Below are 144,179 nucleotides of genomic sequence, written 5' to 3'. Positions count from 1 at the left end.
TTTACCATAAAATAGATTCAGACAGCAGCAGTGACGTGAGTTTGAAAAATCACTAAAAATAGTAGAAATGGAATTAAATAATGAATAAGTTATGGAATCGAAGCTTGATGAGTCTATTTTCATATGGAATAAGTGAAACAGGTATATGAGCTATATTTTATGAGATGTTTAAATTTTTGTGAAACAGGGCCAGGGCAATTTCTGGATCCCCTATTCTGACTTTGGAAATTTACCATAAATTTTACAAAGATAATTAGAAGTCACGCTTTATATTTACAGATTCCTTATTGAGTCTAGTTTTATTAGAGACAAACGGCATAGTCATTGAAGGTCTGTATAGGGAGATATCTGATTCGTAATACACAGAGGTCAGAGTAGTTGAACCCTGAAACAGGGAGACTTTAACTAATAAACTGTACTAATTGGCCCAACCAAAATTCTAGAAAAAATTAGTAGATATATATATATGAGTCTAGTTTCAGGAAAAATTTACGAATTGGATTTGAGTTTAAGTAACTCGAGATATGATTTTTAAAGCGGCTGTGATGCGATTAGCCACTTGTCTGGAAATTTTAAAATGAATTGTATGAATTTGTTTAATTAATGAATTAAGTCCGTTAACACCTCGTGTTCGACTCGAAACGGTCTCGAGTGCACGGGTGTTACATTTAGTGGTATCGAGCAGGTTTAGTCGGTTCTCGGACTAACCTAGCATGTGTAAAAGTTTAGCTATACATGCCAGCGATGCGTGATAGTGTGATGTCTTCCGACGCGTATAAGTACCGTCTTATTTAGGCAGGTACTCTCCAACCGAGCTGCACCAACCATGTTCAATGTTAAGTAAAGGTATTTGAGTAAAATTATGATTATGATAAGTCTCGGTTCAGAAAAGTATGAATAAAGGTTTATGATACATATGTGATAATATGTGAGATGAAAGTTCATGTTGTGATAAATATTCATATTTGCTTAATGCTCATATGATGTAGTGTATGTGGCTTACTTGATAAGATGAACGGAATAAATAGAAAGTAGTATAGGTATCAATAAAGGTCATAATATTATGATCTGAATGAAAATGTCCTTGTCTTGATTGGATGTCGAATGTTGATGAATGTTAATGGTATATAATTTTTATGAGGTAAAGGATTATAATGAAATGAACTTATCTATGTTAAATTGTTGGACTGAATTATATGATTGTAATGATATGTACATGATGATGCACGAAATGAAAGTTGTGATTGTGATGCAAATATCTATGTTTGTTTGGCCTTATATAATGTCATGAGCATGAATTAATTTAATTAATTGAATGGATAAGTAAAGCTGTCTAGAAAACATAGAATGTATGCATAAGTATATTGTCTAAATGGGACAATAGGAAAATTGGTGTAAGCCAACATGAATGAATGACATGATTATGATGATGTTACTATGATGATGGAAGTTGTGTCATATGTGTATGTATAAGAAAGTCGAGTCGAGGTCCTACAACCCTCCCCTTACCAAAGTGGTACTTATAATGGAATTTCATGAGATTTGTATTGAATAAGTTTTGGTTGAGAACCCAAAGAGTTCAAATGATAGAATAATTATAAGTATGATCCGAGATTGAAAATGAGCTGATAAGTAAAGTCGAGCGAGAAAGTATCGGATTGACGTAAAAATTATTGGAGTTATGCCTTGTCCTAGTTAGAAAAGGAATTCTCCTTGGTAAATCGAATTACTCAAGTGCAAGGTCGAGAAAAGTGTAAATCGAAATTTATTCAGAATTGGCCTTTTTAGTGAATGGTTTAATATAAAATTTGTGATGGCGAGAACTAGTTGGGAAATGATATTTCAAATGTGAATTATCCGAGTGTGATGATTATGACCGGATGATTTAGCGATCTCTTTTGAGATGTTCTATGTGTTCACCCGTTCTCGAAATATTTCTATGGCTATTGATCTTCGAAGAAATTCTTGTTATATGGGAATGTCTTCTAATTCGGTGTTGGATGAAAGCATTGGTAGTCTGATTGGTTTATAATTTATATTGCTCTATTTTATCGGGTATTCTATTTCATTTAAATCGATAAGAATTGATGAGAGAATTCATATGATATTATGATTCTGTTTCTTCTACTTGATGCTTCATCGATATATATGTATGGGAAGATATATTGATCTTGTTATATTTGATTTGATGGGATTAAATGATGTTTTCTTTTGGACTTTCTTTCTTTGAAGAATTATCGAGGTATCTCGTATTTTCTCTATGAATTTGGTTTTCGATTCTCGGCATAGTATCGTATCTTGGGTTTCTTTATCCGGATCTCTTTATTCGGATTTCTTTATTAGGGTTTCTCTATCTTGGATTTCTTTGTTCGGTTTTCTTGTTATCTTTGTTCCATAATTTGTCAATTCGACTCATGTTCAAGTCGTTCTTCATTTCGTGATAATCATGTCAAATATGACTATACTTCTAATTTGATCTTGGTAATGTGGTGATTTTAGTATTGGGATTTTTCTAATTTCTATGTAAGGATTTGACATCGGTAAAGGCATAGGTGATAAAAGCGCGAGTTTTAGTCGGTATGGTAAATTATTTATTTGAAAGATTTCATGTGACAATTATGTCGGATTATTTTCCCAAGTCGATAATAGAATTTCATTTTGTACGTATAAAAGAGTAAATAGTTTGAGCGAGAAGTGTATATTTATTAGAAAGAGTTGAATATTAGTTTAAGTCACTACTGAATGATAAGGTTTCCATCTTGTGAAAGCTAAAAGTTTATTACATGTTGTGAGTTCGGATAGATGAGAATATTGGTAATCAAGCATCGAACTAGACTAGTCTACATTGAGCAAAGACTTCGACTTTCGGTAATGTATTGTTGTATGAATTGTGATGTGTTTCAAGACGGTGAGGTAATGTGATAGTTTAGAGCATCCGATGTTACATAAAATCGGAGTTGTTAAAGGGTTAAAGCGAGCATTGGGATCTATCAAAATTATCCTTGTCAATGTTGATATTGGGATGGAAATGAGAAGGATTATTCTTGAGGCCATATCGAATTATTTCTATGGCGGAAGAGGAACCTGAAGCAGGGAGACTTTAACTAATAAACTGTACTAATTGGCCCAACCAAAATTCTAGAAAAAATTAGTAGATATATATATATGAGTCTAGTTTCAGGAAAAATTTACGGAATTGGATTTGAGTTTAGTAACTTCGAGATATGATTTTTAAAGCGATCGTGATGCGATTAGCCACTTATGTCTCGAAATTTTAAAATGAATTGTATGAGCTGTTTAATTAATGAATTAAGTCCGTTAACACCTCGTGTTCGACTCCGGCAACGGTCTCGGGTACGGGGTGTTACATGTTGTGAGTGGTACAGGTACTTATATGAAATTGATGTTATGTGAACTCTATTTTTTTTTGTATAAATCATAAGGAATGAACTTGAGTAAGTTGTGTTATGAACATTTACTCTTTGTGCGAGTTATGATATATTGGGAGTATGTTCACATGTGGTAACATGGTTGTTATTTTGATATTTACAAGCAACTTACTAAGCTTTGTGCTTAGCCTTTTCCTTTTCATTTTCTTGTAGTGCCGTGAAATTAGCCCATGGATCAAAGAACGTAGGAGGCGTCACTCACACTATCACTCGAAGCTTTCGGTATAGTTAGTTTTATTATCTTGAGTATAGTATGTATAGGGATTGAGTCTTTTTGTTATGTGTCGTATTGTTAAGATAACCAATTGTGTTGGCTTAGGATGAAAACCTTCTTTTTGTATAAGGCCATGGTTAATGGTTAATATTCATTATTGATATTTGCAAATGATGATGCGTCCCTGGATGACTAAAATGTATGAATGATCAAGTGCATGTTTGGTTGTAAGAGTGTTATGAGGTTTGCATTTAATTGTCATGTTGTGGTTGATTTAGTCTTATATTGCTGTGTGAATTTGAGATATTTGTTGTTGTATAGGTTGGTGCAAGTAAAGGTGGCAAAAAGGCTTGGTAGACAGCCTTGTTTTGTCCATACGGGTAGACACACGGGTGTGTTCTAGGTCGTGTACGACACACAGTCAACCCCATGGGCGTGTTGTCCTGCCATGTGTCCCCTGCACCTTAAAATTTCAAGTCAGTATGCATAGTAGTAAACACACGGGCAAAGACACGGATGTGTGTCTCAGCCGTGTGAAGTCTGCACCTTAAATGTGGAATTAAATTCACCACACGGCTTAACACGGCCGTGTGCCCCTAAATGGTTGCTGATGTCAGAAATAGAATGTCAAGGTTTTTGGACACGGGCGTGTAATGGCCGTGTGAGGGACACGAGCCATGGACATAGGTGTGTGCCAGGCAGTGTGAAAACCCTTGTAGGTTCGAATTAGGAATTAATTCCACACGAGTTAGGGACATGATTGTGTCTCGAAGTGTTTAGGCCGTGTGAACTGTACGGGCCTTTAACACAGCAATGTCAAGAAGGCCATACGGGTGTGTCGCCCCTTCCACACGGGCGTTTGCCCCTTGTAATCCCCAATTTTCGTGTTTTTTGTGTTTCGATTTTTAAAATTTGTGTGTGTTCCAGTTGGTTAATATATATATTTTAGTAGGTTAGTGGGCCTTTGGAAGGTCCAAACTTAAGTTAAATCCGTGGTAGTCTTCAGAATTTTAATTTTATGAACAGGTGATGCAATTGGCATTTGGGCTTTTAAGAGTAAAGGGGTAAAAGATGACACAAAAAGGAGTGTGGTGTAGTGGCAAGGTGGCGCCACTTAGGGGACAATGAAGTGACGCCATAGAGGAAGCAAGGTGTCCAAAGTTCAAGTCTTGGCTCTTGCAATATATTTTGGTTTTTCTTTTCAATAAATCTGGAAGCAAGTAGGTGCGCTTTAAAGTTTAATGTGCTAGATTTATGACACAAATGAGTTGATGGCCTAGTGGTGGTTGCGTGAGTTGGCATGTGAGAGGACTTTGGTTCGAATCCCTTGGCACGCAAAGGTTGATTATTTTGCTATGTCGGGACGGCAAGAGTTGGTGTTGCTTTAAACTCTGGTGATGGAGGGATCCCACATCGGGAAGCTAACATAAGAGTAGATGGAGAGCTAGCTTTAAATAAAGCAAACCATGAGGAGAGTGGGCAAACCCTTCTTGGCTGATCCCTTTCGCTTTGTGACGTGTTCGTTCGGGTTGGGCGTCAGCTAAGAGTGCTTGGAGCGCGGATTAACTGCAGTCTCCTAACAGGTGTGTATTCCTCATTACTCTAGCAGTAGGACGGCTATTTCGGGCCGCGATGGGCTGAAATGGGCCATGTGGTCCCAATAGGTCCGTAGGCCCAATTAGATAAGTTGCAGAATTACCGAAATACCCCTGTAGGGTAGAATTATTGAAATACCCCAGTAAGGTAGAATTATTGAAATACCCCTGTAGGGTAGAATTACCGAAATACCCCTATAAGATAGAATTACCAAAATACCCTTGTAGGGTAGAAATACCGAAATACCCCTGTAGGGTAGAATTACCGAGATACCCTTGTGGGGTAAAATTACCATTTTGCCCCTAGGGTGTTAAATGACTATTTTGCCCCTCGTGCGTAAATGACTAACTTGTGTGATGATTGGGTTAGTTGATGTGAATTTATGTTAGTTATCGTTAATTCGTAAGTCTAATGTGTTAGTGATCGATTGTAGGATTATCGCGTGGGAGATATTGTCGTCAATCGTCATCAACCAGGTGTGTAAACGAGACCCTTCCTTAGACTGAATCGGTAAAAGCCGAAATACTGAAACGTTGGTATTTTGTGAACTTCATGACGTCTGGCGCTTCGTGAGATAGTTGTTAATGAATATGGTGCATTTGGATGATTAGAGTGCGAGTGTGCATTTTAGTACAACGGTATTTTGGGCTTAATGGGCGAAAAGCAGCCAATGGGCCAACGGGCCCACTTTGGTAAAAAACAAGGTAAATACTTCTAATTACTTGGTAAGCGTTAGAATGAGCATGAAACCTTAGCAATAGGTAATAATTATGAAATACCCTTATGCATGCAAAATTACGATTTTACCCTAAGGTTATTTTTTACGAAAAGCATGATGTTCTGTTTACAGATCGTATGCCATGACATATTATTTACATTGCATGGGACATGGGTTTATATTGATGGAGGAAGCGTCTTTGGCGACCTCATTTGCAATCCGGTGGCTTCGCCACATATATATATCTGATACGGTGGCCTAGCCACAATATCTATATCTGGTGACTTCGTCACAATATCTCGCCACGTCATTGCAATCTACGTGGTGTGTAGCGGTTGGGTGGGTCGAGTAGTCTCCCACATGATGTAAGGCTGATGCAGGGGTGTTATGGATGGCTCTGGGTTGGGATTTACGCATTCATGATATATTTGTTCAGATATCGCTATGGGCCTATGGGTTTCATTCGATTTCATCTTGGGCCAAGGCCGAGATAAGTCTGACTCGAGGTTTGATCTGTTTTGGGCTATGGTTGGGTTATGTTACACTTGAGTTTACGAACTCACCCTTTATTTTCATCTCTGCAGAAATCCCCAACCATAGTGGGCTTGGAGGCGTGAGGATTCGGAGTGGCCACATCATCGCAAAGTTGGTTTTTCTAAGTTAGTTTATTTTATTATTTTATATTCGATTTAATTTTGGGTTTTAAGTTGTAATAAGGCCGCTATTTAAATTTCTTTTTTCGCTATGGTTTTATTTTTCGATTATATTTATACTATGACGAAAGCTGCTAGTGTTAGGTGTTGCGGGTTTTCAAAATTAATGAACGTTTTCAAGACTCAACAAGCACAACAAATGGATAGCCTAAAGATTGATAAACCGGCTTTTCATTCAACCGCTGTTTTTACAAAGACTACCCCAATCATTTAAACCAACGAATGCATACTAAGTCGTAAGTCCATGTGACACATCAGATCTGGCCATAACGTTTGGGCCGGGTTTGGGGTGTTACACCCCTGTTTTAAGAATTATTTTCCAGAGTTCTCTAAAGGACCCGGTTTGGTTTTGAATCGTCCTTAATGCTTGGTTTGGGCCCCATAAGCCCGTAATAAGGAATTCTAGACAAAGTTTGAAAAGTTTTAAATTTAATCAAGTTTTTATGATTTGTAAATGTTGGGATGCATGTGTTCAAGTTTCGTAATGCCTAGTACTTAGTCTCGACCTCAGACTCGGGTAATGGGTGTTACAAATAGACATGCCCATGTCTTATATCGTGTGCAAACAGGGCATACATACTGACTTGTGTCACATGGCCGAAGACATGCCTGTGTGTTAGGCCATGTGAAAATTGGAGAGGATACTGACTTGGGTCACACGGCCAACCACACGCCTGTGTGTCTAGCCCGTGTGCCCTTCGAAATGGCCACAGATGCCCGCGTATCAGGTCATGCCAAAACTGTAGGGTATATTGACTTGTACCACACGGCCGGTCACACGCCCGTGTCTGAGGCCGTGTGAAGCATAATGACTTCCATATCATTTTAAGATCAAAGGACACACGACCGTGTAACATGACCGCGTGTCACATACGTGGTTGAGACACACGCCCGTGTCCCTACCCGTGTAGACAAAAGTAGGCTACTTGCAAAGCCATATTTTCCACCCTATACACACAAGCTTTCACAAGTATAAATGACTACATTTCATAACTCAATTGGCAACTTTAATAACCATTTCAATGCATATTATTTGCTACATCAAACCTAACATTTACATACTCAATTACCTGATCAACATCATGCATAATCCATTCATATACCAATTACATATCAAAACATCATTTGCACATTTTCATTCCATCAATTCTTTGCCAAAACATACCATAATTAGATACTTATAGACAACTAAAGATGATACCAAATAAGCAAAATCACATGGCTTAGCTCATACACAATATATATACCAAAAGCATACTTTTCAAGTGACCATAACTAACACCATTTAAACTGGCCTATACATGCCATATTTACATATTTTAACAAGTTTAAAAGTACCGATCAGAAATTGGATAGTCTAACTTGTCCTAAACGAGTGAGCTATCGAACCTCTATAAAACATAGAAAAAGAAACAGAGCAAGCTTATAGATTAATAAGCCCGTATAAATCAAAAATAAACTTACCATTATACATAATCAAAGCAATACTTAAAGTGCAACCAATTCAATTAAAAAACACCTAATCACAAGTAGTCATCACATGTTAGTCATTGTAAACATACATGAAACCATCCATTAATACAATACTTTGCATCATTCCAAATTCATATGTCATATATAACATTAATAACATTTATAAACCGTAGCTCATCCATAAAAATAGTATTTGTGCCCGTTGAACCTATTAGAAATTCAAAGGATACTCGGGTGAATAACATCAGTAATCCATCAATTCATTATCATTTATGCTCTTTCGAGCCATGATCAGTAAGCTCCTCCTGAGCTGATGAACAGTAAGCTCTATTGAGATGAAACGGTAAGCTTTATCAAGCTTAACAGTAAGCTCATACGAACTAAAACAGTCAGCTCCAATGAGTTGAAAACAGTAAGCTCATACAACTTGATATATTGGTAAGATCAAACGAGTTGTGGTGAGTCCGCAATAAATGCAGGAGCTCGACCAAAATGATAACCCTAGTGACATGTCACTCGTATCCTATGAATTCATTCTATTCAAACGGGGCTCAATAACCAATAGATTATATTGATAAGGCATTTACAAATTTCAAGTATATCAATTACTCAATTACAAAAATTCATTTCAAATATTTACAATTATATAAGTTCGATTCTAATTATAAGAACTTACCTCGTATCCTCGGATAAAACTATCGGCTATTCATCCACTTTTTGGTTTTCCCCGATCTAGTTTCGGTATTTACTTATCTTGATCTATATAATATCAAATTAACTCTATCAAACTTTCATTCAATTCAATTTAGCCTAAAACATTCATTTTGGCTAAATTACAATTTTACCCTTAGACTTTTGACTACTTTGCAATTTAGTCCTTAACACATAAAAATGCAAAATTACACAATTAGGCTATAACCCATAGTAGTCGAATTTCATAGGGACACTTAGCAGCCTATATCTTTCATTATTTCACACTTTTTTACCACATAATTTTACATTTTCTCAATTTAATCCTTGTTTGACATTTTTGTCAAAAATCACTTTACAAAACTAGTTTAACTATCATAAGCTTCCATAATCTATCATTAAACATCAAAGAACTCAATTAATCAACAATGGAACTTTTCAAAATCATGAATAGATTCAAAAATTAAGGCAGGGGCTAGCTAGAATACACAGCAACGATCTCAAAACGTAAAAATATAAAAAATCAAGCTCAAATCGTACCTTAATTAAGCCAAATGTGTGCCTAACCCTAATATCTCTTCTTTGGCTTATTTTTCTTTTGTTAATCGGTTATGAAGAAGAAAAATGATGATAATATGGCTTTTGTTTTATTAAATCTTTACTTATTTTGCATTTTACTAATTTAACCTTTATTAATACATTAAAAACATGCTTAATATATGTCTATACATGTCTGTCTTCATTATACATGGTCTAATTTCATAATAAGGACCTTTAATTAATAAGCAATAGCCAATAGATGGATTTAACTAATAGCACACAAGTTTTACACTTTACACGATTAAGTCCTTTTTACCAAATTAAGCATTTAAACAGTAAAATTTCTTTACAAAACTTTCACATAATAATTATATCATACTTTAAACCTTACTAAAATAATAAAATAAATATTTTTACTTCGTATTTGTGGTCTCAAAACCACTATTCCAATTTGACTCAAAAATAGGTTGTTACAAATGGGAACACATTATCTTAATCCTAAAATTTTCTGACAGGAACCTGACTTGGATCATTTCCCCTCCACTAACACCTTTGGTTTCTTTTGTGTAAGTTAGATTATATTTTATATACCTGGTAGACATGTTAATTTGAGTGCGAATGTATTTGTATGTTTTTAGTGTATTAGCTAATAAGTGGAGAATCTCGATAGAGACTATAGAATTAGGAACATCAATTACGAGTGCTCTAGACGAGAGTGTCGTAGTGAATAGAGGAGACTATTAGCAAAGTTACCATAGAATAGTTCGCGGTAGTGTATAGAATCATCAAGGAAAGCAGTAGGAAGATAGGGAGAATAGGTACCAGAGTGCGCATCGAAAGTGTGAAAGTTAGTTTAAAAGTAGAAGTAGCATATTTTGTAATTAAGCAAGTGACGTGTTAATAGGTAAATTTTGAGGATGAAATTCTTTTTAGAGAGGGAGAATTGTAACACCCCAAAATAGGGTCTAAGAATTTTAGGGGTAATTTAGAAATTTTGTTACATGGTATATTAGTAATATTTTCGATTATGGTTTTAGAAAATTAAATCAAATTTTGAAAATAAGTTTTAAATACCATGAATTTTGAAAATATGAGTGATTTGTAAAAGTTTGACTTAGAGTTTTTAAAAGGCAATTAGACCAGACTTTAAAATCCAACCTAAAAACCCGTATTAATAGTTTTATTTTCATGTTAGTTCTTCTCTATAACTTGTTATTGTCGTCCCTTTGTTCTCCCAACTCTTCCATTCAATTTTCTTTGCAAACCTAAATTCATTTGACTCTTATCACTTTCCAAATTATTAAGGCATAATGTCAAAAATAGCCCCTAACGTTTGGTTGTTTGGTCACTTTTGCTCTTAACATTTTTTTTTTGGGGTCACTTTCACTCCTAACGTTTTTTTGGTCAAATTGGTTTGTTTTTAACAGACATGCTGATGTGTCATTAGTTGACTAATAATAAACATTAATTGTTGACATGGCGGTCCAAATGTAATTAAATCTGACATGGCACTATTTTTCCTATATGCCACGTGAGCAAAAGATTTTAAAATTATTAAAATTATTAAAATTATTTTTTAAAATATAAAATTAATTTAAATTATTAAATTATTTTTTGAAATATAAAATTATTAAAATTATTATATTAAAATATATTTTTAACATTTATTTCCATTGTTCTTCTTTCCCAGTTTCTTCTCCCCCACAGTTTCTTTCCATTATTCACCATCATCGTCGTTGTCTTCGATCTTCTTCCCTATTGTTTCTTCCCTAAAATACATTCATCCTCCAAAAATCTACTGCCCATTTTCTTCCATAAAATCTGATATTTTTAAAAATCAAACTTAAAAACCTAGGTTTTTGAAATAGGTTTGAAGCGGCCCTTAAAGTAGTTCCACAATCTAGATTTAAGGCTCTGACTATATATATAGTAAAGGTTTCATTTTTATTGGTTGCTCAGTCTCACTTTGTTATTATTGCCTTAAGCACTTTCCCTAGTTTCCGCAATCATGGAAGCTCTTCAAGCCTCTTCTTTTCAAGCTTCCCCTCTAAAACCTCTTCAAAAAACCCGAACTCAATACCCATTTCCCCAATGCATTGAGGAATCACTGTGGATAAGAGACAAGAAATACAGCGAAGGCAGAGAAAACAAAATAAGAAAACACAAGTGGAACAAAGAAGACAACCGCAATTCAAATGATGAACGAGTTTCCTACCCAATTCTTGAGTATCGAAAGGAACAACAATAAAAGTAAAAGAAGAAGTGATTAAAGCTAATAAAAATCCTATTCTTTTCCCCTAGATGAAATAAAAAATCCTAAATCTTTGTCCCCAAATTATGGGTTTTTAATAAAAAACCCTAAACTAATATAAGAATTAATAGAGAAGAAGGCATTTTTTTGCCTTTAAAATTATGGGTTTTCATTTTTTAGGTCATTGGGTTCAATTGTTTTTGAGATAACAATCAATGGAGAAGAAGATTTGATTTTTTTGTCTTAAAAAATCAGATGGAAGGGAAAAATAAGATTGATTGAATAAACGGTGATTATTATGATGATGATTTAAAATAAACATTAAAAATATATTTTAATATAATAATTTTAATAATTTCAAAATCATTTGATAATGTGGCATATAAGACAAAATACTGGCACATAAACATTTAATTACACTTGGACCACCATGTCAGCTATTAATGTTGACTGTTAGTCAACTAACAACCAGGTCAGCATGTCCATTAAAAATAGACCAATTTGACAAAAAAAAAACATTAGGCGTGAAAGTGATCAAAAAAAAGTTAAAGGACCAAAGTGACAAAACGGCCAAACATTAAGGGCTATTTTTGGCATTATGCCAATCATTAAACATCCATAAAATCCAAGAAATACACCTAAAAACACTTTAGATTCCTCCATTGTAACAGCCTATTTTTCAGTGAGATCGGAACAGTGGTTTCCGGACCACAAATCCGACCCGAAAATAAAGTTTATTTTTATTTTATTATAGGGTCCATATTATGATAGACATGTCATGTGAAAATTTTGATACGAAAATTTTATCAATTAAATGTTTAATTACGAGAAGGACTAAATCGCATAAAATGTGAAAGTTGAATTCTTGTAGCTATAAGGATTAAATAACTATGGAATTCAAAACTAGAGGTCCTTACATGGTAATTAGGCCATTAAAGAAAAGTATGTAGATTTTTTTGGTGACTCATCCATGGAATTTTTTTGGTGACTCATCCATGGAAAAATTAGAAAAGAGCAGGGACTAAATTGAAAATTGAAAAACTAATTAATTAAAAGATGATAAGAAGAAATAACATCTTATTTTGTCATCTTCAACCCCAAAATTATATGGAAACCCCAGCAGAGAGAGAAGAAACTTTCAAGGCTTAATTGGGTAAGTTTCCTGGTCTCGTTTTGTAACGCCCCAATTTTCAGGAATTCTGTGAATGTTGGCATAGGTTTAATTATGTTAGTGGGCCTCTAGAAGGCCCAAGCTTAAGATAGAACCCAACAATTTTGGTTAATTTTTGTTCCATAAGAAAAAGGGGGTGAAATTATGAAATAGAACCTATGTGAAAATGTTTGAAAATGCTATAGGCTAAATTGAAGTGGCCAAATAAATAGGAGTGCAAAATAGGAGGATTTGCATGACAAACCTCCCATTTTACATGAAGTGGCCAGCCATCATGTTGTTGTAGACAATATGAGCACTTGATATCCATAATTCATGGTACAAATTGATAATGGGTTAGGTAAATGTTCCATGATAATGGATTAGGTAAATATTCCATGATAATGGGTTAGGTAAATGTTCCATGATAATGGTTTAGGTAAATGTTCCATGATGGGCATTTCATGTCTTTTATATTAAAGAATTAAATGGATGAAATATGAAATTTTATTAAAAGAAAAATGGGTGAAAAGAACAAAGTTTTGTCCATCTTTGTTCATCATAGCCTAAAGTTAGAGAAGAGAAAAGAGAGGAGAAAGCTCTTGAATGTTCGGTCACTTGGGCAAGAAAATTGAAGGTAATTTCATGGTAGTTTGCTTCTATCTTGATGTTCATGAGTTCTTCTTGATTCTACCTTAACTCTTGAAGCATATTTTGGTTTTTGGTTGTGTTGTGAGCATTTGGTCATGAATTAAAATGAAGGAAATGGTTGTTGTTTCATGCTCTTTTGATGAAAAATGGAAGATAGGTGAAGTTGAGCCAAACAAATGAGCATGCATGTGCCTTAGATTCTAAGGGGAAAAATCAGCTAACATGTTGTGCTTTAAAATGATGAAATGGAGACTATACTTAAGTAAACTCATAGATATGTGATGATTGATTGGTGATATACATCTTTAAATAACATGCATGCAAGTTATGTGTGAAAGAGTGATTTGGTAATAAATCTGCTTGGGACAGCAGCAGTAATGTGACTTTGGAAAATCACCATAAATTGTGAGAGATGAGTTAGAAGGTGAATAAATTATGTAATTAAATCTTAATGAGTCTAGTTTCAAATTAAATAAACGAGAACATATTTTGAATTCTGTACAATGAGAAATTTGATTCGTAATCAAGAGTGGTCAGATTAGTCAAACAGTGAAACATGGGAAACTTTAAGAAAACTCTGGTATTGATTGGCCAAACCAAAAATTCTGATAATTTTATGGATAGAACATATATGAGTCTATTTTCAGGGAAAATTAACGTCACTTGATTTGGAGTTTTGTAGCTCCAGTTATAAATGATTTAGTGACTGTTGCTCAGGAAGACAGCTTGCACTGAAATTATGATTATGTGGTAAACATTGACAAAAATTTGTTAATGAGTTGCTTATTGATTTCTTATAAGCTTACTATGATCTGTAGGTGTGGTTGGCGAATATTGTAAGGGGTTAATACATAGTTCAGTATTTGAATAGTTAGATTAATGTGTTAGTAATCCAATTGTAGGCGCTTCTTGTGTGGATCTCACAAGATATCGTCGCAAAGCATGTGTGTAACTAACACCCTCTTTCTTAGTCCGGATCGGCAAAAGTCGAAAAGCCAAAATGCCAAAACCGGTATTTTGTAGATTTATGAAAAGCGAATGCTCGTGAGGTAAATCGATTAATGCTTTTGGTAAGCTGCAAAATTTGGACCGCAAAGTGCATGATTTACGTGCCCTCGATATTTTTGGGCTTAATGGGCCAAAATTGGAATGATGGGCCAACGGCCCAATTCGTAAGAACCCTCGATGCGTGATTACGTTAGTACGTGAAAAGTAGGAATATGCATGAAAAACCCTAAAATAGATAAATTATGAAATACCTTTAAAAAGTAGAAAATTTACGCTTTTACCCCTAGTAGATAAATTACGAAATACCCCTAGGGTTAAATTGACCTAAATGCATGTTTGATTTGTTGTTATTTCTTGCATGCCATGTTGTTATTATCGATGCATGGGATTGGGATATTGACGGAGGAAGTCTTGAAAGTGGCTTGTCCACGTCTTGGAGGCTTTTCCTCAATTTATGTTAACTAAGCAAGTGCAAGCTGTGGAGTGTTAAATTTGGGTGGGTTGAGCTATTCCCACATGGAGTGTAGGGCTGGTACGGTGGAGTGTAGTGGTTGGTGGGTTGAGTAGTCTCCCAAATGGGCTTGCATATGGTATTGATGTTGCATGTATTTTAAAATGGGCCTATGGGCCATCTTCATTATCTGAATAAGGGCTAAGGCCCGGTTTATTATGTCTGAAAAGGGCTCGGTCCATTACCACTTTATTACTGAATGAGCTTAGGCCCAATAGGCTTGAGCTAACTTGGGCTTTGAATGGGTTTTCCTTACACACCGAGTTTCCCAAACTCACCCTTTTATTTTCATCCACGCAGAAATCCCCAACCATAGTGGGCTTGGAGCGTGAGGAAATTTGAGTGGCCACCGTTCCGAGTTTAACACATCATAGCTACACTTTATTCAAATACTTCAATATCGCTATCAAATGGTCGATGTAGCTCGGTTGGAGAATATTTCATTTTAAACAAAATAGTCCTTATTAGTGTCGGGAGACATCACACTATCACATATTTGTGGCATGTATAACTAAACTCTTACACTTGCTATGTTAGTCCGAGAATCGACTAAACCTGCTCTAACACCACTAAATGTAACACCCTTACCCGTATCCGAGGCCGGGCTAAGGTGCAGTATGCTACTGCACAAACATACAAACATTAAACTAAAATACGAGCCATAAAATTTTATTCATATTTCAAAGCGTTCATTCTCTTACACATAGTCCCTTATTTGAGTCTACTGAGCCCAAAACATACTTTAGAAAGGGTTTGGGACTAAACCGAGAACTTACAAAAATCTTGAAAATTTCATGCTTTAAGGCTCCACACGCCGTGTCCCAAAGTCGTGTTCCATACAGGTGAGACACATGGTCGTGTCTCTCTCTGTGGAATATACCTAGGCTATTTTCCAAGCTTTGGTCAACCTTGATCTCTTACACACTTATACAAAATCAAAAGCATATAACATGGTATTCATTTAATGATTAAACATCCTCAATTAAACCACAAACATAGCATTTGTATGTCATCATACATGTGTCTCTCATACTCATTTTACCTTGTTTATTATAGTACCACTTATACATTTATACCAAGATTATCATCTTACCAAATATCTTCAGCTTAATCATCAAGCATTCATATTTAAAGCTAGATCATATCTTTATAAAATACCACGATTCAGATGGGCAGAATAACATGTTTGGCTGAAACATTTCAATTCAATTCCATACCCAACAAGCATTACATTGAGACTAGTCATATATATATATATATATATGTATATATACATGTCATGATACATAACATTCTCTTTTTGTTTTCTTACAAACACATATCATTTATTTCATTATATTAATATTTCATATACCATAGTTTCCATGTATTCCACATATATTTATTTTCCTTCTCTTCCTCTCCATTCCACATCCTTAATGTATATAGCATTCTTGTAAGTACGATTTCACAATTTACTAATAAATGTTCACATCAAACTGTCAACACGAGTCATAGTCACTTAATTATTTATAATTCGAGCTATAGAGCTCCAAATTAAGATCTGTAAATTTCCTCTGAAACTAGACTCACATATCTTTCCTCCATAAAATTATCATAATTTTTGGTTTAGCCAATTAGTACAGTTTATTCATTAAAATTTCCCCTGTTTCACTTTCTGACAGTTCTGACCTCTCTTCACTAAAAAATAATTATCTCACAGTACAGAACTCGGATAATGTTCTTGTTGATTTATCTTGAAAATAGACTCATTATGGATTTTAAAAATATAATTTTGAGCCTCTAATTATTTTTCTCCAAATTTTTTTTGATTTTCCAAAGTCAGAACAGGGGATCACGTAATCATTCTGAATCAGTCTCACAAAAACATAAATATCTCAAAATATAGAACTCCTTTGCCTCCTATGTTTCTTTTATATGAAAATAGACTCATTAATATTTAATTTGATATCTCATTCAGTCTCTGATTCAATTTATACTATTTTTGGTGATTTTTCAAAATCATGTCACTGCTACTGTCCAAAACAGTTTTATTGCTAATTCACTATTTCACACTTTCTTTGTATTAACCTCATTTTAACATACATATCACAAATCATTTTCACCACATTTCATACATCACAAGTATAGGCCCATGATCACAAGGTCACCATAAAATCATCCTCATGTATATCTTACTTGTTTATAACCTTACCACATCCTGGTCACTTAATGAACACATCATTCACATAACCAAGTTCCTGCACTTATTCATCACAAAACTCACAAAGCAATACATAGAGAGTCTCCGGTTGAACACTTCGGATCAATCCTCGATACTCGGTGGTTTCAGCACATAGCTCCACCCATCATATAGTTCGGCTCTCTTGTACACATGGTGAACACATAGTACCACCCATGTGACCTAGCCAGTTTATCTCGTAGCTCTCTTATCTACATGGTGTCCTTCACTTGGAACCACGCATGCGACCTAGCTACATATATCCCGTAGCTCTCTTTCTACATGGTGTACACATAGTATCACCCATGCGACCTAGCTACATCATAATGTCTTGTAGCTCTCTTGTACACATGATGTGCACTCAGCACTATACATGTGACCTAGCTACATACCATCTGATCGTCCAATCTTTCCAAGGTTCAACCGGATTTCTCTCTTTTCCAACAATTTCACCAATCATGTAATTATCCACAAACATATTTCCAATATTTTTATAAAATATCATAATACAAGTAATAGTGATGTATTACTTACATATAAACTTACATCTCATTTAATATCAACGCAATAACATTAAATTACACATTGTCTTATTAAAATCATATGAACTTACAATTTCCCATAATATCCATAATCATAGAAATCACATTTATATATGATAATTCAATGCACTTCATGTACCATAGACATATTTTTAAATCAATTCATAAACTTGGCACCATATGTAACACCCCGAACCCGAGACCATCGCCGGTGTCGGACACGAGGGGTTAACAAGCCAAGTTCACTTGTTTTGCCCATCCATTTGACATTTCTAGTCAGGCTGGAAAACTGCGTCACTGTCGCCTTAAAAATCATATCTCGAGTTTCAAAACTCGGAAACTGGTTTCGTAAATTTTCCTGAATTTAGACTCATATATCCATCCATGGATTTATTTCTAGAATTTTGGTCGGGCCAATTGGTACAGTTTAATAGTTAAAGTCACCCATGTTACAGGGATCGACTGCTCTGACCTTCGCGCGGTATAACTTGAATATCTCTCTGTACAGGGCTTTAATGCTGGTGCCGTTTGTTTCTAATGAAACTAGACTCAAAATGGAATCTGTACATATAAGTTATGTCTCCTAATTCTTTTGGATAATTTATAGTAAATTTTAAAGTTGCCACAGGAACCCAGAAACCGTTCTGGCCCTGTCTCACCATAGCTTTAATATCTCTTAACATGTAACTCCTATGACCATTTTGTTTCTTCCATATGAAAATAGACTCATCAAGGTTCATTTACATAGCTTATTCACTATTTAATTCCATTCCTACGAATTTTGGTGATTTTTCACATTCACGTCACTGCAGCTGGTAGCATCTGTTTTTAAGGTAGGTCTTACCTATTTGGTAGTCCCCATGAACCAACTAGTCTTGCCATACATAGGTTCATATATGATCATTTTAACCATGCCAATGGCTGATCATGTGACCAAAATTCCCATTTCAATCCATAGCCACATCATGACACCAAATATATACATACAAACCACAAATAGTCTAAGTTCATGCTTTCTTTTTGAGCCATTTTCGCATGGCCGTACATATATACATCACAACATATTTAACCAACAAGGGTAGTCCTATACATGCCATCTCAAGTTCAACCAAAATTTATACCAAAATGGAGGCTTGATAGTGTGGATGACTTCGACTTCAACGATCTCAAATCCGATTGCTTGAGCGAAATCTAGAAAGCGAGAGCCAAAGCAACGGGTAAGCATTTTATGCTTAGTAAGTCTCAAGGAATATAATCAACTCTAATTACAGCAATACATTCACATAGCCAAATGCATCATTTCATTAATACACATTCTTACTTCACACTTCATCATTATATAATTTCACAAAGTATCAATCAATTCAATAACTGAAATTCATTAGTCGATTGAGCGAATGTTGCTCAAACATGTCGACTTTCCAATGCACATATAAACGCATACCTCATTCTTTGGGCTTTTCGAGTGTACTCATTGAATTTATTACAGCAACCAACACTCACCTCCAGCCCAAGATTCTTGAATATAACTGGATATAACCATGTGCACAAATGCCTTGGTCTTAGCCGGATAGAATGTCTCCACGAATGCCTTGGTCTTAGCCGGATGTAGCCACTAGCACAATTGCCTTCGGTCTTAACCGGATATAATTTCCAGCATAATTGTCTTGATTTAGCCGGATATCATTCAATTTCCCATGAACACATACATCAATTATCATTGGACATACATAATTCATTTTCGTTACTAAGGCTCAAACGCAATTATAGTCACAAGCATATTCGCCGGGACTTAGCCCGGTAGAATTCAAATACTCATGCACACATAATCAATAATCAATACACATCCATACTTTATTTCACATAATTCAAGTAGGGTCACTTCTTGAGGACTTACCTCGGATGTTGTCGAACGGCTTTTTCGGCTATTCGATCACTTTCTCCTTCCCCTTGTTCAATTGTGGCCCTCTAAGCTCTTGAGCTTACTCTTGTTGCAAGTTTAGCCAAATTTCCTTCTAGATCTCTTCTAAACAAAGAAAATGAAGCAAAAATCCTTCCTTCTTCCTTAGTATTTTCGGCCAAAGAAGAGAAAAATAGGTGAACAATTTTTTTTTTCTTTGCTTCTCTTTCACTCACGGCAAAAGGGGGGGAAGGATGAGCAAATTTTTGATTTTTTTGTTTCTCTTCCTACATGCTTAATTTTTTTATCATTTATCACATCATGCATTAACAAAACATGTCATAACATGTTTTCCTTGCCCATATTCCCTTGTCATGGCCGGCCACTATACCATCTTTGGGGAAATTTGACATGCAAATCCCTTATTTTTGCATGCATGCTCAACTAGTCATCACACATTTCCCATCATACTTTCAAAGTTTACTACTAGGTCCTTTCTAGTGAAATTCACATTTATAATTCTAAATTGAAACATCAAAATGTCATACACAATTTAACACATATCATAGGCATCAAAATAAATTTTAATTATTTTTATGCCTCGGTTTTGTGGTCCCGAAACCACATTCCGACTAGGGTCAATTTTGGCTGTCACAACTCTCCCCACTTAAGAAATTTTCGTCCCGAAAATCTTACCGTAAATAGGTTTGGATATCGCTCTTTCATAGAGTTCTCGGTCTCCAAAGTAGCTTCTTCTATCCGTGCTTGAGCCATAACACTTTCACTAGCGGAACCCGCTTGTTTCGCAACTCTTTCACTTCTCGTGATAGGATACGAATCGGTTCTTCCTCATAACTCATATTAGCTTGAATTTCAATTTCGATGGACTAATCACGTGCGATGGATCGGATCTATAGCGTCGAAGCATCGAAGCGTGAAAGACATCGTGAACCTTTTGAGTTCGGGGGCAAAATCAAGCGATATGCCACCTGGACCGACTCGCTCGATATCTCATATGGTCCAATGAACCTCGGGCTCAACTTGCCCTTACGGCGAACACGAGTATCTTTTTCCAAGCGATACCTTGAGAAACACTTTATCACCCACGATACTCGATATCCTTACGCTTCAGATCCGCGCACGACTTTTGACGATCGGAGGCTATCTTGAGACTTTCACGGATTACTTTCACTTTCATTCAGCATCCCTAATCAAATCCACCCGAAAATCTTGCTTTCACCGAGCTCAATCCAAAACAATGGCGTCGGCATTTACGACCGCATAAGGCCTCGTAGGGTGCCATCTTAATACTTGATTGAAAGCTGTTGTTGTAAGCGAATTCAATCAACGGCAAATACCGCTCCCATGAACCACTAAACTCGAGGACGCAACATCTTAACATATCCTCAAGTATCTGAATTATCCGCCGGATTGACCATCGGTTTGGGGGTGAAAGGCGGTCTTGAAATGCAACTTGGTACCCAAAGCTTCTTGCAACTTTTTCCAAAATCGCGAGGTAAATCTCGGATCTCTATCCGACACGATAGAAATAGGCACCCGTGTAATCTCACAATCGAGAAACGTACAATTCCGCTAATTTGTCCATTGAAAATCCAGACGACGGGGACAAAGTGGGCCGACTTAGTCAATCGATCTACCATGACCCAAACCGCATCCTTCTTACTTGCGACAATGGCGGTCCGGATACAAAGTCCATTGTGACTCGATCCCATTTCCACTCGGGTATCGTGATTGGTGAAGTAATCTCGAAGGCACCGATGTTCCGCTTTCACTTGTTGACATATTAAACATCTCAAACAAAGTCGGAGATGTCTCGCTTCATACCATGCCACCAAAACCGACGTTTCAATTCATTGTACATCTTCGTACTCCGGGTGGATTGCCATTCGGCTACAATAGGCTTCATTCGAATTATCGAAATGAGTTCCGAATTCTTTGGGACACACAGACGACTTTTGAACCTCAAACAATCGTCATCGTCGATTTGAAACTCCGAGTCCTTGTTCGGAACACATGCAGCCCATTTTGCAACCAACTCGTCGTCGACTTTCTGAGCTTCTCGAATTTGGTGTGTCAATAATGGTTTGGCTTTCAATTCAGCCACTAACACACTGTCGGATCGGACAGACAAGTGCACATTCATCGCTCGTAAAGTGAATAACGATTTACGACTCAAGGCATCCGCAACCACATTCGCCTTTCCCGGGTGATAGTCAATGATCAGCTCATAATCCTTTAACAGCTCGAGCCAACGTCTTTGTCGCAGATTTAAGTCTCTTTGGGTCATCAAATATTTGAGACTTTTGTGATCCGAGTATACATGGCACCTTTCACCAAATAAGTAATGTCGCCAAATCTTTAAGGCGAATACGATGGCAGCCAATTCGAGATCATGAGTCGGATAATTTTTCTCATGTGGCTTTAATTGCCTCGACGCATAGGCCACAACTCGACCTTCTTGCATTAATACGCAACCTAACCCAAGTAGAGAGGCGTCGCTATAGATGACAAACTCTTTCTGGGACTCGGGTTGCACTAGAATTGGGGCTTCATCAAATAAGTTTTCATTGATCGAAACTTTTTGGCATTTCTCATCCATTCGAACTTAACATCCTTTTGGAGTAAGCCGTCATCGGCGTGGCTATCGTTGAGAAGCCTTTTACAAATCGTCGGTAATAACCGGCAAGCCCCAAAAAGCTCGAACCTCATTAATATTTCTGAGGCTTCCAATTAAGTATGGCTGAAATTTTATTGGTCGACTCGAATACCGATCTGAGATACCACATGACCCAAGAAGCTAACCTCTCTTAACCGAACTCACACTTCTTTGAACTTAGCATATAGTTGCTTATCCGTAAAATTTGCAAAGCACTAACCGCGGTGTTCAGCATGTTCGGTCTCATTTCTTGAATAGACCAAGATGTCATCAATGAACACGACTACGAATCGATCCAAATATGGTCTAAAGATCCGATTCATTAAATCCATAAATACCGCGAGGGCATTAGTGAGCCCAAACGGCATCACTAGGAACTCATAGTGACCATATCTCGTTCAAGGCGGTCTTGGGTACGTCCAATCTCGGATTCGCAATTGATAATAGCCCGATCTCAAATCTATTTTGAGAACACCGAGGCTTCCTTGATTGATCGAACAAGTCATCAATACGGCAGCGGATATTTGTTCTTTATCGTCGCTTTGTTAAGTCGACGATAGTCGATCACTGTACCGCATGGTTCCATCCTTTTCTTCACGAACAATCTTGGCGCACCCCAAGGCGAAAAACTCGGGCGAGCAAAACCTCTATCCACCAATTCTTGCAACCGAGCTTTCAAATCCTTTAATTCGTTGGTGCCATACGATACGGAGCTATCGAAATTGAGTGGTACGGTACCAATTCGATGCCAAATTCTATTTCCGAACAGTGGTAAACCGGCAATTCTTCTGGAAAACATCCGTATTCACAAACCACGGGCACAGATTCGGGTTTCTTTTCGATTCCTTGCCATCGAGCACATACGCAAGGTACGCTTCACACCCTTTTCTTACATATTTACGGGCCAACATCGCGATATTACGGTGGCAACCCTTTAAGTCCGTAGACTCAACCCGAATTATTTCATTATTCGCGCACCTCAAATCGATAGTCTTGCTCTTGCAATTTACAACCGCATCGTGCATGGTCAACCAATCCAAACCAAGAATAATGTCGAACTCATCGAACGGAAAAAGCATCAAGTCCGCGGAAAACAAGAACCTCGGAACACTAGGGGACTTTTCTTGCACACTTTGTTGACAAGCACGTAATGACCCAAGGGTTTGACACCGAATTACAAACTCGAGAGACTCAATAGGCAAAGTCTTCTTGGATGCTAAGGTTTCACATATATATGAATGAGTAGAACCAGGTCAATCAAAGCAATCACATTTGTATTGAAAAGAGTGAAAGTACGGTAATGACATCCGGAGAGGCAAGATCCTCACGTGCGCGTATGGCATAAGTCCTTGCAGGAGCACGAGCCTCGGATCGATGGTAGCATCTCTAGATCCTCTCGACCGCCATCGACATTGCCCATATTTCTAGGTGGCCTACCTCGGCAATGGTAGCACCGGGTTTCCACTCGACTCACATTCTGCTCAAGCATCCTCAGCAATCCTTCATAAAGTGGTCGGCCGATCCACACTTATAGCGAGCGATCACGAAACCAACAGCTCCCGAATGCCATTTGCCACAATGTGGACACTCCGCCTCTCTCGGCGATCATTTCCACCTCATGGCGATCGAAGTGACTCGTGTGGTCACAGGGGTCGATTGCGTCCTCGTCTAGAAAAGCCCAAACGCCTCTAGACCGGCTCGCATCATCTCAAAATCTCTTCGATGCTTGTTGAAGAGACTTTCCGAGGACCTCTTTCAAATTCTCCGGTTCCCACATCAGCTTTTTGTTTCTCCTTTCTAAGCTCTTGACTTTACAAGCTCGCTCAACAAGTACTACGAACTCTCGTATCTCGAGAATGCCAACAAACATCCTTATATCATCATTCAGCCCATCCTCAAGCGTTTACATATAATAGCTTGGACGAAATGCATTCTCGCAGCGTCTGGCTAAGCCTCACAAACTTTCGTTCGTAGTCGATAGCGGACATAGAACCTTGCTTAAGATCAAGAAATTCCCTCCGCTTTTGGTCGATGAATCTCGATCGATATACTTTTTGAACTCGGTTTGAAAGAATTCCCAAGTCACTTGCTCTCTAGGCACCACGAAGTCGAGTACTCCGCCAATAGTAGGCGGACTCAGCGTAACAAGGAGATGGTACACTTTAAGCACTCATCGGGTGTACAGGATAGCTCATCAAGCACCGGATAGTGTTATCTAACCAAAATTCAGCTCGCTCGGCATCATCATCATCCGTAGCCTTAAATTCAGTGGCCCCATGTTTTGAATCCTATCGATCGGGGCTTACTTGACCTTATTTGGTCATCACCGGAGGTATTGTTGGTGCGGGGTTGCATTTGTCGGGAATGGAGGTTGTGGAATGCCGTGTTAGTTCGAATGTATTGATTAAACCATTCGTTCATCACACTATAAAAGGCTTGCCTAGCCTCGTCATTCGGATTGCTGGCCATAGGTTGATAGTCCGCATGGCGCTGTCCCTTCTTGCTGGAGCAGCGCCACACTCTCCACATCATCAGCTATCGCTCGGTTGGGATCGAATCCATTGCTATAAACAAACACAAAGTCAAATTGTCGAAATCACCACACTATCGATTCATCATTTAATGGCATGTATAGCTAGACCCCAAACACATCACGGTAGTCCTAGAATCGACTAAACCGTGGCTCGATACCAATAAAATTGTAACACCCGAACCCGAGACCATCGCCGGTGTCGGACACGAGGGGTTAACAAGCCAAGTTCACTTGTTTTGCCCATCCATTTGACATTTCCAGTCAGGCTGGAAAACTGCGTCACTGTCGCCTTAAAATCATATCTCGAGTTTCAAAACTCGGAAACTGGTTTCGTAAATTTTCCTGAATTTAGACTCATATATCCATCCATGGATTTATTTCTAGAATTTTGGTCGGGCCAATTGGTACAGTTTAATAGTTAAAGTCACCCATGTTACAGGGATCGACTGCTCTGACCTTCGCGCGGTATAACTTGAATATCTCTCTGTACAGGGCTTTAATGCTGGTGCCGTTTGTTTCTAATGAAACTAGACTCAAAATGGAATCTGTAAATATAAGGTATGTCTCCTAATTCTTTTGGATAATTTATAGTAAATTTTAAAGTTGCGACAAGGAACCCAGAAACCGTTCTGGCCCTGTCTCACCATAGCTTTAATATCTCTTAACATGTAACTCCTATGACCATTTCGTTTCTTCCATATGAAGATAGACTCATCAAGTTTCATTTACATAGCTTATTCACTATTTAATTCCATTCCTACGAATTTTGGTGATTTTCACATTCACGTCACTGCAGCTGGCAGCATCTGTTTTAAGGTAGGTCTTACCTATTTGGTAGTCCCCATGAACCAACTAGTCTTGCCATACATAGGTTCATATATGATCATTTTAACCATGCCAATGGCTGATCATGTGACCAACATTCCCATTTCCAATCCATAGCCACATCATGACACCAAATATATACATACAAACCACAAATAGTCTAAGTTCATGCTTTTTTTTTTGAGCCATTTTCGCATGGCCGTACATATATACATCACAACATATTTAACCAACAAGGGTAGTCCTATACATGCCATCTCAAGTTCAACCAAAAATTTATACCAAAATGGAGGCTTGATAGTGTGGATGACTTGACTTCAACGATCTCAAATCCGATTGCTTGAGCGAAATCTAGAAAGCGAGAGCCAAAGCAGCGGGGTAAGCATTTTATGCTTAGTAAGTCTCAAGGAATATAATCAACTCTAATTACAGCAATACATTCACATAGCCAAATGCATCATTTCATTAATACACATTCTTACTTCACACTTCATCATTATATAATTTCACAAAGTATCAATCAATTCAATAACTGAAATTCATTAGTCGATTGAGCGAATGTTGCTCAAACATGTCGACTTTCCAATGCACATATAAACGTACCTCATTCTTTGGGCTTTTCGAGTGTACTCATTGAATTTATTACAGCAACCAACACTCACCTCCAGCCCAAGATTCTTGAATATAACCGGATATAACCATGTGCACAAATGCCTTGGTCTTAGCCGGATAGAATGTCTCGCACGAATGCCTTGGTCTTAGCCGGATGTAGCCACTAGCACAATTGCCTTGGTCTTAACCGGATATAATTTCCAGCATAATTGTCTTGAGTTTAGCCGGATATCATTCAATTTCCATGAACACATACATCAATTATCATTGGACATACATAATTCATTTTCAGTTACTAAGGCTCAAACGCAATTATAGTCACAAGCATATTCGCCTTCGGGACTTAGCCCGGGTAGAATTCAAATACTCATGCACACATAATCAATAATCAATACACATCCATACTTTATTTCACATAATTCAAGTAGGGTCACTTCTTGAGGACTTACCTCGGATGTTGTCGAACGGCTTTTTCGGCTATTCGATCACTTTCTCCTTCCCCTTGTCCAATTGTGGCCCTCTAAGCTCTTGAGCTTACTCTTGTTGCAAGTTTAGCCAAATTTCCTTCTAGATCTCTTCTAAACAAAGAAAATGAAGCAAAAATCCTTCCTTCTTCCTTAGTATTTTCGGCCAAAGAAGAAAAATAGGTGAACAAATTTTTTTCTTTGCTTCTCTTTCACTCACTGCAAAAGGGGAAGGATGAGCAAATTTTGATTTTTTGTTTCTCTTCCTACATGCTTAATTTTTTATCATTTATCACATCATGCATTAACAAAACATGTCATAACATGTTTTCCTTGCCCATATTCCTTGTCATGGCGGCCACTATACCATCTTTGGGGAAATTTGACATGCAAATCCTTATTTTTGCATGCATGCTCAACTAGTCATCACACATTTCCCCATCATAATTTCAAAGTTTACTACTAGGTCCTTTCTAGTGAAATTCACATTTATAATTCTAAATTGAAACATCAAAATGTCATACACAATTTAACACATATCATAGGCATCAAAATAAATTTTTAATTATTTTTATGCCTCGGTTTTGTGGTCCCGAAACCACATTCCGACTAGGGTCAATTTTGGGCTATCACACCATAATCATTTAATTTAACATAATTCAATTAATTCACTAAATTTAACTTTCAAATATAAATTACAGCATTATTGTTATATCATTATCATAGCAACTTACATACTTTCAACACCTCGGAGATCATAGTAAATATATCAATTTTACATTGAAACATGCATAAATTAATGCTTATTATACATATGAACTTACCTTGATATTAAAACGGCCATTTTACCAACTTTCCCAATTTTCGATTTTCTCTCATTCTAGGTTCAAATCTCGCTTTCCGGGATCTAAAATATCATATTTTACTTATTTAATTAATGTACTATTCAAAACAGTCCTTAACTCAAACTTTGGAAAAATTACAATTTTGCCCTAAACTTTTGCATATTTACACTTTTGCCCCTAGGCTCTGGAATTAAACTTCATCCCTTATTCTTATGTTTTATGACATGATGATCAGTTTTCCTTCTATGGCAACATCAAATTCTCACTCTAACATATACTTATGACTATTAGGTATTTTTACCGATTAAGCCCTTTTGCTCGTTTTCACTTAAAACCGAGTAGCACAAGTTGTCTAACATAATTTAAAACCTCATATTGTATCATAAAACACCAGAATACACAAATTTTACCTATGGGTATTTTTCCAAATATGAACCCTAGGTTGAATTATTGCTAGCATAAGCTAAATCAAGTTACCGGGACTCCAAAAACGTAAAGAACTTAAAAAATGGGGTTTAGAACGGACTTACAATTGGGCTTGGGAAGCTTGAAAACCCTAGCCATGGAGTCTCCCTTGGTATACACGTCCATGGTGAAGAAGATGAGCAAAATTGGCTTTTAATTTTGTATTTTAATTCATTTTACCCCTAAATGACCAAAATACCCTTACTACTAAACTTTCCAAAAATTCCATCCATGTCCAATTTTTGTCCATAACTTAGAAATTGGTCAAATTTCTATTTAAGACCTCCTAATTAATATTTCAAATCAATTTCATACTAGAAACTTCTAGAATGCAAGTTTTGCAACTTATTCAATTTAGTCCCTAACTTCGAATTAAGCACTTTATGCATAGAATTTCTTCACGAAATTTTCACACAATCATTCAATCGTATCATAGACCTCAAGATAATCATAAAATAATTATTTATATCTCAGATTTTGTGGTCCTGAAACCTCTGTTCCAACTAGACCCAATTTTGGGCTATTACACAGCAAGTGTGAATTTTGGTTGAGGGAGGTAACCTTCTTAGGACATGTGGTCTCTGCCGAAGGGATTAAGGTGGACCCTTGAAAGATTGAAGCAATTTTGGAGTGGAATCCACCTAGGACGGTGTCAGAAATTCGAAGTTTCCTAGGGTTGGCAGGATACTACAGAAGTTTTGTGGAAGGTTTTTCTATGATGGCAGCACCTCTGAAAAAACTCATAAGGAAAGAAGTACCATCTGTATGGACTGAGAAGCAGCAGGAAGCTTTTGAGAAGTTGAAAAAAGTTCTGACTGAAGTACCTGTGTTGATTCAGCCGGAGTCTGAGAAGGATTTTACTGTGTAGAGTGACGCATCACACGTGGGTTTGGGCTGCGTGTTAATGCAGAAGGGTAAGGTGGTTGCATATGCATCACGACAGCTTAAAACTCACGAAGGGAACTATCCTACTGATGATTTGGAGTTGGCGGCAGTGATATTTGCACTTAAGATTTGGAGACATTACTTGTACGGGGAGAGGTGTATTATATACACAGACTACAAGAGTCTTAAGTATTTGTTGACTCAGAAGGAGCTGAACCTTAGGCAAAGGAGATGGATTGAGTTGCTTAAGGATTGTGACTATTCGATCGAGTATCACCCAGGCAAGGCTAATGTGGTAGTCGATGCTTTAAGTCGTAGAACCGTATCTGATCTGAGAGCAATGTTTTCTCTTTTGAGTCTATATGATGATGGCAGTTTGTTGGCTGAATTGCAAGTAAGGCTAACCTGGGTGGACCAGATTAAGGAAAAGCAGTTGGAAAATGAGTCTTTGGTTGCTCGTTTTCAACAAGTTAAGGAAGGGGAAACTTCTAAGTTCGGTTTAAATAGTGATGGAGTTCTGTGTTTCCGAGGAAGAATTTGTGTTCCGAAGGACTCTGATTTAAGGTAGACAATATTGAAGGAAGCTCATGGGGAACTATGTGCCATGCATCTTGGAGGGAATAAGTTGTATCACGACTTGCGAGAATTGTACTGGTGGCCTGGACTTAAACAAGAAGTAACAGAGTTTGTAGGGAAATGTCGACATGCCGCAAGTGAAAGCTGAGCATCAATTACCCTCTAGACTGTTACAGTCAGTGAAGATACCACTTTGGAAGTGGGAGAGGGTAACCATGGACTTTGTGAGTGGGCTACCCTTGACACCATCAAAGAAAGACTTGGTGTGGGTGATTGTGGATAGGTTAACCAAATCGGCCCATTTCATACCTGTTCGTACTGACTTTTCACTTCAAAAGTTAGCCAAGCTGTATGTGGCGAAGATTGTACGACTTCATGGAGTCCCAGTTTCAATTATTTCTGATCGGGATCCCAGATTGACATCTCAGTTTTGGCAAAGGTTGCATGAGGCGTTGGGGATGCGATTGAATTTTAGTACGGCTTTCCATTCCCAGACTGATGGTCAATCGGAAAGGGTTATTCAGATTCTGGAGGACATGTTGAGGGGATGCGTGATTGACTTTCAAGGTAGTCGGGAGGATTACTTGCCGTTGGCAGAATTTACATACAATAACAGTTACCAGGTGAGTATTCGAATGGCACTGTATGAAGCATTGTATGGACGAAGGTGTCGTACACCTAGTTGTTGGACCGAACTAGGAGAGCGACAATTTCTTAGACCAGAGTTGGTAGCTGATATTGAGGATAAGGTCAGAATAATTAGGGACCGGTTAAAAGAAACATCTGATAGGAAAAAGTCGTATGCAGATTTGAAGCGTAAGGAGATTGAGTACTCAGTAGGTGATATGGTCTTCTTAAAGGTTTCTCCTTGGAAGAAGATATTAAGGTTTGGTAAGAAGGGCAAGTTGAGTCCGCGGTTCATTGGGCCTTATCGGGTTTTGAAGCAAGTAGGCCCAGTGGCTTATCAATTGGAATTGCCTCCTGAGTTAGACAGGATTCACGATGTTTTTCACGTCTCCATGTTAAGGCGTTATCGTCGTTGACCTCGCTCATGTCCCGCCGATTCTGAAATTGAAGTTCGGTGATTTGACCTTTGAGGAGGAGCCTGTGCAAATATTGGCTCGAGATGTTAAGGTTCTCGAAGGAAATCTGTTAGTTAGTGAAAGTACTTTTGGCGTAATCATGGAAGGAAGAAGCTACTTGGGAATCGAAGAGACTATCGTCAACAATACCCTCAACTAGTTGGATCAGGTAAATTTCGAGGACGAAATTTCTTTAAGGAGGGTAGAGTTGTAACGCCCCAATTTTCAGGAATTCTATGAATGTTGGCATAGGTTTAATTATGTTAGTGGGCCTCTAGAAGGCCCAAGCTTAAGATAGAACCCAACAATTTTGGTTAATTTTTGTTCCATAAGAAAAAGGGGGTGAAAGTATGAAATAGAACCTATGTGAAAATGTTTGAAAATGCTATAGGCTAAATTGAAGTGGCCAAATAAATAGGAGTGCAAAATAGGAGGATTTGCATGACAAACCTCCCATTTTACATGAAGTGGCCAGCCATCTTGTTGTTATAGACAATATGAGCACTTGATATCCATAATTCATGGTACAAATTGATAATGGGTTAGGTAAATGTTCCATGATAATGGATTAGGTAAATATTCCATGATAATGGGTTAGGTAAATGTTCCATAATAATGGTTTAGGTAAATGTTCTATGATGGGCATTTCATGTCTTTTGTATTAAAGAATTAAATGGATGAAATATGAAATTTTATTAAAAGAAAAAGGGGTGAAAAGAACAAAGTTTTGTCCATCTTTGTTCATCATAGCCTAAAGTTAGAGAAGAGAAAGGAGAGGAGAAAGCTCTTGAATGTTCGGTCACTTGGGGAAGAAAATTGAAGGTAAGTTCATGGTAGTTTGCTTCTATCTTGATGTTCATGAGTTCTTCTTGATTCTACCTTAACTCTTGAAGCATATTTTGGTTTTTGGTTGTGTTGTGAGCATTTGGTCATGAATTAAAATGAAGGAAATGGTTGTTGTTTCATGTTCTTTTGATGAAAAATGGAAGATAGGTGAAGTTGAGCCAAACAAATGAGCATGCATGTGCCTTAGATGCTAAGGGGAAAAATCGGCTAACATGTTGTGCTTTAAAATGATGAAATGGAGACTATACTTAAGTAAACTCATAGATATGTGATGATTGATTGGTGATATACATGTTTAAATAACATGCATGCAAGTTATGTGTGAAAGAGTGATTTGGTAATAAATCTGCTTGGGACAACAGCAGTAATGTGACTTTGGAAAATCACCATAAATTGTGAAAGATGAGTTAGAAGGTGAATAAATTATGTAATTAAAGCTTAATGAGTCTAGTTTCAAATTAAATAAACAAGAACATATTTTGAATTCTGTACAATGAGAAATTTGATTCATAATGAAGAGTGGTCAGATTAGTCAAACAGTGAAACATGGGAAACTTTAAGAAAACTCTGGTATTGATTGGCCAAACCAAAAATTCTGAAAATTTTATGGATAGAAGATATATGAGTCTATTTTCAGGGAAAATTAACGACACTTGCTTTGGAGTTTCGTAGCTCCAGTTATAAATGATTTAGTGACTGTTGCTCAGGAAGACAGCATGCACTGAAATTTTGATTATGTGGTAAACATTGACAAAAATTTGTTAATGAGTTGCTTATTGATTTCTTATAAGCTTACTATGATCTGTAGGTGTGGTTGGCCGAATATTGTAAGGGGTTAATACGTAGTTCGTATTTGAATAGTTAGATTAATGTGTTAGTAATCCAATTGTAGGCGTTCGTGTGTGGATCTCACAAGACATATCGTGCAAGCAAGTGTGTAACTAACACCCTCTTTCTTAGTTTCGATCGGCAAAAGTCGAAAAGCCGAAATGCCGAAAATCGGTATTTTGTAGATTTACGAGTGTGCTAATACTCGTGAGGTAAATCAATTAATGTTTTTGGTAAGCTGCAAAATTTGGACTGCAAAGTGCATGATTTACGTGCCCTCGATATTTTTGGGCTTAATGGGCCAAAATTGGAATGATGGGCCAATGGGCCCAATTCGGTAAGAACCCTCGATGACGTGATTCGTTAGTACGTGAAAAGTAGGAATATGCATGAAAAACCCTAAAATAGATAAATTACTGAAATACCTTTAAAAGTAGAAAATTTACGCTTTTACCCCTAGTAGATAAATTACCAAATACCCCTAGGGTTAAATTGACCTAAATGCATGTTTGATGTTGTTATTTATTGCATGCCATGTTGTTATTATCGATCGTGGGATTGGGATATTGATGGAGGAAGTACTGAAAGTGGCTTGTCCACGATTGGAGGCTTTGCCTCAATTTATTGATAACTAAGCAAGGTCAAGAATCGTGGAGTGTTAATGGGTGGGTTGACTATTCCCACATGGAGTGTAGAAATTGGTACGGTGGAGTGTAGTGGTTGGTGGGTTGAGTAGTCTCCCCAAATGGGCTTGCATATGTTATTGATGTTGCATGTATTTTAAAATGGGCCTATGGGCCATATCATTATCTGAATAAAGGGCTAAGGCCCGGTTTATTGTAATCTAAAAGGGCTCGTCCATTACCATCATTACTGAATGAGCTTAGGCCCAATAGGCTTGAGATGACTTGGGCTTTGAATGGGTTTTCCTTACACACTGAGTTTCCCAAACTCACCCCTTTTATTTTATCCACGCAGAAATCCCCAACCATAGTGGGCTTGGAGTGTGAGGGAATTGGAGTGGCCACCCGCTCGAAAGTTTGGTTTTCTTCGGTGAACTGGACATCCTATTATTTACGTTGAGGTTTGGGTTTTTAAATGTAATAAGGCCGCTTAATTATTTTTTATGGTTTTAATATGTATTACAAAGATAGGTATTACTTATTTTAACTGTTGAAATTGGATAGCTTTAGGGCGTGTTTTTAAAAAAAAAACAACAATTGATTTCAAAATAACACGACAACAAGCAAAGCTTCCGCAATGAAAGTATTTTCCAAAATTAATCACTTTTCCTAAAAATGACTTAATCAAATCGGTTTCCTAGAAATATACATGACGTTAAGGTGTGGCAATGGTGGTGTGCATGTCTAAGATTGGATCCGAAGGGAGCTCGGCACTTAAGTTGTCCGATAGACTCATCTCCTCTTTTTCGGTTTCCTACCTGGTGCACAGCTTCCATTCACTTTAACCTATAATGAAATTATCTTTTAAAACACTAAGTAGGTTTTTCTGGATCAACAATATAAAATGTTTTGAACGCTTCGATGTGGCATGTCGGATCTGGCCATAACGTTTGGGCCGGGTTTGGGGTGTTACACATTTTTAGTAATCTATCTATTTTTGAAATCATGTGCACTTACATATTCGTCAGAGAACCCTTACTAAACCGAAATAAAAAATAAAAGAGAAGAAAATAATAACTTTGTACTCGAACCTAAGATGGAATGTTCGGCTAACACAAATTGTAGAGAACCGACAGAATGAAATGAGGAGAAGAGTATTCGGTTTTAGAAATACAATGAGGTCACTCGAAAAAAGTTGAAGGAATAAAGAGAAAAGGGGAAACGGGTATTCGACTATTACTGGAAGAAAAGAAAAATTTTAGAGAGGAGGAAATAGGGGATAATCGGCCAAGCATAAGATGTAGAAGAGGAGGATTGATAGTGTCAAAAGAATTGAGAGAGAGAGAGAGAGGAATGAGAGAATTTGGCTAAGAAGAAGGAGGGAAAAAAGAGAAAAAATGACGAAATAAGGGACCTCAAGAGAAGTGAAAAATTGATGCCAGCAAAAACGAATGATACTACCAAAACCTCCCTAGCATTATTCAGTCTCCATAGAAAAAAGAGAGCCAATATTTTCACAACACCTGGAAATAGAGTGGCTAACTCACCATAATCTCTCCTAAAATCCCTCCAATCAAACACTATCCACATCCCAACATTTCTTCCTACAATCCCTCAATGACCAATTCCAACTCCACTCAACTCAGTAGTGTTTCGATCACACTCTACTACCCACACGGCTTAGGAAGCAAAATATAACCCCCATTGCGCAAACCAGGACTCGAACTTTGGACCTCAGACATTAGTAACACGCCACTTATCCCTTGGACCAATAGGCCCTTTCTATCATGTTTTTCCCTTATTTACTTAAAAGCCTACTACCTAGAGACAGTTCTTATTCCTTTAAAAACAAAACATTTTGCACATGCCCAGGCTTGAACCCAAGACTTCTCAAAAACTTTCCAGAACACTTAACCACTGAGGCAAGCATGTATTTGTGTCACTTCTTGCACAACTAAATATTTATGTACATCCTCCTAACTGTACCCCTGCTCAATACCTAGTACTTCTAGGCCCAAAATTCGAGGTGTTACATGCCCATTTCAGTTTAGCCTGTGTGGACCATACGGCCACACCTTGTCCATCACATAGCCGTGTCTTGCACACGTCCTGGCCTTCGCCGATCACACGGTCGTGTTGTCAGACACAGCCTACCACATGGGTGACCACATGTCCATGTGGTGTCGACAGTGGAGTTTTTCGGCTTTCGTCAAATCCTATTTTCTACATTTTCGGGTACACACCTGGTTCATTTTCAATGCAAAATCACTCCCAAAGCCTTGCAACCTAAGAAAGAAGCACCCAAAAGCCAATTTAGTACCCAAAATTATGAATTGGTTCAAAACCTAAAGCAACACTCAAGACTTGCCGACAATGAAAAATCACTGCAAAACCATTTGAGCAATTGGTGTGAAGTTCACTGCACACGGCCTTTTCCTACCCAAAATAATGGTAGAAAAATCAAATTCCACGATTATACCAACAAAGCTAATGCATAAACATAATTAGTCCAAGACACCATGAACCACTTACCTATTCAACAGTACAAAGGATCGACACGGCAACAAATCGAGATTTGTAAAGGGAAGGTTTTGATAGAAGTCAGAAAAAGAAAAAGAAAAATGAAAGTTGGGAGTAGAATAGTAGAGAGGAAAAATAAACATCAGAAGAGGAAATTTCGGGGAAAACAGAGAGAGAAGACAATTGCCTACATATCCTTAATTTCACTCCATTAATCCCACTAACAACTACTTACTCAGATTCCCAACTCAATAGAAACTCTTATCAGTTCACAGAACAAAAATATAACGTCCATGCTCACATAGGGATTCGATCACAGGGCTTTTAACATACAAACACCCTTACCACTTGAACCAGCAGGCTCATTCTGATATGAATTTACAGATAATTTAACATAAGCCCATTGAACAAGTATAAGGCTTAAGTTAGAAAAATACAGAAATTTTCCAAATTCAAGGCTTGACCTTGGGACCTCACACACACACCCAGAACACTTAACCACTGAACCAGATACACAGTTGTACTATTCACAAAATAGAAATATCAAATTTGGAGAGTTACAACTCTACCCCCTAAAAGAAATTTCGACCTCGAAATTTACCTGATCAGGACAAATGAGGATACTGCTGATACTGCTGGCGCATCAAGTCCTCAGGTTCCCATGTAGCCTCCTCGATGTTATGATTCCGCCACAGCACCTTCACTAATGGGATAGATTTCTTCCGAAGAACCTTTACATCGCAATCCAGAATATGAACTAGTTCCTCTTTGAAGGCCAGTTCCGGCCTGACCTCAATCTCCTCAATAGCGACAATATGAGTAGGATCAGAGTGGTAACTGTAACACCCCGAACCCGAGACCATCGCCGGTGTCGGACACGAGGGGTTAACAAGCCAAGTTCACTTGTTTTGCCCATCCATTTGACATTTCCAGTCAGGCTGGAAAACTGCGTCACTGTCGCCTTAAAAATCATATCTCGAGTTTCAAAACTCGGAAACTGGTTTTGTAAATTTTCCCTGAATTTAGACTCATATATCCATCCATGGATTTATTTCTAGAATTTTTGGTCGGGCCAATTGGTACAGTTTAATAGTTAAAGTCACCCATGTTACAGGGATCGACTGCTCTGACCTTCGCGCGGTATAACTTGAATATCTCTCTGTACAGGGCTGTAATGCTGGTGCCGTTTGTTTCTAATGAAACTAGACTCAAAATGGAATCTGTACATATAAGGTATGTCTCCTAATTCTTTTTGGATAATTTATAGTAAATTTTTAAAGTTGCCACAGGGAACCCAGAAACCGTTCTGGCCCTGTCTCACCATAGCTTTAATATCTCTTAACATGTAACTCCTATGACCATTTTGTTTCTTCCATATGAAAATAGACTCATCAAGGTTCATTTACATAGCTTATTAACTATTTAATTCCATTCCTACGAATTTTGGTGATTTTTCACATTCACGTCACTGCAGCTGGTAGCATCTGTTTTTAAGGTAGGTCTTACCTATTTGGTAGTCCCCATGAACCAACTAGTCTTGCCATACATAGGTTCATATATGATCATTTTAACCATGCCAATGGCTGATCATGTGACCAACATTCCCATTTCCAATCCATAGCCACATCATGACACCAAATATATACATACAAACCACAAATAGTCTAAGTTCATGCTTTCTTTTTCGAGCCATTTTCGCATGGCCGTACATATATACATCACAACATATTTAACAAACAAGGGGTAGTCCTATACATGCCATCTCAAGTTCAACCAAAAATTTATACCAAAATGGAGGCTTGATAGTGTGGATGACTTCGACTTCAACGATCCCAAATCCGATTGCTTCAAGCGAAATCTAGAAAACTGAGAGCCAAAGCAACGGGGTAAGCATTTTTTTTTTATGCTTAGTAAGTCTCAAGGAATATAATCAACTCTAATTACAGCAATACATTCACATAGCCAAATGCATCATTTCATTAATACAAATTCTTACTTCACACTTCATCATTATATAATTTCACAAAATATCAATCAATTCAATAACTGAAATTCATTAGTCGATTGAGCGAATGTTGCTCAAACATGTCGACTTTCCAATGCACATATAACGTACCTTATCCTTTGGGCTTTTCGAGTGTACTAATTGAATTCATTACAGCAACCAACACTCACCTCCAGCCCAAGATTCTTCGAATATAACCGGATATAATCACGTGCACAAATGCCTTGGTCTTAGCCGGATAGAATAACTTCATACGAATGCCTTGGTCTTAGCCGGATATAGCCACTAGCACAATTGCCTTGGTCTTAACCGGATATAATTTCCAGCATAATTGTCTTCGGGCTTAGCCCGGATATCATTCAATTTCTCATGTACACATACATCAATAATCATTGGACATACATATTTCATTTTAGTTACTAAGGCTCAAACGCAAATATAATCACAAGCATATTCGCCTTGGGACTTAGCCGGGTAGAATTCAAATGCTCATACATACATAATCAATAATCAATACACATCCATACTTTATTTCACATAATTCAAGTAGGGTCACTTCTTGAGGACTTACCTCGGATGTTGTCGAACGGCTTTTTCGGCTATTCGATCACTTTCTCCTTCCCTTGTCCAATTGTGGCCCTCTAAGCTCTTGAGCTAATTCAAACAAATTCAATTTATTAAAACCTCATTGTGCTAGCTTATGGCGAATATGACAAGGAGTTTAAATGGTCATATGGCCACCCTTTAGCTTGAATACACAACGGTCATGCACATTTTATACTACATCAAGCAATTCAATACAATTTATTCGAGCATCAAGGAAATGCTAAGGCCTTCAATAGGCTACCCAAGGCGAATATTCATGTACATGTTGAGGTCAATTTTGCACTTAATACCTCACAAAAACAGCATGCAATTTACTAATTAATGCTTTGCACATTGTGGCCCAAAACTTATAATATAGCATCAAGCACTTATATGTGTGCTAGGTCAATTGTGCTTGCAATTTCACAAGCATTCTTCCACATCTTCTTCTTTAAACCAATTTATTCATCACTTAGTTCATAACCAACACATAATGTGCAATCATATATATGCATATATGAGCATGGCAATTTCAAGGTGTCCATAGCCATCCAAAACACAAATTTTAACTAACATGCAAGAAGCATGAATCATGCTCAAGAATGCATCATGGCGAATATGACAATCATGCTCCTTTTCAACTTCAATCATGATAAAACAAAAAGAAAGCTCAAAATCTTACTCATGAGTAGACAATCCATCATTGCATGCATCATCATCAAGCTTCACACTTAGCATGCAATGGCTTTATCACCATAACAACTTTGGCCAAATGCCATTTCCATGGCATAACAAAGATTTGAGCCATGGCTAACATGCACATCAAATTAGCAACCAAAACATGCATGAAACTCCCAACACAACCTCATACATACCTTACTCTTGTTGCAAGTTTAGCCAAATTTCCTTCTAGATCTCTTCTAAACAAAGAAAATGAAGCAAAAATCCTTCCTTCTTCCTTAGTATTTTCGGCCAAAGAAGAGAAAAATAGGTGAACAAAATTTTTTCTTTGCTTCTCTTTCACTCACGGCAAAAGGGGGAAGGATGAGCAAATTTTGATTTTTTGTTTCTCTTCCTACATGCTTAATTTTTTATCATTTATCACATCTTGCATTAACAAAACATGTCATAACATGTCTTCCTTGCCCATATTCCCTTGTCATGGCCGCCACTATACCATCCTTCGGAAATTTGACATGCAAATCCCTTATTTTTGCATGCATGCTCAACTAGTCATCACACATTTCCCCATCATACTTTCAAAGTTTACTACTAGGTCCTTTCTAGTGAAATTCACATATATAATTTCTAAATTGAAACATCAAAATGTCATACACAATTTAACACATATCATAGGCATCAAATTAAATTTTTAATTATTTTTATGCCTCGGTTTTGTGGTCCCGAAACCACATTCCGACTAGGGTCAATTTTGGGCTGTCACAGTAACGCCTCAACATTGCGTCGTAGATTACGTCATGAATACGGTCTAGCTTTGGAGGTAACTCCAACTGATAAGCAATTGATCCCACTTGCTTCAAGATTCAGTAAAGCCCAATAAACATAGGGCTCAACTTGCCCTTGCAACCAAGCCTCAAAGCCTTCTTCCATGGCAACACCTTAATAAACATGAAGTCCCCCACAGAATACTCAATCTCACATCTCTTTAGATCAGCATAAGACTTCTGTCTATCAGAAGAAGCCTTCAGATCCTGAATCAGTCAAATTTTATCCTTAGTCTCCAAAACCAACTCAGGACCCAAGACTCGACATTCACCCAACTCAGTCCAACACAAAGAAGTACGACACTTACGACCATACAGAGCCTAGTAAGGTGCCATCTGAATACTCGACTGGAAATTGTTATTGTAGGTAAACTCGGTTAACGGTAGGAAATACTCCCAACTACCTCAAAAATTGATAACACAACTCCTCAACATATCCTCCAGTATCTGAATCACCCTCTCAGATTGCCCATCAGTCTAAGGATGGAACACAGTACAAAAGTCTAATCTCAAACTCAGAGCTTTATGTAACTTTTTCTAGAACCGAGACGTGAAGCAAGGACCTCTATCAAAAATGATTGAGACCGGTACCCCATGTAGTCTCACTATCTCAGAAATGTATAGCTTCGCCAACTTCTGCAGTGAATAGTTGGTCTTAATCGGAATGAAGTGCACAGACTTGGTCAATTAATCCATGATGACCCAAACAAAATCCTTCTTAGTGGGTGTCAAGGGCAACCCACTAACGAAGTCTATCGTTACTCGCTCTCATTTCCACAAAAGAATCTTAATCGGCTGCAGCAAACCCGAAGGTAACTGATGCTCAACTTTAACCTACTGGCATGTCAGACATCGTGCCACAAAATCAGTAACCACCAGCTTCAAACCTGACCACCAGTACAGTTCTCGAAGATCTCGGTACATTTTGTTCCCACCGGGATGCATAGCATAAGGGCTACTATGCGCCTTTTTCAGAATAGACTACCTTAAATCAGTATCATTCGGTACACAAATCCCATCACGGAAACAGAGTACCCCATTATTATTTAACCCAAAGTCCTTAGTGCTGCTACTCTCGACCTAACAGAACCAAAGACCTAACGATTCATCCTCTAATTGTCTATCTTGAATCAGTTCCATCCAAGTCGGTTTAACCTGTAGCTCAACCAAAAACTTCTATTGTTGAACAAACTAGGTTGAGCGAACATCACTTTTAGATTAGTCATCGCCCTACGACTCAATGCATCGGCCACCACATTGGCCTTGCTAAGATGGTACTCAATAGTACAATCATAGTCTTTAAGCAGCTCAATCCATCTATACTGCCTAAGATTCAACTCCTTCTGAGTCAGGAGGTACTTGAGGCTTTTGTGATCAGTGTAGATAATACACTTTTTATCGTATATATAGTGCCTCCAAAAGTTTAAAGCAAAGACTCCGCGTTGGAAGTTTGCCTCATGCGTCTTGAGCTGATAAGACGCATATGCCACAACCTTACCATCCTGCATCAGACCACATACGATGTATTACTGTAAACCACAAACTCCTTTCCAAGTTTAGGTTATATCAGAACAGGAGCCTTAGTCAAAACAATCTTGAGCTTTTCGAAGCTCTTCTGCTGCACATCAGTCCAGAAAAACGGAACACCCTTACGTAGTAGCTTAGTTAAAGGTGCTGCAATCAATAAGAACCTTTCCATAAACTGCTAATAATAACCCGTCAAACCCAAAAAATTGTGAATTTTTTACATATTCTCAGGCTGTTTCCAATCTAGTATAGCCTCGATCTTTAGAGGATCCACTCAAATGCCCTTAGCAGAAACTACGTACCCCAAGAAAGTGGCTTCATGAAGCTAGAACTCACTCTTACTGAATTTAGCATAGAGCTGCTTCTCACGCAGAATCTGAAGTACAACTCTAAAATGCTCATCGTGCTCATCTTTAGTCTTAAAGTATACCAAGATGTCTTCAATGAAAACTATGATGAACTGATATAGATAGGGTTGAAACACTCAGTTCATCAGATCTATAAATGTGGTTGGTGTAATCGTCAACCCAAAAGGTATAACTAGGAACTTGTAGTGCCTACACCGAGTCCCAAATACAATCTTATGCACATCCACTTCCTTAACCCTCAACTGGTGATACCTTGAATAGAGATCGATCTTAGAAAACACAAAAGCCCCTTGGAACTGATCAAATAAGTCGTTGATCCTTGGAAGCGAATACTTGTTCTTAATGGTCAACTTTTTCAACTGCCGATAATCTATACACATCCTCATGGTCCCATCGTTCTTCTTAACAAACAGAATTGGTGCTCCCTATGGAGACACACTGGGACAGATGAAACCACGGTCCAAAAGTTCCTGCAGTTAAGCCTTAAGCTCTGTAAGCTCTTTTGGTGCCATACGGTAGGGGGCAATAGACACCGGAGCTGTACTAGGAAGAAGTTTTGATGTCCTTTACAGTAGAGTCCCTAGTAACAAAAATACTAATATAAGCCAAGAACGCCTCACCTCCCTTACAAACCAGTTTCTCAGGCACCAGTGCAGAGATCACATTAGCCAAATAATTCCAAAGTTCTCCTATCATGACTACCTCAATATCCTCCTCAGCTCTTAGGACAACCCTCTTAGTCGAATAGTCTAGACTGACACAGTGCTTGACCAACCAGTCTATACCTAGAATCTGGTCAAACTCCCCAAATGGAAGTTCCATGAGATTAGCCAGAAATACCGACCCTTGAACCTCTAGTGGAACATCTTTATACAGTTTGCTAACCCGAACCGACTGCCTAGTGGACTCAGTACAATCACCTCACTAGAAGTACTCTCAACTAAAATCCCCAAGTTTCCAAACAAAATGCTAGCTCCATAGGAATATGTGGAACCTATGTCTATCAAAGCAAAATAAGGTACACCATAAATTAAGAACGTATCGATAATGACGTCTAGAGCATCTCTGTCCTCTCGGTGACAAGTAGCATAAACAAGAGTAGGCTACCTTACCTCAGTCTATCCAGCACCTTTGCCAGGTGCTCTCTGTCCACGGACCATACCGTTACCACCCTTAACCTGACCACGGCCCCTAAGTGGCTGCTGAACTACCCTCTGTGGCTATACAGTACTAGAACCCAGAGCTTGCACCTGATCGACCCTTAGCGGACACTCCCAAATACGGTGCTCTAATGACCCACACAATCCTCCTCTAACACTCATCCTGATGCCGACTACTACAATCTCCACACAGCTGCAATCCAGTAAGAGCAACAAGGGGCCCAGCTCTAACTGACCTATTAGTCCTGGCCTTTTTCTTAGCCCTCTATAGTGAACTTGAGGGTTCCGAATCCCTCTTGTTCCTACCCCTCTCAAGATACCTATTTTGGCCTCTCTTTACCAAAACGGAGAAATCTCACTCCCTCTGCTGAGCTATCAGCACCCTCAGATTATCCCTAAGGTCGTCCTCAAAATGGACACATCTCTTATACTCAGATGCCACCATACCTCATGCATAGCGACTCAGCCTTAGAAATTCGGTCTCATAATAGGCCATTGATTGGTCTCCCTGAGTGAGGCTCAGAAACTTACGCTTACGAGCATCGATGTAGCTTGCTCCAACATACTTCCCTTGGAAGGCAGACTTAAAGAACTCCTAAGATAGATGATCGGACTGAGTGCCCTCTTTAACAGTCAGCCACCACTAATAGGCCTCATCGCGAAGCAACGAGACTGCACCCTTCAATTTTTTTTTAGGGGTATAGTCTAAATCATCCATTATCCTCTCAGTAGCCTCCATCCGGTACTCAGCCACATTAGGGGCAACTCCAGTGACACCCTTAAAAAGTTTAGCTCATTGGATCGGAGTCATTCCATAACTGACCCTCGGCCCTCAGATCTAGTGTTGGGCCCAGTGACCTTCTCTAGTATCCTTAACATAGCCTGAGACAATACGTTATCCCCAACCATGTGATATTGGGACCTAGTCTCAGTAGCAGGTGACACTGGTGTCTCACTCGTATCTAAGTTCGGCATGCTTCCTAGGGAAGAGGTCTCAGGTCGAGCCCTCTTACGGCCTCAACCTCGAATCTAGTACCACATCCACGGATACCTCGTGCGCTAATGTCTTTTCAGATTTTTCTGTATTACAAATTTTATGAATTAGTTACAGTTCCAGTATTTATTAATAGATGTTTTATGTAAAGTAGTATCATAAATTCAGAGTTTATTTTTTGCAAGTACAGTCTCTATCAGTTTTAGTTTCACTACAGTTTCAGTATACAGTAGGTAGAGTGTTTTAGAACAGACTATCTATAATACCATAACAGTTTATCAGAATACTTATAGTATTGGCACCAGAGACTCAGTACCACATTCTCAGTCAAATCTTTTCAATCAATTGGAAATTGACTCTTAAAAACCAAGTTTTAAAAACCCAAAATCCACAGTCAAGTTTTGTAACCTGGCTCTGATACCACTAAATGTAACACTCCAAACTCGGCCTAGACGTTATAGCCGAATCTGGCGATGTCACATGAAATGGAATTTAAAATGGAATTTATCAAGTTAAAATTGTTTCCATTTGTTAACTCTTATTTATCTTTCGTCAATTTCAAAACTACTTTCTCATTAATTTAATTTGTTTAAAAATATATTATGTAGCAGAAGCTTTTAAAATCATGATATTTAAAGAAAATCGTTCGCGTTTAGTTTAAAAGTCCATGTAAATAGTTAAAATCCAAAGCAACGACAACAGTTGTGTCTAATATTCACAAAAACAGAAATATCAAATTTGGGACGTTACACTACTTGAGCATCCATCGAAATTTCAATGATTCAATGGACATAAAACTCTTGATATGGTATGAGAATTATGAGATGAAATGATAATGACTTGAAAGAATATTGCATGATGAGCTCATCTATGTTTACTTGATTGATATGAAGATTTTGGTGACTAACATGTTTGATTGAATGCACTTGTTTAGGCAATTTTCCTAATGGATGGAAAACATGATATTGTATGCTTAGATTTAATAAACGGGATTGGTAAGCTTAGTTTCTGTTATATGAACTTACTAAGCATGTAATGCTTACTCCGTTTTATTTTCCCTTATTTTATAGTGCTCAGAAACTCACGAAGGTTGGAGATCATTGAAGCATCATCACACTACCATCTAACTTATTTTAGGTATACTTAGTAAAATTATTTTGGTATAATGGCATGTATAGGACAACTTGACCATTAGTGACTTGATAATGATGCTTGTAATCTAGCAATTGGAATGGATAGTAATGGTTGTTTTGATATATTTGTAATGCCATGTTATGGTAAGTAAATATATGTTAAGTAGTTGATCAAATTATGTCTAATATATAGATTGAACCAAGGTAAGATTGTAAGCATGTATGCATATAATGGTATACCATGATGAAAGATGGAATTTGTTTAATTTGAATACCTGAATTGGTTGGAATGTGTTTGGTATGTTTTAGTGCAGGGAAATGGAAAATTTGGGTGACAAATGAGGCTAGGAAATAGCTTTATTTTGTCCACACGAGTAGACACACGGCCTAATACACAGGCGTGTGGTTAGGCCATTTGTCCCCTTCACCTTAATTTTGAGAAACATAATGCTCAGAATTGAACACACGAATAGAGACAAAAGTGTGTATATCAGGCATGTGTGCTACACGGCCTAGAACACGAGCGTGTGTCTTGGCCGTGTGAAACCAACACCTAATTTCGAATTGAATTAATTAACCGCATTGCCTAGCACACGGGCGTGTTCCAGGGTCACACGGGCGTGTCCCTTGGACCACATGGGTGTGTGAGCCCTACACCTTGGAATATTTTTGAAATTTCGTGAAAAATTCTTAGAGCTCCCGATTAAGTCCCGACTTGATTCTAATGCTTGTATTGGTCCTCGAGGGTACAATCAATGGACATTTTGAATGATCTCAGTTAATGAATAGTAATTTACGAGAATTATCTAAAAATTATTTTGAAAGTTCTGGTAATGCTCTGAAACCTATTCCAATGACGAATAAGGGTTAGGGGTGTTACATCCATTGTCAAGCTTGTGGGTTTTTTGGGTTTTTGATCAAACACTTAGTTTCTCTTCAACTAAGGTAACAATTCAATTCTTAATTAGTTTTAAATGATATTTGGTCTTTTAATTTGAGTTTTTAGCTGTTAAATCGCATGTCTTAAATAAAAGCCAAAAATTGGGTTGTTAGTGGTTGATTTCGGGACTTTGGTTAAAAATATGGTTTCAAAGTGTTTTTCAATTATTTTTGACATGATTAGAAGGTTTCTAATCTTACTTTAAAGTTTCGTTAAAGATTTCTAATGTTTTAATAAATTTTTGTGAAAATTGCCATAAACATGTGAAAATTTTTGATACCCTGAATTGGGTAGTTTTGCATATTTTAAAGATTAAGAATCTATCGTAGGGGAATAATTTGATAATCAGAATTGGTTTTAGGCAAAAAGAATAAGTATAGACCAAGATATTCGAATTTTAAGTTTTCCATGTCGAAGGTTTCAGTCAAAAGAGAACTTACCTTGGGCTTGTGTTTTTGGATTGTTTGATGTGAGTCTTTGGCTGAATGTTGATTATGTTGTTGTGTGATTTACTTTGTTATAGGGTTGGAATTGATAAGACTTTCTATGAGTAGAGATAAAGACAAGGAAAAGCTAGTTTGAGCTTTCGGCTTTTCAGTGAAAGCGTAATTGGTGAGTGCTTGAAATATTTGCTTGTGGACAAGATTCAATGCATTATTTTGGAATTTAGTTGTAACCTAAACCCCCTACTCTAAATTATGAGTGTAAGCTTTCTCGTACTCATGTTTAACTTGTGAGATATGTGCTTGTGTTATTATAAAAATGTGAATTGAGATGACATGCAATTACATGTGACATATGTTCATGATTACTGTTGCAAAAATGCATATGTAGGCATGTCAAACATGCCAAGTGATAGTGATAATTATGTGATTATGACGTAGACATGCAGCGATAGTGAGTGATAAATCGGTAAGTAATATATGCATGCTTAATAACAAATATTTTGGCCTTGTGATTCTTGAAACCGTTGGATATAGTTTGCATGCCATAGGATTGTGAGTACACACTTTTATGCTATATGATTTTGGCGTTGAGGCCCTAGGACATGTTGGAGAGATAATGGAATGTGAGTTAAGCTCCATTCATTGAGACATGTTTGGTGTGTCGAAGGGTGTTAGCTTTATGCTTCACTTTTGGGACATGTTTGACTCTATGAGTCTATGTGGTGTGCTAGATATCTGTGTATTTAATGAGTGGTGATAGTGCCCACTTTTACGTTTCATAGCTCAAGTGCCAATTTATCTATAAACATATTTTTGAGTATTGTGATTTATGCTTGAATGTTACGTGATTATATGAGTGTTGTGATATATGCTTGAATGTTATGTAATTATATGAGTATTGTGATATAAATGTTATGTGATTATATGTGTAATGTGATATATGCTTAAAAGTGAATACGATTACAATATAAATGAACTAGTAAATAATGCACGAGTAAGTATAATATGACACTAGAGTTTGAACTATTGAGGTTGTGCAATATGGTTGTTTCATTAATGCTTGATGAATTGTTTGCATGGTAGTTTTTCTAGGCATTCAATGAGCTTGTTAAGCTCACCCACTCATTTTTAAACAATTGTAGAGTAGTCAATTGCCAGTGTGAGCGGTGTGGTTCTAATGAGTGATCGAAGTAAGTCCGTTTCTGATATTTTGTAGGTGTTATTATTATTTGTTTATGTTTTGGGAATAAGGCAATATGGTAGTCTTTTACTGATATTTGTTATAATGTTATGGATGCTTCCATAGACTATATGTTCCTAAGTTTATGGGATTTATTTTGTATTATGTTGATTACAGCTCGGAGTTACTTTCGATGTTTAAGAGTATTATTATGACCGTTTTGATGTTTATTTGAAGATGAAATTATAGCATGATGAATTGGTACATGTTGGACTGACTTATATGCTTAAAGATTTATTTTTCTGGTCGAAGCAGAGCTATTGATATTCATGTTCAAAAAAAATTAACAAAAACATGTCAAAATATTTGATACCATGATTTTGCGTAATTTAAAAGTTAATTATCTGTTGTAGATAAATAATTAGATGAACAGAATTGGTTTTAGAAAAAAATACTAAGTATAGACCGAGATATTCAAATTTTAAGTTTTCTAGGTTGAACATTTCAATCAAAAGTGAACCTAGCTTAGGTTTGCGTTTTTAGATTGTTTGATGCGAGTCTTTGACTGAATGTTGATTGTGTTGTTGTATGATTTAATTTGTGAAGTGTTGGAACCCATAGGACTTTTTACGAGTAGAGATAAAGATAATGAAAAATCTAGTTTGAGCTTTCGGCTTTTTGGAGAAACTATAATTTGTGGGTGTTTGGAATAATTGCTTATAAACATGATTCAATACGTTATTTGGGAATTTAACTACAGCCTAAACTCCTACTATAAATTCTAAGTGCAAGCTTTCTCATACTCATGTTTATCTTGTGAAATATGTGCTTTGTTATTATAGAAATGGGAATTTAGATGAGATGCAATTGCATGTGACATGTGTTCATGATTACTATTATGAATAGTGCATATGCAGGCATGTCAAACATGGCAAGTGACAGTGATAGTTATTTTTTTATGATGTAAACATGCAACAATAGTGAGCAATAAATCGTCAAGTAATATATGTGTGCTTAATAATAAATATTTTTGCCTTGTGATTTTTGAAACCATTGGATATAGTTGGCATGCCATAAGATTGTGAGTACTCACTTATATGTTATATGATTTGGGCATTAAGGGATAAGGGAATGTGAGCAAGGCTCCATTCAATGGGACTTGTGACGGGAAATAAGGAGAGTGTTAGCTTTATGCTTCACTTTTGGGACATATTTGACTCTATGAGTCTATGTGGTGTGTTGGAGATCCGTGTATCCAATGAGTGATGATAGAGCTTACTTTTATGTTTCATAATTCAAGTGCCAATTTATCTATAGAAATGTTTTTAAGTATTGTGATATATGCTTGAATGTTATGTGGTTATATGAGTATCGTCATATATGCTTAAATGTTATGTGATTATATGTGTAATGTGATACATGATTAAAAGTGAATATGATTACCATGTAAATGAACTAGTAAATAATGCATAAGTAAGTATAATATGACACTAGAGTTGGAACTGTTGAGGTTGTGCTATATGGTTGTCTTGTTAATGCTTGATGAATTGTTTGCATGGTAGTTGTTCTAGGCATTCATTGACCTTGTAAAGCTCACCCACTCCTTTTAAGCCCTTACAGATTAGTAGCGTTTCAGTATGAGCATTGTGGTTCCGAGGGGTGATCCAAGCAAGTCCATTTCTGTTATTTCTTAAGTGTTATTGTTTTTTTTTTTTGGGAATTAGGCAATGTGGAAGACTTTTTCTAGTATTTTCCATGATGTTTGGATGCTTCCATAGATTATTTGTTCCTAAATTTATGAGATTCGTTTCGTATTACCTTTATTATTGCTTGGACTTACTTTCGATATTTGAGACTATTATTATGACTATTTTTATGTTTATTTGATGATGATATGATAGCATGATGAATTGGTACAATTTGGAATGACTTATATGCTTAAAAATGTGGTTATTTTCTGTTTTGAAGTAGAGGTATCGATATTCGTGTTCTAAAAATTATACCTTTGTGATATTTTGATGTGTAGGAAGTCGGTATGGTAATTTGGTATCGATACCTTGTCATGAGTATCGATACTTGCGGTAAAATAATCGATACTTTTCGAAAGATACCAATAATTTTTGAGACTTTAGATTTTAGACAAGTAACAAAATGCTAATTTGGTATCGATTTTCCATACAATATCAATACTGTGCAAGGAAATTATCGATACCCATGTTCTAGTATTGATACCTACGTAGTCAGTTTTGAGATTTTTCTGAATGGACCTTATCCATGTTTAATTATTATTATTAGACCTTTTGATGTATGTTCAACATGTATAATCGATAAATAAAAATATGTTCAGTAAAAAACTATGTGAATGTTAAAGTAAAAGATGTTTCCTTCTTTAAGTGTCTAGATATATTGTGTATGACGTGAGACAGTGGTGTGGCGTCCTAATATTTGGGCTCGACGACCGGGCTAGGTATAGGGTGTTACATTTTCAATAAATCAATATATACAAGTTACTTCCATATTAAGCATGCATTATAAACAAAACCGAGTCTCTATCAAGCTTATGAAAGACCTTAAACCAGTTTGAAACTAAATCAGGATCATTTTGAAACTTTTACCAAAAAATAGGTAAAAAGGTAAACTAGGGATCACACAATGATGTGACTAGGCTAAGGCTGTGTGGTGCTATTAAACAGTCATGTCCCTAAATAATGAAACATGTAATGCCCCAAACCCAGTCAGATTAGCTGAATCTGGATATTGGATGTTACCATTCTAACACAGACTTATACTTTGCCAAAACATACAATTTTCAACAAATAAATCTTCTTAAGTAATATTACCAAGCCAACTTACGTCTAGGTCTATAATGTGTACTTACAACCATTTGAACAAGGCCTTTCACTCGACGAGGAATTATAATTATAAATATCACACCTCATTCTATGTACTCCTTTGCCCTTACCTAGATCCTTAATCATTTCTATTTCAAAGGACCACACAAATAGAATACTCTTGATTCACCGTGTACTCTGGCACATTCTAGCTTCACTGTTCGTACCATATTACTATGCAGGATTCGCCTTAACATTCCATATTGGGCCTTACTTTCAGAGTTCACCATACACATTATTCTTTCAGAATACCATATACATTGTTCCTTCAAAAATCACCTAAAATTTCTTTCCTTTCATTCAAGGTCTACCACAAAGGCATTCCCTGCAGATGGTTGCCATAAGGGCCATTCTTTTAGGCTGTGCGATGAAGGCGTTCCCTTTTTCAGAGATAGCCACAAAGGTTTTTTTTTTAATAGAGATCACCATAAAGGTTTTATTTACAAATATTTCCATAAAGGCTTCTTTTAACAAATATCGCCACAAAGAGTTCCTTTAATAGACATCACTACAAAGGTTTCTTGTAACAGAGATTGCCACAAAAGCTTCTTTTATAGAGATTGCCTCAAAGGCATTTCTTTCCACAAGATTTCCATAAAGGCATCTATTTTCATTCAGAATTCGTCATAATGGCTTCCTTTAATATAGATTGCCACAAAGATGTCCTTCCTCTAGTGTATTTATGATAGGGATTTACTTAAACTCACATTATGCGTGTAACACCCCTTACTCGTATCCAACGCTGGAATAGTGTACGAGGCGTTACCGGACTTATACACAAGCAATCATAAAAAGATGAGATGTAAACTTCCATTCGAATTTAAAAATTTTCAAATACATTCATATCGTCCCTAAAACAAACCTACGAGGCCCATAACATGTATTGGGAGCGGTTCGAGACTAAACCGAGAACTTTAGAAACTTTCACAGCACTTAGAAAATTTTTCATGTTTTAAGAGCCATACGCTCGTGTGGCTTGGGACACATCCATGTAGGTAGGCCGTGTGGTCACACACGTCCGTATCCATAACTCGTGTATGTAACACCCCAAACCCGTGACCGTCACCGGATTTGACCACGAGGTGTTACCGGGCTTACTTTACTTATTCCTCTCTTGGAAATTTTTTTTTTGTTTTCCTTTTTCTGTTCCAGGCAGGCTAGTTAACTGCGTCACTGTCACCTTAAAAATCATATCTCGAGTTCCAGAACTCGAAAATGAGTTCCGTCAATTTTCCCTGAAACTAGACTCATATATCCATCCATGGATTTATTTCTAGAATTTTTGGTCGGGCCAATTGGTACAGTTTATTAGTTAAAGTCACCCCTGTTTCAGGGTTCGACTACACTGACCTTTACGCATTACGACCTAGATATCATCTCGTACAGAGCTCTAATGCTCATGCCGTTTGTTTCTAATGAAACTAGACTCAAAGGGGAATCTATGCATATAAGGCATGACTTCTAATTGTTTCTGGATAATTTATAGTAAATTTTCCAAGTCGGAGCAGGGGATCCAGAAACTGTTCTGGCCTTGTTTCGCGAAAACCTGAATATCTCTTAAAATACAGCTTATACGGTCGTTTCGTTTCGTCCATATGAAAATAGATTCATCAAGGTTCAATTTCATAATTTATTCACTATTTAATTCTACTTCTACTATTTTTAGTGATTTTTCCATCTCACCTCACTGCTGCTGGCAGCATCTGGTACTAAAGCAAACAATGACTATTTCATAATTCTTCCATGGCCAACTATTTCATCATACATAATACAAACTATGGCCACCTTATCAAAATTAAGGTTTCTAAGGCTCGTGCCTATAGGTTTTAGATTCACACTCAACCGACCACATAGGCCATCTTCGCATGGCTTAAAGTTTACAACCCGAGATTCAACAAACAAAATAGCCTATACATGCCAAATGTTCTCCTAGTTCAACTACGAAGACAATACCAAAAGATTCCCAGCCGGTGTGATGACTTCAACGACGGTTCTGAGCACATAAACGATATGAGTCCAAGAGACCTAAAATGGGTGACAAGAAAACACCGAGTGAGTTTATAACCCAGTAAGTCATAAGCATTTCACAACCATCCGTTACTAAAATTATCATAAAATGAAATAATGAAACAAGGCCCATTGTTCCGACCATACCGAACTATACCATAGTTCCTTAGACCTTCGGATCAATCTCATACCAAGTCATACATTTACATTTCATATACTATTCAATAGGATATTTGAAGCAATTTCCATACATCATTTCATTTCCGCAACAATCATGCAATTGAAATCATCACATAGATTTAAAACTTACCGACTCAACTCCGAGCATGAACATAGTATCTATTAGCCACGAACTCAAGGTACTTACTCTTTCCGCTGTCCATACTCAACTCGATGAAGACACACCCTCCATATAATTGTTCGATCGGAGATATATATATATAGAGTACGCACACACAGTGCTTAATACTCGATTTCGCACACTTAGTGCCATGTGATTTAAGCCCGCACACATAGTGCCATACCCTTCGAGCTCGCACACCCAAAGGTCAGATATTTCTAGCATGCACACTTAGTGCCATATATTTCCAGCATGCACACTTAGTGCCATATATTTCCAGCATGCACACTTAGTGCCAATCTAGTCACCGTACACACGTATTGTTCAAGACACTTAGTGCCGAAAGCAAACTTTCTACACATTTCACTATTTCTTTTACATTCAACAATGTCATCATTCCATACACATACATTTTCATTTACATATCATCTCATTAAACACAATTGCATAGATATTATGATCATTTAAAACAATGCCAAATATATGCTTAATGACTTACCTTGTGTTGGGTAAAATGGTTCCAACTCGCTATTCGATGTTCTTTCCTTTGCTTTTGCTTGATTCTCCCCTCTAGCTTCTTGAGCTAATCAATAAATTAACTAGTTTAACCGTCTTGCCAAATATTTATACATATATACATGACATCAACAATACTATCATCATTAATTCATCAATTCACAAAGTTTTATTTCACGAACATTTGACCCATTTTACCCCATATGGCGAATGCTACATTCATTACCCAACTAGCCATTCAACAATTTTCAGCCTCATTACCACCCTTTTTATGTCTAATCGTCTAAATGAGATCACATGCCTAACTATATCCGAATGTGCAACATTAATCTAGCATTTCCATTGCATTTAACACTTAACATTTACCCCATCTAGGCCAAATTTTGCTAGCACACAAGCCTTTGGCGAATGTCCTTGACCTCTAGTCACCCAAAATTTCTTTGTTCTTTAAAATTCATCCAAGACTACATTCGGCACTTCCAACTAATAATTTAGGTGCTCTCAAGCTCATTCACAAGTACTATTATATATCACATTAAGCATTAAACCATTTTGCAACATAAATTTTATAGCATGGCCGAATACTCATGCACATACACACATAACAACAAGAACTCAATGGCACAAAAATCTCCTTTTTGTTAAACATTCGAACTCACTCATCTCCATGCTTTCATCACAACAACATCAAAACACTAATTAGGAAATACAACATTCTTGGCCGAAATTTAACTCACCTAACAACTTAGTTTCGATCCAAGATTCAAGGAAAAATTTGAACCAATCCTCCAAACTATGCATGTATTTTCAAGAGTGGCATAAAACATACCTTCTTGTATCAAAACACCTTAGTCTAGTAAGCTCCCATGGCTGATTTTCTCAAGCTCCCCCTTTCTTCTTAGTACATTCGGCCATGCAAAGAAAAATGAGAGAATGGACACTTTTTTTTTCTTCTTCTCAAGTCATGGCAATTGTAACAAAATGAGAAAGGATGAACAACAAAATTTTTCTCCTTTCTTTTTCCTCAACTCACGGCAACAAGGGGGCATCCACACTTTTTTTTTCATCATTTTCCTTTTTTTTCATTTCTTTATTTTCCTTCCATAATGCACTAGGCCAACATGTCTAGGACATGTTTTCTTTGCCCATCATCATGTCATGGCCAGCCACTAACCTTAGGAAATGGGTTATTTGACATGCAACTCCACCCTTGTGTTAACATGCACTAATAAGCCATTTAAAATTAGCATATCATATTTCACCATGTTTTACATTGATCCCTATTTAATAATTTCTCATAAAATTGGTAAAATTAGAGAATGAAACTTCCACATATGCATGCACACACATAGTAAGCATAGAATATAACAATTAATTATTTTTATGACTCGGTTTAGTGGTCCCAAACCACTTTCCGACTAGGGTCAATTTAGGGTGTCACAACTCTCCCCACTTAAGAAATTTTCGTCCGAAAATCTTACCGTAAATAGGCTCGGTATCGCTCTCTCATAGAGTCCTCAAGTTCCCAAGTGGCTTCTTCAATTCCGTGTTTATGCCACAACACCTTCACTAATGGGATTTTCTTATTGCGCAACTCTTTTACTTGGCGCATCGAATGCGAACCGGCTCTTCTTCATAACTCAAATTAGGTGAACCTCGACCTCGGATGGAGTAATTACGTGTGTCGGGTCGACCTATATCGTCAAGCATCGAGACATGGAAAACGTTAGAATCCTTTCAAGCTCGGGGTAACATTAATCGATACGCCATTGGTCCAACTCGTTCGGATACTTCATACGGACCGATGAACCTCGGACTCAATTTTCCTTACGGCCAAATCTAAGCACCTTCTTCCGTGGTGAGACTTTGAGAAATACCTTGTCTCCAACCCGATATTCAATGTCTTTCCTTTTCAAATCCGCGATACGACTTTTGGCGATCCGGCGACCTTCAAACTTTCACGAATTACTCGAACTTTCGCTCGGCATCCTTAATCAAATCAACCTCAAGATTTTACCTTCGGTAAGTTCATCAGAATAATGGGTGCGGCATTTACGACCGTATAAAGCCTCGTAAGGCGCCATCTTAATACTTGATTGAAAGTTATTGTTGTAAGCGAATTCAATCAAAGGCAAATATCTTTCCCATGAACCACTAAACTCAAGGATGCAACATCTCAACATATCCTCAAGGATTTGAATTATCCGTTCGGATTGACCATCGGTTTGGGGATGAAAAGCAAGTGCTAAAATGCGCTTGGTACCCAAAGCCTCTTGCAATTTCTTCCAAAATCGCGATGTAAATCTTGGGTCTCTATCCGACACGATAGAAACAGTACCCCATGCAATCGAACAATTTGGGAGACGTATAATTCGCCAATTTATCGAGCGAAAAATCCGTATGACAGGATAAAATGAGCAGACTTGGTCATCTATCAACAATGACCCAAATCGCATCTTTCTTACTTGCCGACAACGGTAATCCGGATATAAAATCCATTGTCACTCGATCCCATTTCCATTCGGTATCATGATTGGTCAAGTAATCCCGATGGCACTTGATGTTTCGCTTTCACTTGTTGACATATCGACACCTTGAAACAAATTCGAAATGTCTCGTTTCATACGGGCCACCAAAATTGGCGTTTGGTCATTGTACATTTTAGTACTACCGGATGGATTGACATTCGACTCTTGTGAGCCTCGCTCAAAATCATCGAAACAAGTTCGAATTCCTTGGAATACATAATCGACCCTTGAACGTCAGCGGTCATTGTCGTCAATCTGAAATTCGATTCTTCATCCGAAACACATTCGCTCGCTTAGCGACCAATTCAGCGTCGACCTTCCGAGATTCAAGTATTTGATGAATCAATAACGGTTTGGCCTCTAATTCGACTACTAGCACCTCCTCGGGTGAAACAGATAAATGAGCATCCATCGCTCTCAAAAGCAGAGCGGTGCCTTGCGACTTAAAGCATCGGCCACCACGTTGGCCTTTCCCGGTGATAATCAATGATGAGTTCATAGTCTTTCAACAACTCAAGCCAACGTCTTTGTCCTGTGTTTAAATCTCTACGAGTCATCAAATATTTTAGACTCTTGTGGTCCGAATAAATATGACACCTTTCTCCAAACAAGTAATGCCGCCATATCTTCAAGGCGAACACTATGGTGCTAGTTTAAGGTCATGGGTCGGATAGTTTCTCTCATGCGGCTTTAGTTGTCTCGACGCGTAAGCCACAACTCGACCTTCTTGCATCAACACACAACCTAACCCAAGCAAGGATGCGCCATTTGATATGACAAACTCTTTACGGACTCCTACTGTACTAGCATGGGGCCTCGGTTAAACAAGTTTTTAGTCGATCGAAACTTTCTTGACAAAGTGTTCAACACTCGAACTTAACATCTTTTGGAGTAGTTTCGTCATTGGTATAGCTATCATCGAAAAACCTTTCACAAATCGTCGATAGTATCCGCAAGCCCCAAAAGCTCCTAACTTCGGTAACATTCCTTGGAGGTTTCCAATCGACTATGGCGAAATTTTGTTCGGGTCCACCCTGACACCGATGCGGACACCACGTGCCCCAAAAGCTAACCTCTCTCAACCAAAATTCACATTTCTTGAACTTTGCGTATAATCGCTTATCTCGTAAAATTTGCAACACTAGCCTCGGTGTTCAAGATGTTCGGTTTCATCTCTCGAATAGACCAAAATGTCATCGATAAATACAACTACGAACCGATCCAAGTATGGCCTGAAAATTCTATTCATTAAATCCATAAATACCGTAGGGCATTAGTGAGCCCAAACGGCATCACCAAGAATTCAGTAGTGACCGTACCTCGTTCTAAAAGCGGTTTTGGGTATGTCCGATTCTCGGACCCTCAACCGATAGTACCGACCTCAAATCTATCTTTGAAAACACCGAGGCTCCCTTTAATTGATCAAACAAATCGTCAATTCGTGGCAACGGATATTTATTCTTTATCGTCACTTTATTCAACCGACGATAGTCGATGCACAATCTCATAGTTCCATCCTTCTTCTTCACAAACAATCTTTGGTGCGCCCATGGAGAAAAACTCGATCGAGCGAAACCTCTATCCGTCAATTCTTGCAATTGAACCTTCAATTCCTTTAATTCCGTTAATGCCATACGATACGAGGCTATTGAAATCGGCGTAGTACCGTGTACAACTTCGATGTCAATTCCACTTCTCGAACCATGGCAATCCGGTAACTCCTCAAGAAAAATATCGAATACTCACAAACCACTTTGGTACCGATTCGAGTTTCCTTTCCGTCTCTTTACTTTCAAACAAATACGCAAGGTATGTTTCACACCCTTTTCACATACCTCCGAGCGGTCATAGAAGATATTATCACGGCACTCCTTTTGAATCAAGAGACTCGACTCGGACTACCTCGTTATTTACACTCCTCAAATCAATGGTTTTCCTTTTGCAATCCACCAACGCATCATGTACGGTCAGCCAATCCATACCAAGAATAACATCAATTCATCAAATGGTAGAAGCATTAGATCGGCGGAAACAGATTCTCGAATTATTAGGGGCATCTCTTGCACACTTTATCAACGAGCACGTATTGACCCAAAGGGTTTGACACCGAATTACGAACTCGAGAGACTCAACAGTAGAGTCTTCTTGGATGCTAAGGTTTCACATACATACGAATGAGTAGAGCCGGGTCAATCAATGCAATCACACTAGTATCACAGAGTAAAAGTACCGGTGATAACGTCGGGGAGGATGCCTCCTCTCGTGCGCGGATGGCATATGCTCTAGCAGAGCACGGGTCTCGGATCGGACACCGTATTAGAGGTTCCTCTCGATTACCACCCCTACCTCCAGAAATTCTCGGGGCCTACCTCCACCGTCGTTCCACTAGGTCTTGCACCTTGCGTCTTATTCCTCTCATCTAGCTCCGTGCAATCTCTAATGAAGTGGTCCTCGAACCGCATCCATATGAGCCCTATTAATGACTTACCCCAACATTCACCTAGGTGTCGTCTTCCACATTGGGGGCATTCGGGTTTCTCTTGACGATTATTGCCCACACTAGCTACTGCAGAGCTCTGAGTCCGTCGATGGTTGGGCTCGATGGAAATTCCCGACGCCCTCGACTTACTAGTGTCCTCCACGAATTTCTTTACGGTCGAGAACGAGCTTTACTCACGATCTTTTACGATAATCTCTTGCTTCAAATTCAGCCTTCTTCTTCTCCTTTCCAAGTTCTTCCGCCTTTTGAGTGCTTGTTCGACTAGTGTTACGAAATCCTTTATCTCAAAAATACCCACTAGCGACTTTAAATCTTCATTCAATCCTTCTTCAAATCTTTTGCATATAGCAACCTCATCAGCCACACACTCCCGAGCATACCGACTAAGTCTTACGAACTCATGTTCGTATTCGACATCTTGTCATACGGCCTTGCTTGAGCTCCAAAAATTCCTTACGCTTCGATCGATGAACCGTTGACTAATATATTTCTTCCGAAATTCGTTTGAAAGAAATCCCAAGTAACTTGTTCCTTTGGGACTATGGAAATCAAGGTCCTCCACCAATAGTAGGTGAGTCTCTTAACAAAGATATAGCACACTTAAGACATTCATCGGTGTGCATGCAGTTCATCAAACACTCTAATGGTGTTATCAAGCGTAACTTCGGCCCTTTCGGCATTATCGGTAACTATGGCCTTAAACTCCCCCACGCTTCCTAATCAAGTCCACGGTGGTTTACTCAGCCTCACAGGATCATGAATCGATGGCATTACGGGCTCTTGGGGTGGATTATTTAAATTCGGGAATGGTTGGACAGCCGGATTGGTTCGGGCATATTGCGCGACCCACTCATTCATCATGGTGAAGAAGGCTTGTTTCGCCCTTCATTTTGATTATTCGCGGATGACCGAGGCTCAACAGGCGGTGTCCCTTGCGTAGGAGCAGCCGCTACACTTTCAACGTCATCCGCCAAGGGTCTCTCTACCCCGGGTTCCATTGCTAATCAAAACAAAATTTCAACCGTCAGAAGTCATCACATTATTAAGCACTAACGATTTGGCATGTATAGCTAGACTCACACGCGCTATGGTAGTCCTAAAACCGACTAAACCATAGCTCTGATACCAATTAAATGTAACACCCCAAACCCGTGACCGTCACCGGATTTGACCACGAGGTGTTACCGGGCTTACTTTACTTATTCCTCTCTTGGAATTTTTTTTTTTTGTTTTCCTTTTTCTGTTCCAGGCAGGCTAGTTAACTGCGTCACTGTCACCTTAAAATCATATCTCGAGTTCCAGAACTCGAAAATGAGTTCCGTCAATTTTTCCTGAAACTAGACTCATATATCCATCCATGGATTTATTTCTAGAATTTTTGGTCGGGTCAATTGGTACAGTTTATTAGTTAAAGTCACCCCTGTTTCAGGGTTCGACTACACTGACCTTTACGCATTACGACCTGGATATCATCTCGTACAGAGCTCTAATGCTCATGCCGTTTGTTTCTAATGAAACTAGACTCAAAGGGAATCTATGCATATAAGGCATGACTTCTAATTGTTTCTGGATAATTTATAGTAAATTTTCCAAGTCGGAGCAGGGGATCCAGAAACTGTTCTGGCCTTGTTTCATGAAAACCTGAATATCTCTTAAAATACAGCTCATACGGTCGTTTCGTTTCGTCCATATGAAAATAGATTCATCAAGGTTCAATTTCATAATTTATTCACTATTTAATTCTACTTCTACTATTTTTAGTGATTTTTCCATCTCACCTCACTGCTGCTGGCAGCATCTGGTACTAAAGCAAACAATGACTATTTCATAATTCTTCCATGGCCAACTATTTCATCATACATAATACAAACTATGGCCACCTTATCAAAATTAAGGTTTCTAAGGCTCGTGCCTATAGGTTTTAGATTCACACTCAACCGACCACATAGGCCATCTTCGCATGGCTTAAAGTTTACAACCCGAGATTCAACAAACAAAATAGCCTATACATGCCAAATGTTCTCCTAGCTCAACTACGAAGACAATACCAAAAGATTTCCAGCCGGTGTGATGACTTCAACGACGGTTCCGAGAACGCATAAACGATATGAGTCCAAGAGACCTAAAATGGGTGACAAGAAAACACCGAGTGAGTTTATAACTCAGTAAGTCATAAGCATTTCACAACCATCCGTTACTAAAATTATCATAAAATGAAATAATGAAACAAGGCCCATTGTTCCACCATACCGAACTATACCATAGTTCCTTAGACCTTCGGATCAATCTCATACCAAGTCATACATTTACATTTCATATACTATTCAATAGGATATTTGAAGCAATTTCCATACATCATTTCATTTCGCAACAATCATGCAATTGAAATAATCACATAGATTTAAAACTTACCGACTCAACTCCGAGCATGAACATAGTATCTATTAGCCACGAACTCAAGGTACTTACTCTTTCCGCTGTCCATACTCAACTCGATGAAGACACACCCTCCATATAATTGTTCGATCGGAGATATATATATATAGAGCACACACACAGTGCTTAATACTCGATTTCGCACACTTAGTGCCATGTGATTTAAGCCCGCACACATAGTGCCATACCCTTCGAGCTCGCACACCCAAAGGTCAGTATATTTCCAGCATGCACACTTAGTGCCATATATTTCCAGCATGCACACTTAGTGCCATATATTTCCAGCATGCACACTTAGTGCCAATCTCGTCACCGTACACACGTATTGTTCAAGACACTTAGTGCCGAAAGCAAACTTTCTACACATTTCACTATTTCTTTTACATTCAACAATGTCATCATTCCATACACATACATTTTCATTTACATATCATCTCATTAAACACAATTGCATAGATATTATGATCATTTAAAACAATGCCAAATATATGCTTAATGACTTACCTTGTGTTGGGTAAAATGGTTCCAACTCGGCTATTCGATGTTCTTTCCTTTGCTTTTGCTTGATTCTCCCCCTCTAGCTTCTTGAGCTAATCAATAAATTAACTATTTTAACCGTCTTGCCAAATATTTATACATATATACATGACATCAACAATACTATCATCATTAATTCATCAATTCACAAAGTTTTATTTCACGAACATTTGACCCATTTTACCCCATATGGCTGAATGCTACATTCATTACCCAACTAGCCATTCAACAATTTTCAGCCTCATTACCACCCTTTTTATGTCTAATCGTCTAAATGAGATCACATGCCTAACTATATCCGAATGTGCAACATTAATCTAGCATTTCCATTGCATTTAACACTTAACATTTACCCCATCTAGGCCAAATTTTGCTAGCACACAAGCCTTTGGTCGAATGTCCTTGACCTCTAGTCACCTAAAATTTCTTTGTTCTTTAAAATTCATCCAAGACTACATTCGGCACTTCCAACTAATAATTTAGGTGCTCTCAAGCTCATTCACAAGTACTATTATATATCACATTAAGCATTAAACCATTTTGCAACATAAATTTTATAGCATGGCCGAATACTCATGCACATACACACATAACAACAAGAACTCAATGGCACAAAAATCTCCTTTTGTTAAACATTCAACTCACTCATCTCCATGCTTTCATCACAACAACATCAAAACACTAATTAGGAAATACAACATTCTTGGCGAAATTTAACTCACCTAACAACTTAGTTTCGATCCAAGATTCAAGGAAAAATTTGAACCAATCCTCCAAACTATGCATGCATTTTCAAGAGTGGCATAAAACATACCTTCTTGTATCAAAACACCTTAGTCTAGTAAGCTCCCATGGCTGATTTTCTCAAGCTCCCCCCCCCCTTTCTTCCTAGTACATTCGGCCATGCAAAGAAAAATGAGAGAATGGACACTTTTTTTTCTTCTTCTCAAGTCATGGCAATTGTAACAAAATGAGAAAGGATGAACAACAAAATTTTTCTCCTTTCTTTTTCCTCAACTCACGGCAACAAGGGGGGGCATCCACACTCTTTTTTTTTCATCATTTTCCTTTTTTTTTCATTTCTTTATTTTCCTTCCATAATGCACTAGGCCAACATGTCTAGGACATGTTTTCTTTGCCCATCATCATGTCATGGCCAGCCACTAACCTTAGGAAATGGGTTATTTGACATGCAACTCCACCCTTGTGTTAACATGCACTAATAAGCCATTTAAAATTAGCATATCATATTTCACCATGTTTTACATTGATCCCTATTTAATAATTTCTCATAAAATTGGTAAAATTAGAGAATGAAACTTCCACATATGCATGCACACACATAGTAAGCATAGAATATAACAATTAATTATTTTTATGACTCGGTTTAGTGGTCCCGAAACCACTTTCCGACTAGGGTCAATTTAGGGCTGTCACAGTGTAACTCTCTATTTGTCACCCAAGAACAAATTGAAGACACATGGCCAAGTCACATACCCGTGTGCTAGGCCGTGTCGTCGATTTAATTTTCATAATTTTTCATAAAATAGGTGCAGACTTCACACGTCTAGGGCACATGCCCGTACTTGATGCCGTGTCATCCGCACGATTGAGACACATGCCCATGTCTCTACCCGCGTGCTCAATTCTGAGCATTCTGTCTTGCAACAATTAAGGTGCAGGGGACACACGGCCAGAACACACGCCCATGGGGCAAGCCGTGTGTCTACGTGTATGGACAAAAACAAGGCTATTTACCAAGCTATTCTGCCACCCTATTATGCACACACTACACAACAAAACATAACACCAATCCAAGCAATTACATTCAACCAATTCAGCCACAATCAAGACATTCGTACATTATTCACATGTTGCCATTTACCACATACAAACATCACATACTCATCAACCTAAACCATGTAAATTTCTACATCCATGAAAACATCATCATATGCATATATACTTAAACCAATATTAGCCAATTCCGATGGACATTTAAGAAATTAATTATCAACCAACAAAATCCGATACATTTGGCCAAATCAATTGTGACACATAACAAAATGACCAAGTCCCTATACATGCCATAACTCGAAATTTCAAATTCATTGGTATCCAAAATAATCTGTTGATAGTGTGAGTGGATCTCCGATAGTGTCTGATCGCCGAGCTAGCTTGGTGACACTATAATACAAGGGAAAAGAAAAGGAAGTAAGCTTTAAAGCTAGTAAGTTCCTATGCAAATAATAGGCATCATAACCATACATTTAACTTGCAATTAACATGATGATAATTGGCATAAATGTTATTAAGATCTTATAATCATAACTTACTCAATCATAACCTTATCGAGGGTTTATCAGATAATGAGCTCATTTTGTATGAGTTTTACGTACATACCTGAGTCATCTTGAATTGGATTTGCATGCATTTCACCTTTGACATACTCATTAAATTACCCATTGAACCAGTTGGAATACTAAAGGATACTCGGGAGTCTCGTACACACAGTACCATACCAATGCCATATCCTAGATATCGTCTTACATGTAATCTCGTATCGATGCCAATAGCCCATCAATGGTCTTACAAGAAGTCCCATATCGATGCCATATCCCAAATATGGTCTTACACAAAGTCTTATACTGATGCCATATCCCAGATATGGTCTTACACGTAGTCTTAGTAACCCTAATGTCATGGCATTTGTATCCTATCTATTCTTAAGGTTCAACCGGGATTTCACGCTTCTCAAAACTTTGTCGAATATGTCCAAGGGTCAATCACAATTCATACAATAATAAATCATTTAAAACATATTTAAAACGATGCATTATTTACATACGAACTTAGCTCGGTGCAAAAATAGTAGAAATGGGACCTAATTGTTAAACACTTTGTTTTTCCCCCGATCTAGGTCTGAACATCATTTCTCTTGATCTATAATAGCAAATTTAACTCATTTATTATTCACATTACTCAATTCAATTCTAAAATTACATTAGGGTAAAATTACATTTTTACCCCTAAACTTTGACATTTTTACACTTTGGTCCCTAGGCTCTTAAATTGAAATAGATTCAATTTCTTCGATTCCCAAGCCTAGCCGAACCTGTAACACCCCGTACCCGAATCCGTTACCGGAGTTGAATATAAGGTGCACACAGACTTAACTTAATTGTTTTCACAGTCCATAAAAAAATTTCCAGACAAGCTGGTTACTGCATCACTGTCGCCTTAAAAATCATATCTGGAGTTTCAAAACTCGAAAATCAGTTTTGTAATTTTTCCCTGAAACTAGACTCAAATGTCCATCTACATATTTTTTTCTACAATATTTGGTCAAGCCAATTAGTACAGTTTATTAGTTAAAGTCTCCCATGTTACAGGGGTCGACTACACTGACCTTCGTGCGTTACAACTTGAATATCTCCCTATGCAGGGCGTCAATACTGATAACGTTTGTTTCTATAGAAACTAGACTCAAATAGGAATCTACACATATATGGAATGACTCCTAATTATCTCTGGTTAATTTATAATGAATTTCAAAAGTCGGAACAGGGAATCCAGAAACCGTTCTGGCCCTGTTTCACGAATACCTAAATATCTCTTAGGATAGAACTCATATGACCGTTTCGTTTCTTCCATGTGAAATTAGATTCATCAAGGCTCATTTATATAATTTATTCACTATTTAATTCCATTCCTGATATTTTTAGTGATTTTTCACATCCACACCACTGCTGCTGTCAGCATCTGTTACTAAAACAAACTATGCCTATTTCATGACTTTTCCTTGATTTAACTAATAATTCATCATGCATGTCTCAAATTATAACCATGACTTGTGTCCAAACATCACAAAACCAATTCCAACTGAACATTTACGCCATTTTCGCATGGCTAAAAGTTTACATACCAATTTCAACAAAGCATAATAGCCTATACATGCGAAATGTACTCCTAGACCAACTACGAAGAAAATACCAAAAGTTGTTAGCGGTGTGATGACTTCGATGACGGTCCCGAATACGCAAAAAGTCGAGTCCAAGAAACCTAAAATAGGTGACAAGCAAACACCGAATGAGTATATAACTCAAGAAGTCATAAGCAATGCACTACCAACCATTAATAACATTATCACAAGAGGAAACAAAATGGAACGAGGCTAATTACTCCATTCAAACCGAACTATACCATAGTTCCTTAGACCTTTCGATTCAATCTCATACCAAGTTACACATTCACATTCCATATACTAATCAATAGGATATTTGAGGCATTTTTATACACCATTTTGTTTTCGTTACAATCATACATCTACATGACTTTTCACTTATTCCACGATAATTCTTATGTACGTGACTTCAATTTGAATTGTCACATAGGTTCAAAACTTACCAAGCTCAACTCCAAATATAAACATAGCGCCTATTAGCCATGAACTCAAGGTACTTACCCGATCCGCTGTCCGTGATCAACTCAATAATGTCGCACACTCAGTGCCAATAGTGATTCAAAAGCTTATAGTGAGTCCGCACACTTAGTGCTATATAATCAACTCGCACACTTAGTGCTATATGATCAAACTCGCACACTTAGTGCTGTACAAATTTTAAACCCACACACTTAGTGCCATTCTCATGATCACAAATGTTTATACCCGCACACTTAGTGCCGAAATCAACAACTCGATGCATCTCACCTCTTTTCTTTTCATTCAATACTTTCATCACCACATACATACATGTATATAAATTTATCATTCCTTTCGGCATAATTACATAGACATTATGTCTATTTAAATCAATACAAAATATATGCTTAGTGACCTACCTTGTGTGGTGTAAAATAATTCCAAGTCGGCTACTCGATGACCTTCGATTTCCCCTTATTGGACGCCTCTCCTTTAGGATCTTGAGCTTAAACAAATAAATTAACTCATTCAACCGCTTTGCTACACATATTGATATTCACATTTTAATGATTTTATGACATACGGAACGGCATGGTAAAATTTTTATCTTGCTACCTCATGCTCTTAGCTATTCGGCTCATAACCATATGCTATAGCCCTACTATCAATAATCCAATCACACATGCATATATGTATATATATGGCCCAATGTACAAAGCATAGACTCATCAAAACCTATGCTCTTAATTTGATGGCCGAATATGCATACATGTATATACACTATTAATCAATCACTAACATTGCACTTCACCTTAATAGCTAGCTTAGCAAACCTTGATTTAACACATAGTTGTTCATAACACAACTTAAGCATACCCTCCATTCCATCAATTCCAAAACTTAATGTCTTACTCAAAAATGCTAAAAGAAAATCCAAGAGTCATCAATCCCCCATCACATGTATCATTAACAAGCTTCATATTTAGCATGCAATGGCATTAACACAAAATCTACCTTGGCCGAATATCATCCCCATGATATAGCAAAGTTTTGAACCATGGATTTTAATTAGAACTCAAGCTAGCAACTAAGAACATGCATGAATCTCATGGCACAACCTCAAACATACCTTAATCTAGATGCAAGTATGGCCAAATCTCCTCCTAATCCTCTTCCAAACCAAACATGAAGCAAAAACTCCTTCCTCCTTCCTTAGAGAATTTCGGCCAAAAGAGATGAAAAAAAGGATGAACATTTTTTTTTCTTTGTTTTCATCATAATCCCTTTTTTTTTCATCTTTTTCTTTTTTTTTTCCAACCATGATGCACCAACAAAACATGTCTATGACATGTTTTGCCCATATTTCTTTGTCATGGCCGGCCACTAGGCTTGGATTTAGGGAAATTTGACATGCAAGCCCTCCTTTTTGATTACATGCACTATTAGATCCTTATAGATTAGCCTATCACATTTCAAAAGTGTCACACAAGTCCTATTGACTAAATTCACATGAAATTTACTAAATCGAAACTTAAAACTTTCACACATTCATAATCACATATTTTAGACAATAAATACTACGTTCAAACATTTCGGTGACTCGGTTTAGCGGTCCCAAAACCACTTCCCGACTAGGGTCAATTTTGGGCTGTCACAACTCTCCCCCACTTAATAAATTTTCGTCCCCGAAAATCTTACCGGTAAATAGGTTTGGGTATCGCTCTTTTTTAGAATTCTCGGGTTCCCAAGTAGCTTCTTCCATCCCGTGTTTGAGCCATAACACTTTTACTAATGGAACCCTTTGTTTCGCAACTCCTTCACTTCACGGGCTAGGATATGAATCGGTTCTTCTTCATAACTCATATCGGCTTGAATTTCAACCTCTGATGGACTAATTATGTGCGACGGATCAGATCTATAACGTCGAAGCATCGAAACATGAAAGACGTCGTGAATCTTTTCAAGTTCAGGGGGCAAAATCAATCGATACGCAAATGGACCGACTAGTTCGGATACTTCATATGGTCCGATGAACCTCGGACTCAATTTGCCTTTACGGCCAAATCTGAGTATCTTTTTCCAAGGCGAAACTTTAAGAAACACTTTATCCCCCACCTGAAACTCAATGTCTTTTCGTTTCAGATCCGCGTACGATTTCTGACGATCTGCGGCTGCCTTTAGACTTTCACGGATGACTTTTACTTTCTGTTCAGCATCTTTAATCAAGTCCATTCCGAAAATTTTACTTTCACCAAGTTCGGTCCAAAACAATGGCGTACGGCATTTTCGACCGTACAAAGCCTCGTAAGGTGCCATATTAATACTTGACTAAAAACTATTGTTGTATGCAAATTCAATCAAAGGTAAATACCGCTCCCATGAACCACTAAACTCGAGGATGCAACATCTCAACATATCCTCAAGTATCTGAATTATCCGCTCGGATTGGCCGTCGGTTTGTGGATGAAAAGCGGTGCTAAAATGCAACTTGGTACCCAAAGCTTCTTGCAATTTCTTCCAAAATCGTGAGGTGAATCTCGGATCTCTATCCGACACAATAGAAATCGGTACCCCGTGTAATCTCACAATCTGAGAAACATACAATTCATCTAGTATATCCAATGAAAAATTCGTACGCACGGGGATAAAGTGAGCCGACTTAGTCAGTCTATCAACAATAACCCAAATCGCATCCTTCTTACTTGCTGACAATGGCAGTCCGGACACAAAATCCATTGTGACTCGATCCCATTTCCACTCGGGTATCATGATCGGTCAAGTAACCTCAAGGCACTTGATGTTCCGCTTTCACTTGTTGACATATTAAACATCTCAAACAAAGTCGGAGATGTCTCGTTTCATACCATGCCACCAAACCGACATTTCAAATCGTTGTACATCTTCGTACTCCCGGGTGAATTGACATTCGGCTACAATGAGCTTCGCTCGTAATCATCGAAATGAGTTCGAATTTCTTGGAACACACAAACGATTTCGAACCTCAAACAATCGTCATCATCAACTTGAAACTCGATTCCATATTCGAACACATTCAGCCCGTTTTGCAACCAATTCATCATCGACTTTCTGAGCTTCACGAATTTGACGAATCAACAAGGGTTTGGCCTTTAATTCCGCCGCTAGTACATTGTCGAATAGAACAGACAAGTGTACATTCATCGCTCACAAGGCAAACAGTGATTTACGACTTAAGGCATCCGCAACCACATTAGCCTTTCCCGGGTGATAGTCAATGACAAGCTCATAATCTTTCAACAACTCGAGCCAACGTCTTTGTCGCAGATTCAAGTTCCTTTGAGTCATCAAATATTTGAGACTTTTGTGATCCGAATACACATGGCACTTCTCCCCAAATAGGTAGTGTCGCCATATTTTCAAAGCGAATACGATGGCAGCTAGTTTGAGATCATGGGTCGGATAATTTTTCTCATGTGGCTTTAATTGTCTCGACGCATAGGCCACAACTCGACCTTCTTGCATCAATACGCAACCTAACCCAAGTAGGAAGGCGTCACTATAGATGACAAACTCTTTGCCTGATTCGGGCTGTACTAAAATTGGAGCTTCCGTCAAATAAGTTTTCAGTTGATCAAAACTTTTCTGACATTTTTCCGTCTATTCGAACTTAACATCTTTTTGAAGTAGCTTTGTCATGTGTGTGGCTATCATCGAGAAACCTTTCACAAACCGTCGGTAGTAACCGCAAGTCCCAAAAGCTCGAACCTCAAGAATATTTCTGAGGCTTCCAGTTGAGTATGGCTGAAATTTTGCTCGGTCGACTCGAATACCCGATGCGAGATACCACATGACCCAAGAAGCTAACCTCCTTAACCGAACTCACACTTATCGACCTTAGCATATAACCGCTTATCCCGTAAAATTTGCAACACTAATCTCGGTGCTCAAAGATGTTCGGTCTCATCTCTTGAATAGACCAAGATGTCATCAATGAACACAACTACGAACCGTCCAAATCGTCTCAAGATCCGATTCATCAAATCCATAAATACCGTAGGGCATTAGTGAGCCCAAACGGCATAACTAAGAACTCAGAGTGGTCGATCTCGCTTTGAAAGCGTTTTGGGTATATCCGAATCTCGAATCAAGAATCGATAATAACCCGATCTCGGATCTATCTTTGAAAACACCGAGGCTCCCTTTAGTTGATCAAACAAATCATCAGTACGCGGTAACGGATATTTATTCTTTATTGTCACCTTATTCAGCTGACGATAGTCGATGCACAACCTCATGGTTCCATCCTTTTTCACAAACAATACTAGTGCACCCCAGGGTGAGAAACTTGGTCGAGCGAAACCTCTATCCATCAATTCTTGCAACTGAGCTTTCAACTCTTTTAACTCGGTTGGTGCCATACGGTATGGAGCTATCGAAATCGGCGTAGTCCCAGGTACAAGCTCAATACCAAACTCTACCTCCCGAACAGGTGGTAAACCCGGTAATTCTTCGGGAAAAACGTCCGGGTATTCACAAACTACCGGCACAGATTCGGGTTTCTTTTCTAACTCTTTGTCATCAAGTACATACGCAAGGTATGCTTCGCACCCCTTTCTTACATATTTCTGAGCCAACATTGATGATATTACAGCTGGCAACCCCATTAAGTCCGTAGACTCAACTCGGATTATCTCGTTATTTGCGCACCTTAAATCAATGGTTTTTCTTTTGCAACTCACCACTGCGTCATATACGGTCAACCAGTCCATACCAAGAATAACATCAAATTCATCAAATGGTAAAAGCATCAAATCAGCCAGAAAACAGGATTCTCGGATCATTAGAGGGCATCTATTACACACTTTGTCAACAAGCGCATATTGACCCAAGGGATTTGACACTCGAATTACGAACTCAGTAGACTCAACAGGTAGAGTCTTACTGGATGCTAAGGTTTCACATACATATGAATGAGTAGAGCCAGGGTCAATCAACGCAATCACACTAGTATCAAAGAGAGTGAAAGTACCAGTGATAACATCAGGGGAGGATGCCTCCTCTCGTGCGCGAATGGCATATGCTCTAGCAGGAGTACGGGTCTCGGACCGAACAGCCGTATCAGAGGCCCCTCTCTGACTACCACCCCTACCTCCTAAAATTCTCGGTGGTCTACCTCTAGCTGTCATTCCACTAGGTCTTGCACCTTGCATCCTATTCTTCTCATCAAGCTCCGTGCAATCTCTAATGAAGTGGTCCTTCGAACCGCATCCGTAACAGGCCCTGTTGGTAGACTTACCCCAACATTCACCTATGTGTCTTCTCCCACATTGGGGGCATTCAGGTTTCTCTTGACGGTTATTGCCCACACTAGCTACCGAAGTAGCTCGGGAGTCCGTCGATGGTCGTGCTCTAATGGAAATTCCCGCAGTCGTCCTCGATTTATTAGTGTCCTCCCTGAACTTCTTTACAACCGAGAATGGAGCTTTACCCGTCGATCTTTTGCGATAGTCTCTAGCTTCAAATTCAGCCTTCTTCTTCTCCTTTCCAAGTTCCTCCGCCTTGCAGGCTCGTTCAACTAGTGGTACAAATTCTTTTATCTCCAAAATACCCACTAGTAGCTTTAAATCTTCATTCAATCCTTCTTCAAATCTCTTGCACATAGCAACCTCATCAGCACACACTCCCGGGCATACCGACTGAGTATTACGAACTCATGTTCATATTCAGATACCGTCATACGGCCTTGCTTGAGTTCCAAGAATTCCTTACGCTTTTGATAGATGAACCGTTGACTAATATATTTCTTTCGAAATTCTATTTGAAAGAAATCCCAAGTAACTCGTTCGTTTGGGACTATGGAAATCAAAGTCCTCCACCAATAGTAAGTCGAGTCTCGGAACAAGGATATAGCACACTTTAGACACTCATCGGGTGTGCATGATTCATCAAACACCGAATGGTGTTATCAAGCCGTAACTCGGCCTTTTCGACATCATCAAGAACTATGGCCTTGAACTCCTCAGCCCCGCTTCCTAATCAAGTCTACTGGTGGCTTACTCAGCCTCACAGGATCGAAGAATCGATGGCATTACGGGCTCTTGGGGTGGATTATTCAAATTGGAATTTTTGGACAGCCGGATTGGTTCGGGCATATTATGCGACCCACTCATTCATCATGGTAAAGAAGGCTTGTTTAGCCCCTCACCTTGATTATTCGCAGATGACCGAGGTTCAACAGCAATGACCCTTGCGCAGAGCAGCCGCTACACTTTCAACGTCATCCACCAAGGTTCTCTCTACACCGGGATCCATTTACTAATCAAAACAAAAATTTTAACCGTCAGAAGTCATCACACATTTAAACATTAACATTAGGGCATGTATAGCTAGACTCATACGTGCTATGGTAGTCCTAGAACCGACTAAACCATAGCTCTGATACCAATAAAATTGTAACACCCCGTACCCGAATCCGATACCGGAGTCGAATACAAGGTGCACACAGACTTAACTTAATTGTTTTCACAGTCCATAAAAAAAATTTCCAGACAAGCTGGTTATTGCATCACTGTCGCCTTAAAAATCATATCTGGAGTTTCAAAACTCGAAAATCAGTTTCATAATTTTTTCCTGAAACTATACTCATATGTCCATCTACAGATTTTTTTCTAGAATTTTTGGTCAAGCCAATTAGTACAGTTTATTAGTTAAAGTCTCCCATGTTACAGGGGTCGACTACACTGACCTTCGTGCGTTACAACTTGAATATCTCCCTGTGCAGGGCTTCAATACTGATGTCGTTTGTTTCTATAGAAACTAGACTCAAAGAGGAATCTATAAATATATGGAATGACTCCTAATTATCTCTGGTTAATTTATAATGAATTTCCAAAGTCGGAACAGGGAATCCAGAAACTGTTCTGGCCCTGTTTCACGAATACCTAAATATCTCTTAGGATACAACTCATATGACCGTTTCGTTTCTTCCATATGAAATTAGATTCATCAAGGCTCATTTACATAATTTATTCACTATTTAATTCCATTCCTACTATTTTTAGTGATTTTTCACATCCACACCACTGCTGCTGTCAGTATCTGTTACTAAAACAAACTATGCCTATTTCATGACTTTTCCTTGATTTAACTAATAATTCATCATGCATGTCTCAAATTATAACCATAACTTGTGTCCAAACATCACAAAACCAATTCCAACAGAACATTTACGCCATTTTCGCATGGCTAAAAGTTTACATACCAATTTCAACAAAGCATAATAGCCTATACATGCCGAAATGTACTCCTAGACCAACTACGAAGAAAATACCAAAAGTTGTTAGCCAGTGTGATGACTTCGATGATGGTCCCGAATACGCAAAAAGTCAAGTCCAAGAAACCTAAAATAGGTGATAAGCAAACACCGAATGAGTATATAACTCAGTAAGTCATAAGCAATGCACTACCAACCATTAATAACATTATCACAAGAGGAAACAAAATGGAACGAGGCTAATTACTCCATTCAAACCGAACTATACCATAGTTCCTTAGACCTTTCGATTCAATCTCATACCAAGTTACACATTCACATTCCATATACTAATCAATAGGATATTTGAGGCATTTTTATACACCATTTTATTTTCGTTACAATCATACATCTACATGACCTTTCACTTATTCCACGATAATTCTTATGTACGTGACTTCAATTTGAATTGTCACATAGGTTCAAAACTTACCAAGCTCAACTCCAAATATAAACACAGCGCCTATTAGCCATGAACTCAAGGTACTTACCCGATCCGCTGTCCGTGATCAACTCAATAATGTCGCACACTCAGTGTCAATAGTGATTCAAAAGCATATAGTGAGTCCGCACACTTAGTGCTATATAATCAACTCGCACACTTAGTGCTATATGATCAAACTCGCACACTTAGTGCTGTACAAATTTTAAACCCGCACACTTAGTGCCATGCTCATGATCACAAATGTTTATACCCGCACACTTAGTGCCGAAATCAACAACTCGATGCATCTCACCTCTTTTCTTTTTATTCAATACTTTCATCACCACATACATACATGTATATAAATTTATCATTCCTTTCGGCATAATTACATAGACATTATGTCTATTTAAATCAATACAAAATATATGCTTAGTGACCTACCTTGTGTGGTGTAAAATAATTCCAAGTCGGCTACTCGATGACCTTCGATTTCCCTTGTTGGACGCTCTCCTTTAGGATCTTGAGCTTAAACAAATAAATTAACTCATTCAACCGCTTTGCTACACATATTGATATTCACATTTTAATGATTTTATGACATACGGAACGGCATGGTAAAATTTTTATCTTGCTACCTCATGCTCTTAGCTATTCAGCTCATAACCATATGCTATAGCCCTACTATCAATAATCCAATCACACATGCATATATGTATATATATGGCCGAATGTACAAAGCATAGACTCATCATCACCTATGCTCTTAATTTGATGGTCGAATATGCATACATTTATATACACTATTAATCAATCACTAACATTGCACTTCACCTTAATAGCTAGCTTAGCAAACCTCGATTTAACACATAGTTGTTCATAACACAACTTAAGCATACTCTCCATTCCATCAATTCCAAAACTTAATGTCTTACTCAAAAATGCTAAAAGAAAATCCAAGAGTCATCAATCCCCCATCACATGTATCATTAACAAGCTTCATATTTAGCATGCAATGGCATTAACACAAAATCTACCTTGGCCGAATATCATCCCCATGATATAGTAAAGTTTTGAACCATGGACTAATTAGAACTCAAGCTAGCAACCAAGAACATGCATGAATCTCATGGCACAACCTCAAACAGACCTTAATCTAGATGCAATTATGGCCAAATCTCCTCCTAATCCTCTTCCAAACCAAACATGAAGCAAAAACTCCTTCCTCCTTCCTTAGAGAATTTCGGCCAAAAGAGATGAAAAAAAGGATGAACATTTTTTTTCTTTGTTTTCATCATAATCCCTTTTTTTTTCATCTTTTTCTTTTTTTTTTCCTCCCATGATGCACCAACAAAACATGTCTATGACATGTTTTGCCCATATTTCTTTGTCATGGCCGGCCACTAGGCTTGGATTTAGGGAAATTTGACATGCAAGCCCTCCTTTTGATTACATGCACTATTAGATCCTTATAGATTAGCCTATCACATTTCAAAAGTGTCACACAAGTCCTATTGACTAAATTCACATGAAATTTACTAAGTCGAAACTTAAAACTTTCACACATTCATAATCACATATTTTAGACAATAAATACTACGTTCAAACATTTTGGTGACTCGGTTTAGCAGTCCCGAAACCACTTCCCAACTAGGGTCAATTTTGGGCTGTCACAGAACCTCTTTTATGTTTATAACAGTCTATATTTTTCATTTAATCACTTTTACACACATTTTATAACCTTTTTTACAAATTGATACTTTTAATATTTTCATCAAAAATCACCTAGCAACAGTTGTTTATCATACACCAAACACACAGTTTCTACCATTAGACATCAAAATACACTCATATCTAACATGGTTCAAACCCTAGACCTTAATCATTTCTCAAATTAATGGTAGAAATAGATAGATCGAGTGATAACGACTTCAAAAGGTAAAGAGCATTAAAAACAGGGCAAGAACAAACTTACAATCGAGCTTGAAAGTGACCAAACCCTAGTTATGGCTTTCGGCACAAGCAAGAAGAAGATGGACAAGATTTTGGCTTGATTTTTGCTTTTTAATTCGTTTAATTACTAAATGACCAAAATGCCGTTTTCTTAAAACACTAAAATTCTCTTACTTCATGTCTATTTTTGTGCAACTTAAAGTAAAATGGTCTAACTACCACTTAAGGACCTTCAATTTAAAATTTCTTAACAATTAGACACCTCTAACATGTAGAACTTAACTTTTGCACTTTTTACTAAATTGAATGCTCAAATGTAAAAAATTTTCGAACGAACTTTTCACGAACTCATTCCATAAAACTGTAAACCATAAAAATATAATAAAAATAAATTTCTCTACGTCGGATTCGTGGTCTTGAAACCACTATTCTGACTATGCCTAAAATCGGGCTGTTATAATGCAAGGTTTGCCCCTCATCGTTTGGGTCGCAGAGAAACCCCATTAGGTAATAAGCTTTTTTTAGTTCTTCCCATATGACACCATAACCTAGCTATAGTCTTACACAATATGGTCATTTCATTTGAAATCCATGGCCATGGACTTTTCCTTTCAAAGATTTTTATTTAAAGTCCCAACAGACCCCTTTAGATGACTCCAGAGACAAACACAGACTCGCCAAACATAGACCCATGATACAATGACTTGCTCATGCCAGACATATTCATACTTTCAAGCTCATATACAAACCATAATCTTTATGATTCATGCCCCATACTTAGACCATCAAACTTCATACTTTACTAGTTTCAATGTCAGGATTTGCTCACTCAGCGTAGAAGTTTCTGAAATGCATAATGCACATGCTAGAATTAGTCTAAGGACTAATTTGTAACAGATATATTCATGTTTTTGGACATATATAGGCACATATATGCAAAATCATAAATAATAATTCTTTGGCCTCAATATTCATATTACATACTTGAATCTTTCAAACTTCATACAATCTATACACACTATAACACCTAAAATTAGGCCTAGATGCTATGCCACAATCTAAGCGTTTAAATGGGACTTCAAGATGGCCAAAATGATTCTTAAAAGAAAATTCACTTACCTTTTGAAAACATTTTATTTTGTAAAACATCTTGAATTTTTTTTCATAGAGTTATGTGTTTTGACGAATGAGCGGAGAGGTTTAACAATCTACAAAAATATACGATTGTTGAGTCTTGAACACAAAACAACTACAAATATGATGATTAAATCCTTAGAAGAGATGGAAGAGATAGAAAGGGAAAAAAAGATGGGAGAAATTGAATCCTGACAAAAAACGACATTAGCAACGACAACGACAGTAGTGGCAATGGTAGTCTGGTAGTGGTCTGATAAGGTGAGAAAAAATATAAAAGGTTGAAGAGGGTCCGATCGCAAATTTGAAAGCAAAGAGAATTGAAAATTAGTTAAGGAAGAAAGGTTTCCCGTGGTTGTTCACGACGGCACACGTTGACGACGTTGGCAGTGAAGGGTAGTGATCGAAAGAAAATAGAAGGGGAAGAGAACCTTGAATGGTGGTGTGGAGGTGGTGAATGTATAGCTTGATGTGGAGGAATTTTAGGTGGTGGTGGTTGTTTTTAGGTTGAAAGAAAATAGAGGATTAAGAAATGGAAAAGATGTGAGACTGAGAGCAAATGAATGGTATGGACAACAAGGAGGTGTGGTAAGCTTGGTCAACAGTGACCATTTCAATGGATCATAGCAAATAGGAAAGAATAAAGTGAAAGGAAAAAGAGGGAACATAGGAGCATAAAAGGGATAATGTTTCCCAACTTAAGGCAAGTTTGACTCTTTAAGAGGGAAAGCAATCCTCTTAAACATGGTAACAATGGGGTGGACGGTAAACGTATTATGCACATGGAAATTGTGTTACGAAAATTAAATAAAAAGATGAGAACAAGGGGACTTGAACTTAGGACCTCTAGGATAGTTTAGGAGCACTTAACCATTTGACCATTTCACTTTAGTCACTACCACATTTATTTTAAAACCATGGTGTGATGTTTGCTAAGGTTTGAGGCAAAGTTGCACCACATAGAGAATAATGTGAGAGAAGGGATTTAAAACAAGTCATCATGGACAGCTCCACCACTACTCAACCATTATACTTGATATTTATTAATATCAAAAGATCATCTAAAATAAATAATAATAATAATAAATTTGGGCAACCACTTTCTCAATTCATTAACCCAAATTCCACTAACCCGATTTTTGGGATGTGACAGACACAATGTCCCTCAACATTCATCATCATACCATGTTTATCTAACTTCAGGTCATGTTTCAATCACTTTTAATGGGAGTTTCTAGAAAACTTAACACACGTGTAAGAGTCAGTTTAGGGACTCACTTGATAGACCCATCATACATTGACACCATTTAACACTCAATACTCGATTCATACAGACACCCAATCTGTTTCACATCGTATTGCATATTTCCAGACATACTCATACAATGCTACTTTAGCTTCAGGATCCATTGGCAGAAACACATATCATACTTAACAAACATTGATACATTCATAGATGTAATTCATCATCACAAATACTCTTGCACTTGGGCTCGTTTAACCTTTCATCAAATTACAAGTTTGCATACTCGTCATTCTACTTTTCATTCATGAATTTCTAAACATAATAACTTTATTCTTACACAATTCCCTTATATTTTACTCGTCTAAGCAATACTCAAGTCTATCATTAATTAATTATCAGTACCTATAGATCATATTTCACGGTATACATTCCAAACGAACACATACGTAGTCATGATTAAATGTCACAACACTCATGCATAATGCATCACATACTAGACTCATCAAATTATTTATTAAATGTTCTTACTATCCTTAAATATTGTTCACACACTCATTCATTATTTTCAGAACTTAGATTATAAATAACTTATCTAAAAGATTTACAAGAATCCATATAAGAGAACTAACATAAAACTAGACCACTTATTCCTTAACTTAATCTTAGCTCAATACTCATTTCATCACAAATTTAGAATCACTAGGCTTCATACCCAACACACATACCATCAATTTCATAAAGATATATTTTAGTATGAGCAAAATATATACAAGGGTTAGTGAAGAAACTCACTCGATCCTCACCTAAAGCAATTGGCACACCAGATCTAACCATCTAAATTGTAATAACAAAATATGAAGGAATATTCTACTTTAGATTTGTTCTAGTCCAAGGACAGAAAACCCTAGATCGCTTCCAAAGAAAGCCACTGAAGTTTTTCAAGGGAAAGAAGAAGATAAAACGTCCCTCTCTCTAGCCTATTTAACTAATATATACTTACAGAAAAGACCCATATTCCCCTAGTGAAACTTGACACGTGTCACACTCTTTTAAAACTATCTTCATTATTGGTCTACAGTTGTAAAGGCGAATATAAATAAGAATCCAATAGTGACAATATCTGGTTACCCTAGCCAGAGGGGCCTAAATTACTATACTTACAATGCAACTAACCTTGTCACTCTAGTAACGTGGCGTACTATGCCTCTGGTGAGTACTCCCTTTAAAATCATCTCTCCACCTAGTTGTTATCTCATAGAATAGTAACTTGATACTAGGGCTTCACCGGCCAGGCTATTACATACTCTTAACCACTTAATATAGTCTTCTTCTTAATATATAGCAAAATATCAGGAAATCAAGTTCTTACTTAGTCTTGTGGAAGTCATTAAATGTCCAAACGTACACACCAAATAATCATCTAGGCGTATAACACTACACCGGGCAAACAATTTATTGCTATGCATCAAATATTTAAACCCGCCAAAATTGGCGTGTTACACAACAGACTAGTATCGTGTAATCTAAGGTTACACGGTCATGTCTCCAGGCTGTGTGAACTAAAAACCATCCTGAGCATGTAGCACACACGGTTGTGTCAACCACCCATGTGTGACATATTATTGTGTGGTAGCTTGTGTGCAACATAAATTACCTATTTGTGCAAGTTTTATACCATCCAAACTAAGTGAAATATAATATCAATTTATGTCATCCAATCCTATACCATAACATACATATTTCAAAGCCAAAATATTAACTCACATATTCATTTAAACATACAACCAATATGCTCTCATTGACACCAACAATTCAATAAACTTAATCAAATACAATTTAGGACGAAGCTTTAAACCATTTCATATGCATAATACCATTCCAAACTTTACTATTATCATTAATCATCTAATTGACAATTTGGCACCAACCACATAACACAAACCAAGTCACATATATAAGTTGATATACAAAACTAGTATGCCAAAACATGTTCACTATCTTGTAAAGGTTAAGCATCCTATGTACATTCCACAAGTAACCAACTTCAAAACATAAAAAATCTATTGAATCAAGAGACGGTAGGTGTGAGTTTCTTGATGATATGATCGACACATTCCTAATGTCTAAAACCTACAGAAAAGTAGTACCACTAGTAAGTATTTAAAATAATTAGTAAGCTCATACAATATAATCATTTACTTACCTCAATTTTTTATCACATACGAAACCATTATGTAATACAAATATACCTATCAATAATTCAAACAACATAATTAACATATAAGGTTTTGAGCTCAAAGACATATATAATCTCAAGTATTCACATTTTCATTTCAAACCAACTTATATCTTATTCCCAAATCATATACATTACACTGCCAACATTCAATGGCATATCATCACATTTTCATTCACAATGTTACCCGATGAAACGTCGTAAAAGAGCTCGATACACAGGTGCAAGTAATAGTGTCTAGTTACCCATTTCAGTTATACTTAAATGAATAGTAAATTATAATACCTGGTTACTCGTCAGGGTTAAACTTACATGAACCGGATAATAGTTTTTAGTCACTCGTTAGGGTTGAGCCTACACGAATTATGAATCATAGTGCCTGGTTACCCGTCAAGGTTAAACTACACTAATCGGATAATAGTGTCTAGTCTCCCATTATGGTTGAACCAACACAAAGCAAATAGCCTAGCCAGGGAAAAATACCTATGTTCTCAAGTCTACAAACACATGATAGAGCTCAGAACATATGGGGAATAACCTGTAACCTCGTATACGAGACTTTTACTAATTTCATCGAGATTTATCTCACTTTCTACCATAACTCATAGTTACCAAAAATCACTATTACCGAATTGAATATAACATATTAGCATTAGCAATTTAATTAAAATGTATGGACTCACCTAACAAAATCATAGTGGTTTAGCTAATAAGGACTTGTTGTCAATTTTTCCTTTTCCTCGTACGTTCCTCGGTTAATGAAATTCTTATCTAAATCATAATTTGAATCAATTAACTATTCCAATTAACATGTAACATCATATTGAGGTCATACCATAGCTTAATTTCATCTATACAATAATTCCTCAACTTGTGCATTTATCTCAATTTAGTCCCTAAAACCAAAAATACTATAACTTACACATTTGTGCTTTGATTTTGAAATCAATCTCAATTTTATCCTCCAAGAGTCCATTAGAACACAAAATTTCAAAATTTTTCATACACATTTCAAATTTGTTGCATCTTAGTCCTGAAGTTTAAAACTAACAACCTTTACTTTATAAACTAGTTCATAAACATATCTATCCCTCAAAACTAATCAAATAACCACAAAAAATTTAAGCAAACATCAATGGTAGCTTTCACAATCTTTAAGAATTTTGAAAAATATTCCTTGAGCTAGCTAATCAAGCTCCCAAGATTTCAAAAACATAAAAATTATAAGCTTAAGCAACCAACCCTAGCTTCTCCCTTTTTGTTTTCGTGAGAGGATGATGATGAATAAAGCAAAATGAATTGGGTTGCTTTTGTTTTCTTTATTTTAACAATTATAATATATAATAATATTTTATATTGTAAAATATATTACATTTTAACTAAAGAAATCCCACTTATCGTCCAACATAACTAAAAATGGTATATTTACCATTTGAACCATTTAAAGCCTTAAACTAACTTTAATCATGCATTTTAGCTAATAGAAATGAAGAGAGATTAGATTTTACATCTTTTACGATTTAATTTTTTTTCCTTAATTAACTAGCTAAACATCAAAATTACTAGACCAAACTGAATTACGACACTTAAATAACTTCAAAATTATTAAATAAATAATATTTACCTACTCACACGTCAGATTTGTCGTTCTAAAACCACTATTTTTGACATAACTGAAAATCAATTGTTACAACTCTCCCTCTAAAGGAAATTTCATCCTCGAAATTCTTACCAGTAAATAGATTAGAGTACTAAGATTTCATAGATTCCTCTATTTCCCAAGTTGCTTCTTCGATACATTGTTGATGCCACATAATTTTCACTAATGGAACTCTTTTCTTATGAAGTTCTTTTACTTCTCATGCCAAAATTCTCACTGGTTCTTTGCTGTACAACAAATCCAGTTGTAACTCAATTTCATCAGTAGAAATCACATGTAATGGATCTAAACGGTAATGAAACAACATCGATAACTGGAAAATATTATCTATCTTTTCCAACTCTAGTGGTAAAGCTAAATGATATGATATAGGACTAATTCTCTCAAAAATTTCATACGACCTTATAAATCTCGGGCTGAGTTTTTTGTTGAATCTCAACACCTTTTTCCATGACAAAAATTTTAAGATAACTTTATCCCTAACTTCAAATTTTATATGTTTTCATTTCATATTGGCGTATGATTTCTATTGATTAGAAGCAGTTTTCAGACAATCACGGATAACCTTGACTTCATCTTCAGTTTCACGGATTAAATCAGTATCAATAACTTTTTATTTCACTCAACTCAGACCAATACAACGTAGCTATGCATTTATGTCCATATAAAGCCTCATATGGTGCCATTTTAATATACGCTTGGTAGCTCTTATTATAAGCAAACTCAGCTAACGGTAAAAATTCTCCCAGTTGCCTTTAAACTCAATAACACAACATTGCAGTATATCTTCGAGAATCTATGTTACTCGCTTTGACTGACTGCCCATCTTTCTAGGGATGAAATGCAGTACTGAAATTTAATTTCGTAACCAAATATTTGTGTAGCTTACCCCAAAATCTAGAGGTAATCTTATATCTCGATCAGAAATAATAGATACTAGTATGCAATGTAGTCATACGATCTTAGAGATGTACAACTCAACTAATATCTTGAGTGAATAATTTGTATGGGCCAAAATAAACTGCACCAATTTTGTCAATCTATCAACAACAATCCAGATATCATCTTTGTTTTTCGGAGTCAGTATTAATCCCGATACAAAATCTTATGCCCTGAAATCACGACAAACTGTAATAAACCTGATGGAACTTGATGTTCAACTTTCACCTATTGACATGCCAAACATTTAGTCACAAAATCAGATACTTCACACTTCACACCTGACCACCAGTACATTTGCTTCAAATCATTACACATTTTCGTACAACCAGGGAGAATTGAATAAGCACTATTGTGAGCTTCACACAAAATGTCCCACTTCAATATTGTATCAATCGAAACACACAAACGACCGTTGAAATACAAAATGTCCCACTTCAATGTGTTGTTATAGGTCTTGGTAAATTGTTTGATTAAGTAAAATCATGATTATGTTATACTTGCATTACAATTGTAAGGTAACTAATGAATTGATTATTAATCGTTTTGAAATTATAATTAATTGACACAATACTTAATTAGTGCATGTTTAATCTTCTAAGGTAGCTGAGGGTTAAATTAACGATGGTATTAAATGATACATTTGGCTTGCAACAATGATGGTGAAGTCATAGAGGATATTCAACCCATTAACCATTCAGATCAAGAAGCCCGCAACAAAGAAGCCGCTGCTAAGGAGCAAATAGTAGCTCTGAAGTTAAAGTTACTGCAAGAAGTCAATGGTATGAAATTCGACAAAGCCTCGTGGAGTTATGCTAATGAGTTATTGGTCCCATCGATTTTAGCTTTCAACCTCTCCACCTACTTCAAATTCCCCAAGTTATCTTTCAATAGTATAGGTGATTTGTAAGGCTATCTTGCCTATTACAACATCCACATGAATATCCTTGAGGCTTCAGATGTTGTCACGTATAGAGTCATCTCTATGACTCTCTCTAAAAGTACCTGACAATGGTACTTGTTGATCGCTTCTCTTTGAAAACTGAATAGAATGTTATTATATAGTGAGGCATTTAAAGTTCAAAGTTCCCCTTCATTTAATACAACAATTAGGTTTTAAAGTTAAAAATTGACCCTGAATTACCTTTAAATTCACAACCAACATACGTAGGAAATTGTCACGACATTGTGATGTCAAGTGCTTTCTCATTGAGACGTGGAATTATTTTGGCTCTTCCTCATGTGTATCTTTGATGTCACGAATTCCATTTCCTATTGTTGCGATATCAATAACAGTTTGTCCTCAGAGTTGCATTTTTAGCTCTCGATCCATCATACATAACTACATAATCTTTATTAAATATAAAATACTATAAAAACTACTAAAAATCATAATTATACTATATAAACTCTGAAAATATAAATTATTATTAAATGAATCAATTTTACTTAGAAATATGCTAAAATAAGTTTAAAAAGATATCAAATAAGCATGATAAATCATGACAAATCAAACCCCCTACACTTAACTTTTTGCTTGTCCTCAAGCAAAACCAAGCCTAAACACACCAAACATTCAAAAGGCATCTCTTGGGTTATGTTAAACACTAAGAAACATGACGAGCAAATATTAAATTTGTATCAAACCTATCTAACATGCAACTTAGGATTGATGTTCTAATAACTTGAAAACTCCTAAAGTAAATGTAACACCACTAACCCATATCTGTTGCTGACATAAGGTTACAAAGCATTACCATATAGACATGACATAAAACATAAAATTCAAAACATTAAAATAAACATAGCATAATCCATTCATAAACATGCATTTTGTCCTTTAATCGAGCCCTTGAGGCCTTAGAAACGCTTTAGAAATGATTTGGGACTAAACCGAAAAAGTGCAAAAATGGAGTTTTTGTAGCTCAAGATGTGAAATAGCTATGAAACTTAAATGTGTGAGGATTTAAATGGTAATTAGACCATTCTTGTTGTTAGTGGACAAATATGGGCATAAATTAAGTGAAATTTAAGTTAAAAAGGTAATTAAATAAATAAATCATAATTAAACTAAGAAAAAATTAGTATCATCCTCAACATTATTTTCTTCCACCGAAAATAGGTTAGGAAAAACTCCATTGAAGAACTTGAACATTCGGCTAGAACATCCACTGCATGTGAGTATAATTTTGTCCCATTTTTAATAATTTTTATGTTTTTGGGATCGTTCTAGCTTAATCTTGCTAGCCCAGGGACTAATTTACAAAATCGTTAAAGGTTTAGCATTTTGTAACACCCCTCACCCGTATCCCTCACCGGAACAGGGTTTGAGGTGTTACCCGACTTAAACTCAGTCAATCACACAAAAACCGTGCTGAAAAATTTCAATCAATTTGAAACTTTTCTTTTCACATGCAATCTATCCCATATATGAGCTTATGAGGTCCAAAATGTTAAAACCCTTTACATGTCATAGATTCGAAATACTAGGATTTACTTACACCGATAACGTGAGCTCGACAGTGTGATAATATCTCCGGCGAACTCCAACCCGAGCAGGTAACTGAAGTCAACAATCTATAAAACAGAGAAATGTAACAACGGAGTAAGCGTTCATAAGCTTAGTAAGTCTTAAGCAATGTAAACAAATAAACGCAATTATACTTCAATTATTTAATTTCTTAAGAGGCCAAATTCTAGGGATATTGCCATCTGGCCGAATATATACAAGCGCATAATGCACGTTCAGCATTCTTATCACACTTAATCTGAATTCATATAACATATTTAAATCAAATACCCTCACATACTTTCACACCCTGACCAGGTGTATCATGATCATAGGTATAGTTTTAACATTTATTCACATACGTATCACATTACTCACTTATGATTCACTTCAAACCAAACTCACATCTCGAGTACATCTGCGTGACCGCCCACTTTATGTATTAAATGTATTCATTTGACAATCTAGCACGAGGTACCTTAGTCATAGGCTTTTCTCAAATCACTGGCATTTCGCCTACTAGGCTCGAGGCCCGATATCATTTCACCGGCTTTATAGCCTGCTAAGCTCAAAAGCCCGAATAGTATCTTACCGATATTATAGTCTGCTAAGCTCAAAGGCCCGAATAATCAAATCAACAAGTTCCATATAACATATTCATATCAATTGAGTACTAACATCATTCGAACGTATATAATTATACATCTCAAACACTTTTCTTTCATATCATTTTCACACTTAACATTTGATAGCTTATGCATAACATTTCACTCACATTCATTTCAAACTTATCATTCGATTATAAAAGCATATTGCATATTTACCAACATGTTATACTTGCCATTAGGCCATATAGGCATGATACAATACACTATCATTTCATCTTTAACATTTGGCTAAACCCTTATCTTACAAGGAACACCGAATTCACATAACATATTATTTCACGGCATTACGCTGTTAGGCACGGCGGCGAATACACATCACCGCCGACGAAGCTCGCTAGGCACGGCGGCGAATACACATCATCGGCACGAAGCTTGCTAGGCACGGCGGCGAATACACATCACCCGACGAAGCTTGCTAGGCACGGCGTCGAATACACATCACCAAGACGAAGCACGCTGAGCACGAAGGCTGAATACACATCACCAAGACGAAGCACGCTGAGCACGAAGGCCCAAATACACATCACCGGCACGAAGCCTGCTAGGCACGAAGGCCCAAATACACATCACCGGCAAGAAGCCTGCTAGGCACGAAGGCCCGAATATACATCACCGGCATGAAGCCTGCGGGATTTTACCCGGATATTTTACCAGCACGAAGCCTTCGAGTCTTTAATCCCGGATACACATCAAATATCATGCATATTTAATCATATATTAACACATCTCATTCAACATATCACATTTCCATTTCACCATTCAAACTTAACCCATAGTGACCATTCGACTATAAGTCATATGCATAAATTATTTGTCACGCAACTTAGTTCAAGTAGAACCAAAAGGTCACGATTCATCTAATATATACATACTACTCACTGATTCGCACACAACCTTTCAAATTAGCAATTATAAGATGGTTCCGCACATAGCCCATCCTTATCGATAATTTACGATGGTTTTACCCTTACTCACATATATGTCATAGGCATTTTTACCTATGCTTCTCAATTCACATTCATGATTCAATTCCAATCGATTTAACATGCCTAAGTACATATCGCATACTTGAATAATTTACTTTACGGAACGAATCCACATATCGTATTAGCCCATAGTCTTATAGCACCACACTTTTAATGGTTTACCTCATCGAAGTTCACATTTAATCACTTTAGTGCCAAGCCATATTCGGCTACCACAAAGGACTAATAGTAATAATTTTATACACATCATGGTTTCTTTTAAGTATTTAATAATCACAAATTGTGATATCTCCACCAGCACATATACGGCATAGTTTATTCAATGTAACACTCACTTAGTGCATCAAATTTCCAAATCCAATTCAACTTAAGCATAATAGCCATAATCGGCTTATAGCCTTAAATCATTACATATTCGGCACATTAACTAAATAAAATTTACATTCCCTTTACCATATTAATTTAACTCTTGGGCATATAAAAAGGAATCAAGCTTAAACATTTAAGAACTTACCTCGAATGTTGCCGAACGATTACAACGGCTATTCGATTACTTTCTCTTTTCTCTTATCCGAATTTGCCCCTCTATGCTCTTGAGCTTGGATTTTCTTTCCGAAGTGACTGAACATTCAAGAGCTCTTTTCCTCTCCTTTCTCTTCTATTTTTGGCTACCATGAACAAGGATGGACAAACTTTTCCCTTCCATCATTTTGTTATTTCTAGTCTTTATTTTATGACATAACATGACACATATCAATTAGTACCATAACTTCATGTCTTAAATTATTATTATCTAATGCACATATTGCTTCCCACCAACATCATGGTCGGCCACTACACATAAAATGGGGAGTTTGACATGCAAATCCTCCCATTTTACACTACAAATTATTTGCCCACTACAATTTGGCCTATAGCATTTTTAGAAATTTTCACATAGGTCCTATTTCATAATTTTACTCTCAAATGACAAAATCAAAGCATGAAATTTTCACACATGCACTTTCACATAAAATAAACACAAAGTATAACATTTTATTATTTTTGTGACTCGATTTTGTGATCCCGAAACCACTTTTCGACTAGGGCCAAATTAGGGCTGTCACACATTTTTACATGAATATGTTTGTTTGGTTTTTGAACTTTAATGAAAGATTATGAGTAAATGGATTTTTGATGAAATTGTCATTTAGGGACTTAATTGTAAAAGTAGTAAAATACCATGGAAAATTTTTGAAATGATGAATTGTATGGATTGATAGAAGTACTTAGTGAATTCGGCTAGCATGTAGTGTGGATGAAATTACTTAAATCTCATTCTACGAGCTTAAGGATTAAATTGCAAAGAAGTAAAAATATTTAGGGAAAAAGTGTAATTTTAAAAAAGTATGAATTTTGTACTAAATTGATTAGTATGATTATAAAATAACTGACTTTGTATATTTAGGTCAAGATAGACCTTGTATCGATCTAAATTGAGGAAAAGCTAAAGCCTCAGATTACTTGATTTTGTTTCAACATCTTTGTTATCGAGATAAGTTCATATGATTACATATCATTTTAATGCTATATATTAATGTATATGTTAATATGTTGGTTTCTATGTAACTGAATGATGTAAATCCAACAATGTCACAATGATTATCGATCCCCGTTTGAACCTTAGGAATTTGTAGAATACAAATGACATGTCATTAGGGTTTTCATGTTTTGACTATTGGTCTTGAATGTCCTATTGATGTCTGAGGTCCTGCATTTGTTGCAGATACTCCAAAACACGTGTGAGCAGCATCGCGTAGCTTGCATTTCGACCCACAACTCGTGTGAGCAGACTTGTAACTCCCCAAATCCCAAAAACCCTGTTAAAAATTATTTTATGTGTGCGTGACATGGATGTATGGATGCCTTAGTGGTTTAGTACTTTGGGAGTATCTGGGGGGTCATGGGTTCGAGCCCTAGCTTAGGCAAATTATTGCCCTTACTTGAATAAACCTTGGTTTTCTAATAGTAGGCTTCTTAAATTTTTGAGGGTAAGGCATGACATAAAGTGCCTGCTAGTCTGGTGGTGTGTGGCGTGTTGGGATGTGTAGAGGTCTTGAGTTCGAGACTTACCATGTGCAAGTGTGTTTTATTTTGGCTTGTTGTTGTGTGGATGGTTGAGTATCACTAGAACTCTTCTACTTGGTCAGTTGGGTTGTTGAGGGAAGTAAGGGATCATGTTAGCCAAAATTGTGGAGAGATTTTAGGAGAGGAAAAAGTGGAGGGTAAGGTGTAGAGGAGTTGTGGCCGAATAGGACACTGACTCCTAAGAATTCGGCTATGGGTGTGAAGTGGTCATTTCATTTCAGATTTTTTCAAATTGTGATGCTTTTCAATTTCCATTTCGGAAGCCGAGCCTTATTTTTTTCGTGCATCTTTCGGTACTGTGCTTCGATTCTTTCTTTTTCCCTTTCAAGTTTGTCAAATAGGCCTATTACACAAGCCTCTGTTTTGGATTTGAGTAAGTACTTCTTGACTCCATTTCATATTTTCTTTTCCCTTCACTCTATTTCTGCATTGGCCGAATATCCTCCTTCCTCCCTTTCCCTGACTCCAACGTTACCTTTTAACCAAACACCTTCAGCATTTGTGGCCGTGCCATCTCTTCCTCTCCTCTCAATCATGCTAGTTCCCCTACTTTGCTAGCCGAATATCTTTTCTCTTGTAGCCGAATATCTTCCTGCTTTGACTAAGGTAATTGGGTTTATTTTTGGGGTTGCAAATTCTTTGCTATCGCTGAATCTTACTATGCTCGTCATCTATGTGTGGTTTCACAGTTGTGCTGTCTCTTTCTTTTCTGTACTATAATAGTATTCCTCTCTAATCTCTTCTTTTCTCTATCGGGTACTGCTAGGAGGGTGTTCGTGAGTTCGAGTGCCTTGATTGTAGGGTGTGCTGTGGCAAGCCAAATACTATCATCCTTCATTCTTAGTCTACATTCCGATAAGTCATTCTTTGGTTCAGGTGGATTACATGTGTAGTGATGGTAACCAAAATGGATGGTTGTGCAAGCTTTCCTAAGGGTCTTGGAAATTAACTCTTGTTAGTGATTCAAGTGGGTTAGGTCACTCGTTTAAATCAAGGCAAGTTTTAATATTAGTTAAGTTATGTATTAAAAAGTAAGGTGTTTTACCCTATTGATAAAAGACTAATGGAACGATCATGAATGAATGAAGGTTTGGTGCTTGTGGGATTTTGGCACTTTTCGCAAACTGGTGTGTGAAACACTGCCTTTGGATGTGAAACTGTAAAGGCTAAAAAGCCAGAAAACCGAAGAGTGCATTGTTGACACCACACAGGCAAGCGACTGCCCATGTGGTAGGCTGAGTGATAAAACGAGGCTATATTATCGACAAGATGGCCATGAGTGACTTCATGAGCCGAAACGATATTGGGCCATTTTGGGCCGAACTGGGTCATGTAGGCCCAATGGGCCCACTCAGAGAAATTGTACAAAGTGTTGTAGATCGTGGGCCAGACTGTGTAAACCACACGATTAAAGCCATTTTTGGGCTAAGTGGGACATATGAGAGTATGTGCCAACGTGGGCCGCAATATGGGCTGAAGGCCCATTATCATTGTTTGACTATTAAGGTCGCACAGGTCACCTAAATCGACTGTGGACTTACTGTTGGGTCGGTAATACTGATGAAATGACCCCTAAATACCCCTGTGAGGAAAATTGACTTAAATACCCCTGTATTATGTATGACTATTTTTTAGCATGACATTTCTGCATACACGTATGATATTATGTTACATTACATGGGGTGGGATATATGTTTGGAGGAAGTGTACTATAAGGCTATAAGCCTATTACTGGCAGCTCTGCTGCAAATACTGTTGAGTACCGAATACGGTACGTTTTGGTGTGGACGGCTAGGTGGGTCAATTTTATCCCCACATGGTGTGTAGGGCTGGTACGGAGTTGGTGTGTAGCGAATGGACTGGGTAGGATTCTTTGTTTGCATACTGTACTGATATGGGCTAAGGCCCAAACTGCTACTGTTACTAAAAAGGGGTTAATGCTCCTAACTGAAACTAAAAGGACTTAAGCCCAATTTGCATTACTCTAATTGTTTGTTATATTGGATTTTCGCACACTGAGTTTTCGTAAACTCACCCATCTGTCATCTGTGCAGGAGATCGCAAAGCTTAGTCGGATCAAGGCGACGGATGACTCAGAGGTTGCCACTCGACCTAGTTATTTTTTATATATAATTAAGATGTTATATTGGGTTTTTATTATGTAATAAGGCTGCTTTAATTTTTACTTAATTTGGGAGATTTAATTATCCTATTTTTATATTACACCTGTTAGTAATAGGATGCTAATTTTCGTGAAAATATAAACAAATGTTTTTCTGAAAACATCACACTCACGCAACACGTTTTAAAAGCTTTCGTAACAAACACGGTTTTAAAGTTAGTAATAAACTGGTTTAAATAATATTTTACCTAAACAACTTGAGTTTTCACAATGAGCAAGGCCTTCTAATTTTTTTATGAATCTAAATAAGCGTTTATCAAGAACGAATTTTTCATCAATTAATTTTAGAAAAACACTCCAATGTGACATCACAGATTCGGCCATAATGTCCAGGCTGGGTTTGGGGTGTTACAAGACCCATTTTGTAGCTTGTGTAAGCAATGATGTAAGGTAAAGGAAAGGTTATGGTTATATGTTTAGCACACTTCGTGTGAGCTATATCGTGTATCCAATGATATTCTAAACAGTTCAACATGCATGAAAGGGAAATGAATGGTATGTGTTCAAAAGGAACTATGTCATGTGTTTATGAAAAGGGTTGAATTGGTAAGTTTCATTGAAAGTATGATGTGTTAAGAAAAATGATGAATTCAAATGAATTATGTTCATGTGTAATGGCTTATGTTAAATTCATGTGGATTATGTTTGAATATGCTAACATGTGTTGCCAATGATGCTTAGGCTTGTGTTAAGCTTATGTTGGATTGAATCATGTTCAAATTACAAGGTTATGCATTGAAATGGTAAGCTATGTTCATGAATTATGAACTTACTAAGCTTTATATGCTTACATTGCTTTCTTTCCTATGTTTTATAGATTATCAGAAGCTCGATCAATTTGGAAGCTCATCAGAGAACTATCACACTATCCAGCAAATATATCAATAGTTTTTGATGTTTTGGTCAAGGTTATAATGGCATGTATAGGTGGACTTGTGTTTAGTAATCTAGTTAATGTGTTTGGCATGTATAAGATATGTTGGTTGATGAACTTTTGGTACTTATAGCACCTTGTTGTTTTTTATTAATATGGTTAAGTTGATGCATATTTTAAAAGCCAATTTGATGTGTGATGGAGTGGATGCAATGTGGTCAAGTATGTTATGTTTTCATATGCAATTGAGCTATATGTGTATGTATGGATGAGATATGGCCAATTATACTTAAGTTTAAGTATATTTGCTTAATTGTTATTGAGGTGCCTATATGGCATATTGGTTGTATGGATTATTGGTATATTGAATTGGTCAGATTATACATGTTTTAGGTATGTTTTGGTGTATTGATCATAGGAGTAAATTGCTTGTAGGTACATGTTTGAAGTGGGTAATGGAAATGGCTTGATTTTGGTCAATTTCTTATCCAAACGGCCTAAGACATAGGCGTGCATCTCAGTCGTGTGTAGCGTACAACCATGTAGGTTGTAAAGGTTTTAAGTTAGGCAGTTACAGGTCCTAGCACACGGCCTAGCAGATGGACGTGTGTGGCTGTAAACTGAAAAATATATAAGATCTTTCCTATATAATTCGTCACCTTTTTACTTAAATTTGTTGTTAAAACCAAGTAATTGTTTAATAAGTTAATGAAATATATGAAAATATGAAATTGGGACATAGAAATTATTAAAATGTGATTTTATTCTTTATTATATAGTTTTCATCCGAAAATGGCTTCTTTTATATTATTTGAGCATATTATATTTTCAAGCTATAAAGTGGGTCATGCATGATTAAATTAAATAATAAAATATAAAGTTATATTAAATAATTTATTTTAATATATTTCATTAATAAATTGGGTTTTAATTAATTAAGTAAATTGATTAATTAAAGTGGTTAAATTATATTCTTTGGTCCTCTAAGTTATCTACTATTGTTGGACAGGTCTGAGAGTTTTATGTTGATTACAAAGCCATCGAAATGGAGGACCAAGTCAACCCAAAATTCGATTGCATGTGGATGTTCATAAATCAAATTTTGGTTTAATTACACAAGGTCCTTGAAGAGTTAAAGAAATCGGAGATTTATCCGGAGATTTGCAATTGACCAAGTCTTGATCCTGATGATGTTGTGGCACTTAAATCAAGCAAAAATCAGCCACTCCCACAAATCATGGCTGGCCACTCATGGATGAAGTTTCAAATGATGGACACTCCTATTTTTAGCAAACTAGCTCCCTTGCCTCGCCTATAAATAAGACCCCATTTCTCACTTATCCATCATCCCTCATTCACCCCTCACTCATATCATTCTCTCCTTTCTTAACTCTCTTAGCTTTCTTTCCCTCTCACGCCTATCATCATATTTGCATAAGGATTTTTAGCAAATTAGACTATTAAAAAGCCCTTGGTTGGCCACCTCAGAGAGCCATCAGCAAATGAGCAAAGCGAAGGAACGAATGAGCCCTCGTCAGTCAGAGTCTTGGGTGACAGGCACTTTAATTTGGGTTTAATCTTTCTTTTTAACTTAATTCAAGAATGTTTGCTATGTGTTTACTGTTCTTGTTTACAACAATGATAGCTTAATTTTATTTAAGTTAGGATGATTGCTTTGATTAAATAATAATTATTTGATTCATGCTTATAATGTTTGTGCCTCAATTGATCATGTTTTCAATTAAGATAAAGTTTGTATTTTGTTCATACATGATTGAAATGCACCTAAATTAGCTAAGTGATCCTAACCAGATGACCGCTAATGGACGCATAATTGAAATGTGCATGCTCAATTTAGATCCTAACCCGATTAAATTGCAGGTTACATAACAACCCTAACCAGGACCTGTTATCTGCATAGTTTTTAGATTTGTGTGATTAAACTGTTTAAAACCTAACACGTCCCTATTACCTCGCACGAGTACTAAGAAACCCTTAGTAAAAAAGCATCAGTAAAATACGTATTTACTAAGTAAAGGATTCTGAAAGGACCTAATATGGTTTCCAAACTCATGAAAGATCTAGTTGCCATGGAATGTTTTTTTTTTTTGAATATTGATAAGCATGTTGATAATAATTTACGTTTAATTAAAGTAATTGTCCTAGCTTATTTATGTTATAATTGTTGCTTATTGTGTTAATTCTGCTAAAATCTATTTCATTCATATAGTTTGCATACTTAGGATAAATTGCATTAGGGATCATTAGATTTAGTTTCATATACTTAGTTTTTCACCACTTCTCAATTATTTTGTTTTTATTTATCAAACTGTTAATATAATTTTACAAATTAAGTGACTTAGCACAAATACAATCCCTGTGGAGACGATAACTCGATACTTACTTATTACTTGATAATGACTGTGTACACTTGCACAAACCGGAGCGTTATAGTGGCCATTTCGAGTGTTACACATCATGGCACACGAGCATGTGGCTTGGCCATGTGACTCAACTCAGAGAGTTACACGGGCTTGGGCACGGCCGTGTGTCCCTATTTTGATTGTTACACAGCCTGGTCAACAGCCGTGTGACCCCTGCAGTTCAATTTTTTCTACCTTTTTCCTAAATGTTCCAAATGTTTTCGATTTAGTCCTGAATAATTTGTAAAGCGTTTCTAAGGCCTTAAGGGCTCGATTAAGGGATGATATACATGTTTATGAATGGATTATGCTATATTTATTTTAATGTTTGGAAATGTATGCTTTATGTCATGTTTATATGATAATGCTCTATAACCCTATTTTGGTAACAGATACAAGTTTGGGGTGTTACATTTAGTGGTATCAAAGTTGCGGTTTAGTTAATTCTCGGGCTGAACGTGGCGTGTATGAGTCTAGAAATATATGCCATTATATAAACTATGATAGTGTGATAACTCTAAACTCAATTTGAACTATGGTTTCATATAGATAATGTCATCCAACCGAGCCGATTTCGATGAGGCTAAAAGTAACATGCAAGCCTCTGTTCACAAAGTAGGGTCGAGTGGTAGGAAGCCCGTATCTGAGGGTGGGGAAGGATAGAATAAGGAAGCCTTCTTCCAGATGATGAATGAGTGGTTTATCAAGTTCGTACGAACAAACTCGATGGCTCAAAAACCTCTACCCCACCTATTTTCCCTAACTAGTCCCTGTAGTTCCTCAGGGTTTGTACCCGTAGTTTCTCAGGGTTTGTAACTAACACAAGTGAGCAAGCCTCCAGTTGATAAAATCTGTAAATATGGGACTGAAGAGTCTAGAGGAACAACTGAAGATGATCTGAAGAAACCCAAGTTCTGGTTAGAAAATACGACTAGAGTTTTCGATGAATTATCATGTACATCGACAAAATGTTTGAAATGTGTTGTATCATTGCTAAAAGATTCAGCTTACCAGTGGTGGAACGCTTTGATTGCGGTTGTACCAAGAGATCGAGTTAACTGGGAATTCTTTCAAACTGAATTTTGAAAAAAATATATGAGCCAAAGATTTCTTGATAAGAAACATAAATAATATTTTTGAGCAAAAACAAGGCTAGATGTCAGTATCGAGTATGAGAGGAAATTTGTGCAACTTAGCAAATATGCCTGAGAATGTGTAGCAATAGAAGCTACAATATGTACTAGATTTGAGGATAGACTAAATGAAGATATAAAGTTGCTTGTCAGGATTCTTGAGCTAAAATAATTCGTGATTTTAGTTGACAAAGCACACAAGGCTGAAGAGCTTAGCAAAGAAAAGAGAAAACTCGATTCTGAGGCTCGTGATTCGAGAAAAAGACATTTAGAAAAGTCAATCTCATCACCATCAAAGAAATCAAAAGAATATCATAGCCAGTCATCAGCTTCGGTAGGTTATTCTAGGAGATCGAGGTAAACAATATTCGAGCTTGAAACCTCAGGCTACGTCTGTAGCGAGTGTTAGCAGTGCCAGGAGCAACAAACCCGAATGCTAGAAAGGTAATAGATGACACTTCAGTGAATGTAAATTTAAAGATGGGTCATGTTTCAACTGTGGTTCGTATGAACATTATCTCAGAAATTGCCCAGAAAGGTTCGATAGAGAAAAGACTCAAACTAATCGACCAAGTAATACTACGATGAGAGAGAGACCGCTTCAAAACACTGGAAATACAGGTAATAGTCATAGTGGAACAAAAGAATCTACTGTGAGATTTGAGGCATGAGCAGCCAGAGCTTATGTGATCTGTGCACGAGAGGAAACTTCAGCGCCAGATGTTATCACTGGTACCTTTTCTATCTTTGATACTGATGTTATTGTTTTGATATATCCCAGATCAACACATTCATATGTATGTACGACTTTAGTGTCAGATAAGAAATTCCCTTTCAAATCCACTAAATTTATAGTTAAAGTAACAAACCCCCTAGGTCAGTATGTGTTAGTTGACAAAGTTTGTGAAAACTATCCTTTGATAATTCGGAGTTGCAACTTTCCAGCTAATTTGATGTTACTACACTTCGATGAGTTTGACGTGATTTTGCGTATGGATTGGTTAACTCTATATGATGCTATTGTGAATTGTAGACGAAATCAAATTGTGTTGAAATGTCAGAATGGTGAAAATCTTCGAATTGAATCAGATAGATTAAATAGTATATCTAATGTTATATCAGCTATGTCAGCATAGAAATGTGTTTGAAAAGGTTGTGATACGTATCTCACTTAAATATTTGATTTTAAAGTTAATGAGTTGAAGCTAGAATCAATTCCAGTGGTGTATGAATATTCATATGTGTTTCTAGAGGAGTTACTAGGGTTGCTACCAATTAGAAAGGTTAAGTTTACTATTGAATTAATGTCGAGGACATCTACAATATCAATCGCTCCTTATAGAATGGCACCTACAAAGTTGAAAGAGTTGAAAACACAGTTACAAGAGTTGATACTAAGGGTTTTGCTCAACCCATTTTTTCTCTTTGGGGTGCTCCAGTGTTATTTGTTAAGAAAAAAGATGGATCCATGCGATTATATATTGATTATCAATAGCTCAACAAAGTCACGATCAAGAACAAGTATCCATTGCCACGTATTGATGATCTTTTTAATCAGTTGAAAAGTGCAATAGTGTTCTCAAAGATCGATCTTTGTTCTAGTTATTATCAGTTGTGAGTTAAAGACTCATATGTGCCAAAAACTGCGTTTAGGACCAGGTATGGACATTATGAATTTCTTGTGATGCCATTTGGTTTGATTAATGCACCTACAGTATTTATATAAACTTGATGAACAGAATCTTCAGACCGTATTTAGACAAATTCATTGTGGTATTCATTGATGATTTTCTAATCTATTCATGAGATAAGACAGAGCATGCCGAGCATTTGAGGATTGTTTTGCAAGCTCTGCAACGAAAAATAATTGTTTGCTAAGTTTATCAAATGTGAATTCCTACTTCAAGAAGTCAGATTTTTGGGTCATGTTGTATCGGTCGATGGTATTAGAGTTGATCCAAGAAAAATTTCAACTATCGTAGATTGGAAGCCTCCGAGAAATGTATCTAAGGTCAGAAGTTGTTTGGGTTTAGTTGAATATTACAGAAGATTTGTCAAAGGATTCTCGATGATTGCTACACTGTTGATGAGACTGTTGAAAAAGGATGTTAAGTTCAAATGGTCTGAGAAATGTCAGCAAAGCTTCAATCAGTTGAAAGCATTGTTAATCGAGGCACCTGTGTTAGTTTATCTAGATTCTGAAAAAGAATTTTTGATTTATAGTGATGCATCATTGAATGGTTTGGGCTGTGTTCTGATGCAAGAGGGAAAAGTGATAACGTATGCTTCTAGACAGTTGAAACTGCAAGAAAAGAATTATCCAACATATGATTAGAGCTTGCAGCGATTGTATTTGCTTTGAAGATTTGGCGACACCATTTGTACGGAGAAAAATGTCATATTTTCATGGATCATGAAATTTTGAAATGCTTAATGTCACAAAAAGATTTGAATTTGAGACAGCGCAAATGGCTCGAGTTACTAAAAGACTATGATTTGATTATTGATTATCATTCAGAGAAGGCTAATGTTGTTGTTGATGTTTTGAGTATAAAGCCTCTATTTTCTTTGTGAGTTTTAAATACACGGTTGATGTTGGTTAATGATGGTTTAATTCTAGCTGATTTGAAAGTTAGACCGATGTTTTCATGGCAAATTTGTAAAGATCAAAATTATGACGATATGTTAAAAGCTAAATGGAAACAAATTGAGACGACACCTGATTCAGATTTTCATGTTGGTTTCGATGATAGTTTGTACTTTAAAGGCAAAATTTTTGTTCCAAGAAGTTTTGATCTCATCCAGAAGATTTTGCAGGAAGTTTATAATAGTAGCTTGTCCATTTATCTTGGTAGCAGTAAAATGTACAGTGATTTGAAATAGATGTACTGCTGGCCAGGTATGAAACGAGAAATTTCAGAGCTCATATCGATATGTTTAGTTTGTCAGCAAGTTAAAGTCGAGCATCAGGTACTTTCTGGTTTGTTACAACTAGTGATGATTCTAAAGTGGAAATAGTAACGTGTCACGATGGATTTTGTATCGGGACTGCCTCTATCTTCAAGAAGGAAGGATGTTATTTGGGTTATTGTTGATCATTTGAAAAAATCTGCGTAATTTTTCCCAATGCGTATGGATTTTTCACTCAAGAGATTAGCAGAGTTATATGTGACTATGATCGTTAGATGCATGGTGTCCCAATTTCCAGTATTTACGATAAAGATCTGTGGTTTATATCTCGATTCTAGAGTAAGTTACATGAGGCTTAGGTACTCATTTACATTTTAGTACCGCATTTCATCCTCAGACCGATGATCAGTTTGAGCGAGTGATTCAGATACTCGAAGATATGCTTCGATGTTGTGTTTTGGAATTCGGAGGTAACTAGGAGAGATTTCTACCATTGGTTGCATTTGCATACAACAATAGTTATCAATCGAGCATTAAAATGGCACCATACGATGCTTTGTGTAACACCCCAAACCTGGCCCAGACGTTATAGCCGAATCCAGCGTGTCACATTGAAGCGTTACTATAAAATTCATGTTTTATCTAAAATATTTCTTAGTGATTAAAGAACATTTTCATTTTAAATTAAAGTGAATGGAAGCTACGCACCAGGTAGGATTCAAGAAAAGAGGAGGTGAGTCAATTAGACTGCTTAAGTACCTAGCTCTTCCATGATCCAATCCTAGACATGCACACATCCATTGCCACACTTTAAGCTTATTACTTACCCACGAACAACAAACTAAGTTTAAGTCTATTTAAAATATTTATTTCCTTTGAAAACATTTACGTTGCAGAAGCTTTGCTCGGTTATCGTGATATTTTGAAAATAAGTAACTTTTATAAAATGCGCCCTAGAGCTAACCAATTTTAAGGAATTAATTTAAGTGATGTGAATCTCAAGTTCAAAACGATTTAAGTAATTTAAAAACCCAAAATAAAAATAATAGAGCGGCCTTATTACAACTTTAACCAAAATAGAAATAATCAAAAATAAATGTGAAATTTAAAAGGAAGCTAATTGAAACTTATTTAAAAACCAGAAATTTAATCTTCGTGGCCACTCTGAATACCGCCCAACTCCAAGTCCACCAACTAGGGCTCACCTGCAAGGATGGAAGAGAAAGGGGGTAAGTTTGGAAAACTCAGTGTGTATGGAAAACCCATCCAAAGCCCAAGTCAGCTCAAGCCCATTGGGCCTAAGCCCTATTCAGATAACAATGAGTCTTGGTCAAGCCCATTTCGAATCTGAAGGCGGGCCTTAGCCCCTTTTCAGATAACAATATGGCCCATAGGCCCATTCCAGAACAGAACAGACATATTCGTGTATGCAAGCCCAACCCAGCCAATAACCAACCACTACACTCCACCCGTACTAGCCCCACACTCCATGTGGGAATAGCTCAACCCACCGACCCTACAGATCCACGATAAAAGCATTGTTGCTCGGATATCGATAAGTTGAGGCAAAGCCTCCGATCGTGGACAAGCCACTTTCAGTACTTCCTCCATCAATAACCCAGTCCCATGCATCAGATGATAATAACATGGCATGCAGTAAATAGTAATAGTCAAACATGCATTCAGGTCAACCTTAACCCTAGGGGTATATCAGTAATTTTAGTCTTGGGGTAAATTTGTAAATTTTCCACCTATAAAGGTATTTCAGTAATTTTATCAGTTTTAAGGGTTCTCATGAATGCTACGGTCCTTACTAGCCCATTTGTCATCGCAATAATTTATTTATCTCAATTTCACAATTTTAGCCATTGGGCCCTAAAACCCCTAATAGGCCCTACAGTGTCCACTAGCAATTTAAGCCCATTTAATTCAAGTTTTATGACCAGTTTACCGGTTTAAGTAGTTTCGATTCCACAGTCTAACAGAACATACTTATTGCCTATTTTTTAATTATTTTACCTGTATGGGCTCGTAAGCCTATTGGGCCCAATTTTAGCCTATCGAGGCCCAATTACCGAAGTGCACGAAATTTCACACACGACTAACTTACCACTTTGTGATTTTAGATCTAATTATTTCTAAATGTCTTGTGAGCACTCGCACACTCACAAGCCCACGAAATACTGAAATTTCGGCATTTCGGCTTTTGCCGATTTGAACTATGAAAGGGTGTTTGATACACACTTGTTTCACGACGACGGCTACTGAGATCCCTTACGATGTCCTACAATTGATTACAACAATTCTTAGATTGCAACCCACAACAACCAATCCCAATATTCAGCAACCCATATTCAAACCATGCCCATAAAGCCTTTAGAATCTTACCTTTTTGCCGAAAACCAATGACTAGATCCAAGTCTAGTTGTTCCAAAGATCCAAGCCTTCGATCAAACCTTTTGAAGACACTAATCACGAAAAGAAATCATCGGTTAAAGACCCTTAAAGGCATATGCCCAAATCGACAGCCTCCCTAGATTTTAGGGACTTCGGCTTTTCTAAATTGTAAAATAAGACTAGATCTGAGGTGATGAGCACTTACCACTTATTCCTCTTTGATTTCTATGTAGATCTGATGCAGATCTATCCTCTAAACAATAGTAGAACTCAAATCCAGGAGATCTGAAGTTTCGGCTATAAGTCCCTAAATTAATGTATTTCAGCTTTTTAAGTGATGAAGAAGATGACGATTTGAGGCTATAACTTTGAAGTAATGTTGCCGAAAGATACTAAGGGTTTAGAGAAGATGAAAGTTGATCAAAAAGAACAAAAATAACTTAAGGATTTTTGCTTGGAGAAATCGGCACAAGAAGTGAGTTTTCGGGATTTCAGCTTTTATGGCAATCGGCTATAGAGGTTTTGTGGAGGATGGGATTGACAGAGGAGGTGAGTAAGGTGATCAGAAGGTTTCAGCTAGAAGAAAAATCAAAAGGAAGAAAGAAAATGGAGGAAAAAGAGAGGAAGAAGAAATCAGCACCAAGAAGAAGGAATTTGCGTTTTTGGCTTTTGTGAGAACTTAGAAAGGATGAATGGCAGTGAAAGCTTTTAGGTGGCTAACCCTAATTCTCCAAGACAGAAAAAGAAAAGAACCTAACCCTAATATCAACTAAAACAATCGGCCCAACCTCCCTAAGGCCCTTGCCGAAATTCACTTAAGTGATCACATGCCCGGCACATGCCTAAAATTAAAAAGTAACAATATGCCTACCTTGCAACTTGAACCCTGGACCTTTAATTCCTTCCCAGATGCCATAAACCCTTCATAATTTATTTAATTACTACAATAAACAAACGAAATAATAATAATAAAAATAATAATAATGATAACATTCGAATTATTCAGGCGGTTTGCTACCCGAACCCAGACTCAAGGCCCAATACTTTTAGGCCCAAAAATCGAGGCGTTACACTTTGTATGGACGAAAGTGTAGAAATCTATTGTACTGGATTGAGCTTAGTGAGAAAAAGTTATTCGATTTTGATTTGATCGAGAAACTAAAGAAAAGGTCAAAGTTATACATGACAGTTTGAAAGCAGCTTAAGATCGACAGAAATCTTATACAGATTTGAAAAGAAAAGACATAGAATTTCAAGCTGGCGACAAAGTGTATTTGAAAGTGTCACCCTAGAAAAAGGTTCTTTAGTTTAGTCGTAAAGGAAAGCTTAGTTCGCGGCTTATTAGGTCGTACGAGTTCATTGAGAGAATTGAGCCAGTAGCTTACAGATTAGCTTTACGGTTAGAGTTAGAAAAGACTCACAATGCTTTCCATGTATCAATGTTACAATGATATCGATCAGATCCTTTGCACGTGATTTCACCTGTGGATGTCGAGCTATAGCCAGATATGATGTACGGTGAAGAACCGATCAGAATTATAGCTCGAGAGGTTAAAGAGTTGAGAAATAAAAGTATAGCTTTAGTAAAAGTTCTCTAGAAATGCCACAGTATAGAATAGGCCACTTAGGAATTGGAAGAAGCTATGAAAGTGCAATAACCAAACCTCTTTTTTGGTAAGATTTTTGGGGATGAAAAATCCTTTAAGAGGAGAGTTGTAACAGCCTGTTTTCGGTAAAATCAAAATAGTGGTTTCGGGACTACAAATTCAACGAGTAAATATTTATTTTATTATGATTTTAGTGTTTACAAGATTATATTAGGGTTGTTTTAAAATTTCTTTAATAAAAATTGATGTTTGCATGTTTAATATTATAAAAAGGACTAAATCGTAAAAGGTACAAAAGTGGAATTCTTGTAGCCAGTGGTGTTAAATAGCTATGAAACTTAAATATATGAGGATTTAAATGGTAATTAGACCATTCTTATAGTTACTGGACAAAGATGGGCATAAATTAAGTGAAATTTAAGTTAAAAACAAAAGGTTAAAAAAGTAATTAAATAAATAAATCATAATTAAACTGAGCAAAAATTAGTCTCATCCTCAACATTTGTTTCTTCCACCGAAAATAGGTTAGGAAAAACTCCATTGAAGAGCTTGAACACTCGGTGGAACATCCATTGCATGTGAGTATAATTTTGTTTCATTTTTAATTATTTTTATGTTATTGGGATCGTTGTAGTTTAATCTAGCTAGCCCAGGGACTAATTTACAAAATTTTTAAAGGTTTAGGGTTTTCCATGAATATTTTGTGTGGTTTTTTAAGTTTAATGAAAGATTATGAGTCATTATTGTTAAATAAACAGGTTTTGTAAAGGGATTTTTGATGAAATTGTCATTTAGGGAATTAATTGTAAAAGTAGTAAAATACCATGGTAAATTTGTGAAATGTTGAATTGTATCGATTTCTAGAAGTCCTTAGTGAATTTGACTAGCATGTAATGTGGATGAAATTGCTTATATCTCATTTTACGAGCTTAAATTGTAAAGAAGTTAAAATATTAGGGGCAAAAGTGTAATTTTACAAAAGTATGAATTTTGGACTAAATTGATTAGTATGAGTATTAAATGGATTTAATTTGTATATTTCATTCAAGATAAACCTTGTATGGATCTAGATCGAGGAAAATCTAAAGCCTCAGATTATTTGATTCTGTTTTGACGTCTTTGTTATCAAGGTAAGTTCGTATGATTATATATTGTTTTAATGTTATATATTGATCTATATGTTAATATGTTGATTGCTATATAACTGAATAATGTAAATCCAAAATTGTCACAATAATTATCGAGCCCCGTTTGAACCTTAGGAATTTGTAAGATATAAATGACATGTCATTAGGTTTTTCATGTTTTGGGTGCTGGTCTTGAATGTCCTACCCATGGCTGAGGTCCTATAGTTGTTGTGGATACTCCACAGCACGTGTGAGCAGCATTGTGTAGGTTACATTTCGAGCCACAGCTCATGTGAGAAGACCCATTTCACAGCCCGTGAGACCAATGAGGTAAAAGGAAAGCAAAGGTGATCGTTATATGTTTAGAACACTTCGTGTGAGCTATCCCACTTATCCAATGATATTCTAAATGGTTCAACGTGCATGAAAGGGAAAGGAATGACAAGTGTTCAAAAGGATTGAATTAGTAAGTTTCATTGAAAGTTTGATATGTTAAGGAAAATGATGAATTCAAATGAATTATATTCATGTGTAATGGCTTACCTATGTTAAATTCATGTGGATTATGTTTGAATATGCCAACATGTGTTGTTATTGATGCTTAGGCTTGTGCCAAGCTTGTGTTGGATTGAATTATGTTTAAATTATAAGGTTATGCATGGAAATGGTAAGTTATGTTAATGATTTACGAACTTATTAAGCATTATATGCTTACATAGTTTTCTTTCCTATGTTTTATAGATTATCAAAAGTTCGACCGGTTTGGAAGCTCGTCGGAGATCTTTCACACCATCTAGGGAATTTATCGGTAGTTTTTGCTGTTTTGGTCAAGGATATAATGGCATGTACAGGTGGACTTGTCTTTAATAATCTAGTTAATGTGTTTGGCATGTATAAGATATGTTGGTTGACTTCTTGTTGTTTGTTAATATGGTTAAGTTGGTGCATGTTTCAATAGCCAATTTTATGTGTGATGGAGTGGATGCAATATGGTCAAGTATGCTATGTTTTAATATGGAATTGAGCTAGATGTATATGGATGATATATGACCAATTATACATAAGTTTAAGTATAGTTTCTTGATTGTGATTGAGGTGCCTATATGGCATACTAGTTGTATAAATTATTGGTATATTGAATTGGTCATATTATGCATGTTTAGGGTATGTTTTGGTGCCTTGGTCATAGGAGTAAATTGCTCGTAGGTACATATTTCAAGTGGGTGATGGAAATAGCTTGATTTTTTCCAATTTCTTGTCCATAAGGTCTAAGACATGGGCATGTGTCTTAGCCGTGCGTGACATACGGCCTTGTGACATAGCCATGGGTCCCCTGTAGGTTCTAAATGTTTCAAGTCAGGTAGTTACTCGACCTAGTGCACGGCTTGGCACACGAATGTGTGTGGCCATTTCGAGTGCTACACGGCTCAGGCGTGGCTTGGCCTTATAACCTAACTCAAAGAGTTACATGGGCACAGATACGGGCTAGGACACGGGTGTCTATCTTAGCCATGTGAGTCACATAGCCTAGCCACATGGCCATGTGACCCCTACAATTCAATTTTTCTAAGTTTTTCTTAAATGTTCCAAATGTTTTCGATTTAGTCTTGAATCATTTGTAAAGCGTTTCTAAGGCCTCGAGGGCTCGATTAAGGGATAATATGCATGTTTCTGAATGGATTATTCTATTTTTATTTTAATGTTTGGAAATGTATGTTTTATGTCACGTGTAGATGGTAATGCTCTGTAACACTATTTGTAACACCCCTAACCTGTATCTATCACCAGAATATGGTTATAGAGCATTACTATAAAAACGTAACATAAAAACATAAATTTCCAAAAATTAATATAAACAAACTATAATCCATTTGTATACATGCATATCGTCCCTTAATCGAGCCATCGAGGTCTTAGAAACTCTTTAAAAATGATTTGGCGCTAAATCAGAAACATTTTGAAACATTGAGGAAAAAGTTAAAAATTTGAAACAGCAAGGGTCACACGGCTGTGTGGCCAAGCCGTGTGACTCACACGACTAGGACACATGCCCATCTTTCAGGCTGTGTCCATGCTCGTGTAACTCTCAAAGTTGGGTCACACGGCCAAGCCACATGCCCGTGTGCCGAGCCGTGTAACACTTTAAATTGCCTCACACGCCCATGTGCCGAGCCGTGTAACACTTTAAATTGCCTCACACGCCCATGTGCTAGGCCGTGTAACTGCCAAACTTGAAACCTTTAAAACCTACAGGGGACACATGGCCATGTGACATGGCCATGTGTCACACAAGGCTGAGACAGACACCCTTGACTTAGGCCGTGTGGACAAGAAATTTGCCAAAATGAAGCCATTTCCTTCACCCATTTCAAGCATGTACCTACAAGCCATTTCCACCCTTAACCAAAGCATATAAACATACTAATTCAAGCATAAAACAACCAATTCAATGAACTATAAATCCATCCAATCAATATGCCAACAAGGCACCTCAAATGCATTCAACCATATCTTACATAAACATGGAAACATTACCACATTTCATACATACCTATCAAGATCAATTCCATTTCAAAACTTACCCTATTTTGTCTACATCAAAAGTATTCCAACACATACCATATCTTGATGATCTTGAAACCAATTCATCACATATCATTTTAGTCATTCAAACATGCATCAAAACTTAATCACATTAACACATACTAATAAGGAATCAAAAGTACCAAACCAAGTAAATTATACAAACTAAAACATCAAACAAACATTCAACTAAACATCATTATAAGTCCACTTATACATGCCAATATAAGCCTTAGCCAAAAAAATGCTCAATAACTACCAAATATTTTCTGGATAGTGTGATAGGTCTCAGATGAGCTTCCAACCAAAATCGAACCTTCGGATGATCTACAGGAAAAGAAAGCAACTAACGTAAGCAATAGTGCTTAGTAAGTTCGTATAAAGACAACTTAACTATTGACATAATAGAATAAACAACTAAGCATAATTATTATTATATTTTAAGCCAACTTTCGCTTTCTATTCACTACACCTCTCATGGATGATTGGTGTAGCCTTGCATATACATGTATATTTTTCTCTTATAAGCATTTCATATAAGCATTTCACTCAAATGTTTCTTCTTACCCAAACACTTACGCCTTTAATATATATTCATTTTGTAATTCATCTTTCATTTCAAGCTTTCTTATAAATATATCATCCTGGAATCACTTACTTTCACTAAACATGGTGAAAGCTAAATAAATAAATTAATCATACATGTTATTCAATTATGAAGCACTTATAGGATTAGTACTAAAAATGGCTCATCTTATGCTTCTTGTACTACCATCATTCAATCCAAACTCATACATATATTTGTATAGACATCTATCTTTAACCGACTAATCATCAATATAATGATACTTACATATAATTAAGAAATTCATTGGACATTTAACATTTGACATTTACTAATGTCTTGACTATACATTAGCCTTTATCATTTAAATAATATTTGTAAATTCCATTTACATTTACCCTGATGAACTAGTAACTTGACTCAAATACTCGGGTAACTACACTACACCAGAGGCATCATAAATGAATAATAGGGGCACCGAAGTGCAGATAAGGGCACAAATGTGCAAACAGAGCACCGTAGTTCAAATAGGGGCACCGAAGTGCAAATTCCGAACAAGCACACATACTAACCCTATTGGCATGCCAATCGTATCCTAATTGTTTACTATGTCCAAATGGGCATTTTAACAAAATTATAACTTTCATGAATCAGAGGCATTTCGACATTTCTCATTACACATACTGTAATAATTCATAATCATTTCGAAATCACATATATCATATTTCATAAATATTCAATAGTTTTCTATTAAATCCTTTATCACCTTATATTCAATTATAATATTTCAATTTCCAATTAGTATTTTAAAAATCATATATATATACATTCATAAATCAGCAATAACATTATAAATATAGGTATGTACAATTCTAAACCTACGAACTTACCTGGCTAAATTGCAGCAATGACTCAGTACAGGTGCTATTTGGTAATTTTCCCTTCTTCTTGATTTTCCACTCATTCTCGATCTAAATTAATAATTTCATTCAATTCATTAATTCAGATAGTAAAACCAATTCATTTTATACAATTTAGTCGTTTTTGAAAATTTTACAAAATTGCCCCCAATATTTTACTTTTATTCAAATTTTTCCTTAAGCCTAAGACATGCAAATTAACATTTTTACTAAATTTCAAGCTTAGCCAAATTTATTGCAACATTACTACAACCATATTTTTTGTTATTACACATTAAATCCTTGTATTTTTACTATTTCAACAATTTAATTCTTGATCGTTAAATTCATCAAAAATCACTTAACAATCTTATAAATAACTACTTCAAATTCATTATTAGCATCTAAAATCACAAAGTTTTATCAATAGAAACATTTAAAATCTTTAATAGTTTCAAAAATGAAGGCAGGAACTAGTTGGACTTAGTTGCAATGATCTCAAAAACATAAAAGTTACAAGAAGCTGATCAAAAACAACTTACCAATTGTTGCTTGAAGCTAGACATGGGCTAGGTTTCTTCTCCCCCTTTTTGTTTCCACTGAATGATGAAGAAGATGAATGAATCATCTTTCTTTTTTTTCCCTTTTCTAATATAATTAACATATAACATATAATATAATATCTTATAATTTAATAAACATTTATTTAACTAAATAACCCCACTAACCGTCCAACACCTTTTAAGAATGGTATATTTACCATTCTAGTCCATTTACTTTCATTCATTAACCATTTAATCATTCCAATCTTAGTAATCAAATTTTACATCATTTACCATTTAGTCCTTTTTAATTAATTAACTATTTAAATGTTAAAATTTCTTAACAAAACTTTACAACCTTAATAACATTTCGTAAATATTTATAAAAATATTTACAGCTTGATTTATAGAATTTCGGTCCCGATACTTCATTTTTTAAAACCACTTGTCTTTAGGGTCATACAACTTGAACCTAATTGTCTTCCATTTATCCAAAAATCATTAAATCAAATTTTATTATTACACCATCTAATATTCGTAAATATTAAATAATAATATTTACGAACTCATGTCAGATTTGTGGCCTCGAAACTAATATTCAGACACTTTAGAGAAATGGGCTGTTACATTATTTTGGCGATGGATACGGGTTAGGGGTGTTATAGTAAATGTACTTAGATCACTAAGTTAAAGAGTTAAGTAACCTAGAGGTAATCCCAATAATCAAATATTCAATCATGTTAGCATCAATATAAAGAATATAGATACATAACAGATATAACCACGCGAACCAAAGACATTCAACAAGTTAATATTAGCAATTCCAGAAATTCATGCAAAGGGAATGCTTATGTCACATAGGTCTTCTAGGCTTGTAACTTTTTGAAGCTTAGGACAATATGAATTCAATGAAAATATGGCTCAAAACAATTCAAACACTATAAATAGTAAGACACATGCCATTATTCTCGATCAACCCCATGTTTATCTTTAAAGTTTACCTCATTATTTCTCCCTTTCTCACATTCCTTATCTCTGCAAACATCTGGAATAGATGGTTCAATATTGATGAGTACAAACAAGCTTAGCAAGTTTTAGTGCATTTTAGAAATGAAAAAAAATTCTTTTACGCTCGAAAATGATTTATCACTTAAGCACATCTAAGTATTTCACTCTTTCCCACTCCCAATGATTTTCATCCAATCCATGCTTTTATCTACTCACTTTTCTTTTAACCCTCACAATGTTTTTATTCTCTCAAGTTTTTTTTTATCGAGCACATTTTTGTAAGATTTCTATACTCACCATATTGCACATAAGTTTACTTTTCACTCAAACTCTTTTCAAAACCACCAAATGTCTCTACCTAACCCTTAATCTCCATGGCTTGGCCTCTATTTTATAATGTAGTTAAAGGAAAATGATAGAAAATGATTTAAGTTTCAATTCAATTTCAGCTCAAAGTTTCAATCATGAAAGGTTCATCAAGAAAGAGTAGATAGGCTTAAACATGAAAACTAGGGATACATAGTGTAACACCCAATACTCGACTCAATCACTAGGTCTAAGTATCTAATGCCACAATCAACCCGAGTAACTTAACAAATTTCTAACCTAGCTTATTTATGCACTTAGATGACATCAAATTATACATACATTTTTATTGTTCGATCTTACTCAATTTCAAGGACACCATAAGGTTTCGAAATTTAACTTCTATCGTAACTTCTATCATATGATCATTTAATTCTTATAAATATTCTGCCTTATTAAACTCAATAGATATTTTCAAATCCGAATTGAAGACTTTAATAGAGATACATAAAATTAAATCCCCAAGGCGTGGCCTTTAGGGTGCCAATCTATACACATGATAAAATTATGGCATTGCTTGCGCAACTTGGCAGTTTGGCTTGGTCCCTCAACGATCCTTGAGTCATTCCCTTACTTTTGCATTAAGAACAATACAAGAGTATGTCTAGATGAGCTTAGTGAGATACTGTACAATAGTACTCAAAGAAAATTTTTAATTAAAAGATAAATAACATGTAATGCACAAAGATAAAACTCCTTGAGTGACCTAGGAGATTTCCATAGACTTGACATGGCATCACTGACACCTTTGCATGTCTTGAACTAACCATCGATGAATATTGTAAGTAGTCGTAATCATACTTCACAGACACCCCTTCTTTTCAGGGTTTGCCTAGCTTCAGTTCATACTCTCACATTTGCCTTTTTGAATTGACTCATCATAAAGTAATCAAGCCTACGAATTCGAACATTGGCGTCCATTGTTGACAAACTACCAGATAACTCCCATAACTGTTGGCTTCTTACCTTGATCCCTTATTCCATATTGAACTTAGTTTCAATTTGGCAATTTTATTCCCAATAGTTAACTCTCTATGATGTATCCTATGCATGAATCCCTTCTTTAAAAGAAAACCCATTTATTGAGCCCTTATTGGTGGCCTTGGATATGGAACATGGGTGGTGGGCAGGCGCCCCTCTTTCTTGGCAGATTCATACCTACTAGATAGTCCCATAGAACCTTCCCATTTCAGTATTCTACCAGATTGCTCCAAAAATTAGATAGTCTCTTTTGAGAGCTAACAAATCCTTAGTTTTTTGTTGGTGGGCTGCGTTGATCAATCAGCTTTGGGCGGACATTTTCTTCTACATGGTGCTTTAGCAGAGAACCCACTTTTCTAGCTACCTTTTTATCGATCATTGTTTAGTACTTCAACTACAATAATCCATACTATACTTACTTAGCCAATGTTGGTTTTGCATCAAATCAGACAGACTGTTAATGGCAGACACTATATTTGCCAATGTGTTAAAGGAATTTCTCCTTGCTCTCACACATACTTGTGTTAAGACGCTTCTTTCAGCTCCACTCACCATTTCATTTTTGGTGGATCCTCTTTTTATCCCATTTACAGATTAGTTCTTCTCCTGCAAGATCATTTCTTCAATGTACTAGCCTAGTCGCACAGACTTAGCTTCATACTGAGTTACTGACAGCTCAACTTGTTTCAAGTTGATGAACTTTCCATTGCAAGCCTCCAAATACTGCTCGCCCATAAATTTCTTTTTGAAGGTTCTCAATAAGAACTCCCATGTCAATCTATCCATAGCAGTTCCATGCTTTACAGTATTCCACCAACGACGTGCTTCGTCAGTGAGCAGGGAAACGATGCATCCTAACTTCTCTTGATCAGATGCTCCACTAGCGGTCCACGATTTGCAGGTGCAACATTGGCTCCAGCAGCTCATTGAAAAGATCCAATCATAACTTGAACTAGCGGCTCCATACTTTCTTCCAAAACACTTACCTTACGGGGTCGCTTTTGCATAGCCAAAATTTGTTCACCTTCTACGTGATTAGAAACTTCATTTACAAAATTCACATTTACGCTACAAAGAGGCATTCTTGCTTACTATAAACATACACAAGATATTAACTTTATATAAAACATTAAACACATAACTAGTTTCTAGATTACTAGACACACTTGCAATCATAGTTCGCACAAAACAGGCTTTCTCTTATGAACACATTTCGCACTTAAGAATCTTGCACTTGCGAACACAGTTTGCATAAAATAGAGTTATACTTACGAACACAGTTCACATAGAGCATAACTTACTTACAAAGTTGGCAAATAGCAGAGGAATGATCCAAGGCTAATCTTGCAGAAGATGTAGTTGAACCAAAGGCAACGTTTATTCCTAGTCCTTCCCCGGCAAACAGCCATACAATCATGCATACAGAGCACTTCAAGTTTTCACACACACATACAATGACTTACCATTTTCATCTTTTGTGAGCCTTTCTCACCAAATCTAGAAAACTTGCTTTGCCACATAATGGCGTCCATATTTTGCCACTTTCTGACGAACTTACCTATCTTGCCATTGATTCGACGAGCTCAAAATAGCTCACTCTGATACCAACTAATGTAGCATCCCAAATCTGATCTAAAAGTTTCAGTCCAAATTTGGGGAGCTACGTTAGCCACCGATGTGACTCCCCTTGACTCAAACTTAACCTTCAACACACCACTTGTAAATAGCAATAAATGTGCTAACTCAAAACACAACATTAGAAACAAAATGTAAACATGCGAGCTTCACAAACAAACATAAGCAGATTCGCACGCTTAACAACAAAATGCTTAAGAGTTCGTAACACAACTTAGACTTACATTCAGCAACATATTTTTCACGACAAGAATACATATAAGTTCGCAGTGCAATGTAAAGCATAGGCTTGTATATTTAAGACACTTCTCAAGAAAACACATAGCCTAAGGGTTCGCATAATATCACCAGTTTGCATAAACAACATGCTTTTGCAAATAAACAAACTTCGTAGACAAAGGAACATGAATGCAAGGAATATTATACTTTATCAGGGTTCGCATAAAAACATGTGTTCACAAGCATACATGTGTCCACACATTTTACCAATGGTTCGCATGTAATAAAACAACCACTACAAGGCAACGTATGTAAATATGGCATACAACATACAAAGTTCGCAAAGTTAGGGGTACGTATGTAAATACGACATGCATAAAAATAAATTGCAATATATTCATGCATGGACAACATCAATTTTTATTCAGGAAATAATCATATGCTTTAAAACATGGTTCGCAAATCAATATACTAGAATTTAAGCATAACAAAACATCTTAACTTTATTTATCATTGTCATAATCACGAAATAATAAATATAGTAATAATTCTTAAAACCCATAATAGTGATCCCATCACTTTTATCCCAAGTTTACCAATATCTGCTCAGGAGTGCACCACGCCACATCATCGACATCACTAATGCGAATCTGCAACCTACTTACTTGAGAAGAAGTAGGAGGAGTGGTTGAGTTCATTGTGAACTCAATGAAAAATCAAAAACATTAGGATATGTTTTAGAAATAGAGTTTTCTTTTTTTTTAAAAAAAAAGAATAAACTTTAGTTTTGAAAACATGTTATGTGTTGGGTTCACGGGTGAGGCTGCGAGACCCAGTTCGCACATTCTGTTAGAAAACATAACTTTGGAAAATAATTTTGAAAATGCATTAGCCTTTTCTTAAAACATACTTGGCAAGGCTTGCCTTAAAATCGTGAGGCTTGTTGCGTTTATCAAAAGCCTTTAAAACCCGAGTCTGGGTTCACCCTAAAATCGCGAAGCTAGTTCACACTTTTTAGAAAAACCTTTTCTTTGAATAGGGTCTGCCTTAGATTTGCTAGACTAGTTCACACTTACGAGTAAAGTCTACCTTAGGTCGCAAGACTTGTTCGTCATTATGTCTCATTAGATATAATCCAACCAAACTCACAGAGGAGCACACACTTTGAGACATATCACACTAGCTTGCATAGAGCCGGGCTCACTGAAGAGCACAATCACTTAAGCTCACATAGGGAGCTTCGTCGATACATAGCTTGTCACCTAAGCTCACATGGGGAGCTTCACTGATACACAACTTGTCACTTAAGCTCACGAGGGGAGCTTCACTGATACATAGCTTATCACTTAAGCTCACATGGAGAGCTTTGCTGATACACAACTTATCACTTAAGCTCACATGGAGAGCTTCGCTGATACATAGCTTGTCAAATCATTTCTGAAAACATTCTTTAAAACCTTAGCTCACATAGAAGCTCACACAAAACTATGCTTTAAAAATCATATTTTTAAAATGTATTTGAAAATAGAGGTTCATAGCTTTAAAACATATCTTTTTAGAAAACTTACCTTTGAAACTTGTTTTAAAAACATAATTCTAAATAAGATATCACAATAAACTAAATAACACAACAGTTAACATACTCTAAATAATTCCAGACCGCTCACCAGAAAATTGAGAAACTAAAACAAGTTTAGCTTTTCCTTTATCCTTTCTGGTAGACAATCTGGCTAGTTCCCATGAAATTTACACGCATATTACTTATGCAAAACAAAACATATAGAATTAATGAAATGTGAACTTAGACAATCACACCCAACAAGAAAAAGGCTTACCCTCACAGCTATGAACTAAACTTAGAATAGTGACTTTGACAACAAAATATTCAGTGAAGAATTCACAGAATTAAGGGTCGTATTTATAGACCTAAGAGTGTTGATTGTAACTTTGACTTACGGAACATACCCTACTTGACTTAGGAAAGTTATTATTTGCACATAAAGTATTCCTAGATACACTAAATCTTTATTTCCTAATTTGAGTCTGACTGTATCATTGACTGATGAACCCCAGTTCACAATAAGGTTGAAAAACACCAGCTCAGCATTACGTTAGTGAACCTACTTCACAAAGAAACTGGCAAAACTACTTACTGATGCTCTTTTGGTGAACCTCCAACTCGCCTAAACATTTGGTGAACACCCAGTTTGCTAAAATACTAGCAAACCCTTCACATGTAAGGTAAAATCTTTCAGGCCCGTCTGTAGGGTGTTACACTACTAATTGAAGTTTACAAGGCAAGAGGCTGATGCTAGAAACGCCCACTTCAACTTTTGACAAGGCTATCATCCAATCATCAAAATAGTATTTCTAATCTACATTGGAAGAAGGAAAAGTTCATAAGAGTAATTTGCGAACCTGAAAGTGGTTTTGGATTTCCCTCTTGTTGGTCTTTTCACGAGAATCCATTTTTTCCCATAATCAACTTATTGATTTCAAAGTTGCTAAGAAACAAATTTAATGTCTGATGAGAGGGCAGACCCTTGAACTAGTGGAGTTAGTTATAGTTATGAATGTTTCCAGTACCATTTGCAAAATCAAAGCCCCAATGGTCACTGGAATATTGACCCCGTCAGTTGGTTAGATAACTATCATGTGCCTTCAGCTTTAGAGGCCTCACCATTTAATGGCACCAGTAATCTAGCATAAATCTTGACAGAACGAGCAGGAGAACCCCCTTGTATTTTTATGAAATTTGGTAGATTAATTCTCGCAATTGGATTATATATCCCGGTATTTCTATTTCTTCTTCTTCTTCAAGCAACACTAATACTCATATTGATGATGCAGGGATAATTTCAATATCTCATACCACGCCCAACCAAGCATCTAGTATGGACATCACTACTCTTTTAAATGAAACCCGTGCTAAGGGTGAATGTCCACAACTCAAGTTTCTTAGGTTGAATGAGGAAACTCAAGAATCTGATAAGGGTGAACATCCACAACTCAAGTTGTTTAGGCTTAAGAAGGGAGTCCCAACACCAAGAATTTCTTCTCCTACTGTAACATCCCGAAATAGGGCCTAGTCAGAATAGTGGTTTTGGGACCACAAATTCAACATCAAAATATTTATTTTATGATTATTATGAGGCCTAGAATATAAGAATATGCATGTGTTAAAGTTTCATGAAGAAATTCTTTGAGTACGGTATCCAATTGGAAATTAGAGACTAAATTGAATAAATTGCAAAACTTGGATTCTAGAAGAAATTTAAATGAAATTGCTTTAGATTATAAATTAGAAGGCTTGGAGAGAAATTTTCCCAATTTCTAAGTTTTCGGACAAAAATAGGCTTGCATGGATGAAATTTTAAAGAAAGGGCTTGAGGGTATTTTGGTCATTTGGCATTTTAATGAAATAAAATGGGAAACATGAACCAAAATCAACTCATTCTTCTTCTCCATCCTGCCGAAATTTCAAAGGTCTTCATAGCTAGGGTTTCCAAGCTTTTAAAGCTTAATAGTAAGTGCTCCCAAGCCCCGTTTTTAATGTTCTTTGTATTTTTGAAATCCCGGTATGTTACTTTTTCCATTTCTACCCATATTTCATGCTAGGGCTCATGTTTAGAAATTTACCCATGTATGATTTACTTGTATTTTGATGGATTATGAAGGAATATGAAATTTGGATGTGTGTTAAACATCTTTTCCTAGGTGATTTTCATGAAAAACTCTTAAAGGGACCTTTTTGAAAAAGTTGTAAAATGTGTGGTAGAAATGTGAAAATGATGGAAAATGTGAGCTACCATAAGAGGGAAAAGTTTTCGGCTGGGCTTGAGTAAGGTAGAAATTGCATGTGTTTGATTATACGAGCTTAGGGGCTAAATCGTAAAAATATGAAAGGTTAGAGGCAAAACGATCATTTGGACCGGGGGTGGAATTTAGACTTGAAATGTATAATGTGGAGATTTAATGATTTAATTTTGTTGTTATAGACCCGAGGAACAAATTTTGGAGGTCGATCGAGGAAAATGAAAGGTTTCGGAATAACTAAAATACAACACCAAAACGAATACCAGGTAAGTTTGGATAACTTAAAGTAAACTTATAATGTGTCTAATTATATGATTTATGAATGCATGATGATTGTATTATTTATGGCATGAAATTACATGAATTGCAACTCTGATAATAACATGTTGAAAAATTGTCTCGGTTGAGGTTAAAAAAATAGGGGAATTCGATGGATAAACCATGCTTGACATGTGAATTGAGATCCTGCACGTGTTGCAGTAAGGATTTAGCCCAGACGGGTAATCCATTGATCTCAATTATGAAAAGGATCTAGCCCGAATGGGTGTTCCTTTGGATGATCGAGCCTCCCGAAGAATATATGTACATTACGGGTTTAGCCTGGACGGGTAATCTAATTTGGGGTCTAAATTTAGCCTGGACTAGTTTTTCAGATTCGAACTCATTAAGGATGTTTGTCCTTGTAAGAAATTTAGCCTGGACTGGTAACCCTGACATCACCTTATGAGTTTACGATAAGGGGAACTTAGCCTGGACTAGTAATTCCGCCGTAAGATGTGAGGTTCGCGGGAGTGCATACCTGAAATGATTATCCTTATGAATTGATAGATTATGGATATTCCATCAAGATTTCCTAGAAACTCAGCGAGATTAATATGAGATATAAATACAAAATGAGATGTTGAATGATGAGCTCATCTAAGATAAATTACATGGTGCTTTGTTATGTAACTAACTCATTGATTGAGTGTATGTGATAGGGAAGCCATTTCATGCTTATTGATTTTTTTACCCAATTTGGTTGTATTCTAATTTCTTGGTAAGTTTACTTTCCAGTTATTCGAGCATACTAAGCATGTAAATGATTACCCCTCTCTTTTCCATGTCTTACAGAGCTCGAGGACTCGTAAGGATTGGAAGACAGTTGGAGAGTCAATGTAATATCCTGATTTTGGGCCTAGTCAGAATAGTGGTTTCATGACCACAAAATTTGAGATAGAAATAATTATTTTATGATTATTTTGAGGTCTATGATATGATTGCATGATTGTGTGAAAATTTCGTGAAGAAATTTTATGCATAAAGTGCTTAAATTGAAATTAGGGACTAAATCGAATAATTTATAAAACTTGCATTCTAGAAGTTTCTAGTATGAAATTGTTTTGAAATATTAATTAGGAGATCTTAAATAGCAATTTGACCAATTTTAAGTTCATGGACAAAATTAGGACATGGAAGGAATTTTTGGAAAGTTTAGTAGTAAGGGCATTTTGGTCATTTAGTTATTAAAATGAATTAAAAACAAAATTAAAAGCCAATTTTTGTCCATCTTCTTCATTAGGCCGAAATTTCAAGGGTTCTCCATAGTTAGGGTTTGTTTCAAGCTTCCAAGCTCCATAGCAAGTGATTCCAAGCCCCGTTTTTAACGTTCTTTATGTTTTTGGAATCCCGGTAGCTCGATTAAGCTTATGTTAGCAATAATTCAACCTAGGGTTTATATTTGGAAAAATACCCATAGGTGAAATTTCTGTATTTTGATGTTTTATGATAGAATATGGGGTTTTAAATTATGTTAGACAACTTGTGCTACTCAGTTTTGAGTGAAAACTAGCAAAAGGGCTTAATCGGCAAAAATACCTAATAGTCACAAGTATATGTTAGAGTAAGAATTTGATGTTGCCATAGAAGGGAAAAATGATCAGCATGTTATAAAACATAATAATAAGGAATAAAGTTTAATTCCCGAGCCTAGGGGCAAAAGTGTAATTATGCAAAAGTTTAGGGGCAAAACTGTAATTTTGCCAAAATATGATTTTGGGTCAATTTGAATAATGTGAGTCCTAATTAGACTATATTTTAAATGATAGAGTAAGGAAAACTAAAATTCGGGCTAAAATGGGGAAAATACCAAGTTGTGGACGAAATGGTAAAAGTAGCCATTTTCGCATATGAGGTAAGTTCATGTGTAAATGTAGTAACATAATTGTCATTTTAAGCAATTTAATGTTGTTTATATGATATGATGCTGATTATTATCATGAAATATTATGCTTTGTGGTTATTGTTGAATAATATGTGATTATGTGAATTACTTGATGAGTATGAACTATCACCGAAGTATCAATTTTGATATTCCGTGGAAGATGGCAAAGATGTGTGATCGAGGAAAACGCCCGTTTGAACCTTAGGAATAGATTAGGATACAAGTGACATGTCACTAGGATGGTTGAGCATCCGAACTCGTTGAGTTGAGTCCGAGTTCGTGAGATGTAACTAGGCATCCGAACTCGTTGAGTTGAGTCTGAGTTCACTGATGGATGCGAACGCCCGAGCTCATTGAGTTGAGTCTGAGTTCGCTTATGGGCGGGTTACATAGTAGCTTGGCTACATATGTGGCACTTATGTGCAAACTTTCCATGTATCTGAATTATATTCCGATGTGTTCAACGGGTAAAATTTTACTCAAGCGGAGGAATACTCGAGATGAAAGGGATGTATTGGTAAGTGTTGTGAAATGAATACTTTGAACAGGTATGTACTTAACCCTTGGGTTGAAAACTCGATATAACAACAATATGGTAAGATGATAAATGAAAATGTGATATGAATGTCTCGGTGATGATTATGCAAATGATGTTTTATGTTTGCTTATATAGTTATGTTACTTGCTATTTGCATGTGAACTTACTAAGCATTTATGCTTACTCCCTCCTTTTCATTCCTTGTAGTGTTGACAAGCCAGCTCGGAAATCGGAAACGGTCGGAGGCACGCTCACACTATCCGTATACCATCTTGGCATAATGGCTTGTATATTTTGAGTATGGCATGTATAGCATTATAATCATTTTGTGTATATGGTCCTATGATATGGTTATTGAGTGGTATGGAAATGCTTGGTAATGATTAGCCATTGGAATGGCTAATCATGACCATATTTGGTGTTATGCATGCTAAATTGCTAGCTAATCCATGTAAACCTTGAAATAGGTAAAATTTATCATAAAATAGATTCAGACAGCAGCAGTGACGTGAGTTTGAAAAATCACTAAAAATAGTAGAGATACAATTAGATGATGAATAATATATGGAATTGAAGAATTATGAGTCTGTTTTCATATGGATGGAACAAAATAGGTATATGAGTTATATTTTATGAGATGCTTAAATTTTTGTGAAACAGGGCCAGAGCAATTTCTGGATCCCCTGTTCTGACTTTGGAAATTCACCATAAATTGTTCAAAGATAATTAGAAGTCATAATTTATATTTAAAGATTAATTATTGAGTCTAGTTTTATTAGAAGCAAACGGTATAGTCATTGAAACTCTATACAGGGAGATATTAGATTCATAATACACAAAGGTCAGAGCAGTCAAACTCTGAAACAGGGTAGACTTTAACTAATAAATTGTACTAATTTGATAGACCAAAAATTCTATAAAACATTTATTAAATATATATATGAGTCCAGTTTCAGGAAAAATTTACGGAATTGGATTTCGAGTTTCGTAACTCGAGATATGAATTTTTAAGCGACTATGACACAGATTGTTAGCTTGACTGAAAATTTTAAAAATAAATTGTTTGAGCTGTTTAAGTAATGAATTAAGTCTATTAACACCTCGTGTTCGACTCCGGCGATGGTCTCGGGTACGGGGCATTACAGTCAACACACTATCAACTAGTCCAGCTTTGGTATAAAGACATTTTTATTTTGTTCAATGGCATGTATAGAATTTTTGAGTATTTTGTTATATGAGTTATTTGAATTGCCAAATGAAGGCATGTAAAGACGTACCTATCTTTTTTGTATATGGCCATGGGAATTGGCTTATTTTGAAGTAAGCTATGACCTACAAATCTATGCATATTTATATTCATATGTGATGGTTTGTTTATAATTGGCAATGAATCACAAGAACGGGCCAATTATGAATGTGTTAAAGTGACATAGAAACTCATAAATACATGATAGGGAGTAACTTATCATGTATGAAACCAATATATGAGGTTTTCAAACAATGAGTTTTGCGAAGATCATTTATAAGAATATAATCATGTTTTACTTTGTATTTGGTAATCTTTGAGTATAAGTGATGAAAAGGGTGACCAAAGGCTTGGAAATAGCCTATTAGGGTCCACACGGTTGGACACACGGGCGTGTGTCTAGGCCATGTGTGACACACGGCTCACCCTTATGGATATGTTGTAACACCCCTTACCCGTATCCGTCGCCGAAACAGGGTATGAGGTATTAACAAATTATAGTATATACTATTAAACAAAACCCAACAAAAATATGGCGTGCAATTTGATCATTATAACATATGCCATTAACAATACAAACCAACTTCAAAGGCTTCGTACAAAATGGTTAGTTTGATACTATAAGTAGTAATTTGAACCTAGACAATTATGACACGTAACAAAATAACTAAGTCTGCTATACATGCCATATTTCAAAATGTTGAGTTCAGATACCAAGAGTATTGATAGTGCGGGCGGATCTTCTACGATCTCTGACTCCCGTGCTAGCTGGATGACACTATAAGACAAAGGAGAGAAAAGAAAGTAAGCTTATAGTTTAGTAAGTAAGTATATAAATAACAAATAAGAAGTCTAATATGTTTACAACATAACTCAATTATATCATATTTTTAATTTTATTGTTTACTCCAATTTGATCAAGCTGTCCCTCCTGCGTCATGATCACTAAATAAATCATAACTCAAGTTACGAAACTCGAAATTCAAATCTGTAAAATTTCCCTGAATCTAGACTCATAAAAATTCTTACTAATTTTTTTCTAGAATTTTTGGTTTAGCCAATTAGTACAGTTTATTAGTTATAGTTTCCCCTGTTACACAGCTCAACTGATCTGACCTCTGTTCATTACGAATTGAATTTCTCTCAGTACACAATTCAAATAACCATGAAACCTGTTTCATTTAAAACTAGAATCAATAAGTAATTTATTCATATAAACTATATTTCTCAATTCGTTTTTTACAATTTTTAATGAGTTTTCAAAGTTGAAACAGGGGATTACATAGTCATGCTGAGCAAGTCTCACACAATTGTAAATATCTCAAAATATAGAATTCCTTTGCTTGCTCTGTTTCTTTTATATGAAAATAGACTCATTAAGATTTAATTTCACTTCTCATTCAATCTCTAATTAAATTCCTTCTATTTTTGGTGAATTTTCAAAATCACATCACTGCTACTATCCAAAACAGTTTTAATGCTAATTTCATTCTTTCACACATTCTTTATACTAACCTCATTTTAACTTACATATATATATACCGCAAATCATTTTCACCACATTCCATTCATCACAAGTGTAGGTCCATGACTACAATGTCACCACAAAACCATCCCGTTGAACAATTCGGATTAATCCTCGATACTTGATGGTTTCAGTACACAGCCCCACCATCATATTTCATTTAATTCGGCTCTCTTGTACACATGGTGAACACTTAGTACCACTCATGCGACCTAGCCGATTTGTCTTGTAGCTCTCTTTTCTACATGGTGTCCTTCACTTGGAATCACGCATGCGACCTAGCTACATTTATCTCTCACGTAGCTCTCTTGTCCACATGGGATACATCCCGTATCACACATGTGACCTAGCTACTATATAGTATCTAGTAGCCTTCTTGTACACATGATGTGCACTCGGCACCATACATGTGACCTAGCTACGCTTCCTCTATTTTATTCGATTTTTCCGAATGTTCAACCGGGATCTCTCTCTCTATTACTTATTTCCATTCTTTCAATAGTCGATTTATGCTTCAACATCAGCTAATATATATATATATAATAGGCTGAAATATAAAATGTAAATGAAATTAATGTATTATTTACATAGAAACTTACATCGGTGCAAAATATGGAAATTTTGCAATTTAGTCCAAAACTTTCTCCTTTCCCCGTTCGAGGTCGATTCCACGCCTTTCTTGATCTATAACAACATATTTAGCTCATTTAACACTCAAACTATTTATTTTAATCCAAAAATCACATTATACAAAAATTACATTTTTGCCCCCTAACTTTTACAAAATTACGATTTTTCCCCAAGGCTCGGAAATTTAATTTCAGCCCTTATTCTTATGTTTAATGACCTACTGATCATTTTTATCTTCTATGGCAACATCAAATTCTCACTCTAACACATAGTTATGAATAATAGGTATTTTTATCGATTATGCCGTTTTGCTCGTTTTCGTTAAAAATCGCTTAGAAAAGATTGTTCCCCTAACTTCAAACATTCATATTCTACCATCAAACAACAAAATACATGCCTATCATTCATGGGTAAATTTTTAAACATAAACCCTAACTCGAACTAATGGTAGAAATAAGTAAACCGAGCTACGAGGATTTCAAAAATGTGAAGAACATTAAAAACGGGGCTTGAATTCACTTACTATGAAGCTTGAAAGTTGAAGAAACCCTAGCTATGGAGGAGAGCAATTTCCGGCAGCAACTAATGAAGATGATAACCATTTTTGTGTTATTTTTCCCATTTTATTTCATTTAATATACAAATGACCAAAATGCCCTTACTACTAAACTTTCAAAAAAAATTCCCTCCATGTCCAACTTTTGTCCATAACTTAAGAATGGGTCAAATTGCTATTTAAGACCTCCTAGTTAATATCCCAAAGCAATTTCATACTAAAAACCTCTAAAACACGAGTTTTACAATTTATTCGATTTAGTCCCTAATCTCAACTTAAGCGCGAAATGCATAGAATTTCATCACGAAATTTTCATGAAATCATGAAATCATATCATAAACCCCAAAATAATTATAAAATAATTATTTATATCTCAGATTTTGTGGTCCCGAAACCTCTGTTCCAACTAGACCCAATTTTGGGCTATTACAAATTCTAGAAAAAAATTAGTAAGAAGTTTTATGAGTCTAGATTTAGGGAAATTTTACGGATTTGAATTTCTTTCAGTACACAATTCAAATAACCATGAAACCTGTTTTATTTAAAACTAGAATCAAAAAGGAATTTAGGCATATAAACTATATTTCTTAATTCATTTTGTACAATTTTTAATGATTTTTCAAAGTTGAAACAGGGGATTACATAGTCATCCTGAGCAAGTCTCACACAATTGTAAATATCTCAAAATATAGAATTCATTTGCTTGCTATGTTTCTTTTATATGAAAATATACTCATTAAACTTTAATTTCACATCTCATTCAACCTCTAATTAAATTCCTTCTATTTTTGGTGAATTTTCAAAATCACGTTACTGCAACCTGTCCAAAACAGTTTTAATGCTAATTTCATTCTTTCACACATTCTTTATACTAACCTCATTTTAACTTACATATATATATACCGCAAATCATTTTCACCACATTTCATTCATCACAAGTGTAGGTCCATGACTACAATGTCACCACAAAACCATCCCGTTGAACAATTCGGATTAATCCTCGATACTTGATGGTTTCAGTACACAGCCCCACCATCATATTTCATTTAATTCGGCTCTCTTGTACACATGGTGAACACTTAGTACCACTCGTGCGACCTAGCCGATTTGTCTCGTAGCTCTCTTTTCTACATGGTGTCCTTCACTTGGAACCACGCATGCGACCTAGCTACATTTATCTCTCACGTAGCTCTCTTGTCCACATGGGATACATCCCGTATCACACATGTGACCTAGCTACTATATAGTATCTAGTAGCCTTCTTGTACACATGATGTGCACTCGGCACCATACATGTGACCTAGCTACGCTTCCTCTATTTTATTCGATTTTTCCGAATGTTCAACCGGGATCTTGTAACACCCCGAACCCGAGACCATCGCCGGTGTCGGACACGAGGGGTTAACAAGCCAAGTTCACTTGTTTTGCCCATCCATTTCACATTTCCAGTCAGGCTGGAAAACTGCGTCACTGTCGCCTTAAAAATCATATCTCGAGTTTCAAAACTCGGAAACTGGTTTCGTAAATTTTCCATGAATTTAGACTCATATATCCATCCATGGATTTATTTCTAGAATTTTTGGTCGGGCCAATTGGTACAGTTTATTAGTTAAAGTCACCCATGTTACAGGGATCGACTGCTCTGACCTTCGCGCGGTATAACTTGAATATCTCTCTGTACAGGACTTTAATGCTGGTGTCGTTTGTTTCTAATGAAACTAGACTCAAACTGGAATCTGTACATATAAGGTATGTCTCCTAATTCTTTTTGGATAATTTATAATAAATTTTTAAAGTTGTGACAGGGAACCCAGAAACCGTTCTGGCCCTGTCTCACCATAGCTTTAATATCTCTTAACATATAACTCCTATGACCATTTCGTTTCTTCCATATGAAAATAGACTCATCAAGGTTCATTTACATAGCTTATTCACTATTTAATTCCATTCCTACGAATTTTGGTGATTTTTCACATTCACGTCACTGCAGCTGGCAGCATCTGTTTTTAAGGTAGGTCTTACCTATTTGGTAGTCCCCATGAACCAACTAGTCTTGCCATACATAGGTTCATATATGATCATTTTAACCATGCCAATGGCTGATCATGTGACCAACATTCCCATTTCCAATCCATAGCCACATCATGACACCAAATATATACATACAAACCACAAATAGTCTAAGTTCATGCTTCCTTTTTGAGCCATTTTCGCATGGCCGTATATATATACATCACAACATATTTAACCAACAAGGGTAGTCCTATACATGCCATCTCAAGTTCAACCAAAATTTATACCAAAATGGAGGCTTGATAGTGTGGATGACTTCGACTTCAACGATCCCAAATCCGATTGCTTGAGCGAAATCTAGAAAACCGAGAGCCAAAGCAACGGGTAAGCATTTTTATGCTTAGTAAGTCTCAAGGAATATAATCAACTCTAATTACAGCAATACATTCACATAGCCAAATGCATCATTTCATTAATACACATTCTTACTTCACACTTCATCATTATATAATTTCACAAAGTATCAATCAATTCAATAACTGAAATTCATTAGTCGATTGAGCGAATGTTGCTCAAACATGTCGACTTTCCAATGCACATATAAACGCACCTCATTCTTTGGGCTTTTCGAGTGTACTCATTGAATTTATTACAGCAACCAACACTCACCTCCAGCCCAAGATTCTTCGAATATAACCAGATATAACCATGTGCACAAATGCCTTCGGTCTTAGCCCGGATAGAATGTCTCGCACGAATGCCTTTGGTCTTAGCCCGGATGTAGCCACTAGCACAATTGCCTTCGGTCTTAACCGGATATAATTTCCAGCATAATTGTCTTGATTTAGCCGGATATCATTCAATTTCCCATGAACACATACATCAATTATCATTGGACATACATAATTCATTTTCGTTACTAAGGCTCAAACGCAATTATAGTCACAAGCATATTCGCCTTGGGACTTAGCCGGGTAGAATTCAAATACTCATGCACACATAATCAATAATCAATACACATCCATACTTTATTTCACATAATTCAAGTAGGGTCACTTCTTGAGGACTTACCTCGGATGTTGTCGAATGGCTTTTTCGGCTATTCGATCACTTTCTCCTTCCCCTTGTCCAATTGTGGCCCTCTAAGCTCTTGAGCTAATTCAAACAAATTCAATTTATTAAAACCTCATTGTGCTAGCTTATGGCGAATATGACAAGGAGTTTAAATGGTCATATGGCCACCCTTTAGCTTGAATACACAATGGTCATGCACATTTTATACTACATCAAGCAATTCAATACAATTTATTCGAGCATCAAGGAAATGCTAAGGCCTTCAATAGGCTACCCAAGGCCGAATATTCATGTACATGTTGAGGTCAATTTTGCACTTAATACCTCACAAAAACAGCATGCAATTTACTAATTAATGCTTTGCACATTGTGGCTTAAAACTTATAATATAGCATCAAGCACTTATATGTGTGCTAGGCAATTGTGCTTGCAATTTCACAAGCATTCTTCCACATCTTCTTCTTTAAACCAATATATTCATCACTTAGTTCAGAATCAAAACATCATGTGCAAACATATATATACATATATGAGCATGGCAATTTCAAGGTGTCCATAGCCATCCAAAACACAAATTTTAACTAACATGCAAGAAGCATGAACCATGCTCATGAATGCATCATGGCGAATATGACAATCATGCCCTTTTCATCTTCAATCATGGTTAAACAAAAAGAAAACTCAAAATCTTACTCAAGAGTAGACAATCCATCATTGCATGCATCATCATCAAGCTTCACACTTAGCATGCAATGGCCTTATCACCATAACAACTTTGGCCAAATGCCATTTCCATGGCATAACAAAGATTTGAGCCATGGCTAACATGCACATCAAATTAGCAACCAAAACATGCATGAAACTCCCAACACAACCTCATACATACCTTACTCTTGTTGCAAGTTTAGCCAAATTTCCTTCTAGATCTCTTCTAAACAAAGAAAATGAAGCAAAAATCCTTCCTTCTTCCTTAGTATTTTCGGCCAAAGAAGAGAAAAATAGGTGAACAAAATTTTTTCTTTGCTTCTCTTTCACTCACGGCAAAAGGGGGGGGAAGGATGAGCAAATTTTTGATTTTTTTGTTTCTCTTCCTACATGCTTAATTTTTTTATCATTTATCACATCATGCATTAACAAAACATGTCATAACATGTTTTCCTTGCCCATATTCCCTTGTCATGGCCGGCCACTATACCATCTTTGGGGAAATTTGACATGCAAATCCCTTATTTTTGCATGCATGCTCAACTAGTCATCACACATTTCCCCATCATACTTTCAAAGTTTACTACTAGGTCCTTTCTAGTGAAATTCACATTTATAATTCTAAATTGAAACATCAAAATGTCATACACAATTTAACACATATCATAGGCATCAAAATAAATTTTTAATTATTTTTATGCCTCGGTTTTGTGGTCCCGAAACCACATTCCGACTAGGGTCAATTTTGGGCTGTCACAACTCTCCCCCACTTAAGAAATTTTCGTCCCCGAAAATCTTACCGGTAAATAGGTTTGGATATCGCTCTTTCATAGAGTTCTCGGTCTCCCAAGTAGCTTCTTCTATCCGTGCTTGAGCCATAACACTTTCACTAGCGGAACCCGCTTGTTTCGCAACTCTTTCACTTCTCGTGATAGGATACGAATCGGTTCTTCCTCATAACTCATATTAGCTTGAATTTCAATTTCTGATGGACTAATCACGTGCGATGGATCGGATCTATAGCGTCGAAGCATTGAAACGTGAAAGACATCGTGAACCTTTTGAGTTCGGGGCAAAATCAAGTGATATGCCACTTGGACCGACTCGCTCGATATCTCATATGGTCCAATGAACCTCGGGCTCAACTTGCCCTTACTACCGAACTCGAGTATCTTTTTCCAAGGCGATACCTTGAGAAACACTTTATCACCCACCGATACTCGATATCCTTATGCTTCAGATCCGCGTCGACTTCGACGATCGGAGGCTATCTTCGACTTTCACGGATTACTTTCACTTTCTGCTCAGCATCCCTAATCAAATCCACCGAAAATCTTGCTTTCACCGAGCTCGGTCAAAACAATGGCGCACGGCATTTACGACCGTATAAGGCCTCGTAGGGTGCCATCTTAATACTTGATTGAAAGTTGTTGTTGTGGCGAATTCAATCAAGGACGCAACATCTTAACATATCCTCAAGTATCCGAATTATCCGCTCGGATTGACCATCGGTTTGGGGGTGAAAAGCGGTCTTTGAAATGCAACTTGGTACCCAAAGCTTCTTGCAACTTTTTCCAAAATCGCGAGGTAAATCTCGGATCTCTATCCGACACGATAGAAATAGGCACCCGTGTAATCTCCCAATCGAGAAACGCACAATTCCGCTAATTTGTCCATTGAAAATCCAGACGACGGGGACAAAGTGGGCCGACTTAGTCAATTGATCTACCACGACCCAAACCGCATCCTTCTTACTTGTCGACAATGGCGGTCCGGATACAAAGTCCATTGTGACTCGATCCCATTTCCACTCGGGTATCGTGATTGGTCAAGTAATCCTCAAGGCACCGATGTTCCGCTTTCACTTGTTGACATATTAAACATCTCAAACAAAGTCGGAGATGTCTCGCTTCATACCATGCCACCAAAACCGACGTTTCAATTCATTGTACATCTTCGTACTCCCGGGTGGATTGCCATTCGCTACAATGGGCTTCATTCAGAATTATCGAAATGAGTTCAATTCTTTGGGACACACAGACGACTTTTGAACCTCAAACAATCGTCATCGTCGATTTGAAACTCCGAGTCCTTGTTCGAACACATTTGCAACCAACTCGTCGTCGACTTTTCGAGCTTCTCGAATTTGGTGTGTCAATAATGGTTTGGCTTTCAATTCAGCCACTAACACACTTTGTCGGATCGGATGGACAAGTGCACATTCATTGCTCGTAAAGTGAATAACGATTTACGACTCAAGGCATCCGCAACCACATTCGCCTTTCCCGGGTGATAGTCAATGATCACTCATAATCCTTTAACACTCGAGCCAACGTCTTTGTCGCAGATTTAAGTCTCTTTGGGTCATCAAATATTTGAGACTTTTGTGATCCGAGTATACATGGCACCTTTCACCAAATAAGTAATGTCGCCAAATCTTTAAGGCGAATACGATGGCGGCCAATTTGAGATCATGAGTCGGATAATTTTTCTCATGTGGCTTTAATTGCCTCGACACATAGGCCACAACTCGACCTTCTTGCATTAATACATAACCTAACCCAAGTAGAGAGGCGTCGCTATAGATGACAAACTCTTTGCTGGGACTCGGGTTGCACTAGAATTGGGGCTTCAATCAAATAAGTTTTCAGTTGATCGAAACTTTTTGGCATTTCTCCGTCCATTCAACTTAACATCCTTTTGGAGTAGCTTCGTTATCGGCGTGGCTATCGTTGATAAGCCTTTTACAAATCGTCGGTAATAACCAAGCAAGCCCCAAAAAGCTCGAACCTCAATAATATTTCTGAGGCTTCCAATTAAGTATGGCTGAAATTTTATTCGGTCGACTCGAATACCGATCTGCAGATACCACATGACCCAAGAAGCTAACCTCTCTTAACGAACTCACACTTGCTGAACTTAGCATATAGTTGCTTATCCCGTAAAATTTGCAGCACTAACCGCAGTGTTCAAGATGTTCGGTCTCATTTCTTGAATAGACCAAGATGTCATCAATGAACACGACTACGAATCGATCCAAATATGGTCTAAAGATCTGATTCATTAAATCCATAAATAACGCAGGGCATTAGTGAGCCCAAACGGCATCACTAGGAACTCATAGTGACCATATCTCGCTCAAGGCGTCTTGGGTACGTCCAATCTCGATTCACAATTGATAATAGCCCGATCTCAAATCTATTTTCGAGAACACCGAGGCTCCCTTCATTGATCGAACAAGTCATCAATACGTGGCAACGGATATTTGTTCTTTATCGTCGCTTTGTTAAGTCGACGATAGTCGATGCACGTACCGCATGGTTCCATCCTTCTTCTTCACGAACAATCTTGGCGCACCCAAGGCGAAAAACTCGAGCGAGCAAAACCTCTATCCACCAATTCTTGCTATCGAGCTTTCAACTCCTTTAATTCCGTTGGTGCCATACGATACGGAGCTATCGAATTGGAGTGGTACCGGTACCAATTCGATGCCAAATTCTATTTCCGAACAGTGGTAAACCCGACAATTCTTCAGGAAAACATCCGGTATTCACAAACCACGGCGCAGATTTGGGTTTCTTTTCGATTCCTTGCCATCGAAAGCACGACGCAAGGTACGCCGCACCCTTTTCTTACATATTTTCGGGCCAACATCGGCGATATTACGGTGGCAACCCTTTAAGTCCGTAGACTCAACCCGAATTATTTCATTATTCGGGCACCTCAAATCGATAGTCTTGCTCTTGCAATTTACAACCACATCGTGCATGGTCAACCAATCCAAACCAAGAATAACGTCGAACTCATCGAACGGCAAAAGCATCAAGTCCGCCGGAAAACAAGAACCTCGGAACACTAGGGGACTTTTCTTGCACACTTTGTTGACAAGCACGTAATGACCCAAGGGTTTGACACCAATTACAAACTCGAGAGACTCAATAGGCAAAGTCTTATGGATGCTAAGGTTTCACATATATATGAATGAGTAGAACCAGGTCAATCAAAGCAATCACATTTGTATTGAAAAGAGTGAAAGTACCGGTAATGACATCCGAGAGGCAAGATCCTCACGCGGCGTATGGCATAAGTCCTTGCAGAGCACGAGCCTCAGATCTGATGGTAGCATCTCTAGATGCTCTCGACACCAACGACATTGCCCATATTTCTAGGTGGCCTACCTCGAGCGTTGGTAGCACCGGGTTTCCACTCGACTCACATTCTGCTCAAGCATCCTCGGGCAATCCTTCATAAAGTGGTGGCTGATCCACACTTATAGCGGAGCGATCACGAAACCAACAGCTCCCGAATGCCATTTGCCACAATGTGGACACTCCGCCCTCTCTCGGCGATCATTTCCACCATGGCGATCAAGTGACTCGTGTGGTCACAGGGGTCGATCGCGTCCTCGTCTAGAAAAGCCCAAACGCCTCTAGACCGGCTCGCATCATCTCGAAATCTCTTCGATGCTTGTTGAAGAGACTTTCCGAGGACCTCTTTCGAATTCTCCGGTTCCCACATCAGCTTTTTGTTTCTCCTTTCTAAGCTCTTGACTTTACAAGCTCGCTCAACAAGTACTACGAACTCTCGTATCTCGAGAATGCCAACAAACATCCTTATATCATCATTCAGCCCATCCTCAAGCGTTTACATAATAGCTTCAGACGAAATGCATTCTCGCGTGTCTGGCTAAGCCTCACAAACTTTCGTTCGTGATGGTAACGGACATAGAACCTTGCTTAAGATCAAGAAATTCCCTCCGCTTTTGGTCGATGAATCTCGATCGATATACTTTTTTGAACTCGGTTTGAAAGAATTCCCAAGTCACTTGCTCTCTAGGCACCACGAAGTCGAGTACTCCACCAATAGTAGGCGGACTCGCGTAGCAAGGAGATGGTACACTTTAAGCACTCATCGGGTGTACAGGATAGCTCATCAAGCACCCGGATAGTGTTATCTAACCAAAATTCAGCTCGCTTCGGCATCATCATCATCCGTAGCCTTAAATTCAGTGGCCCCATGTTTTCGAATCCTATCGACCGGGGGCTTACTTGACCTTATTTGGTCAGTCACCGGAGGTATTGTAGGTGCGGGGGTTGCATTTGTCGGGAGTGGAGGTTGTGTAACAGCCGTGTTTGTAACACCCCAAACCCGAGACTATCGCCGGTGTCGGACACTAGGGGTTAACGAGACAAATCCTCTTAAAGTACCGACCAATTTGGCATTTCTGGACAGGCTGGAAAACTGCATCACCGTCGCTTTAAAAATCATATCTCGAGTTTCAAAACTCAGAAACTGGTTTAGTAAATTTTCCCTGAATTTAGACTCATATACCCATCCATGGATTTATTTTTAGAATTTTTGGTTGGGCCAATTGGTACAGTTTATTAGTTAAAGTCACCCATGTTACAGGGATCGACTGCTCTGACCTTCGCGCGTTACAACTTGAATATCTCTCTGTACAGGGCTTTAATACTGGTACGGTTTGTTTCTAATGAAACTAGACTCAAAATGGAATCTGTAAATATAAGTCATGACTCCTAATTCTTTCTGGATAATTTATGGTAAATTTTCAAAGTCGCGACAGGGGACCCAGAAACCGTTCTGGCCCTGTCTCACGAGAACTTTAATATTTCTCAGTATACTGCTCATATGGTCGTTTCGTTTTGTCCATTCAGTTCCATAATTTACTCACTATTTAATTCTACTTCTACTATTTTTAGTGATTTTTCAATCTCATCTCACTGCTGCTGTCCGCAACAGTTACTGCAGTAGACTATGCCAATTTCATGAATTTTTCCTTGGCCTTAATCATCCATCATACATGACACAAATTATGGCCACCTTATCAAAATTTGAGTTTCTTAGACTCGTGGCTATAGGTTCTAGCATCCCACTCGACGACCACATAGGCCATTTTCACATGGCTTAAAGTTTACAACCCACAATTCGACAAAATATAATAGCCTATACATGCCAAATGTTCTTCAACAACAAAAACAATACCACAAGATTTCAGCGGTGTGATGACTTCAACGACGGTTCCGAGCACGCAATAATACGAGTCCAAGAGACCTAAAATGGGTGACAAGAAAACACCGAGTGAGTTTACAACTCAGTAAGTCATAAGCATTCATCAATCCACTGATAAAGTTACTACTACATGTACAACAAATGAGGCTAGGTACTCGTCCATATCGAATCTATACCATAATACCTCGGACCTTTCGGTCCAATCTCGTACCAATTCATACATCCACATTTCATATTCTACACAACAAGATAATCAAGCATTTTTACACATTAACTCATTTTCCAGCACAACCATACAATTTCAATCATCACATAGATTTAAGGCTTACCAAATTCAACCCCAAGCATGAACGTATTCTCTATTCGTCATAAGCTCGAGGTACTTACCCGATCCGCTGTCCATACTCAATTCAATGGAGACACACCCTCCATATATATAGAGTACGCACACACAGTGCTTACTACTCGATTTCGCACACTTAGTGCCACGTAATTTAAGCCCGCACACAGTGCCATACCCTCCGAGCTCGCACACCCAAAGGTCAGTATTTTTCCAGCTTGCACACTTAGTGCCATATATTTCCAGCACGCACACTTAGTGCCGATCTCGTCACCGTACACACGTGTTGCCCGCACACACGTGTTGCCCGCACACTTAGTGCCGAAAGCAAACTTTCTACACATTTCACTATTTCTTTTACATTCAACAAATGTCATCACTCCATACACATACATTTTCATTTATATATATATATCATCCCATTAAACACAATTGCATAGATTTTCTAATCATTTAAGCAATATCAAACATATGTGCTTAATGACTTACCTTGTGTTCGGTAAATAATTCCAAGTCGGCTACTCGATGATCTTCGATTTCCCCTTGTTGGACGCCTCTCCTTTAGGATCTTGAGCTTAAACAAATAAATTAGCTCATTCAACCGCTTTGGTACATATATTGGTATCCACATTTTAATGATCTTATGACATACGGAACGACATAGTAAAATTTTTATCTTACTACCTTACGTTCTTAGCTATTCGCTAATAGCCTTATGCAATTACCATACTATCAATAATCCAATCACATTCATTACTCAAGTATAGTATTTTCACATTCGGCAATAATATTACATACAATAGCCGATTCTTCTTACTTTGTATTTATGCATCTATTTGATCATTAGTTTAGTTCAAACACCCATACACCAAGATTTATCAAGTTTAGCATGAAACATAACCTTAATCCTCAATGACCACTATGGCCGAAAATCCTAGTCAACCCAAAATCACAATTTCTAACACATAATTGTTCATAACACAATTAAAGCATCCTCTCCATTCCAACACTTCAAGACACATACATTTCCCACAAATCTCCAACTTCATATTCGGCCTTAGTGTACATACACAAGCTGATTTTTTCTTCCTATCATCCAACCTAACTATATGAATATTTAACTAGCTCACACTTCACCCATCCACAATCACTCATTTAACACAAAGAAAATAATCAACTCCTTCACTATCTACCATGGCGAATACTTCATGCACCACCGAATCCAAAATTTTAACATGGGCTAGTTAAAGAACTTAGTAATCAACTTTCATTAAGCTGAAATTTCAAAATCTAACATGAATTACTAACCTTGTTTTGAGCTTAAAGTTGACCAAATCTCCCTCCCCTTTCTTTCTTCAATTCGCTAAGAGAGAACCAAAGGAAATGAAGCTCTCTTTTTTTCTTTCTTTGCTCCATTCACGGCAAATTGGGGGAGGCATCCACACTTTTTTTTTCTTATTTTATTCCCTTTCTTTTAATTCCTTTCTTTATTTTAGTTTGTCTCCCATAATCCAATTTCTTATTATAATATCTAAGGCAAACAAATATATTGCCCATCATCAATCTAACTTGGCGCCACCATAAGGAAAATTTGGCAATTTGACATGCAAGTCCAAGCATTTTCTAATATGTATCAATAGGCCACTTTAACATTAGCCTAGCACATTTCTCAGTTTCCTCACATAAGTCCTTTCTAATAAATTTCACCTACGAATGACGAAATTAAGGCACGAAATTTTCACATATGTACGTTCATGCACAATAAACATAGAAAATAATAATTAATTATTCTTGTGACTCGGCTTTGTGGTCCCGAAACTACATCCCGACTATGGTCAATTTTGGGATGTCACAGTGTTAGTTCGAATGTATTGATTAAACCATTCGTTCATCACACTATAAAAGGCTTGCCTAGCCTCGTCATTCGGATTGCTGGCCATAGGTTGAGAGTCCGTCGGCGCTGTCCCTTGCGCGGGAGCAGGCGCCACACTCTCCACATCATCAGCTATCGCTCGGTTGGGATCGGGATCCATTGCTATAAACAAACACAAAGTCAAATTGTCAGAAATCACCACACTATCGATTCATCTTTTAATGGCATGTATAGCTAGACCCCAAACACATCACGGTAGTCCTAGAATCGACTAAACCGTGGCTCGATACCAATAAAATTGTAACAGCCCGAACCCGAGACCATCGCCGTGTCGGACACGAGGGTTAACAAGCCAAGTTCACTTGTTTTGCCCATCCATTTGACATTTCCAGTCAGGCTGGAAAACTGCGTCACTGTCGCCTTAAAAATCATATCTCGAGTTTCAAAACTCAGAAACTGGTTTCGTAAATTTTCCCTGAATTTAGACTCATATATCCATCCATGGATTTATTTCTAGAATTTTGGTCGGGCCAATTGGTACAGTTTATTAGTTAAAGTCACCCATGTTACAGGGATCGACTGCTCTGACCTTTGCGCGGTATAACTTGAATATCTCTCTGTACAGGGCTTTAATTCTGGTGCCGTTTGTTTCTAATGAAACTAGACTCAAAATGGAATCTGTACATATAAGGTATGTCTCCTAATGCTTTTTGGATAATTTATAATAAATTTTTAAAGTTGCTACAGGGAACCCAGAAACCGTTCTGGCCCTGTCTCACCATAGCTTTAATATCTCTTAACATGTAACTCCTATGACCATTTCGTTTCTTCCATATGAAAATAGACTCATCAAGGTTCATTTACATAGCTTATTCACTATTTAATTCCATTCCTACGAATTTTGGTTATTTTTCACATTCACGTCACTGCAGCTGGCAGCATCTGTTTTTAAGGTAGGTCTTACCTATTTGGTAGTCCCCATGAACCAACTAGTCTTGCCATACATAGGTTCATATATGATCATTTTAACCATGCCAATGGCTGATCATGTGACCAACATTCCCATTTCCAATCCATAGCCACATCATGACACCAAATATATACATACAAACCACAAATAGTCTAAGTTCATGCTTCCTTTTTCGAGCCATTTTCGCATGGCCGTACATATATACATCACAACATATTTAACCAACAAGGGTAGTCCTATACATGCCATCTCAAGTTCAACCAAAATTTATACCAAAATGGAGGCTTGATAGTGTGGATGACTTGACTTCAACGATCCCAAATCCGATTGCTTGAGCGAAATCTAGAAAAGCGAGAGCCAAAGCAACGGGTAAGCATTTTATGCTTAGTAAGTCTCAAGGAATATAATCAACTCTAATTACAGCAATACATTCACATAGCCAAATGCATCATTTCATTAATACACATTCTTACTTCACACTTCATCATTATATAATTTCACAAAGTATCAATCAATTCAATAACTGAAATTCATTAGTCGATTGAGCGAATGTTGCTCAAACATGTCGACTTTCAATGCACATATAAAGCATACCTCATTCTTTGGGCTTTTCGAGTGTACTCATTGAATTTATTACAGCAACCAACACTCACCTCCAGCCCAAGATTCTTGAATATAACCGGATATAACCATGTGCACAAATGCCTTGGTCTTAGCCGGATAGAATGTCTCGCACGAATGCCTTTGGTCTTAGCCGGATGTAGCCACTAGCACAATTGCCTTCGGTCTTAACCGGATATAATTTCCAGCATAATTGTCTTCGGATTTAGCCGGATATCATTCAATTTCCCATGAACACATACATCAATTATCATTGGACATACATAATTCATTTTCAGTTACTAAGGCTCAAACGCAATTATAGTCACAAGCATATTCGCCCGGGACTTAGCCGGGTAGAATTCAAATACTCATGCACACATAATCAATAATCAATACACATCCATACTTTATTTCACATAATTCAAGTAGGGTCACTTCTTGAGGACTTACCTCGGATGTTGTCGAACGGCTTTTTCGGCTATTCGATCACTTTCTCCTTCCCTTGTCCAATTGTGGCCTCTAAGCTCTGAGCTAATTCAAACAAATTCAATTTATTAAAACCTCATTGTGCTAGCTTATGGCGAATATGACAAGGAGTTTAAATGGTCATATGGCCACCCTTTAGCTTGAATACACAATGGTCATGCACATTTTATACTACATCAAGCAATTCAATACAATTTATTCGAGCATCAAGGAAATGCTAAGGCCTTCAATAGGCTACCCAAGGCCGAATATTCATGTACATGTTGAGGTCAATTTTGCACTTAATACCTCACAAAACAGCATGCAATTTACTAATTAATGCTTTGCACATTGTGGCCCAAAACTTATAATATAGCATCAAGCACTTATATGTGTGCTAGGTCAATTGTGCTTGCAATTTCACAAGCATTCTTCCACATCTTCTTCTTTAAACCAATATATTCATCACTTAGTTCATAACCAAAACATCATGTGCAAACATATATATACATATATGAGCATGGCGAATTTCAAGGTGTCCATAGCCATCCAAAACACAAATTTTAACTAACATGCAAGAAGCATGAACCATGCTCATGAATGCATCATGGCCGAATATGACAATCATGCCCCTTTTCAACTTCAATCATGGTTAAACAAAAAAGAAAACTCAAAATCTTACTCAAGAGTAGACAATCCATCATTGCATGCATCATCATCAAGCTTCACACTTAGCATGCAATGGCTTTATCACCATAACAACTTTGGCCAAATGCCATTTCCATGGCATAACAAAGATTTGAGCCATGGCTAACATGCACATCAAATTAGCAACCAAAACATGCATGAAACTCCCAACACAACCTCATACATACCTTACTCTTGTTGCAAGTTTAGCCAAATTTCCTTCTAGATCTCTTCTAAACAAAGAAAATGAAGCAAAAATCCTTCCTTCTTCCTTAGTATTTTCGGCCAAAGAAGAGAAAAATAGGTGAACAAAATTTTTTTCTTTGCTTCTCTTTCACTCACGGCAAAAGGGGGGAAAGGATGAGCAAATTTTTGATTTTTTTGTTTCTCTTCCTACATGCTTAATTTTTTTATCATTTATCACATCATGCATTAACAAAACATGTCATAACATGTTTTCCTTGCCCATATTCCCTTGTCATGGCCGGCCACTATACCATCTTTGGGGAAATTTGACATGCAAATCCCTTATTTTTGCATGCATGCTCAACTAGTCATCACACATTTCCCCATCATACTTTCAAAGTTTACTACTAGGTCCTTTCTAGTGAAATTCACATTTATAATTCTAAATTGAAACATCAAAATGTCATACACAATTTAACACATATCATAGGCATCAAAATAAATTTTTAATTATTTTTATGCCTCGGTTTTGTGGTCCCGAAACCACATTCCGACTAGGGTCAATTTTGGGCTGTCACAGATCTCTCTCTCTATTACTTATTTCCATTCTTTCAATAGTCGATTTATGCTTCAACATCAGCTAATATATATATATAATAGGCTGAAATATAAAAATGTAAATGAAATTAATGTATTATTTACATACAAACTTACCTCGGTGCAAAATATGGGAATTTTGCAATTTAGTCCAAAACTTTCTCCTTTCCCCGTTCGAGGTCGATTCCACGCCTTTCTTGATCTATAACAACATAGTTAGCTCATTCAACGCTCAAACTATTTATATTAATCCAAAAATCACATTATACAAAAATACATTTTTGCCCCCTAACTTTTACAAAATTATGATTTTTCCCCAAGGCTCGGAAATTTAATTTAAGCCCTTATTCTTATGTTTAATGACCTACTGATCATTTTTCTCTTCTATGCTAACATCAAATTCTCACTCTAGCACATAGTTATGAACAATAGGTATTTTTATCGATTATGCCATTTTGCTCATTTTCGTTAAAAATCGCTTAGAAAAGATCGTTCCCTTAACTTCAAACATTCATATTCTACCATCAAACAACAAAATAAATTCCTATCATTCATGGGTAAATTTTTAAACATAAACCCTAACTCGAACTAATGGTAGAAATAAGTAAATCGAGCTACGAGGATTTCAAAAATGTGAAGAACATTAAAAACGGGGCTTGAATTCACTTATTATGAAGTTTGAAAGTTGAAGAAACCCTAGCTATGGAGGAGAGAAATTTTCGGCAGCAACTAATGAAGATGATAACCAATATTGTGTTATTTTTCCCATTTTATTTCATTTAATATACAAATGACCAAAATGCCCTTACTACTAAACTTTCAAAAAAAATTCCCTCCATGTCCAACTTTTGTCCATAACTTAAGAATGGGTCAAATTGTTATTTAAGACCTCTTAGTTAATATCCCAAACCAATTTCATACTAAAAACTTTTAAAACACGAGTTTTACAATTTATGCGATTTAGTCCCTAATCTCAACTTAAGCGCGAAATGCACAGAATTTCATCACGAAATTTTCATGATATTTAATTAGAGGTTGAATGAGATGTGCAATGAAATCTTAATGAGTCTATTTTCATATAAAAAAAACAGAGAAAGCAAAGGAATTCTATATTTTGAGATATTTACAATTGTGTGAGACTTGCTCAGGATGACTATGTAATCCCCTGTTTCAACTTTGAAAAATCATTAAAAATTGTACAAAAAGAATTAAGAAATATAGTTTATATTACTAAATTACTTATTGATTCTAGTTTTAAATGAAACAGGTTTCATGGTTATTTGAATTGTGTCTGAGAGAAATTCAATTCATAATGAGCAGAGGTTAGATCGGTTGAGTCACGTGTAATGTGGGAAACTATAACTAATAAACTGTACTAATTGGATGAACCAAAATTATAGAAAACAATTAGTAAGAATTTTATGAGTCTAGATTCAGAATTTTACTGATTTGAATTTCGAGTTTCGTAACTCGAGTTATGATTTATTTAGTGATCATGATGCGGGAGGGATGACTTGATCAAATTGGAGTAAACAATAAAATTAAAAATATGATATAATTGAGTTATGTTGTAAACATATTAGACTTCTTATTTGTTATTTATATACTTACTTACTAAACTATAAGCTTACTTTCTTTTCTCTCCTTTGTCTTATAGTGTCATCCAACTAGCACGGGAGTCAGAGATCGTAGAAGATCCGCCCGCACTATCAATACTCTTGGTATCTGAACTCAACATTTTGAAATATGGCATGTATAGCAGACTTAGTTATTTTGTTACGTGTCATAATTGTCTAGGTTCAAATTACTACTTATAGTATCAAACTAACCATTTTGTACGAAGCCTTTGAAGTTGGTTTGTATTGTTAATGGCATATGTTATAATGATCAAATTGCACGCCATATTTTTGTTGGGTTTTGTTTAATAGTATATACTATAATTTGTTAATACCTCGTACCCTGTTCCGGCGATGGATATGGGTAAGGGGTGTTACATGTGTGTTATGGTTGTGCGTCCCCTGTACCTAAAATTTGAAGTCAGTGTTGTACATGGGTAGGCCACACGGGCATGTGTCTTGGCCTTGTGTCCCTAATTGTATGATAATGTTAAAGTCAGTGTTGCGCACGGGCTAAGGGCACGGGCGTGTCTCGAGCCACGCGGGCGTGTGACACTTCAAAGTAAGGGAAATTTTCTAAGAGGCCCAAAGTTTATCAAATGTTCCTAGTTTTGTTCCAAACTGCCCCTAGGTATGTTTTGGGCCTCGAAGGCCTGTATAAGGGACGAGATGTACATGTTTGAAAAGTTTTAAATATAGGCGAAGCTTTGTAACCCGATTTGGTATGTTTGTAAATATAAAGTCTCGATAACGCCTCAAACCCTATCCCGGTGTCGGATACGGGTGAGGGGTGTTACACCTACAATCCAAACACTTCCTTCAATTCCTGCAGTTCTCATGGAGTTCGCTCAACCCACAAGCTACCTAATTCAGAATTTTAACCTTTTATTGAATTAAGTCCCTACAGAAACATTATTATTTGAACAGCTAGTAGTTCCCCCAATTCTTAACCTTAACAATCTTCAACTACAGGGACAAATAAGCTTTTCCCTTGACATGATTTATAAACACCAGAGCTATCATTTGTCTCTTTGAATTACATCTTCTAAAGTCAGTACTGTATGATACCTCTTTAGTTGAAAGAGTCTCTCCGATCTTAGCTTACATCCAAACAAAATTCGTCTCCTCTTTCTCAAATGTTTGAGTCTGGACAGGCTCTATTTATAGAATATGGAATGTGGAGTGGAATCCTCCAAGAAATCAATAATCACCATAAAGCCAAGGTGGCCAGCTTAGGGGAAGCCATTAAAGCTAGTAACTACAATATAGGTATGCTACACCATAATGACCAGCTTCAAAGGAGTAAACTTGATCATCTCGATTCTTGTATTAGGGCCAAGAAGATCAAGTGTAAAGACATAGAGACCGAGTGCATACAGTTGGTAAGAAAGGTCAAATCATTAGAAGCGGGTAAATCCTCTTTAAGGGAGAAATTTAAGATTCAAGAGCTACTTTATAAGGTTGAATTGGATAGTCTTTTCCAATCTAGTGTGGAGGCCTTTAAGAAATATCAAGAAGATACCACAAGAAACTTGACTAAGACTGCTTGAGTGAAAATCAAATCTAGTTCTTCATACTTAAGTAGTCGTTAGCCTGATGAACTTAAGTCAACCAGACTTCGATTTTCTGAAGGACATTCTTACTGATTCATTGAGTTTCAATGTTTGTAATCTTGAGGGTAAATAATGGAAAGAAATCTAATCAAAATAGAAATAAATAGATGGTTATTCACTCCCACTACAGTTGAAGCAAAGGTCGAAGAAGATCTAGAAGGATCAATTGAGTTAGAACAAGATCTCCAGAATGTGGAGTTAACAGTGGAAATTTTTGTAGCAGAAGAGGTTCTTATAATAGAAGACTATCCCACCAAGCCCATTGATCAACACACTGAGGAATATAACTAAAATTTCCTTTCGTTTTATCTTTCATTTTATTGTTTTTGATATAATGTAATAAATTTTTATCTTTACTAAAGAATCAATTCCTTACCCTTTATTACTATTTTACTTATCACAGAAGTACCTTACCAACTAACATAACAAAATTTTATCATGTTAATCTTAAGTTTAACATACTTGAGGGACTAAGCTAAGCTTGGCACATTATGCATATAGGGCTCCTTTCCACATTATTTGCCTGAGACCTGACTAAACTTGGCTTTGATACCAAATTGTAACACCCTAAACCTGATTCGGTTCATCAAATTCATATTTCGAGTGTTACCAAACACAACATTTAACAACTTTAATCTATCAAGAAACTTTTATTGAATCTCTTAATCATTTGAAGATATAAACAATTAGAAAAATACATGATACTACCTTAAATAATTTATTTCAAATCTTTTCAATATAATTTCTTACTTTAAAAAAATACCCTAAGAAACATACTTTTAAAGAAAACCAACACAATAACACAAAATACTATACACCACTAGCACAACGCTATATGCAGAATAACTCGATACGCCTCTATCCTTGGCATAGCCTTGGCATAGTCTCTCACTGTGCAGTCTCACAATACTCAAACTTGCAACGAAGAATATATCATGAATAAGTTCATTAGAACTTTGTGAGAGAACACCATTTATCTTAGTTGATACTTGGTTGAAGTATATGATAGTTCATCATAGCGATCTTTTCAGCCTTAGTTACATGGTTTTGCTTTTGACGAATACATTCCTTAAACTCAATTTTTCCTTTCCATAAACACTCTATTTACCAAGCCTTGATTTGTACTCTTTTATCTATTCAATTTATGACTTCAATTCTTCATAAGTTTTCTTCTCTCTTATTATTCATAAGTCTATGCACATTATCTTTAGAAGATCAATCCAACCAAAATATCACTTCATATGTATAATTAGCCCATAACTAATGTACACAATCACAATTCATAGACAAAAATCTTTCCATTATTATACCATTTAAACCCAGCATCTCTTCAGTCCATTAAATTTCATTCATATCTTAACAATGTACAATGTTGAACATATGGTCGACTAAGAATTTATAACACATTGGTTTAACTAAGCACACCAGTGAGCCATACTAAGTAAGTCATAAAGTCTTATACAAAACATGCCACAAAAGTAATCAATTCAATATACACCAGAAAGGCATTCCTTTCAGAGTACACTATAAAGGCTAACAAGATGTCACTTAGGCAACCCAAGACTATCTTGTTTGCGATACAAATTTGCCTAAACTCACATCAAGCGAGGTTTGCCCATCATCACTCTGGGACAAATAAAAAACCCCATTAGATAAAATTAATTCAACATTTCTTTTTAGAGTGTGCCATAGACATTGACTTTTTCAGAGTTTAAGTTTACTATCCCGAAGAACTTCCTTAGTTACCACCATAGTGATTTGACTCGCTTTACCAACTCTACGAACATATACTCATCCCTGACCCAACATTTCATGTCACTCTTCATGCATCCAATAGAGTTTATTTTCAAGAAGACTAACTTATATTTTAATCTAAACATAACATTATTCCTACTGCATACTATACTATACATGATTTCCAGATTCCAATTTGATCACTTTCATATAGATATACTTTAGTATGCAAAATGGTTATATAAGGATCAGAGTAGAAACTCACCTGACTGCTTCCTACCTTTCCATATTGGACTTTACCTACATACTTCTCATTCAACTTCTTATTCTTAAAATACTTTAAACATATTATCTTTGCACATGCAAATCTTTCTTATGATTTACTCATTTACTAAATACTAAAAATTCATCACTGTTTAAATTACTTATTGGTATTGTTTGCATGTAAGAGACAGAATGGAGACTCACCTTATTCTCACTTACTGCAGTTCAAAACACCTAATCCAGATATCAATCTAGAACCAACAACAACCACTGCCTAAAACCATAATTTCACTATTACTACTCTTGTACATACAGATTTCTTATCATATCAATCACTGACAATCTCATGCAAAAACCTTATACTTAAAGTCTTACTGTTCAATTACCGCATACAAATTTACACATTTAGAACTTCACATATAGAACTGAAATACTTACCCTGATGCGAAATAACCACTAATCAAAGAAGAACCATAGCTTCCAAATCATTTATGTAAGATACATTTAGGCTTAAGAAAGGTGTTGAACTGCTTTATTTGATAAATTATTTTCATATAACAAACAAAAATATCTTTAAATAAAAAATTTATTTTTGAACAAAGAATTCAAAGAATAAATAATATTTTAAAACTTCCAAAATGCATTGAATACTTAGAATATTTTTGACAAAGTTCTGAAAACAAATTTAAACTCTTGAACTTAATTAAAACTATTTCAAATCAATTGTAAACCTACTCCCTACAAGTGGTATATATTTTCCAAAATGTATCGATACATGTACAATTTTTATCGCTACCTTATTTTTTATCGATACCAAAACTGCTCTCTATTTTGAATAAAAA

General features: G+C 36.7%; 1 long non-coding RNA gene across 1 annotated transcript; it reads right to left on the bottom strand.

The window, feature by feature from the left end:
• Positions 1-60,135: 60,135 nt before the first annotated feature.
• LOC128281793 (uncharacterized) lies at positions 60,136-61,858 on the bottom strand. The gene is made up of 3 exons (XR_008272064.1): positions 61,821-61,858; positions 60,974-61,059; positions 60,136-60,155 (listed from the first exon to the last, which is right to left on the bottom strand). It is a non-coding gene; the product is annotated as an uncharacterized LOC128281793 (long non-coding RNA).
• Between the last annotated feature and the right edge of the window lie 82,321 nt (positions 61,859-144,179).

Source organism: Gossypium arboreum, chromosome 10 (assembly GCF_025698485.1).
Source record: "Gossypium arboreum isolate Shixiya-1 chromosome 10, ASM2569848v2, whole genome shotgun sequence".
NCBI lineage: Eukaryota > Viridiplantae > Streptophyta > Magnoliopsida > Malvales > Malvaceae > Gossypium > Gossypium arboreum.
This window is presented reverse-complemented; position numbering and strand designations above follow the sequence as displayed.